This window comes from Indicator indicator, chromosome 27, assembly GCF_027791375.1.
Source record: "Indicator indicator isolate 239-I01 chromosome 27, UM_Iind_1.1, whole genome shotgun sequence".
In the NCBI taxonomy this organism is placed as follows: domain Eukaryota; kingdom Metazoa; phylum Chordata; class Aves; order Piciformes; family Indicatoridae; genus Indicator; species Indicator indicator.
In genome coordinates, this window is record NC_072036.1 from 3,373,202 (window position 1) to 3,515,826 (window position 142,625).

The following is a 142,625-nucleotide window of genomic DNA, read 5'->3' on the forward strand; positions in this document are numbered from 1 at the left end:
GAAAAAATAGTAAAAAGGAAAACAAAAAAAAAAAAGAAAAATTGAAAGAAAAAGAAGAAAGTACAAGAGAAAATATCTGGGATCTTCAAAATCAAAAAGCTCACAAAAACTGTAAGATGAGCTTTTGGGTTTATTTTAAATTTGGCCCTGAGTTTAAAATCTGCAGGACTTACACTAACTTAAACCTACACATGAAATGTACTCTTAATCTTCAGTACTCAAAGAGTGGCTAAAAGAAAGCTAGAGAGGGACTTCTGACAAGGGCTGGGAGTGACAGGACGAGGGGCAATGGCTTTGAGCTGGAAGAGAGGAGATTGAGACTGGAGCTAGGAAGAAATTCTTTCTAGTGAGGGTGGTGAGACACTGGCACAGGTTGCCCAGGGAGGCTGTGGATGTCTCCTCCCTGGAGGTGTTCAAGGCCAGGTTGGATGAGACCTTGAGCAAGCTGTGCTGGTGGGAGGTGTCCCTACCCATGGCAGGGGGTTGGAACTAGGTCACCTTTAAGGTCTATTCTAACCCAAACCATTCTCTGAGTCTGTAAAGCAGACTTCAGCTTTCCTGAAGCTGAAATTCTTGTATAATCATATACCTTGGGAAATAAAATCTTGAATACTAGCTAGAGTCTCAAGTTTCTTGGTGGCAAAGCTGTTAACCACAGCTACTGGACTCAGGACTAAGTTTTATTTTAGTGGAAGGAAAGCAAACTATCAAGAATACATTGTTACCAGCTCCATCTTTCATTTAAATAATAATAAATTAGAAATTGCAATTTCCTTTTGTATCACTAGGTGGTATATGGTAACTGTAGGGAAGCAGAGCTCTTAATCTTTTTGTTCTTGGAGTATAGGTACTGCTCTCTCTTATGGTCCAGCTATTGCACTGCCCACACTCTTGACTTGGGGAAAAAATGCACACAAGGCTATTCCTGGCAGCTAAAACTACTTCTTGTTGCACCAAAGCCCTGGTCCTATTGCAGTCAGTGGCAGAACTTGCAGAGTGGTTCTGTGCTCCTGTTTTCTGGGCAGCTGCACACAAGTGCTGCCTGCAGCTCAGGGTTATAGCTGGAAAAAAAAGAGGAACTCTGTATTGAAATGCTTGGAAAATTGGCAAAGTCTTCAAAATGCAGCTCCCTCAGCTGCTCCTCAGCAGCCCTGTTCTCCAGACCCTGCCCCAGCTTTGTTGCCCTTCCCTGCCCATGGCAACCCATTCTGTGATTCTGTGATGGTGCAGATGGGTACAGCACAGTGTCACTTGCTTTTGCATCTCATGTATAAAGTGTTCTCAGCCATGGTGACAGCACAGAGCAGAAAGATGCATTTCTTAGGGGACAGGAACTCACTGGTGACTTGAGGCATGCATTAAGCAGCACTACTGCACTGCCTCTTGTATCTTAGCGTTTAAGCAACAGGTTCAGTGAAGGCAAATAGCATCTGTAAGCACTGATAAAGGAACATTCAGTGTAGCTTGCAAAATAACCATTTGAATGTTAAAAAGAACAAAGTCTAAAGTTGCTAATTCTGCTTACCCACACTTTCTGACGACCCACACAGCCCCCAGGCCGTTGCTCACACACAACTTTGGCATCAAGTTGCATTAGATCCAGCAGAACAGACTGCCCTGGTCTGCTGGGAGGTGTCCCTGTCCATGGCAGGGGGGTTTGAATTAGATGATCTTTAAGGTCCCTTCCTACTCAAGTAATTCTATGTATCTGTGTGGATTTAACTGCCTGCTGCCTTGTAATCACAGAATCACAGAAATAACCATGCTGGAAAAGACCTTTGAGATCATCAAGTCCAACCTATGACCCAACAGCATCTAATCAACTAAACCATGGCACTAAGTGCCTCATCCAGTCTTATTTTAAACACCCGCAGGGATGGTGACCCCACCACCTCCCTGGGCAGCACATTCCAAGGGGCAATCTCTCTTTCTGTGAAGAATTTCTTCCTATCATCCAGCCCCAACCTCCCCTGGTGCAGCTTGAGACTGTGTCCTCTCCTTCTACTGCTGGTTGCCTGGGTGAAGAGACCAACCCCCACCTGGCTACAACCTCCCTTCAGGTAGTTGTTGAGAGCAATGAAGTCTCCCCTGAGCCTCCTCTTCCCCAGGCTCTTGGACTGGCCCAGGGCACATATGAAGAATTTAGTTATAGCCTCAAGGGAACAATGAAGGGGTTGAAAACATGGAAGTTCAATTAGCCTCTGTGTAGAGGTCTTCTCCAAGGGGGAAAGAGGGACAAAGCTGCATCCTGGGTGAGTATGCTGACCAACTAGTTTGGAAATGGCATGTCCTGGCTGCCCTGCTAGCAGCAGCTATCAGAAGAGGTGCTCCAGCAGAAGATAAATGACTCCTAATCTCAAGAGAAGGGATGCATTTTCTGCAACCCAGAGTGCAATACCCTTTCCTTCTGTGTGCTTAATGCTTCAACTTCAGCCATTTCCTGCTCATCCTGTCAGCTCTGGGAGTCCTAATTGTTCTGTCTGAGCGCACATCACTTCTGTGAATTTCACAGGATGACAAAACTTAGCTGCAGCAGCACCATATCTGTATCCTTCCCTTCCCTTCCCTTCCCTTCCCTTCCCTTCCCTTCCCTTCCCTTCCCTTCCCTTCCCTTCCCTTCCCTTCCTTTCCCTTCCCTTCCCATAAACATTTCTGCTGCAGGATGGCAGTGAGGGGACTGCACAACTGTACAAGGAACAGCAGAGTCTTCATTTTCCCCCTTCTCTATGGGTGGGATGGTGGAATAACCCCATACTAGAATAATTACCATCATATTCCTTAACAATGGAATTCTTGCTGATACTTGAGCATATTTAGACGAGGAGATGCTGTTTCTCATGCTGCAGTAAAAGGCAGCATTGTTAACTGCCAGTAGCCATAACCTCCCAGGTAATTGCAGCTGTGTATGAGCCCTGCCCTTGTTTGATTCAATTGGGTTGCCTGATAATTGAAGGCTTATTGCAATGTAATTGCAGTTGTAATACCCTGGCCCTGCTAAACAGCAGGGAGGGGAAGGCTAAAGGCTATCCAGTGGAGCAAACTGTCCCCTGCATGCAAATAAATTATTCAGCTGCTGTTATAAACAAGAAGCTTTGTGTCCTGCCAAACTTGCAACAAAGCAAGCATTCTCTGCCTGGCCTGTGCATTGAGGAACAATCACTTGCATTTCCAAAATTAAAACCATAATTAAGCCATTATCATGAGGCCCCAACACAAGAATGAAGAAAATGATAGTGTCAGGGCCCCTCTGAGCCCTCAGATCCCCAATTAGCAACCCCTGGAGCGGTGGTTCACATTTTTCCCACGTAAGAATTGTTTTGCCTGACTTTCTGTCAGCTCTGGAGGCATCCCCCCTTGGGCCACAGCTGAGTCACTGTGGTGCTTCTCTCATTGCCCACCTGCCAAGCAGGACATTGGTGATGAAAAAAAAAAAAGGACCAGGTCTAGTTGGGAAGTACTTCAAATACCCTGGAAGTGACTTAGTCTACCCAGGGAAGTGACTTATTCTACCCTGGGAGGTGACTTATTCTGTCCTGGGAAGTGACTTATTCTACCCTGGGAGGTGACTTAGTCTACCCTGGGAGGTGACTTATTCTGTCCTGGGAAGTGACTTATTCTATCCTGGGAGGTGACTTAGTCTACCCTGGGAGGTGACTTGTTCTACCCTGGGAGATGACGTCCTCTCTGTTAGCTACTGGAAACCAGAAAACTCTACAGGACTGGTAAACAGTGGTCACAGAATTGTTGGGTTTTTTTGTTTTGTCTTTTTTAACTAATAAGCTGCAATCACTTCTCATGCCCTTCTTCAGGGTTGTGTTTCACTTTGGGTGCAGCTGGGAGTCCTTGTCTTGGCCGCTGTATCTAAATAGAGTCATGGGAAACAGAATAAAGACAGAGGAGAGCTTCCAAGGGGTGTCTGTCTGTATGTGTGTGTCCACATCCTTATTATTATCATAGAATCATGGAATGGTAGGGGTTGGAAGGGACCTCTGGAGATTATCCAGTCCAATTTCCCTGCCAAAGCAGGGTCAGCCAGGGCAGGTAACACAGGAACAGACCCAGGCAGGTTTTGAAAGTCTCCATAGAAGGAGACTCCACAACCCTTCTGCTCCAGTTCTCCATCACCCTCACAGTGAAGGTTTTCCTCATGTTAAGGTGGAACTTGCTGTGTTCCAGCTTGTGTCCATTGCCCCTTGTTCCTTGTTGACAGGGTACCACTGCAAAGAGCCTGGCCCCTTTATCTTGCCCCCCACTCTTCACATGTTTGTAACCATTGATCAGTTCCCCTCTCAGCCTTCTCCTCTCCAGGCTAAACAGCCCCAGGGCTCTCAGCCTTTCCTCATCACACAGGTGTTGCAGTCCCTTCAGCATCCTTGTAGCCTCCATTGGACTCTCTTCAGTATATCTCTGTCCCTTTTGAACTGGGGAGCCCAGAACTGAACACCATATTCCAGATGTGGTCTCACTAGGGCAAAGCAGACTTGGAGGACAACCTCCCTTGCTAGCCACGCTTCCCCAGTGCACCCCAGGCCTTCGTGGTCACAAGGACACATTGCTGTTCCGTGGACCACCATCAGGTGTTAAATCCATGATCTTCCTAAATGTTATGTTTCATCTCTGTTATTGATTCACAGTTGAATTTAAAAAGGAAGACATGGTTCAGGTCATCTGGACACAGTGACACACTCTGTCACTTAGTAAGAAGACCTTTGGTAGATCTTCAGTACCACCTAAGAGAGTGGTGAGAGCCTGGAATGGGTTGTCCAGGGAGGTGGTTGAGGCCCCATCCCTGGAGGTGTTTGCAGCCAGGCTGGATGAGGCTCTGGCCAGCCTGATGTAGTGTGAGGTGTCCCTGCCCATGGCAGGGGGGTTGGAACTAGATGATCCTTGTGGTCCCTTCCAACCCTGACTGATTCTATGATTCTAAGCTTCTATAGCAAACAGAATCACAGAAGCATAGAGACATAGATTCATAGAAAGCACTGGGTTGAAAGGGACCTCCAGAAGTCACCAAGTCCAACCCCCCTGCAGCAAACAGGGACATCCCCAACTGGATCAGCTTGCTCAGAGCTCCTAATAAATGAGTGAGAACACTGGAACTAAGGAATTTACTACATCAGGGCTGAGGGTGCAAAAATCACTTCAAACGTTGAGACACAGAACTGCAGAGAGTCAGAAAATACAGAGAACCACATTAACATGACTCACTCTATTTAAATCTCCTATCTGCAGGTTTAAATCTGAAACTGATTGAGCAAGGAGCCTGGAATACCCTGCCTGGCTAGGACCAAAACAAAAGCAAGATAACTGTGGAGGTTTTTTTTTGGGTTTTGTTTTTTTTTTTTTGCTTTTTTAATAGAAACTTTGAGGGCAAAAAATGTGATCCAGAGCAAGTAGCAAAAATCATGGTCCAGAGCAAGTAGCAAAAATCCATCATCCAGAGCAAGTTACAAAAAACATGATCCAGAGCAAATAGCAAATACACGATCCAGAGCAAGCAGCAAAAAACATGATCCAGAGCAAGCAGCAAAAAACATGATCCAGAGCAAGCAGCAAAAACATGATCCAGAGCAAGCAGCAAAAAAACTGATCCAGAGCAAGTAACAAAAAACCTGTTCCAGAGCAAGTAGCAAAGGAGCTCTAGGTAAAAATGTATTTTACTGGCCTAGAGTCACCACCAGAATTTCTATCCCATCTGTTATTCACAGGGCTTCATTCTTTCTCAATACTTCCTCCAGCCCCAGAGCTGATAAGTATTGATCTGGGACACTGGCTCTCTCCTGTGATCCCCAGCCTTCAGCTATGATGCAAGGAAATGGCTTTTGGCAGAGGGTGCATTGCCAGGAAGTTTGTTGTGCTAGAGGAGTTGTAATCTTTTCAGAGTGCTGTGAAAAGTCAGTGATTGCTCAAGTGCATAAACACATCCATCCCTCAGCTCCTTCCTCAGACCAGCACAGCTCACTGCCAGCAGTCTTCACAGTGAGCTGTGAACAGCACAGCCCTGAAACCAGTAACTAGGCTCTTCTTTGCCTCCTTGTGGTGCCTTGGAAGTGGTTCCTGTAACCACTGCCTTCCTCAAACCTGCTCCTTCCTTCTGCCTTCCTCAAACCTGCTCCTTCCTTCTGCCTTCCTCAAACCTGCTCCTTCCTTCTGCCTTCCTCAAACCTGCTCCTTCCTTCTGCCTTCCTCAAACCTGCTCCTTCCTTCTGCCTTCCTCAAACCTGCTCCTTCCTTCTACCTTCCTCAAACCTGCTCCTTCCTTCTGCCTTCCTCAAACCTGTTCCTTCCTTCTGCCTTCCTCAAACCTGCTCCTTCATTCTACCTTCCTCAAACCTGTTCCTTCCTTCTGCCTTCCTCAAACCTGCTCCTTCCTTCTGCCTTCCTCAAACCTGTTCCTTCCTTCTGCCTTCCTCAAACCTGCTCCTTCCTTCTACCTTCTTCAAACCTGCTCCTTCATTCTGCCTTCCTCAAACCTGCTCCTTCCTTCTACCTTCCTCAAACCTGCTCCTTCATTCTGCCTTCCTCAAACCTGCTCCTTCCTTCTACCTTCCTCAAACCTGTTCCTTCCTTCTGCCTTCCTCAAACCTGCTCCTTCCTTCTACCTTCTTCAAACCTGCTCCTTCCTTCTGCCTTCCTCAAACCTGCTCCTTCCTTCTACCTTCCTCAAACCTGCTCCTTCCTTCTGCCTTCCTCAAACCTGTTCCTTCCTTCTGCCTTCCTCAAACCTGCTCCTTCCTTCTGCCTTCCTCAAACCTGCTCCTTCCTTCTGCCTTCCTCAAACCTGCTCCTTCCTTCTGCCTTCCTCAAACCTGCTCCTTCCTTCTACCTTCTTCAAACCTGCTCCTTTCTTCTGCCTTCCTCAAACCTGCTCCTTCCTTCTGCCTTCCTCAAACCTGTTCCTTCCTTCTGCCTTCCTCAAACCTGCTCCTTCATTCTACCTTCCTCAAACCTGTCTCCTTCGCCTTCCTCAACTGCCTTCCTTCTCCTCAAACCTGCTCCTTCCTTCTCCCTTCCTCAAACCTGCTCCTTCCTTCTACCTTCCTCAAACCTGCTCCTTCCTTCTGCCTTCCTCAAACCTGCTCCTTCCTTCTGCCTTCCTCAAACCTGCTCCTTCCTTCTACCTTCCTCAAACCTGTCCTTCCTTCTACCTTCCTCAACCTGTCCTTCTTCTCCTTCCTCAAACCTGCTCCTTCCTTCTGCCTTCCTCAAACCTGCTCCTTCCTTCTACCTTCCTCAAACCTGCTCCTTCCTTCTGCCTTCCTCAAACCTGCTCCTTCCTTCTGCCTTCCTCAAACCTGCTCCTTCCTTCTACCCAGGTTGGTTCTCCAGCCATGCTGCTTTCTGCCTGCCCCCCTGTTCTGCCAGTGAGCATATAGCATCACAAAACAGAATCACTAAGGTTGGAAAAGACCTCTAAGGTCACTGAGTCCAGCTGTCAGCCCAACACCACCATGGCCATTGAACCAGGTCCCCATGGCCACAGGTTTGTTGAACTCCTCCAGGGATGGGGACTCCACCACCTCCCTTGGCAGCCTGTTCCAATCCCAGACCACTCTTGCAGCAAAGAGTTTTTTCCTAATCTCCAATCTAACCCTCCCTGGTGCAACTTGGAGCCATTTCCTCTTGTCCTAAAGTGTCCACTGCTCAGGTGTTGAGGCCACCCAAGAGATCTTGAAAGAGGGCAGTTTTAAATAGTTGTTCCTTTGCATCTTGGCTATGTCATCCTTATTGCTTTAGTGTGCATGACCTGAACTGGGACAGCTGCAGGGTAGAAATGCTGCTCTGGGCCAATCTCTGTTCCAAACTGGGACATTCAGCAGTGAACCTGTCTACTGGGCCAGTGAAATGTCACTCTTCTGAATCTTGGTGTTTGGAGTAGAGGTCTCTCTCTTTGCCTATGTTTCTTTGGCTTCCATATCACAATGTTTTGGAACAGGCTGCCTGGGAGGTGCTTGGGTCAGTGTCCCTGGGGGTGTTCAAGATACGGTGCTTGGGGATATGGCTTAGTGGTGGACTTGGTAGAGTAGGGCTAATGGTGGGACTTTATGATCCTGAAGAATTTGTGTACATTGCAGGCTGTGTGATAGAATCATAGAAGGGTTTGAGTTGGAAGAGACCTTGAAGATCACCTAGTTCCAACCCTCTTGCCATGGGCAGGGACACCTTCCCCTGGATTCCTCTGTGTGTGTCCCAGTATGTTTGCTTTCTTTCTGACACCATTACACAATTTTAATTCAGCTGTGGGTCACTCCTGCTGCCTAAGAGGCCTTTTCTTACCACTCTGTGAATTTGTATATTCCTGCCTTGATTTCTCTGCATTCTCCACTTTGAATTTCATCTTATTGCTTCACAGAAACCCATAGGAACCTTCTCAGCCTTTGGCTGCAGCCTTCTGAGAGGCTTGTCCTTGTGCTTAGCTGACCAGAGACTGTGTGAGCTTCAACTTGGCTTCAGCAGAGCCTGTGCAAGGGGCCACATGCTTGTGCTGACAGCTGTCCATGCAGCTGTAAGTCACTGTTGTTGCTTCCTCAGGAAGTGACATGCAAAGATGCCTTGAGGACAGGTCTGCAGCACTGCACTGAAGAAGCAAGACTGGAGAATCCCCCCTGTGGGGATAGGCTTTGAGAGTTGGGGCTGTTCAGCCTGGAGAAGAGAAGGCTCCAGGGAGACCTTAGAGCAGCCTTCCAGTACCTGAAGGGAGCTACAGGAGAGGTGGGGAGGGACTTTTTGCAAGGGGCTGTAGTGCCAGAATGAGGGAAAAAGAAAAAGAAAAAGAAAAAGAAAAAGAAAAAGAAAAAGAAAAAGAAAAAGAAAAAGAAAAAGAAAAAGAAAAAGAAAAAGAAAAAGAAAAAGAAAAAGAAAAAGAAAAAGAAAAAGAAAAGAAAAAGAAAAAGAAAAAGAAAAAGAAAAAGAAAAAGAAAAAGAAAAGAAAAAGAAAAAGGAAAAGAAAAAGAAAAAGAAAAAGAAAAGAAAGAAAAAGAAAAGAAAAAGAAAAAGAAAAAGAAAAAGAAAAAGAAAAAGAAAAAGAAAAAGAAAAAGAAAAAGAAAAGAAAAAAAAGAAAAAGAAAAAGAAAAGAAAAAGAAAAAGAAAAAGAAAAAGAAAAAGAAAAAGAAAAAGAAAAAGAAAAAGAAAAAGAAAAAGAAAAAGAAAAAGAAAAAGAAAAAGAAAAAGAAAAAGAAAAAGAAAAAGAAAAAAGAAAAAGAAAAAGAAAAAGAAAAAGAAAAAGAAAAAAGGAAAAAAGGAAAAGAAAAAGAAAAAGGAAAAGAAAAAGGAAAAGAAAAAGAAAAAGAAAAAGGAAAAGGAAAAGAAGAAAAATAAAAAGGAAAAGCAAAAATAAAAAGGAAAATAAAAGGTAGAGGAAAAAGGGAAGAAAAGAAAAAAGAAAAAGAAAGAAGAAAAGAAAAAAGGAAAAAATAGTAAAAAGGAAAACAAAAAAAAAAAAAGAAGAAAAATTAAAAGAAAAAGAAGAAAGAACAAGAGAAAATATCTGGGATCTTCAAAATCAAAAAGCTCAGAAAAACTATAAGATGAGCTTTTGGGTTTATTTTAAATTTGGCCCTGAGTTTAAAACCTGCAGGACTTACATTAACTTAAACCCACACACGAAATGTACTCTTAATCTTCAGTACTCAAAGAGTGGCTAAAAGAAAGCTAGAGAGGGACTTCTGACAAGGGCTGGGAGTGACAGGACGAGGGGCAATGGCTTTGAGCTGGAAGAGAGGAGATTGAGACTGGAGATGAGGAAGAAATTCTTGACTAGTGAGGGTGGTGAGACACTGGAACAGGCTGCCCAGGGAGGCTGTGGATATCTCATCCCTGAAAGTGTTTAAAACCAGGCTGGATGAGGCTGTGAGCAACCTGGGCTGGTGGAAGGTGTCCCTGCCCATGGCAGGATTTTAAAAGTAGATGATCTTTGAGGTCCCTTCCAACCCAAACCATTCTATGAAATCTATGACAAGCTGTTTAAGAAAATCCTCGGTGCTGTCAGTGCCACTTTCTCTGGATACTTTGCCTGGCCTGGTGCCTGGTGGGAAGCAAAGCATGTCCATTTGCCAAATTAATGCTGCAATTCCTTATGATCCTGCCAGCTCTTCTTCAAAGCATGGCAGTTATTGCTCTCCCCTGGTGGGGGGCAGAGGTAGCTGAAGGAGGATGAGGCTGCTTCTGCAGCTCCCACTCGTGGTAATAAATAACACACTGCACAGTGCTGCTGATGTCATTTTTGATGAAGTAACAACATTTCAGTAAAAGCTGGTTGCAAAACACTCTGAGGATGATTTATTGGCCTGAAATTATGACTATCCAGCATTCCTGAGCCATGACTTATTTAGTCTTGCAGTCAGAAGACAAAGCTTCCTAATATTGAAAAACAGTTGATACCTCCTTAATTACAGCCTAGGTACAATGTGGACATTGTGCTTTTCCACCACCCACTGTCAGTCCCTAAAGTGCAGTAGGCCTGCATTTCCTGAGCTTATGAAACTGCTCCTAGGATTCTCCAGGACCCATGAGAAAATTGCAAAGAATTCCTGCTTATCACTGAGCAAGTGTGCCTCAGCTGAATGCAACTTCTAAGTCTTTCTAAAAGATTCTTTCTTAAGATCTTGTCTTGAGATGGGCCCCCAGTGGTGTTCCAGAATCCCAGCTTAAGGTACCCAACTGACTTTCAAATATTCACTTTTAATTATGGGTCTTTTCTTTCCCCTGGGATTAATTTTGAAAGTGTAAGTCTCAGGGTGTGTGTCCTCAAGAAATTCATAGAATCATAGAATTGTCAGGGTTGGAAGGGACCTCAAGGATCAGCCAGTTCCATGGCCAGGGACACCTCACACTACAGCAGGTTGCTCACAGCCACATCCAGCCTGGCTGCAAAAACCTCCAGGGATGAGGCTTCCACCACCTCCCTGGGCAACCTGTGCCAGTGTCTCACCATCCTCATGGGGAAGAATTTCTTCCTAACATCCAATCTGAATCTCCCCACTTCTAGTTTTGTTCCATTCTCCCCAGCCCTATCACTCCCTGACACCCTCAAAAGTCCCTCCCCAGCTTTCTTGTAGCGCCCTTCAGATAATTGTCTTATGTTGACTTTTTTCCCTTATATATATATATATACATATATATATATATATATATAAAGGCAAACCAAATGAAACCAAGAAATTGATCTCTGAAGCAAGATTTTTCCACTACTATGAGGATTCTTGGTTCTCTTTTCTCATTCCCTCTAAGCAGCAAGCACTGTGTGTCCAGACTGCAGTGATGCACACACAGCACTTGTAAGGTCATAGGAGAAAGGATGTGAAAAGAAACCAGAGATGAGAGATGCTAATTACACTGAGGCTCTACTGGAGCTCAGATAACATCAGGAAGGTAAAAGGACTCATAAAGAGTAGAATATGTGCTTGTATTGAGCATGTGGACATGTCTCTTTGGGACACAGTTTAATGGCCATGGTGGTCTTAGGTTGAAGGTTGGACTTGATCTTAGTGGTCTTTTCCCACCAAAACAATTACAGTATCACAGTATCACAAGTGACAAACAGCCATGGCAATTTCACTGCCTGCAGATGAACATCTGGAGCTTCTTGAAAATCATCTCTCAGAGGCACCAAGTATCACAGGATCACAGAACTCAGAGGCTGGAAGGGACCTCCAGAGATCATCCAGTCCAACCCCATTCCCAAAGCAGGATTACCCAAGGGAGTCTGCACAGGAATGTATCCAGGTGGGGTTTGGAAAGTCTCCAGAGAAGGAGACTCCACAACCCCCTGGGCAGCCTGTTCCAGGGCTCTGTCACCCTCACTGGAAAGAAGTTTCTTCTCCTGTTGAGGTGAAATCTTCTCTGTTCAAGTTTGTCTCCATTGTTCCTTGGCTTATCACTGTGAACCACCCACAAGAGCCTGGCCCCCTCCGCTTGACACCCACCCCTCAGATATTGATAGACATTGATCAGATCCCTCTCAGCCTTCTCTTCTCCAGACTAAACAGCCCCAGGGCTCTCAGTCTCTCTTCACAGGGAGATGCTCAAGTCCCCAAATCATCCTCATGGCTCTCCCTTGGACTCTCTCCAGCAGGTCTCTGTCTCTCTTGAACTGGGGAGCCCAAACTGGACACAGTATTGCAGCTGTGGTCTCAGCAGGGCAGTGTAGAGAGGCAGAAGAACTTCCCTAGCCCTGGTGGACACATCCTTCTTGATCCATCCCAGGATCCCATTGGCTCTCTTGGCCACCAGAGCACATTGCTGTTCCATGCAGAACTTGCTGCCCACCAGCACTCCAAGGTTTCTCTCTATGGAGCTGCTTTCCAGCAGGACAGCCTCTAACCTGTCCTGGTGCCTGTTGTTATTCCTCCCCAGATGTAGGACCTTGCATTTGTCCTTATTGACCTTCATGAGGTTTGCCTATTCTGTGGTTATATGATCTGGAGAGCTATCAGCAAAAGAGGATTTTTCAGGATGGAGAACAAATGACTCAGCCCTTGCTATTCATTAGCAATAATGTAAACAGCTTAATTAACTTTCAGGAAGACTTTTCATTTATTACAAATCCCACTAGGCAGTGAGCTGAGCATTCATGGTGAGGAGAATGACACAGAAATAACAGGATATAAAGCAAACATCTGGAAATGGGACAAACCTGGAGCCCAAGAAGCCAGGCTTGAGCTGGCTTGGGACTCATGCACTCAAGGACATGGTTTAATGGCCATGGTGGTGGTGTGCTGATGGTTGGACTTGATGATCTTGGAGGTCTTTTCCAACTGAAATTATTCTATAATGCTGTGTTTCTATGGTTCTATAATTCTGTGTTTCTGTGATTCTATGATTCTGTGTTTCTGTGATTCTGTGATTCTAAGATTCTATGATTCTGTGATTCTGTGATTCTCTGATTCTATAATTCTGTGATTCTATGATTCTGTGATTCTGTGTTTCTGTGATTCTCTGGTTCTCTGATTCTGTGATTCTCTGATTCTCTGATTCTATAATTCTATGATTCTATGATTCTATGATTCTATGATTCTGTGTTTCTGTGATTCTCTGATTCTCTGATTCTATAATTCTATGATTCTGTGATTCTATGATTCTGTGATTCTCTGATTCTCTGATTCTCTGATTCTATAATTCTATGATTCTATGATTCTGTGATTCTCTGATTCTCTGATTCTATAATTCTGTGATTCTATGATTCTTTGATTCTGTGATTCTCTGATTCTCTGATTCTATAATTCTGTGATTCTATGATTCTTTGATTCTGTGATTCTGTGATTCTCTGATTCTATAATTCTGTGATTCTATGATTCTGTGATTCTGTGTTTCTGTGATTCTCTGGTTCTCTGATTCTGTGATTCTCTGATTCTCTGATTCTATAATTCTATGATTCTATGATTCTATGATTCTATGATTCTGTGTTTCTGTGATTCTCTGATTCTGTGATTCTATAATTCTATGATTCTGTGATTCTATGATTCTCTGATTCTCTGATTCTCTGATTCTGTAATTCTATGATTCTATGATTCTGTGATTCTGTGATTCTCTGATTCTATAATTCTGTGATTCTAAGATTCTATGATTCTGTGATTCTGTGTTTCTGTGATTCTCTGATTCTCTGATTCTGTGACTCTTTTCAGAGGTGACTACAAGGGACCAAGATGTGGGAATACTCCCCCCTCAGGCCTCCAAGATGTTTCAGACTACAATGATGTCCTCTCTTTTTAAAGGATTCTGATTCAAACTCCAGTCTCTAGCAGTCCTTCCATTCCTGACTCCACTTCATGCACACCTGCACATAAGACATCCAAACCATCTGACCTTGTTCTCAGCAGAACTGAGTTAGTTGTCCTACCTATGTCCCATCTAATGAACAGCAGGGAGGGGCTGGCGAGTAGAAAAAGGTCTCAGAAAAAAAAAAAGAAAGTAGATAACCATCCCCTCTCCAGTTTCCCACTGCTAGGTGCCTCTCACCTCTCACACCCTGCTTTCCCTCTCTTGCTCATTCAGACATCATCACTTCTGTGACGAGTGTTATAAGTGTAGGAGGCTCACATCTGGAACACTCAGCCTTTGGCTTTTAGGTCTTCTCCCCACCAAAACTTTACTCTATGCATACAATCAGAGCCTGCCTACAGAAAGATTTGACTGCTTCTCCTGGAAGCTGGAGGCAAGCTGTGGGAGCCTTAAACACCCAAGTTCTTAGGCTGACTATCTCACCATGCAGTCATGACATCTACAACTACATCACAGGAGGTTGGAGGCAGGTGGGGATTGGTCTTTTCTCACACTCAAGTGACAGGACAAGAGGAAATAGCCCCAAGCTGTGCCAGAGGAGGTTCAGGTTGGATAGTTGGGGCTGTTCAGTCTGGAGAAGAGAAAGCTCCAAGGAGACCATCTTGTGGCCTTCCAGTATCTGAAGGGGGCTACAAGAAAGCTGGGGAGGGACTTTTTAGGCTGTCAGGGAGTGATAGGGCTGGGGGGAATGGAACAAAACTAGAAATGGATATATTCAGATTGCATGTTTCCAGGAAGAAGTTTTACACCGTGAGAGTGGTGAGAGACTGGCACAGGTTGCCCAGGGAGGTGGTGGAAGCCTCATCCCTGGAGGTTTTTGCAGCCAGGCTGGATGTGGCTGTGAGCAACCTGCTGTAGTGTGAGGTGTCCCTGCCCATGGCAGGGGGGTTGGGACTGGATAAACCTTGAGGTCCCTTCCAACCCTGACAATTCTATGATTAGGAAAAAATTTCTTCCCAGAAAGGGTTGTCAGGCACTGGGACAGGCTGCCCAGGGAGGTGGTGGAGTCACCATCCCTGGTGGAGTTTAAAAGCCACATGGATGTGGTGCTGAGGGACATGGGTTAGTGGCAGTGGCTTAGCAGCCATGGTGGGGTTGTGAGCTCTGGGTGAGTGGTTGGACTTGATGACCCCAAAGGTCTCTTCCAAGCTCAACAGTCCCATGATTCTATGATTAAGAGACAAAAGTCTGACAAAGCAAAATGTAGGAAGCTTATCCTGCAAAATCCTTCTGCAAAACTCACTGAAGCCTGTTGCTCAGACTTGCTCAGACTTGCTCAGCCTGAGACAGGCTGCAGGGCTGGGCAGTCTTTTTGAAGACCAAACTCTCTGTAAGAAAGAGAAACAGTGAACAGGGAGAGGGACTGGCTGGGAAGGCTTCCCTGCCATGTTTTCCAGGCTATGCATCACACTGGGCAGGGTGTTGCCTCTTACAACTGCCCTGCAGGAAAGCATGGCAGGGAAATACATGTTGTGAAGCATGTTGGTTCCTCAGCACACTTCTGGAAAGGTTAAGTCCGTTTCTGAGCAGAGAGGCAGTGTATAGGCCTTCACTGGTGGGTCAGTCACTCAAGGCACTAACATAGCCAGGAGGATGCCAAGGGATTTGATTGGTCACCTGAGCAGGGGAAATTTTCATCTCTGCTGTGTCAGAGGGAAGCCTTCTCCCAAGCAACTAATGATAGAATGAGAAAGAACGGCCAGGGGAGGTTTAGATTGGATTTCAGGAAAAATGTCTTCACTGAAAGTGTGGTCAGGCATAGGAACAGGCTGCCCAGGAAGGTGGTGGAGTCACTGTCCCTGGAGGTGTTCAAAACCTGTGTAGATATGGCACTCTGGGACATGGTTCAATGGCCATGGTGGTGTTGGGTTGACAGTTGGACTTCTATATTTTTTTCCCAACCAGAATGATGATCAGAAGGCTGGAGCATCTTTCCTGTGAGCTCAGGCTGGGTGACTTGAATCTGCTCAGCCTGGAGAAGAGAAGGCTCTGGGGGGACCTTAGAGCAGCCTTCCACTACCTGAAGGGGGCTACAAGAAAGATGGGGAAGAATTTTTTATAAGGACTTGTAGTATTGGGACAAGAGTCTCTGGCTTGAAGCTAGAGCATTGGATTGGACATTAGAAAGAAGTTCTTTACTATGAGGGTGGTGAGACACTGGAACAGCTTGCCCAGAGAAGTTGTGAACACCTCATCCCTGGAAGTGTTTAAACCCAGGCTGGATGAGGCTTTGAGCAACATGGGAGGTGTCCCTGCCCATGGTGTGGAGGTTGGAACTAGATGATTTTTAAGGTCCCTTCCAACTCAAGCCAGTCTATGTTTCTGATTCTGTGATTTTAAGAACTTAAACAAGAATTTAAGTAAAGTTGGAGAAAAGTTTGCACATCCTCTGCATTGACATTGTGAATACTCCTGCACTGAGTGGATGTAAGTTGTGCCCTTTTCTGTCTGTGAAGCTCTGTCACAATTCTCTCCCCGCTTAACCCCCAGCAGCAATGGGCATCCCTGTGAAAAACACACAGTGCCATGATCTACTTTTCTGGTTTTTATTAACTCAACTTTGTCTCCTACAAATACGATTTGTCATTCACCAGAAGGGTTTGAAATGTAGACTTTAAGTTACACATAGGTATAAAAAGCAGAAACCAGCACACAGGGCATCACTGTTTAGACCAGGAAACATTGCGTTGTCCCACAGATAAAAGCACTGTTCCAGCTGTGCTCCCTTGCCTTCTTCCTCAGGGATTCAGTCTTCAAGGCTGCAGATGCTTCTGCTCCTTCTTCCTTGGCTGCTGAAACCTTGCTGCCTCCTCTCCCCTGCTCACCCTTGCTGCGTCCTTTCCTCCTCACCCACATGTGGAGCATGGATCAGGGAACCATGGAGCCACCTCATCCTGTTCCACCAGAGGCTACAAACCCCTTGGGTTCCTACTGGCATCTTCAGAAATGTGGCTTTTGGGTGTTTTTTGTTGTGTTTTTTTTTTTTTTTCCCCTTCTCCTTTCTCTTAATATTTATGTACAATATATGAAGGGCTACGATTTGTGTCTTGGATTTAGACATATCTCTTGCCTCAGCCTTCAAACAATACCTTGAAAAATATTTTACAAAGCAACAGAACCTTGTTTCATCTGAATGTCACTCATTATTATATTGCTATATTTTATACCCTATTATTAATATATACAAAAAACAAACAAACAAAAAGTCTTAATTACCTTTTACAGATGCATGGAAGCATATAATAGAAGAGTTTGAAAAGTATCCCATTTGTTAAATTTTATTTTTTTTTTTTTTAGATTTCTCTTTCCTTGTCCTTGATTTCCTCTTTTACTTCTGTTGGTTTTCCTCTTGGCTCACATCAATCTCTTGGATAAAACTACAGTTGCTTGGAGAATATAGGAAGTACTTGGAATGTTGTTTAAAGTTGAATCAGAACTGGTAGCCTTGTCCGTTGTGATGGCCTGAAGGGTTGGAGCACCTGTCAGGGCGATCTGGTAGGAGATAGCAGCATCATAAGACTTCCAACAACGATGGAGGGCTGTTAGTGTGGAGTGTCAATGGGTGCCAGGTTCTCCTCTTTGTTTGGGGCTTTCCTTTTCTTCGCCTGCGTTTTGTTGTTGCTTTCCCTCTGCTCTTGGTTTTGCCTCCGGGCTGCTCGCCCTTTGCCTTCCTGTCGCGTCTCCTTGTTTTCCTCCTTATTGGAGTTTTTCCTTTTCTCCTCCTTGGTTTTTTTCCCTGCAGTGAAAATGGTGGCAGGTTAGAAGATGTTTCTCAGAGCATGGGCGATTTTTGGCTTCCCTGTACAACCAGCCCTAGCTTAGCACCTCCTGTGCTGGTGCTTAGAGAGGTCCAACCCTTCATCAAACGACTCAGTTCAGTCACTGGACCAGCACCTCCAACCAGTTTGACTCTGAGCAAAGAGCTGAGAACTCCCTGAGGAGTTCTATAAATGTCTCACAGACTCAAAGCCCTTCTCCCACAGCCAGGGGCATAGCTCCATGTACTCCATCAAAGCACAATTGGTTTGAGGACACCCATTGCTGAGGCCAGGGAGTATTGACTGGTCTGAATTTACCCAGAGCATACATTGGGAAGAGAAGACTCCAGGGGGACCTTAGAGCTGCCTTCCAATACCTGGAGGGATCCTACAGGAATGCTGCAAAGGGACTTTTCATGAGGGTGTCTAGAAACAGGACAGGGGGGAAATGGTTTGAAGGTGAGGGAGAGCAGGGCTAGACTGAATCTTGGGAGGAAGTTCTTCAGTATGAGGGTGGTAAGACTCTGGAATAGGTTGCCCAGAGAGGCTGTGGATTCCTCCTCCTAGGGGTGTTCAAGGCCAGGTTGGATGAGGCCTTGAGCAGCCAAGCCTAGTTGAGAGGTGTCCCTGCCCATGGCAGGGAGGTTGGAGTAGATGAGAATGGATGACCATCCAAGGAGGGGAGGGAGAGATAAGGGAGAGAGCTTCAAAGGAGGTGAAGAGAAGGTAGAAAGCAAGGGGTAAGACTAAGATCCTTAGAATCCTTGTCTTGTTGTGTATCTCTGTGGGATTACTTTGCAGCTTCTTCATCCTTTGCCATCGTTGCCTGCGATCAGAGAGCAAGAGAAGGTTTAGATACACATCAAGTCAAGCAGGGACAAACATCTGCCAGCCTCATCTGTTTCTGAACAACAATAAAGCAGGGGAGCTTTAAATGCAAAATGGCACCTCAAATTTTAGATAACCGGTCAGAGATTACCCTGATACATACCTAGATACCTGCAGAATCCCTCTCTGAGTTTGCTGATGCCATCTAAGATGTACAGAGGTGGGCAAGGGAGACCTGCAGAATGGGCTTGTGAGGTTCAAGGAGAGCTACCAGCACTAGGAGAGCTCCAGGCGGGAGTGAGCCAGCATTTTACCCAGCTGCAACACTGTCTCTTACTAATGGATAAATGACAGTATGGAATTTCATTCCCAGTGGTTTGCAAATCCAGCTGGCCCCAGATGAAATGTTAGTTGAATGGACACTGTCCAAACATTCAGTGTTTGACATTGTTCACTTGGTGATTAGCCAAAATCCTTCAGCTGTCACTTCCTAGCCACAAGTCTTGAAAGTGTGTTGGGACAGCATTTAGTGGCCATGTTATGGATTGAATGGGTTCAGGCCTGGATCAAGATGTATGGAAAAGAGGAGGCTGAGGGGAGACCTCATTGTTCTCTACAGCTCCCTGAAAGGAGGGTGAGGCCAGGTGGGGGTTGGACTCTTCTCTCTAGCATCAGCTGACAGAATAAGAGGGGATGGCCTGAAATTGTGCCAGGGGAGGGTTAGGTTGGAGATTAGGAAAAACTTCTTTGCTGCAAGAGTGGTCAAGGATTGGAACAGGCTGCCCAGGGAGGTGGTGAAGTCCCCATCCCTGGAGGGGTTCAAGAAACCTGTGGCCATGGCACTTTAGGACATGGTTTAATGGTTGGGTTGATGGTTGGACTCAGTGATGTTAGAGATGTTTTGCAATGGAAACAATTCTATGATTCTGTGATTCTGTGATTCTATCTATACATTTACATATATTTGAGGTCATAGACTACAGTAGCTCTGCCTGGCTAGAGACTTACCTAGGCATGGCTTTACTGTTTCTGTTGTAATCATTATAAAGGGCAAGCAAACCTGATCTCTGGAAAATGCTTAAAACTCAGCCCTAACTCTCTTCTGCTCTGAGGATAACTGGGCTGGAGCCCTCTGTGTCACTTTCTGCGTGGTTTAATGCCATCAGCTCCATGCTGTTGCTGTTTGTGCCAGGATCTGCCCTCTAGACCTTGCTGTTCTGGCAGTGCCATGAAGCACAGGAGGGTCATCTTTGTCCAGGCTGCTTGTGTTGCTCCTTACACCACTGTTTTAGTAGGAGATTTTATGCTGGAGAGGAACTATTTATAAGTGCCTGTGGTGATAGGACAAAGGGAAATGGTTTGAAAGTAGAGCAGGGGAGATTTAGATTGGACATTAAGAAGAAGTTCTTTATTATGAGGGTGGTGAGACAATGGAACAGGTTGCCTAGAAAAGCTGTGGATACCTTATCCCTGGGAGCTTTTAAGACCAGGCTGGGTGAGGCTTTAAGCAACTTGGTCTAGTGGGAGGTGTCCCTGCCCATGGCAGGGAGATTGGAACTGGATGATCTTCAAGGTCCCTTCCAACCCAAACAGTTCTGTGCTTCTATGACTTCTTTCTTCTTCCCTTCCCTTGTCCTGAATATTATTTTCTCCTTCCTGCTACTTGCTGAAGCACATAACAGTACACGGAGCTGCATGCCAGAGGCATTTAGCCATCAGTGAAACAAAAAGTGCAAAAAAAACATGACATGGGACTGCTAGGTTTACAAGCTCCTCTCAGAACTACTTTGAAAGGGAAGAAGAAGAAAAAGCAAGGGGTTTCCTTCTCTCTTTTTCTTTTTCAGCCAGGAAGAGGATAGAAAGAGAAGAAAATTCCTCTTATATTGATGCCCTAATGCTGCTAACATTGATCATAGAATCATGGAATCATAAAATGGTCTGGGTTGGAAGGGACCTTCAAACGTCATCCAGTCCAACCCCCTCTGCAGTCAGCAGGAACATCCTCAACCAGCTCAGGTTGTCCAGAGCCCTGTTGAGCCTCACCTTGAATATCTCCAGGGATGGAGCCTCAACCACCTCCCTGGGCAACCTGTTGCAGTGTTCCACCACCCTCATGGTAAAGAGCTTGTTCCTGACATTCAATCTAAATCTACTCTGCTCTAGTTGAATATCTTCTTGTGGATTCGCTAAAAACTTTAGAATGAAAGAAAGGAAGAAAGGAAGAAAAGAAGAAAGGAAGAAAGGAAGAAAGGAAGAAAGGAAGAAAGGAAGAAAAGAAAGGAAGAAAGGAAGAAAAGAAAGGAAGAAAGAAAGGAAGAAAGGAAGAAAGGAAGAAAGGAAGAAAATAAAGGAAGAAAGGAAGAAAGGAAGAAAAGAAAGGAAGAAGAGAAGAAAGGAAGAAAGGAAGAAAATAAAGGAAGAAAGGAAGAAAGGAAGAAAAGAAAGGAAGAAGCAAAGAAAGGAAGAAAATAAAGGAAGAAAGAAAGGAAGAAAGGAAGAAAAGAAAGGAAGAAAGGAAGAAAGGAAGAAAAGAAGAAAGGAAGAAAGGAAGAAAAGAAAGGAAGAAAGGAAGAAAGGAAGAAAAGAAATGAAGAAAGGAAGAAAAGAAAGGAAGAACCGAAGAAAGGAAGAAAATAAAGGAAGAAAGAAAGGAAGAAAGGAAGAAAGGAAGAAAAGAAAGGAAGAAAGGAAGAAAGAAAGGAAGAAAGGAAGAAAGGAAGAAAAGAAAGGAAGAAGTGAAGAAAGGAAGAAAATAAAGGAAGAAAGAAAGGAAGAAAGGAAGAAAGGAAGAAAGGAAGAAAGGAAGAAAAAGAAGAAAGGAAGAAAGAAAATAAGAAAGGAAGAAAGAAAATAAGAAAAAAGAAAGAAAGAGAAAGAAAGAGAAAGAAAGAAAAAGAAAGCAAGAAAGAAAGAAAGAAAAAAAGAAAGAAAGAGAAAGAAAAAGAAAGAAAAAGAAAGAGAAAGAAAGAGAAAGAAAGAGAAAGAAAGGAAGGAAGGAAGAAAGGAAGAAAGAAAGGAAGGAATAAAGAAAGGAAGAAAGAAAGGAAGGAATAAAGAAAGGAAGAAATAAAGAAAGAAAGGAAGAAATAAAGGAAGGAAGAAATGAATGAAGAAATAAAGAAAGGAAGAAAGAAATAAAGATGAAAAAGCCAAAACTATGAAAACAACAAACCCCCAAAAAACCCCAAACAAAAACAACCAACCAAAACCAAACCAAACCAAAACACAAACCCAAAACAAACAAAAAAAACCCTAAACCCACCCCAAAACCCCCCAAAAATCCCAAACCAAAATCCCCACCTCAAAACCCAAAACAGTGGAAGAGACTGAGAGGAATGCTTTAGTCATATAAGATGTGGATTCTTGAGCTTCTAATAGTCCTGTGAAGGAATAATTTGGCATTAAAATAACTTCTCTTCCAGAAATGAAACTTCCTACAAGCCAACTGTACTGGAAAATGGAGTTTGTAGGCAGTGCCCAAGTGGATTTTCTTGCAGACAGGGGCTACTTTACTATTTCTAATAATAGCAACTTGATAGAGTGAAGAAAATCTATGCTATAATTTGGAGAAAGGAAGTGGTCCAAATTAACTGCAGCCGTGACATTAATCCAGACAACAATATAATTAGATGTCAAATCAGCTGAAAGGTGCTGAGTTCTTCTTCATCTGATTTATAGTCCCTGGTCACAGAAATCCCTGTCTCTGTATTTATGCAATCCATGGCTGAATACATCCTGCAGTGTGCAAGCCAGGGGTGTTCCAGAGAGGTCATTGCACTGCAAGAGCAACGAAGCTGGTGAAGCGCCTTGAAACCTTGAAGAGAAGCACAGCCAGCAGGGTGAGGGAGGTGATTCTCCTCCTCTGCTCCTCTCTGGTGAGGCCCCACCTGGAGCACTGTGTCCAGTTCTGGAGCCTCTAGTACAAAAAGGTTCTGGAGGTGCTGGAAGGTGTCCATAAAGGGCCATGAGGATGAGCAGAGGGCTGAAGCTGCTTTGCTATGAGGACAGACTGAGAGAGTTGGGGTTGTGCAGTCTGGAGAACAGAAGGCTCTGAGGTGACCTTCTTGTGGCCTTCCAGTATCTGAAGGGGGCTCCAAGAAAGCTGGGGAGGGACTTTTTAGGGTGTCAGGCAGTGATAGGACTGGGGGGAATGGAACAAAACTAGAAATGGGGAGACTCAGATTGGATGTTAGGAAGAAATTCTTCCCCATGAGGGTGGTGAGAGACTGGCACAGGTTGCCCAAGGAGGTGGTGGAAGCCTCATTCCTGAAGTTTTTTGCAGCCAGGCTGGATGTGGCTGTGAGCAACCTGCTGTAGTGTGAGGTGTCCCTGCCCATGGCAGGGGGGTTGGAACTGGCTGAGCCTTGAGGTCCCTTCCAACCCTGACTGATTCTATGGTTCTAACACAAATCTAATGAAGAATGGCTGAGGGAACTGGGCTTGTTCAGTCTTCAGAAAAGGCTGAGAGGTGTCTCATCAGCCTCTACAACTCCCTGAAAGGTGGGATTGAGGTGGGGTTCATCTCTTCTCCCATGCAACAAGTAACAGGACAAGAAGAAATGGTCTGAAGTTGTGCCAGGGAAGGTTCAGGTTGGATATGAGGAAAAAATTGTTTTTAGAAAGGGTTGTCAGGCACTGGCACAGGCTGCCCAAGGAGGTGGTGGAGTCTCCATCCCTGGAGGAGTTTAAAAGCCACATGGATGTGGTGCTGAGGGCCATGGGTTAATGGCAGTGGCCCAGCAGTGGTGGTGGGTTGTGAGCTCTGAATAAGTGGTTGGACTTGGACCCAAAGGTCTCTTCCAACCTTGACTCTTCTATGATTATTGCATCATATGTGGTGTTTCCACTAGACCTATAGCCATATTTTATGGAGTAGAGAGAGGAAGAGTTGGTCATGACTTGGGAGATCTCAATATTTAAAACATCATCTGATAGAGCTTTGCTTACTGACAAAAAAAATCACCTGGATTAGCTCCTGCAGGTTACAGATCTCATCTGCTTCAGGCATTGTCACTTAGTCCCACCGTATTACACCCAGCTGTAATTACTGGAGGGGACTCAAAGCACCACATTTGTTAATTTCTCCCTTCCATGGGCACCAAAAGCCCAAAGCACCACAGCAAGGCAAAATCTGACTGTGCAAACTGCTTCAGCGTGCTGGGTGGGTGTCACAGGGTAGGTCTCAGGGAAAGCCCAGAGGGATATGAGTCTGGAGTCAGGCATTTGGGATAATTGTATTTCTTTTGGAGAGATCACTCTCACGAAGAAATTTACCCTGGGAGAGCAGAAGAGGCAAGAGAAGTCACTGAGCTGTGCCTGTTGGGGCTGCAGGCACCGAAGTAATAGGCTCCTGTCTGGAAGGATCCTGGCACATCTACTGGGAATATCACCACTGACCACAGAATCCTCCTCACTACACTGTAATAAGCTGCAGAGCTATAATAAAAGGCCACAAGCCACAGCAGGGATGTGCCACAATATTCTTTCACACCCCTCACAGCCTCAGCTGACCCCTCAGCACTTGCCTGGCTACTGGAGCAGGGAGTGCTGGTGAACAAGTTCTCCAAGGGTCAGCAATGTGCCCTGGTGGCCAAGAGGGCCAATGGGATCCTGGGGGGCATTCAGAGGAGTGTGGCCAGCAGGGCCAGGGAGGTTCTCCTCTCCCTCTACTCTAACCTTGTGAGACCTCACCTGGAATATTGCATCCAGTGCCGGGCTCCCCAGGTCAAGAGAGACAGGGATCTGCTGGAGAGAGTTCAATGGAGAGCTACCAGGATGCTGAAGGGACTGCAGCACTGCCTGGGGAGGAGAGGCTGAGAGCCCTGGGGCTGGTTAGTCTGGAGAGAAGGCTGAGAGGGGATCTAATAAACATAAATATCTGAGGGCTGGGGGGCAAGAGGGAGGGGACAGGCTCTGCTCAGTTGCACCCTGGGATAGGACAAGGGGCAATGGATATCATCTCCAGCACAGGAGGTTCCACCTCAACATGAGGAGGAACTTCTTCATTGTGAGGGTCACAGAGCCCTGGAACAGGCTGCCCAGAGAGGTTGTGGAGTCTCCTTCTCTGGAGACTTTCCAGCCCCGTCTGGATGTGTTCCTGTGACCTGTGATGGATTCTATGGTCCTCAGGGTTCAGGGGGGGTTGGACTGGATGGTCTTTGAAGGTCCCTTCCAACCCCTAACATCCTCTGATCCTCTGATCCTATGGAGTGATGTCAGCATTGGTGCTCCACTACCAGTGTCCCAATGCCTCCACAGCCCATGGGCTATGGGGAAAAAACTTGAGGGCTAAGTGCCACCACTCTGTGTCACCCTCCTTCCCACCTGTCCACACCCCTTCTCAGGGGCTTTTTTTTCAGTCCTCTGAGACCAAAAGTCTGTCACCCTTTCCTCATGGTGTGACCTGGATCTCAACATCTGTATAGATTTCTCTGGAACAGCTCTGGAGAAGAGAAGACTTGAGGGGGGATCTCTCCAATGCTGATCAATACTTCAAGGGTGGGTGTCAGGAGGGTGGGACCAGGCTTTTTCCAGTGGTGCCCAGTGACAGGACAAGAAGTAACAGGCTCAAGCTTGAACATAGGAAGTTCCACCTAAACAGGAGGAGGAATTTCTGCACAACGAGGGTGGTGGAGCACTGGGACAGGCTGCCCAGAGAGATTGTGGTGTCTCCTTCTCTGGAGACTCTCCAAACCCACCTGGATGCACTCCTGTGCAACCTTTTCTAGGTGACCCCACTCTGGCAGTGGGGTCTACAGAGGCCCCTTCTATCCCCTACCATTCTGTGATTGTGTAATTCTGTGACATGTACTGAGCAAAGATAGCAGCAAGAAGAGCATGCCCCAGACCTTAAACCCACTTACTACAGCTCCTTCTAGTAGTGGGAATGTGAGCTCTGGGTGTGTGGTTGGACTTGATGATCTCAGAGGTCTCTTCCAGACTAGACAGCTGGATGGTTCTGTGATTCTGACTTAGTAGCCAACTTACACTTCCATGCTCTGCCTCCTCTTCAAACCAGAAACATTTCTCCAGATGTAGACCTTGGAACCTGAGACCTACAGAAGTCTTTCAGTGAGACTTAGGATCCTTGAGCTTCATTTGCCTCTGGAAATGGGATCTTGACTACTAGCTTGTGTTCCCTTGAACAAAAGACTCATTTATGCTGTGTGTGCTTGCCTGTCCCTGCAAGAAGAGGCCAGTGCTGAGGCAGGCATGTAAGGGGAACAGAAATGCTGTACCCAGATACAGGACTAGACCAGGGCTGTGGAACACCCATTTGCATAAGTCAGGGAGAGGGAAAAACCAGGAGGCTGAGCAGATGAGCTATGCCACGACAGGTGATGTCAGGCTCATCTGCTGCAGCAGGTGAAGAGCAAGTTGTGTCCCATGATGTGTCTAGGAAGTCGGAAGGGATCCTTTCCTCTGTGGGCTGCTTGGGCAATGACACTGCTGCCTGCATGAGCTCAGAAGCAAGGCTGATGGAAAGTCCCTGGCTTAACTCTCTTGGAATGAATCACATAATGCCAGGCTGGAAGGGACCCCAGAGATCATCTGGTCCAACCTTTCTAGGTGATAGTGGAGCTGAAATGAGCTGGCCCAGCAGCCTGGCAGGATGAGTCATCAAACTGAGCAGTGTAGAGGAATCCACTGCTTCCCTTGGGAGATGATTCCAGTGTCTGTCTGTGCTCATGGGGAAACATTTGCTTCTGCAGTCCTATGGGAACCTCCCCAGCAGTAACTTGTCCCCATCCCCCCTTGTCTTTTCCATGGGACTCCTTGTCTCCATCCTCCTGGTAGCCACCCTTTATGGACTGCTCTGTAACAATAAGCTCTCCCCTCAGCCTTCTCTCCAGGCTGAACACCCTACCAGCTGTCTCAGCCTCTCCTCACATGGCAGGGCTGCCAGGCCTCTAATCATTCCCCTGGCTTCTTTACAACAGAAATGGATTGGATCTGCCTTTCCTGTGCCACAGTAAAGACATCACCAGTGCCTGAAAGCACAGGAATAACCTGACTGCAGGGCAGGCAAAGAAGCAGGCAGAGCAGGAGGATTTGTGCAATGAGTCCTGTTTGCTGTTTGTGGAGCTGGAACTTCTCAGAGCCCGTGGGGAGTTGTTTCTTTTGCACTTGTCTGCTGGGCCTGAGGGGATTTGTTAGCAGCCTTGTTTTCATCAGGACTGAAGCTCCACTAACAACAGCAATTTTATAGTTACGCAGCAGCTTCCATCTTCTAAGAACCCATAGCTTACTGACTCTTGAGCACAGCTTCCAAAGGCATGTGGTGGCTGTTTAGCAAAGCAGAAACCCACTCTGCACTGCTTAGCTTGTGAAGTGACCCCCACACCATGCTGGTGTTGAGGGCAGTGGGGTTTTCTCCCTGGGAAAACCATTTTTTCACTCTGACCTTGTTTTTAAAGGTGGCTCCTGACTGGGATTTGATTTCTCCAGCTCTCCTAAAAGTGGCAAAGGGGCAGATGAGTGTCCAAATCCACCTTATAAGCATCATTTAAGACTAAAGGAATCAGATGCAATAGCAGTGATGGGTACCAAGCCCCCTGACCCTGTTGTCAAAGAGTGTCAGGATGCTGGCAGCAATCTCTAATAGCTGGTTTTCCTTTCACTAATCCTCCAAGCCCTCCCCTTAGCCCCCAGGCTGAGGTCATAAATGCAGTCTTCTGTAGAGACTTAGTTCAGCTGGTGCAGGCTTCTGAGCAAAGCAGAAATCAAAGTGTGATGCTGCCTTATGTCAGAGCTGCATGTTTAGTCTGCCTCTCTAGAAATAATCAAGAAAAGTTACACATGATAAGAGACAGATGCTCGTGCCTCAGCAGCCATAGGAACTCTTTCTAGTACAATAGGAAAAAAAAAAAAAAGAGAAAACACCCAAAGAAATTTGCTGCTGGAGCACTCAAGATTGTACTCTGAAGGGAAGGACAAGCAAGAGAAGTTTTTTCCTTGTCTTTACTTAAACCAATGGCATTAATGTAACCTGCCACTTAAGAAGGTACTTGTATGTTTGCATGCATCCATAAAAATGCCTTTCCCTCAGGTAACCAAAGCTTGGATTTGGGCTCTACTGCTAAGTATGGATCCCAGAGGGCATTTCATAGAATCATAGAACATAGAGTTATAAAATCATTTCATAGAATCATAGACTCAGAATGGTTTGAGTTGGAAGGGACCTCAAGGATCACCCAGTTCCAACCCCCCTGCCATGGGCAGGGACACCTCACACCACAGCAGGTTGCTCACAGCCACATCCAGCCTGGCTGCAAAAACCTCCAGGGATGAGGCTTCCACCACCTCCCTGGGCAACCTCTGCCAGGCTCTCACCACCCTCATGGGGAAGAACTTCTTCCTAACATCCAATCTGAATCTACCCTGCTCTAGTTTGAAACCATTGCCCCTCATCCTATCACCACAAGTCCTTGCAAAAATCCCTCTCCAGCTCTCCTGTAGCCCCCTTCAGATACTGGAAGGCTGCTGTAAGGTCTCCCCAGAGCCTTCTCAAGGCTGAACAGCCCCAAACCTCTCAGCCTGTCCCCATAGCAGAGGTGTTCCAGCCCTCTGATCATCTTTGTGGCCCTCCTCTGGACCCTGTCCAACAGATCCATGTCCTTTTAGTGTTGGGGAGCGTGAGTGCTGCCATTTGTGTGTGCTGACATGTTTGTGAGAGCTGACTCCAACACTTGGGCCAACTCATCACACAGAATCACAGAAGCATTCAGGTTGGAAAAGCCCCTCAGGATCACCAAGTCCAACCCACAACCCTACTCTACAAGGGTCACCCCTAAACCATAGCCCCAAGCACCACATCCAAAACACCTTTAAGCACATCCAGGCTTGGGGACTCAGGCACCTTCCTGGGCAGCTCATTCCAATGCCTGACCACTCTTGCTGGGAAAGAAATGTTTCCTAATGTCCAGTCTAAACCTACCCAGTGGCAGCTTGAGGCCATTCCCTCTTGTTCTATCACTAATTACCTGTGAGAAGAGACCAGCAGCAGCTTCTCCACAGCCTCCTTTCAGGGAGTTGTAGACAGCAATGAGGTCTCCCCTCAGCCTCCTCTTTTCCAAACTAACCTTCCCTAGTTCCTTCAGTTGCTCTTCTCCAGGCCCTTCACAGCTTCCTTGCCCTCCTCTGCCCTGGCTCCAGCACCTCCACATCTCTCCTGTATCGAGGTGCCCAAAACTGGACACAATACTCTATGTGTGGCCTCACCAGAGCTGAGTACAACTCAGTTCTTGCCCAGGGAATGTGGACATCTTCCATGGTTTCATTTGCTGGTATGGGTGCAGCTGTATGCTCCCCGTGGAGCCCCATCCTTAATTTCCCCCAGGAAGGCAAAGGAGGATGAGGAGCCAGCAGGAGGCCCCTCTGGTCCCGCTCTGCACAGGTCACTTGTCCCTTCCACTCTAGGGGCAATTTGTTTGCCTTCCCTCCTGGGGTGACACCTGTGCTGACAGGTAGACAGGAGCCCTTGAGTGTCCCACAGGTCACCTGGGCCAGTGGATGGCTCAGCAGCAGGTTGGCAGCAGCTGACAGCCAGGGAGATGGCAGCTCCTGATGGATGCACTCAGCAAAGCCATCACCCAGAGCCAGGCTGCTCTGGCTGGAGGCTCACCCTGCCCCCTGGGCTGCTTCCCCAAATGCACCCAGGTCACCAAAGTTGGGCCCTGGTGCAAATGAAGGCAGAGTTTGCTTTTAAGGATCCTTTTCACAGCCAAGTGTTGAAACAAAATGACAATTTCTTTCTGCTTCATGTCTGCAGTGTGTGTGCTGGGTCAGCTTGCCGAAGCATCCATCCTCCCCTCTCCACCTAGTGCCAAGACACTGCCATGGTGATTTCAATGGCAGGTCAGGTTTCTAAATTCCACAGACTGAGAGAGTTGGGGTTGTGCAGTCTGGAGAAGAGAAGGCTCTGGGGAGACCTTCTTGTGGCCTTCCAGCATCTGAAGGGGGTTACAAGAAAGCTGGGGAGGGACTTTTGAGGGTGTCAGAGAGTGATAGGACTGGGGGAAAACTAAAAATGGGTAGATTCAGATTGGATGTTAGGAAGAAATTCTTCCCCATGAGGATGGTGAGACACTGGAACAGGTTGCCCAGGTGGAAGCCTCATCCCTGGAGGTTTTTGCAGCCAGGCTGGAGGTGGCTCTGAGCAACCTGCTGTAGTGTGAGGTGTCCCTGGCCATGGCAGGGGGGTTGGAACTGGATGATCCTTGAGGTCCCTTCCAACCCTGACAATTCTGTGATTCTATGACACCAAAGGTCCCCTTTCAAAAAGGTTGACAAAACATTTCACTTTGGCCACCTCCATGTGTTTCTGAAGAGTTTTTCTCACCAACTGAGAGGAGGTGAGAAAAGGCAGGCAGTGTGAGCTTGCAGTCCAGAAGGCAAATCACATCCTGGGCTGCATCCAAAGCAGCACTGCCAGTAGATGCAGAGAAGTGTTTCTGCCACTTTGCTCTGCTGAGACCTCACCTGTGAAGGTCTGGAGCCCTCAATATAGGAAGGACATAGACCTGATGGAGAAGGTCCAGAGAAGGTCACAAAAATGATCGGGGGTTGGAGCACCTCTGCTATGAGGACAGGCTGAGGGAGCTGGGGGTGTTCAGCCTGGAGAAGAGGAGGCTCCAGGGAGACCTAATAGCAGCCTGCCAGGACCTGAAAGGGACTCCAGGAAGGATGGAGAGAGACTGTTTGCAAAGGCCTGCAGTGACAGGACAAGGGGAAATGGCTTCAAACTAGAGCAGAGCAGATTTAGATTTGGGTGTTAGGAACAAGTTCTGCACCATGAGGGTGGTGGAACACTGGAACAGGTTGCCCAGGGAGGTGGTTGAGGCTCCTTCCCTGGAGATATTCAAGGTGAGGCTTGACAGTGCTCTGGGCAACCTGAGCTAGTTGAGGATGTCCCTGCTGACTGCTATGACATTTGGAGGTCACTTTGGGCCTGGACCTTTCTGTGATTCTATAACCTTAAGCCTGTAGTATTCAGAGGCATTCACATTGGGAATGTCCCTGCTGACTGCAGGGAGGTTGGACTGGATGACTTCTAGAGGTCTCTTGCAGCCTGGACCATTCTATGATTCTATGATACCTGGCAGCTCACCAGGTAGAAACCAGCTCATGGAGAAGGAGATTGAGATCCCCAAGACTCTTGGGGTGCCTCTGAAAAATGCTCAGGGAATTTTTATGCCAGAGTATTTCCGAGCCTAGCCCTAGGAAGCTCAGGGAGCTATCAAAAGCTTCTCAGGTTTTGATCTTGCAAGATGTGGAAATAGAATGGTTGGACTTGACCTTAAAAGTCTTTTGCAACCCCAGTGATTCTGTGATCTTGTGTCCTTGTCAGCCTGCTAGGTGGGATAGCAAAGGCCAGCTGAGTGGGCAAGCTGGCAGGATACTACACAGAAACCTAAGGGAAAGGCAAAGTTGTTTCAAAATCTGTCTGCTTTCTTCTGAGGCAACTTTCTGGGAACTGTGATGACTTTGACAATCTGGTATTTTCCAGTCCTTTGGAAAATTCAGCTCTATAAAACATAAAAAAAAAAAAGTAAAAGAAAAGAAAAAGGGAAAAAAAAAGTATTTCTAAGTAGGGGTCATGGAGGACAGGCAGGGAGAAAAAAAGCTTGAATGCAAATATTTGAACATTGGCCATAAGTCTTCAAGTTAAAATGAATCACAGTTAGAAATTGTCCATGAAAATTTTTATCCAAGCTGTCTTGCCCTCTTTTTGCTTTTTTTTTCTTTAGTTTTCCCCAAGAATGTGATAGGTTTATTCTCTTTTTAATCCCTCTGGGAATGAACTGTGCATTTCGAGCTGTTTGCAGTAACACAGGCTTTGCACACTGGAGTGAGCAGAAGGCTTTATGAGTAGCTTCAAGTGGAATGTGAAGAATTGGGTTGGCCTGTGACAGTGCCTCACTGGAGTCCACTTCACTTAGTGTGCTTCCTGAACTGACCACCATGCCATTTAGACCAGATATGGAATAGAATCATGGAATCATAGAATCAGCCAGGGTTGGAAGGGACCACAAGGATCATCCAGTTCCAACCCACCTGCCATGGGCAGGGACACCTCACAACACAGCAGGTTGCTCACAGCCACATCCAGCCTGGCCTTCAAAACCTTCAGGGATGAGGCTTTCACCACCTCCCTGGGCAATCCATTCCAGGCTCTCACCACTCTCATGGGGAAGAACTTCTTCCTCACATCCAATCTGAATCTCCCCACTTCCAGCTTTGTTCCATTCCCCCTAGTCCTGTCACTACCTGACACGCTAAAAAGTCCCCACTTCAGATCCTGGAAGGCCACAAGAAGGTCACCTCAGAGCCTTCTCTTCTCCAGACTGAACAGCCCCAACTCTCTCAGTCTGTCCTCATAGCAGAGCAGCTCCAGCCCCCTGCTCATCCTGGTGGCCCTCTCTGGACACCTTCCAGCATGTCCAGATCCCTCTTGGAACAGAGGCTCCAGAACTGGATGCAGTACTCCAGGTGGGGTCTCACCAGAGCTGAGCAGAGGGGGAGAATCACCTCCCTTGACCTGCTGGCCACACTTCTCCTGATGCAGCCCAGGCTCTGCTTGGCTCTCTGGGCTGCAAGTGCACACTGACAGCTCCTGTTGAGCTTCTCATCCCCCAGCACCCCCAAGTCCCTCTCCTCAGGGCTGCTCTCCAGCCAGTCCCTGCCCAGCCTGGATTTGTGCTTGGGATTGCCTCGACCCAGCTGCAGGACCTTGCACTTGGTCTTGCTGAACCTCATGAGGTTGGCTTGTGCTCACCTCTCCAGCCTGTCCAGCTCCCTCTGGATGGATCCCTTCCCTCCAGCCTGTCTGCTGCACCACACAGCTTGGTGTCATCAGCAAACTTGCTGAGGGTGCACTCAGCAATGAGCTTGCACGGCCCAAAGGTCAGAGGAGAGGTGAGGAAGCAACTTCTCATCTCAGAGGGCACCCACAACTAGGGAAAGCAGTTTCTCAGCCACCCCACTGGGGAGTTCTGCTCGGTGTCTTTTCTGGCACAGTTCCTACCAGCAGTGCACAGAGGCAGTTCAGCAGAAATTGCCCTGGGCATGGTTTATTTTGCTGCTTGATTGGCTGGGGTCTGAAGAGTGCTCCAGAAGTGCTGACAAACTGGTGACAGCCTTGTGCTTTACACTTCCAGGAGTGCCTGTGGAGTGTGCACAGCCCATACAGCTGGGCTGAATTGTAGGACTGCAAAGAGGTTCTAGGGAACTCCAAGCAAACATTCAGGATGAGAGGAAATGGCTTCGAGTTGTACCAGGGGAAGTCCAGGTTGGATAGGAGAAGAAAATTCTTCACTGGAAGTGTTCTCAAAGCCTGGCACAGGCTGCCCAGGGAAGTGGTTGAATGCCCATCCCTGGAGGAGTTTCAGAGGCAGAGATGTGGGGTTGAGTGCCATGGTTTAGCAGCAGCCTTGGTAGAACTAGAGAATGGTTGGACTCAATGATCTTCAATCTCTTCTCCAACCAAACTGATTCTGTCATTCTATATTTTCTGTACTCCAATCTATTGAAATCAAGACCTTCTCTACTCTCTGAGAACTGGGCCTGTGGGGAGCATCAGTCCCTCTTTGCAGCTGCTTTCTGTCTCCAGATGAAGCAGCCTGCAGTACACTAGTCAACAAATCTGTCCATGTTTCTCTGTAGTAACTAACTTTTCCACTCCAAGAACATTTTCATGAGTCAAAAGGAGAAGTTCTACAGATCTGAGTGCCACCTGCTTTTGATAGCCACTCCTCAGAGAAGCTTTTATAACAAGCAATCTTTTATGACACTTGAGACCAACTCTGCAGCCAGTAAAACCTGCAAGGGTTTGGTGTAACATCCTCAGAAAGAGTAGAAATCTCAGGGGCAAGAAAACAGCAAAGAGTTGGCCCACACCTATTGTAGGAAGATACTAAAAGGAGCAGGATGCTTTGTCCAGAACATGTGGACTCTTCCTCAACCTCAACCAGAGACTCTTAAGTTACTTAAAATTGTTCATATCTCTGTGGCCACAACTGAGGTGGTCTGGAAGAATGAGTTGCTCTCAGTTAGAAAAGAGGTTCCACCAACCCAGGGCAGATTTAGATTGGATATTAGGAAGTTCTGCACTGTGAGGGTGGTGGAACACTGGGACAGGTTTCCCGGGGAGGTGGCTGAGGCCCCTTCCCTGGAGATATTCAAGGTGAGGCATAATGAGGCCCTGAGCAACCTGATCTAGTTGGGGATGTCCCTGCTGACTGCTATGACCTTTGGAGGTGCCTTCAGGCCTGGATCATTCTATGATTCTGTAACCTTAAGGCATTCACTGAGCCTCTTCCATCTCCATATAGCATCTTTCACTGGCAAATTTAAACTCAAGAGATACATCCATCATAGATTTAGTTTGATTGAAGACGACTGAAGAAAAAAAAAAATCCAGCAACTTAAAATAAACTGTGGCTGGGAACCTCATCCTTTGTCTCAGTGACAACCCTTTTTTTTCTTTTTAATACAATATTCCTGGGACTTCCTCGTGGTCCACAATTGTGAAATGGAGGTAAGAGCTCCTTAGTTTTGTTGAGTGCTTTGAGATTTACTTATTCACTGCTGCTGCAAAGCAGAGCCACTGAGATGAAGAGAGACTGAGAGCCCTGGGCAGAAGGGAAGGCTGAGAGGGGATCTGATCAATGTCTATCAATAGCTGAGGTGTCAAGTGGAGGGGGCCAGGCTCTTTTCAGTGGTGCACAGTGATAAGACAAGGAACAACAGGTATAAGCTTGAACATAGAAGATTTCACCTCAACATGAGGAGAAACTTCTTTCCAGTGAGGGTGGCAGAGCCCTGGAGCAGGCTGCCCAGGGGGGTTGTGGAGTCTCCTTCTCTGGAGACTTTCCAAACCCCACCTGGATACGTTCCTGTGCAGACTCCCTTGGGTGATCCTGCTTTGGGAATGGGGTTGGACTGGATGATATCTTGAGGTCCCTTCCCACCTCTGTTGTACTGTGATACTGTGAGAGTCCTCCTTCCTTCAGTTAATGTTTCAAAGGACCAAATCTCATGCTCCAATCCAAGAGCTCAGGATTCTTCTTTGCAGAGTATGATTTCCTTGCTCATCCTTAAAGGTGGCAGGATCTGGATCATCTACTGGCATTCCCTCCCACCACCCACATCTGTACAAGAAATCAAGTCAGCTCATCTGAATTTGGGCTAAATCCTTCTGGTTTAAGCAATGCACATTTCTACTTGAGCAATAAACATCTGTCGTCTGCCATTCATTAATATTAATTACAAATGGTCACTAGCTCGTGGGATCCAAGTCCAGCAGCTGAGATTTTTCCAATTCTGACCTTGTTAGGGCTTTGTATAAAAAGTCTTCAGAAGGGTCCTTCAAAGCTTGAAGCCAACAATCAGTGCAGCTTGCAGAGCAATTTAGATTAGGCAATTAGAACAAGGGGTGATGGGGAGTGGGGGAGGGAGGGAAGGAAGGAAGGAGGGAACACAGAGCCTGAAGCAGCTCTCCTTTAAATGCTGAAGAGTTTTAGACCTTTCTGCAGGCTAATGACAGGGAGAGGCATTGTCCATAATGAAACTGGCCCATCCATGAGACCTTACTGTAAATGAAAGGCTGCCTGAAGGAAAGGTTGCTCATCTCATGTTTCAGGAATGCAGCTGTGTTTCATGTCTGAAGCCCTGTTTGCCTTTCAAATGGAGTTCTGCAGATGACAAATGAGAGGGGGAATCACATAAAGTAAATGGGTAGAAGTAAATAGCATGCTTAAGAACAAAGCAGAGGCATAACTGGAGCTGTAAATCTTTCTGCTGGGGCTACTGTTCACCGTGGCTATAGGAGAGGATTTGGAATTGCACTGAGAGATTCCTTTAGTGGATCATAAAAAGAATGGAAAAATCCTCACAGCTGATCATTAAATTCTGGCTTTAATATCACCTGCTTGTTTCACCCATAGACAGCTGGTTCATTCCTCTCACAGCATCACAGAATCATAGAACTGACTGGTTGGAAATGACTTTAAGATCATGGAGTCCAAACATTTTGGTACTATCCTGGATTTCAAGGAGCTAAAATGGAACCACTTAGGAACTGCCTTTGCTGAATTTTGCATGGCCACTGCATCTTTAAATGATAAATGTAGAGTTTTTTTATTCCCTCCTTCCCCTTTAATTTCTGGCCACTGCAAATTTGCTACACCAAAAATGACTGGAAAAAAAAAACAACAACAACATTTCTTAGCATCAGTCCTTTCAATTAGCTCATTTATATTTCTTTGCATCAGGCCTTAGAATTAGCTCATTTATATTTGGTTGCATTGAGCCTTAAAATTAACCTCATTTATTTTCAGGGCTAGACATACAGCACTGTGCCCCCCTTATAGGCCACATCTCCATCCATGCATCACTTCACTGGCAGTGAGGTGTTAGCTTCAGTCTCTGGTGGATTTAGTCTAACAAGTTTGCTGACATCTTCCATAAGAAAATCCAGCCCTCTGCTCTTCCTGGAGCAATAATTCAAAGCTGATGAAGGCAAAGGCAAACATGAACAGATATCTGAGCAATGCAAACAACTAAACTGGACAAAATGAAAGGAAAATTGGGTTTTGGGTCTTTGACTCAAGCCCAAATAAAAGTCTGAGCTGGGTAAAGAGAGCAGGAGGCCTTATGTTGATATCAGTGGACAGAGATCCTTGGATTTGTGCTCTGGAAATGTGCAGCATGCTGTTTTTCTCTGGAAGCCTTACAGAAGACAACAGGCAAGAAGAAAAAAAGTGTGGAAATGTGGTAGCAGTTTTAGGAATGCTTATCAAAGTGTTACCTAAACCCTTATGATCAGAGGGCTGGAGCACCTCTCCTGTAAGGGACAGACTGAGGGAGTTGGGACTGTTCAGCCTGCAGAAGAGAAGGCTCTAGGGAGAACTTGGAGTAGCCTTCCAGTATGTGAGGGGGGCTACAGCAGAGCTGGGGAGAGACTTTTGACAAGGGTTTGGAGAGACAGGATGAGGGGGAATGGCTTTGGGCTGGAAGAGGGGAGATAGAGACTGGAGATTAGGAAGAAATTCTTTCCAGTGAGGGTGGTGAGACACTGGAACAGTTTGCCCAGGGAGGTTGTGGATGCTTCATCCCTGAAAGTGTTCAAGGCCAGGTTGGATGAAGCCTTGAGCAACCTGGGCTGGTGTGAAGTGTCCCTGCCAATGGCAGGGGGCTTGGAACTGGATGATCTTTAAGGTCCCTTCCAACCCAAACCATTCTGTGCTTCTGTGCTTACCAGGCTATGAAGCTAACTTACTAAGACTGTCTCTGATGGATGTTTGTCTGACCTCCTTATACATCTTCCATGACAGAGATTCCCATAACCTGATCTTGGTGATCTCTGATAATAACATTAGATGTTCCCAGCTCATTGGGAATGCTCCTTTTGCACTTTTATAAAGGGAAATTATGGCAGCCAGGGGAAGTTTAGGCTCAAGGTGAGGAGAAAGTTCTTCCCAGAAAGTGATTGGCCATGAAATGTGCTGCCCAGAGAGGTGGTGGAGTCACCATCCCTGGAGGTGTTCAAAAAAAGCTTAGATGTGGCACTTGGAGCCATGGTTTAGCTGTCAGGAGGTGTTGGGTGATAAGTTGCACTTGATGATCTCTGAGGTCTTTTCCAGCCTGGTTGATTCTATGATTCTGTGTTTCTGTGCTTCTTCATTGTTTTGAGAGGGAAGAGAGCTGGGAGGTGGCAGCCTGAGCAGACCAAAGGCTACATCAGGTGTCAGAGCTGGCAGGGAGAGTGGGTTGAGAAGAGACAAGACTGGAGATGCAGAGACTTGGGTGGGGAAAAGCAAACAGAGCTGCCGGGGTGGGGAAGAACAGGCAAATATCCAGCAAGATCAGGAGAAAGAGCAGCCAGAAAGTGCTCCTTTGTTTGCACTTCATTGCAAAGGAGGGCTGAAAACCCCTCCTTTATAGCTAGATCCAAAGTACTCTGAAGCCAATGGACTTCCAGTGGTTCTTGGATCAGGCCCTTTAAAAGGGAGGCAGCTACCAGACAATGGTGAATGAGTGCCATTGCTGTCCAGGACAGGCAGTGTTCTAGCAGCATTGCTATACATGGAAGTGTTCCACAGCCCAGGATTTAGCTGATTAAACACTGCTGCATGTCTCACCATTAGGATTGAAACAGCCACTGCCTGATTTACTCTCTAGCTCACATGCCCCAAATGTTTGGAATTCTTGGACTGAAACTGATAGATGTGCTAGCAAGCTTCTCTCTTGTATTTGTTCTTCTTTTCCAGGACAAAATATTGAGGGGTTTAGATCTCCAAGTGGTGAAGGCTGAGTGAGCCCTGTTGTCAGCAGACACTTCCCTTCACCTCTTGTTCGTGGGAATATTGCCCAAAGCTGAGAAAACAACTTGCTCTGGTCTTCTGGAGAGTCAGGAGAAAGAGGTTGTCAAAAGTAAGAAGCTGTCAAGGTACCTTGCTGTGGTACACAACCCAGAGGAGGCTCCTTTCCTCTTCCAACTGGGACATGTCCCTCCCTCAGAAAGAGCTCCTCAAAGCACTACAAGTTAGGACAAGGACTTTGGAATCATTGACTCAAGTAGTGTGAGAAAGATGAGTGTGGAAAGATAGGTACCTGGGGGTGTGCATGCAGAGCAAGGAGTTGATGTGGGGTAAGAGAAAACATTGTTCTGCTCTTTCACTCATGGTCCCTGCCCTGTGCCACAGTCTCCTGTTTGCCTCTCCCTGGAGCTCAGCAATGCGAAGTTGCTGCAGGTGTCACAGGTAACTTGAGAGCAGCCCCATGGAAAAGGACCAGGGAGTGCTGGTGGACAACAAGTTCTCCATGGGTCAGCAATGTGCCCTGGTGGCCAAGAAGGCAAATGGGATCCTGGGGGGCATTCAGAGGAGTGTGGCCAGCAGAGCCAGGGAGGTTCTCCTCCCCCCCCTACTCTGCCCTGGTGAGGCCACACCTGGAATATTGCATCCAGTTCTGGGCTTCCCAGTTCAAGAGGGACAGGGATCTGCTGGAGAGAGTCCAAGGGAGGGCTACCAGATGCTGAAGGGACTGCAGCACTGCCCTATGAGGAGAGGCTGAGAGCCCTGGGGCTGGTTAGTCTGGAGAAGAGAAGACTGAGAGGGGGTTCAATAAATGTTTATAAATACCTGAGGGCTGGGGGTCAAGAGGGAGGGACAGGGACAGGCTCTGCTCAGCTGCACCCTGGGATAGGACAAGGGGCAATGGATATCAATTCCAGCACAGGAGGTTCCACCTCAACATGAGGAGGAACTTCTTCACTCTGAGGGTGACAGGGCCCTGGAGCAGGTTCCCCAGAAGGATTGTGGAGTCTCCTTGTCTGGAGACTTTCCAGCCCTGGCTGGATGTGTTCCTGTGTGCCCTGTGTTGCACTCTATGGTCCTGCTCTGGCAAGGGGGTTGGACTTGATGATCTCTGGAGGTCCCTTCCAATCCCTAACATCCTCTGATCCTGTGATAACTGAAGCACAGCTGTACCAAGGAAGAAAACCAGAGACCAGGCAGACCTTTGTGTGCCTGCACAGCATAGCTGGTAGCTTGTTTGAGGACTCTGACCTGCATTCCTCTTCCCCAATCAAATCTCCGTTAGAGGGAATACTCCCAGTTAGTTTAGATGCAAGCCAGAAGGTCTCCCTCAGCATTGTGGCCAAGTAGTGGACTTTTGCCTGCTTTTCATTAGCAGTGTTGACATAGCTACAGCCCTCACCTTCTAATACTGGAGCTGCTCCTCTCAGTCCCAAACAATTTTATTTCAGCAGGAAAATATTAGAGATTTGGTGCTGAATGAATACCTGACAGGCACTTGGAAGAAGGAGGAAGAGGGGTTCCTAGAGGTTTGTATTCCTTTCTAGTTTTCCTGCAAAGCTCAGGCATCTAAAAGAGAGTCAGGCAGCCAATTCCAGAGCACAAGGAGGCACCAGAAGGGAAGATCAGAAAGAGAACAAGAGCTGCTTTCTATCCCTTATTTGGTTTAGTGATCTGAGAACAGCTCTCACATTGCTCACATCTGAGCAGAAGAATGCAGTCAGCTTTTCTCTGATTCACTTTCCTTACAGGAGCGACTGACCACATGCTTCTCCCTCAGCTTCAGCACCATTCCCCTTATTAAGAGGTGGGTGCTGTTTGTCACCAGCACACCCAGCACATTTTTTATAGCATGCTCCGGATGACATCAGAGCAGCTGAGTAACCTCCCCACTGCTCCCAGGCCCCCCAGGACAGGGGGAGATGGAAGGTGTCAAGACAAGAGCTGGCAGCAGGAGAGAAGAACTTCTCCCAAGGAGCACAGGGACAGCCTCATCTCAGCAACCTCTGAGGCTAAAACCAGTTTGATACTTGAGAGCCTGCCAGGTTGGTGTACCCACAGCCATTTTCAGCCTGATTGTTCACAGAGATGCATATCAGTGAAAGAATACAACCTTGACATGCTGCACAGACCTCCTCACTCTCTACAACTACCTGAAAGGAGCTTGGAGCCAGGTGGGGCTTGGTCTCTTCTCCCTAGTAATAAGTGTTAGGATGAGAGGAAGTGGCCTCAAGTTGTAGCAGGGGAGGTTCAGGTTGGATATGAGAAGAAACTCCTTCACTAAATGGGTTCTCAAAGACTGGAAGAGGGTGCCCAGGGAGGTGGTTAAATCCCTGGAGGTGTTTCAAAGAGGCAAAGATCATAAAATCATAGAATCATAAAATTGTTTTGATGGGAAAGACCTCTAAGATCATTAAGCCCAGGGATGTGGTGCTGAGGGACAAGGTTTAGCACAAACCTGGTAGAGTTAGGGAATAGTTGGATTGCATGATTTTGAAGGTCTTGTCCAGCCTAAACAATTCCATGATTCTGGGACAGTACCATAAATGCAGAGGCACACATCTTGAATGGTTGAAACATATCTGTCAGCACTGGGAGGAGTGAATTCAGTGTTCACACTGGCACAAAGAAAATAAGCATGCTTGTGGCAAAATGCAATATTGCAGTTAATGAGTTCTGATTTTAAGGTCTCAGTTTGCAGAATGTAACCTAACAAGACTTTCCAAACTGCCTGTGATTGAATTTGGAAAATCATAGATTCATATAATGGTTTGGGTTGGAAGGGACTTTAAAGATCATCCGGTTCCAAGCCCCCTGCCATGGGCAGGGACAGCTCACACCAGCCCAGGTTGCTCAAGGTCTCATCCAGCCTGGCCTTGAACACCTCCACGGAGGGGACAGCCACAACTTCCCTGGGCAACCTGTTCCAGTGTCTCACCACCCTCACTGGAATGAATTTTTTCCTAATCTCCAGTCTCAATCTCCCTTCTTCCAGCTCAAAGCCATTGCCCTTCATCCTGTCACTCCAAACCCTTGTCAAAAGTCCCTCTCCATCTCTCCTGTAGCCTCTTTCAGGTCCTGGAAGGCTGCTCTAAGGTCTCCCTAGAGCCTTCTCTTCTGCAGGCTGAACAGCCCCAATGCTGTGGTTGAAGTTTAAGAGTGGCTTTCCCCAGCCTTCTCCACCCTGGAATTGTAGCCAGCACATGCTCTGCTTTTACCTGCTTTGGACTGACAAACTCACCCAACTCCTACTGGTTCTATTTTCTCTCTCTTAACCCTTCTCCCCCAGATCTGTTCCCTAGCTCACCCCCCTCTGTGCCAGCCCCATGGCATTCCCAGGACACCATTTCACATCATGTTGCAACGAGTGGATTCCCAGTTTCAACAGCCCCGCTTTGAAGGCTGGAAATGTGTTAAAGTTAAAGAGTCAAAACCCCTGCAAGGAAAGGAAATAAGAGGTCCTCTTGGCAGCAGCAAACAGAAAATAAACAACCCAAGTCTTCACAAGACAGATCCTTCAATTATAGTAACTCAGGCTCCCTGAGGCCAGAGTTCGGCCCCGCTGGCGTAGGCAGGATGTAAACACAGGGATGCAGTAATTAGCTTGGTGTTCATCTGGAGGCCTCAGAAGTCCTGTGACCTGCCATGGAGGAAGGTCATTAACCATAACCACAGTAGTGACCTTCACACAGGACACCCCCGTCTCTCACAGTTACAGCAGTGAGCTGTGCACTGCCCTGTCTCCCCGGCTCACGTGCTCCAGCCCTCTTCTTTCGAACGCCTACACACGAGGGAGAGAGGAGGTGACTCTGGGCATGAGTTGTGACTGCAATGTCCAACTTGCCCACATAGCAATGGTTAGGACTTAAACATGACTAAGTGAAAGTACACAGTACCAAAAATCTGCAGCATTTTCCCCAATTCCTCTGGTCTCTTTCTCTTTTCTCTTTCTTTCTTTCTTTCTTTCTTTCTTTCTTTCTTTCTTTCTTTCTTTCTTTCTTTCTTTCTTTCTTTCTTTCTTTCTTTCTTTCTTTCTTTCTTTCTTTCTTTCTTTCTTTCTTTCTTTCTTTCTTTCTTTCTTTCTTTCTTTCTCTTTCTTTCTTTCTTTCTTTCTTTCTTTCTTTCTTTCTTTCTTTCTTTCTTTCTTTCTTTCTTTCTTTCTTTCTTTCTTTCACTTTCTCTCTCTTTTCTTTCTCTTTTCTTTCTTTCTCTCATTTTCTTTCTCTCTTTCTCTTTTCTCTTTCTTTCTTTCTTTCTTTCTTTCTGTCTTTCTTTCTTTCACTATTTTTCTCTTTCTTTCTTTCTTTCTTTCTTTCTTTCTTTCTTTCTTTCTTTCTTTCTTTCTTTCTTTCTTTCTTTCTTTCTTTCTTTCTTTCTTTCTTTTCTTTCTTTCTTCTTTCTTTCTTTTCTTTCTTTCTTTCTCTTTTCTTTCTTTCTTTCTTTCTTTCTTTCTTTCTTTCTTTCTTTCTTCTTTCTTTCTTTCTTTCTTTCTCTTTCTTTCTCTCTCTCTTTCTCTTCTCTTTCTTCTTCTTTCTCTCTCTCTTTCTCTCTTCTTTCTCTCTCTCTTTCTTTCTTTCTTTCTTTCTTTCTTTCTTTCTTTCTTCTTTCTTTCTTTCTTTCTTTCTCTTTCTTTCTTTCACTTTCTCTCTCTTTTCTTTCTCTTTTCTTTCTTTCTCTCATTTTCTTCCTCTCTTTCTCTTTTCTTTCTTTCTTTCTTTCTTTCTTTCTTTCTTTCTTTCTTTCTTTCTTTCTTTCTTTCTTTCTTTCTTTCTTTCTTTCTTTCTTTCTTTCTTTCTTTCTTTCTTTCTTTCTTTCTTTCTTTCTTTCTTTCTTTCTTTCTTTCTTTCTTTCTTTCTTTCTTTCTTTCTTTCTTTTTCTTAAGTCAGAAAATAGAGTTTCAAAAGAGTACATTGATGAACTCTTGGACTGGTACGGGAAGAGAATTTTTGTTCTTTTGGTCTTTTGATGCATAGAGTAGATGAGGCAGACTGTGCCTGGTTTGTTCTCTAAAAGGAAATTCACCTTTGAATCAGCAGATGTGCAGCCATTGCAGTCACAGAATTGTTTTGGTTGGAAAAGCCTTCTAAGATCATCAAGTGCAACCCTCAGCCCAACACCACCAAGGCCATTAAACCATGTCCCTAAGTACCATGGCCACACATTTCTTGAACACCTTCAGAGATGGTGACTTCAGCACCTCCCTGAGCAGCCTGTTCCAATCCCTGACCACTCCTGCAGTGAAAAAATGTTTCATACTCTCCAACCTCACCCTCCCCTGGCACGATTTCAGGCCATTTCTTCTCATTCTATCCTCACCCACCTCACTCCAACCTCCTTTCAGGGAGTTGTAGAGAGTGAGAAATTCTCCCCTCAGCCACCTTTACTCCAGACTAAACAAACCCAGCTCCCTCAGCAGCTCCTCACAAGACCTGTCCATCCATTACTAGATGTCTATCAAAGCTGCTCTAACTCTAATTTGACCAACATTAAATGAAACCAATACTGGGAATGAGCATTTTTCACCTCTGCTTTTTGTTTGGAGCCCTGGAGCAGGCTGCCCAGAGACGTCGTGGAGTCTCCTCTGGAGACTTTCAAGCCCACCTGGATGCATTCCTGTGTGACCTGCCCTGGGTGATCCTGCTTTGGCAGGGGGCTGGACTCAATCATCTCCAGAGGTCCCTTCCAACCCCTACCATTCTATGACTCTATACTTCTCCCATGGGTGCCCCATGGATCCCCTCAAACATACTCAGCTTGTTTACAGAGTCAACCTGGGGGAGCCTTGGGTTAGATTTTACAGTGTTGCAAAGTCATGACTGTGCAGATGGAAGAAATGTGACTTTAGTTCAAAACTTAGCAGATAAAAGTCCAGATCACTCATACCAGGCTGTCCTCAACAGTCATTGGGAAGAAATGGGCACTTTCAGAAGGCAAATTGTTCTGTTCTTCTCAGGACCCATCTTACAAGATCAACCCCACTGTTAACATCACCCTTGCTGTGATGGAAACAACTGATTTCCAGGTGCCCAGCTTCAGTTTTGGAATCTCACCATCCTATAGAGAAGAGGAAGCTCAGGGGAGACCTTATTGCCCTCTACAACTACCTGAAGGGAAGTTGTAGCCAGGTGGGGGTTGGTTTCTTCTCCCAGGCAACCACAACCAGAACAAGAGGACAGAGTCTCAAGCTGTGCCAGGGGAAGTTTAGGCTCAAGGTGAGGAGAAAGTTCTTCACAGTAAAAGTGATCTGCCATTGGAATGTGCTGCCCAGGGAGGTGGTGGAGTCACCATCACTGGAGGTGTTCAACAAAGGATTGGACTTGGCACTTGGAGCCATGGTTTAGTTAGTCATGAGGTGCTGGGTGGTAGGTTGGACTTGGTGATCTCTGAGGTCTTTTCCAACCTTGTTGATTCTATGATACTGTTGCTAAGGCTAAGGAGGCTCAGTGGAGTCCCAGCTTACCACTCCTTGTCTGAATTCTCAGAGAGCAAAACCCTCTCTCTAAAAGCTGCCTCCACATCATACTTAGATTTTCCACTGTGACAACCGAGCTCAACAAAATTCACAGAATCACAGAATGTTAGGGACTGGAAGGGACCTCAAGAGATCATCCAGTACAACACCCCTGCCCCAGCAGGAGCACCTACACACCAGATCACACAGGAACTCATCCAGGCAGGTCTTGAATATCTCCAGAGAGGGAGACTCCACAACCCCCCTGGGCAGCCTGTTCCAGTCTTCTGTCACCCTCACAGGGAAATAATCCTTCCTCCTGTTTCCATGGAATTTCCTATGCCTCAACTTCCACCCACTGCCCCTTGCCCTGAAATTCGTGATAGTTGTTCCTGAGGCCTGGGCAGTCCAGAATTTTTGGGGGAAAACGGGTGCTATTGATATGGCACATACTTACTGTAAGTCATAAGTGGCTACATAGGAGTTCCTATGGGTTTTGAAGATCATGGAACCCCAATTTGATGTGCTGCTCTTCAAAAGCTGTACAAAGAGGCAGTGAAACTCCCTTGGGTGCACTGTTAAATCACTGCACCTCAGCTGGGGATTAAGTTCAGAATCTTTTCTTTGTGAGAAATGCTAAAAGGACAAATTGGTTTAGATTCCAGAGCCTTCTGTGCTCCATTGTTTCATGGATCCATATGGAATGGCTGCAGGCCATTAGCAGTTCTGAGTCAGCCAGGACAGCTGGCTGGAGTTGGCTCCAGGTGTATCCCAGACCTTGAGCACCACACTCAGTATAAAGGGAGAATTTTGCTGAGCAGGGAGGAGTCTTTTATTAGAGCTCCCTGCTTGAGCTCTTCTTCACTCTTTTCCTGCTCTTGGGGGCTGCCTCCCTGGATATTGTGACTGCTATGATTTTCTTGGGCTGGGTGTAACTTTATATTTCTTGTGTTGGCATTGGTGGTAATTTGACTGTTTCATTAAATTTCCATTCTGACCTGTGGGTCTTCCCTTCTTTTGCTGGCTCCCTTCTCTGCTGGGGAGGAGTCAGCAGGTCACAGAGCAGCTGCTAAAGTCTAGCCCCAGGTATGGGCTGAATGTAGCCTATCTGTTGGCTTGTATACTGCCCAGCCTTCTGAGATGTCTTTCTTGTTCATAACCTCATGCTTCAGTCTTTTAGTGAGTCCTTTAGTCTCTTCAAACTGAACACTTGGAAGTGAGGGGCTTTAGTTGGGGCTCAACAGAAAGTCATATGGTGAATATTCTCTTCTTGGCAGAATTACTCATGCATAAAAATGTGCAATTCCTTCCCTACAAATCCTTTTGTGTGTGGTCCTGATAGTTGTCCTTTGGCCAGTAAAAGTCAGCCTCACACATTTATAAGCAGCAGCTCAGAGGGACCTGTGTTTGGCCAGGCAAAGAAGTAATATTGATGGATAAATCTGCAGGATTTGAAGAGCTCTGCATGTTTCACTTTCCTAGCACATCTATGTGTTGGACAAATAATGGACATGGCTGCAGGAGACTTCTGATGCTCAGCCTATGCCTATCTGTCAAAGCTTGGAGACAAGGAGATGTTAAGTGTGGGAAAGTAAAAGTAAGTCTGTACTGTGCTGGGGGAAAGAAGCAAAAAGTGTGAGGGGAAAGAAAGGCAGAAGAGGAACATGGAATTCAAAATCACATTGTCAGGCAGACTAAAAAAAAAAAAAACCATTATAGGAATAAAAGAGAATGATGAAATTAATTACATTGAGGTTTGGATGGGACCAAAGTATAAGAGGAGTCTGTATGTGAATCACGTGGGAGTTACTGTATCAGAACACACAGAAATCAGTTAATTTAGCACTGAAATGAGCAAAAAGAACATTTTAGGCTGTCTGGGCTATTTGTCTCCTCATTATTCCCATTTTTTTGCATCCATTCTGAAAACATTAGACCTCCAGGGATAAGGCTTCCACCACCTCCCTGAGCAACCTGTTCCAGTGTCTCACCACCCTCATGGGGAAAGAACTTCTTCCTAACATTCCATCTGAATCTACCCATTTCTATTTTTTTTTTCATTCCTCCCAGTCCTATCATTACCTGATACCCTAAAAAGTCCCTCCCCACCTTTCTTGTAACCCCCTTCAGATACTGGAAGGTCACAATGAGGTCTCCTCAGAGCCTTCTCTTCTCCAGACTGAACAGTCCCAACTCTTTCAGTCTGTCCTCATGTCAAGGGAACTACAGCCCTCTGCTCATCCTCCTGGCCCTTTTCTGGACATGTTCCAGCACCTCCAGATCCTTCTTGTAACAGGGGCTCCAGAACTGGACACAGTACTATGATTCTATGGTTCTCCCAGTAAAACTTCCTTTTGTAACCAGTGAGGTGTAACAAAAAGAGTCAGAATAGGTCCCACAAGCATTAATGACAAACCAGCAGACAGAAGCAATGATAAAAACTCCCCAGTCAGCCCTCTTCACCAGCTTTATCTTGCCTTCTGTAGCCATTCCAGAAACATGTCCCTGCCTCTGTGTGACAGCAGCCCCTGAACCGACTAACATCCTGTCTCTGACCTCAGCTTCTTGAGCAAAGGCATTGAGGCAGCTGTGACGAGCACAGCCCGTCATCATGTGGTCTTTGCCCTAACTCCCCTTGGCCACAGACAGCTATTGGACATGGAAATGGCAGAGGGCTGACCCAGCTGCCTCTCCCTTCACGGCCATGAAGGAAAGCTTAGCAGCGCTGCTGGGAACTGCCGCTTCACAAGCCGCCGCCGGGACAGCTCAGCTCCAAAGCAATGCCTCAGCAGCCATGGGGACTTGGATAGCAACACAAAAGAGCAGCTTCAATGTTTCCTAACAATGAATAGGAACATATTTTCTTTCCCTTTCCCAAAACGTTGCTGTTGGTATTGTTACCTCTCCCCGTGCTCGCTGGCCGCACGCAACTAGCCATGAGAACAGATTTCTGCTGCAGTTATTCTGCTCTTCAAAGGGGAGCAGAAGTTTCTTCCTGTGTAATAAGGGACAGTGGCAGCAGAAAAGATAAGGTGCCTGGAGATCAAGCTGGAAAGTCTCATTTCCCTGTTCCAGCAGGAACAGAAGGAACGTTTTCAGCTTAATTCTCACTTCCCTGGCTTGTCACCATCATCCAGCCCTTAAAGCTATTTAACCTAATGCTTGATGTGTGAATTTTCTCAGGGTTAGGAATTCTAATTAAAAAAAACCAACAACAATAATTTAAGATTCATCTCCCTCTGAAGGTGTAGGAAAGTGACTGGGACAGCTTTTTGTGGCTTCTGAAAACAGAGTGGTACATTTGAAAATGTTTTAAAAAGATGTCTGTCAGACATAGACACAAAGAAAATCCGAAGGGCATGGGTTGAGTGGGAATGTAGGTTCCCTCTACCTACCTTGGCTTTTGAAGGAACTGCCTACTGAGTTTAAAACTGGCTAGAAAATACTTTGTGACTTGCTCCAAAGGAATAACACCACCCCCTCCCCCCGCCCCCTTTATGCACCCAAAAAGAAAAAGGGAAAAAGGTTCATAACTATGAAGGAATTCTTGTGGTGTGCAGCATTTTTCAAGTAAGGTTTGGCATAGGTCCCATAAAATAGGAACTGACAGTAAAATACATGAGTAGTTTCTTTTCAAGCGCTCACTGCACAGGAACAGCAGGGATTTCTCACACAGAAATGTCTTGTCCACTCTGAAGTGATTGCCAAATGGCCATAAGCAAACACACACCACCATTAGCGCCTCCAAACAAACCCAGTTTCACAATTCCAAAATTACATTGCACTTCTGTACTTTCAGCTCTGGCAAAATCAGCTTGGGTGGACTTAAAAACTCTCCCCCTCCCTGTTCCGGTGCCTGTGGAGTTGTGACACTGTGCAGGAGCAGAGGCAAACATGGACAGTTTGGACATAGATTCTAAGCCTAAGTGAATCCATGCCTTGGCTATTCCCCTCTACCTCTTCAAGGTGCTGCCTGACACAAGGAGAAGGAGGTGACATCTACCAGCACATAGGATCCCATAAATCATTAGGTCTAGCCAGGTCTTGGGTGAGGAGGAGGCACCTGCAGCTGTCTGGTTCATAGGACTCCCCTTCTAATATTGTTTCTGATCTCATGAGGTATATTCTCCCTAAGATCAGGTGATAAGATGAGAGGAAATAGCCTGAAATTGTGCCAGGAGAGGTTTAGGTTGGAGATTAGGAAAAATTCTTTGCTGCAGGAGTGGTCAGGGATTGGAACAGGCTGCCCAGGGAGGTGGTGGAGTCCCCATCCCTGAGGTGTTCAAGAAACCTGTGGCCATGGCACTTTGGGACATGGTTTAATGGCCATGGGGGTGTTAGGTTGATGGTTGGATTTGGTATCTTAGAGGTCATCTCCAACCAGCACAATTCTGATTCTGTATCCCTAGACAACAAGCCAACCTTCAAAAGGGTGAAAAGCTCCAAACCTCTTTAGGGTTTCTATAAGTAACCTGCAGCAACCCTAGTGATGGTTTAACAACAAAACCATAACTTACAACTTGGTACAACTGCTTCATGACAAGGGGCAGCTGCCATGCTTCTTCCACTCAGCCCCAAAAGGGCTGAAACCTTACTTTTGAATTGGGAGGAAAGGGGGAAATGGAAGAGGTGGGAAAATGGGAAGGATGGGGAAGTGAAAGATGGGAAAATGGGAAGGATGGGGAAAATGAGAAGAATGAAGAAAAGGAAATATTCCAGCAACACTTCTGTGCCAGCCAAAGTATCTGCACTGGGAACAGATATAGGAACTTCCCTGCTGCAGGAAGGGGAGGACAGGGAACAATGGAACAACAGTCTCTACTAAGTGGGATTTGTACAAATTATTCTTTTACAGACTTCTTAAGCATCTCCCATTCTTAATGTGAGATGCCATTCACCAGCTGGCACACGAGGAGGGAAAGTGCTGCTGGCACTCTTGCTCATGGGGTGAAACCAAATGGAGCTTCCCTGGGCTGCCGTGCAGTGTTGTGGTCTTTCTCCCATACTGGGACTCCAAATGGAAATGGCAGGATCAGGCCATGCTGCTCAGCCAGAGCTGGTAGCAGGAGTTCGGGGTGGGAGAGAGGCCACAGCACTGCAAGTGTCTTACCTGTAGAGAAGCAGGAACCAGGAACTGGTTTGGAGGAACCCCGTGGCTGAAATGTGAAATTTGGCTGCCTGATACCCTCATCAATGACTCCCACCGTGGTGGATCTTTATGTTCTGAGTTTCACATGCAACATCTGACAGCTCTTGCAGCAGCACCAAGAGTGTGCCTTCCCATCTGGCCCACCCTGCCCTCTCTAGATCACACACAGCACATGTTTTGAGCAGTGCCAGGACTTTAGTTACTCCAGGCAAGGGCACAGTCCTCTCCAGCCCAGAGAGCACCACGGCATGGAGAGCTTTGGTGAAGGCCTGGGGATTCAGACAGCAGTCACTCAACAAGCACAATACCAATCTCAGATGATGATGATGATGATGATGATAACAAGGTGGTACCTTTTCCTTCCTTCTGACATTTCTTTCTTTGTACAATACATTTCCTGCTTTCGCTTGTGGCTGGGCAAGGATTGCCCCTTGCTGACGGATGCTGTACGATCTCTCTGAACCTTACTTCATTTCCTTTTCTGAAACCACATGTTTTTCCTCTCTTTGTGCAAGGGCTCCAGGGACTCCACTCACTAGCTTCACAGTGCACTGCAATAAACATAGGACAAGCTGAGCCCAGCCAGCATCTTTCTGGACACACAACGCACACGCTACATTAATTGCATTCTGCATCAACCAAAAGGTGGCAGAAGTTAATGAAATTCATCAGAAGCAGTGGACTGGCAGAAGCTGGGCTGCTGAAAACACACTCCACAAAATAATGATGTCAAATAGTGCTGTCAGTCACTGTCTTGTGCAATTCCATTCCTGAAACGTGGCAACAGGAACGGCACAAGTGGCCCCAAGCCAATCAGTTACTGGGGCTTGTGCTGAGGTTGCTTTGGGTTTGTGGATGTATAAATCCTTGTAGCTTCAGTGGAATTACACTGTGGCCATGCACATGTGAAAGGAGAGTGAAGTCATCATGTCAAGCTGCTGCAGCTGTTCTCCAAGGTGTTGAATTTGGGAATCAATAGAATTCTAAAGGACCAAGTGATATCAAAAGGCATCACATTAAGGATCAAGGATCTTTGGGGATCTACTGCTTGGTGTTCAGCTTAACTAGTGAAAGAACCATCATGTGTAGCATATGCAAACTGTAAGTAGGCAAAGCAGAGGAGCATTTTGGTCAGGTGGGGTGCAAGCTTTTCAGAAAATGGTTGTGTTACAGTTTCTGAAGTGATCTGAATGCACATCTTATACTGCTGGGAACTCAGAAGATGTGCATCTGGACACTTGTCCAGACAGTGTAGACAGACATGGGAGTAACCTTGGAAGCTTAAGAGCACTCTCTTTATCCTTCTTTTGTGCCATCTCCTCAGTATCCTTCTCTTGATAAAAAACAATAAGCATCTATGTTTGCTTTATGTTCACAGGAGTGCTTAAGGCTGTGAACCACTACTGGAGGAGGAAACATTTCTAACCCCTCTAGAAGGAGGAACTTGTAAGTCAGCAATTTTTTCCAGCTCCAGAATTTAATTCCAAATTTTTCAGAGCCTAAAAATGTAACTGACCTCGGGCAATCTCTGGAGCCTTCCTCCAGTGAATTTTCCTGTGAATCAGTTTGTTTTTCATATTGCACTGAAGCTCTCCTGTTAAAATAATTGACCTTCACGTGCACAAAAAAAAAAAAAAAAAAAAAGAGGTTGTTTGTCCTCTGTAGCTTTAAATGGTTTTTCCTAGTTGAGACTGACTCATTGGTAAAGCAGCTGAGTCTACAGCTCTTGGAAACAACCATCAAGAAACAAAACTGATCCCTTGAATTTCAAGCAAGGGCAGAAGACTTTGCTTGAAAACAAATCTGTGGACCCATCACTATCACTAAGATATGTTGAAGAAGGAAAATGCCAAACTCCTGCATGGCATTTTTATTCCTGCATGACCCCCCATCCAAAACATGGAATGCCAGGGAGGACTATGCCCATGATACACTGGGGGAGGAGATTTCCACCATGGCCAGACTGTGCCTAAGTACTCCCTGGTTGCTGGTGGCTGAAGAAGTCACCACTTCCACCGCAGCTCACAGCCCTCAGCCACCACAATTCACAGCTGGCAGACTAAAATAAACCGAACCTTGCCACAGCTTTCAGCCTGCCCGTGGCAGGGGGTGTCAACTGCAGCGGCCCCAGAGGCAAATATATCACTCCTCCTGTTTTCAGCCAGAGGGGTGGCAGAGGGATGGAGCAAACAGTTAGGTGTGGTGACCTCCAAAATTGCCCCGGTGTGAATAATCGGAGCTGGTGAGTCAGAGGCTGGAGGGACACAAAAGAAGGTCTCTTCTCCACAGCCAGTGAGTCAAGCTCCTGCCTTCAGTGACAGTGCCACGCTATTTGGTGGTTTATTTTCATCCCCAGTGGCTGGAGTCAGGTGATGATGCACCATTTGGAGGTTTGGGGATGGTTTTGGCTGTTTGGTTGTTTTGTGTGTGTGTGTTACAGTTTATTTTCTTTAATGTTTTAGTTTCTAACCTTCACCTTTGTGCAGGTGAGCTTCCAAATGCTGCCACATGCATGCTTTGAAGGTAGTGGGAGGGAGCTGAAGCAAAGCAGTTAGTGGTTTAATCTTTCAAGTACATGTGGAGTCTGGCTTGGGATTTTGGAATCCTTTGATGTTAGTAGTGCTGCATAACTCCCTAGCAGAGCAAGTAGGAGATGGATGCCATTCTCCCTCAGGGCAGACCAAGCAGGCTGTATTTCCTGAGGCAGAATTGCCCTCAGCATCCAGGCTGAGTTTGTGGGATGCAGCCAGGCTTGTGCCTCTTGGGAAATATCTGGAGTTTGTTGTGCAGGGGAATACATCTGTGATGCAGAACATTCCCATTCGGAGTTGCACTGCCCTGGTGGTGTAACTGATGTTGGAGCTCCTGCCCTGCTCAGATCCCCCATCCCCTGTGAGCAAAGCAGTCAGGACAGGAGGTGAACAGGACTTACCAATGCTGGTGCACTCCATTGTGTGGTTGTTGGCTTCCAGCCCCTCGGGGCACTTTTCAAGGCACTTCCCACTGTACAAGTAAAAGCCACTTTTACACTTTGTGCAGAAGTTTCTGGTGAAGCAGGTCTCACAGTCAGCTTTACATTCTGAAATGCAAACAGGAAACAAGAGTGTTGCTGCTCTTTGCCATGACACACTGTGGGTCCCTCAGGTCTCCCAATGTCACACAGGTCTCTAGCAATGTTAAACAGCCTTTGAAGGAAGCAAATTCTAATTGGATCTTCTCCATGTACACACAGTGAGGCCTGCCACAAGTGACCCTGAGGTGCTGAGGATGGCCTGATGCTGCCTTCACACTGCTTGTCTTCCTGCAGACCTATGCAAGGAGCAGGCAGAGCACAGCACAGGATAACAATGTTCGGCTTCTGCCCTGCTCTGACACACCACAGGCACTCATTAACCCCACAGGGCACAGGTGCTGGGCCAGCTCCATGCTATCTATCTTCATTCATCCAGGAGAAATAAAGAATATGCCAGAATGTAGATGAGATTTGAGACTGGTTTGCATCAAGATCTCTCTCTTTTTTTTCTTTTTTTAAATGATTCCCTGATGTTCACTCAAGTCCTGGACTATTTTAGGTCTTCTCACATTCTCCAGTTTGCATCAGTGGTGCATTTCCCAGGTCTCTGCTATTTTCTAAGGAAATGCATGAAAACTTGTGCATGGCACAGATCAGGACTGATACACAAGGCCACACACTTGAGTAAGCACTTTACAGAGTCAGGTTACTCTGTAAGGCTTTCCTTTGGGATCTGGTCACTAAAAAACTTTTATTACCAGGTAAAAACTGGGAGGGTCACTTGCCTGTTGCTCTTATGTTTTTATATCACCTGTGGGATTAAAAACAGTCAATTCAACAGCAAAAAAAACAGAACAGTGAGGAGGACTTTGAGACATTTTCCAGCTCATTTATGGGTCAAAATATATAGTGGGGACAAAATGTTGCCTGAGTGGTAAAGAACAGAGTTGGATTCTACATCTCCCAGCCTAGAGGTAACATGATTCAGTACCTGCTCCCAAACTGGGATGAAACCTGGCTGCATGAAACCTGGCCAGATGAAGAAACCTGGCCAGCTGCTACAGGCATTCAGAAGACTATGCTGAGTGTGAGAGAAGCTGTAAAGAGATCAAGACAAACCACATTGTCACAGATTGCAACCTGCCACCTTCTTGCCATGTCACAGGATCAGGTGGGTACAGGCAGTGGGTTACATGGCTCCAGCCACTGAGATTCAGCATCCCTTGGCTCCCACTCTTCAGACCTGCCACCAGCCCCTCCTGCTGCTGGAGGACAGTGCCTGATGCCCACCAGCATTGCCTGTTTGCATGGGAGTGTAGGGGAAACATTTTGGTCTGGAGAAGACTGAGAGGGGATTTAATAAATGTTTATAAATATCTGAGGGCTGGGGCTCAAGAGGGAGGGGACAGGCTCTGCTCACTTCCACACTGGGATAGGACAAGGGGCAATGGATATAAACTCCAGCACAGGAGGTTCCTCCTCACCATGAAGAGGAACTTCTTCACTCTGACGCTCACAGAGCACTGGAGCAGGCTGCCCAGAGATGTTGTGGAGTTTCCTACTCTGGAGACTTTCAAGCCCCATCTGGATGTGTTCCTGTGTGACCTGTGATAGATTCTTTAAAATTACTTTCTAAAAGGATGGTAACTCCTCCAGAGATTTCCCTGGCTTTGGTTTTACTTCAGAAGGTTGCTGCCTTCTATGGTGCAATGCCCATAACAGAGATGTGTCCTCCCTTTTGAAGGACAAAGATCTCATAAGGACTGGGAAAAAAAATTCCTTCAAACATCTCCCAGGCTTGACAAAATATTTTCCTCCTCAAGAGGCACTTTCCACCTGAGGGACAAGAAACCATCCTAATCACAGAGTACTGGAACAGGCTGCCCAGAGGGGTTATGGATTCTTCTTCCCTGGAGTCTTTCAAGACACATCTCAATGCATTCCTGTGTGACCTGCACTAGATTCTAAGGCCCTGCTCTGGCAGAGGGTTGGACTTGATGATCTCCAGAGGTCCCTTCCAGGCCCTAACATCCTGTGATTCTGCGGAGACAATCCCCTGGATCCTAGGCAAGTCTTCCATGCAGAACTGGAAGATCCCTGAGCTTTAGGCCAGTTTGTGATCTTCCACCTTAACTTCTCGCTCGGGTTAACATTTACTGTACTACCAGGACAGAACTGAACAGATACAGACATGGCCTGTCCATCTGTTTCTCTGTTGTCTTGACTCCCAAGGAGACACAGCATTCAAGAGAGAGCCAAGAAACCCAACCCTTCCCCTTGCCCCAGCACTTACTTGCACACTTGTTAATGTCGGGATACCGCGTCCCGTAGTATCCGCTGGGACACGAGGAAAGACAGACTCCAATCTGCTTCATGCCAATCCTCTCCAGAACAAAAAAGAGCCTGGGTTTACATGACAGGCATCCATTGTAGTCAGAGCATGTAGCACACCCTCCTTGGCAACCCTGGCTCACGTTAGGATGCACTGAGAAGAGAAGCATTAAACAAACAAAACAAAACAATGAAAACAAACAGACAACAGATGGTGAGAGAGCAAGATAGGATCAGAGAGTCAGTTGTTCCTGTTGGAAAAGATCTCTAAGGTCATTGAGTCCAAACATCAGCTCAACACCACCATGGCCATCAAACCATGTCCCCAAGTGTGCCATGGCCACAGGTTTCTTGAACTCCTCCAGGGATGGGGACTCCACCACCTCCCTGGGCAGCCTGTTCCCATCCCTAACCACTCTGGCAGCAAAGAAATTTTTCTCTCATCTCCAACCTAAGCCTCCCCTGGCACAACTTCAAGGCATTTCCTCTCCTTCTATCTCCTGATACTAGAGAGAAGAGACAAACACACACCTCACTGCAACCTCCTTTCAGGGAGCTGTAGAGAGCACTGAGGTCTGCTCTCAGCCTCCTCTTCTCCAGACTGAACACCCCCAGTTCCCTCAGCTGCTCCTCACCAGCCCTGTTCTCCAGTTGTTAGACAAGACCATGACAGAATGGAAGGCTGGACCATCCACCTCTCTGACAGCTCTGAAAGATTATTTCATTTTTAATCTTGTGTGTCTTGTGAGCCGACATTTCATTGCAAGTGGTTATTTCTTCTGCTAGGCTGATGTGCTCACATCTTTCAGGAACAGCTAACAGCAAGTTACATTTGAAAGAGCTTTTATGGAACAGCAGCATCCTAGGGAGGAGATATTTTCCTTTTAGTTCTTTTCAGTGCCTTTTCTGCCTTGCATGCACTTGGCTCAGCAGATCAACACAGTTTCACTTTTTTTTTTTTTTTTTTTTGCCTTTCCTAGCTGGATGATTAAAAATCAACTTAGTGTGTAATTCCCTTCCTTGACTAAATGCCATTTGATTCAGTTCCTCTGTGCAGGAAGTTGCCCTGGTTAGATCTGATGCTCATTTGCCTTAATAAAAAGACACAGGAGAGTCATCCTTCTCACCCTCCTTCTTTCCCTGGAATGTTCTCTCTGGCATGTTTTTAAGCTCTAACAATTACAACCTGATGTTCAGGCTTAGCTGTGGCATTTTCCCTGCTCCAGTCCCAGCGGAGCATAGGTAGAGTTATATTTGCCTTGCAGTTGAATTGTTCTCATTCTTCAGACAAGGAAAGGCAAACTTATTACACACACTAATTAAAACTGCTCAGTTCTTCTTTAGGAGCTTGGGGCAGCAGAAAAGAGGATACCATTGCAGCCTGGCTTTGCAGTACCAGGCAGGACTCAGTGCATTACTTCTCAGTGGTAGAGAGCAATGTATTACATCTTCCTTACCCACTGTTAATTTCTTCTTGGCTTGCTCTTAAATACAAGTTGGATCTGAAAACCAATTAAGCAGCAAATAGCTCAAGACCCTGGATTTTTTTTTTCTTTTATTTCTTTTTATTCCCTTTTTTTTTCTTTTTTTTTTTTTTTGACCTCATCTTGTATGAAAAGCCCAGACATTTTTCTAAGTGTAAGATTTCATCTCTCAACCTGAGCCATCTGGTTCCATTTCACAGGGAAGAGCAATCCAGTCCTCGTTGGCATTTGGAAGACCTATTTGTAAATACTCCTGGCTCCCTGCTCTGCTTGCTCCTCAGGCCAGTGATAACTCTACAAATACTCACATGCCCTGCTTTGGTTGCCCATTTTTACTGTTGATTGTATTTTTAGCTGCAGACTAAATAGCTGCCTGCACACACCACAAACTTGCTTCTGTCAGCTCCCTTCTGTGGATCCCTTGGAAGCAGACCAGAAGCCTGTGTGAAGCTTACAAATTAAAAGCCACCACTCTCCTCTGCTAGCTCAAGGAAGTTTGCCAGGTGGCAAGGAAGTTCAGGAATACCTTTGTACTTTGTTCACCTATGGGTTTGGCAGGAAAGACATGGCCCATGAATGGGTAAAGCAGTGCTCTATGCTCTGAGATCTTGATGAGCAGTCCCACAGTCTGAGAAACCACAAAGGGAGTTCAGGTTGCCTTCTGCTCTTTCATTAATAGCATGAGGAATGAGGGTTTTTTTTCTCTCAGTAGGAGTGAACACACAGGAGAAGAGCAAACTTTGGCCCTGCTGCAGGCCAAGAATGTCAATGAGAATATCACAGGATCAGAGGAGGTTAGGGGTTGGGAGGGACCTTTGAAGATCATTGAGTCCAACCTCCCTGCCAGAGCAGGACCATAGAACCCAGCACAGGTCACACAGGAACACATCCAGACAGGGCTGGAAAGGCTTCAGAGAAGGAGACTCCACAACCTCTCTGGGCAGCTTGTTCCAGTGCTCTGTGACCCTCAGAGTGAAAAAGTTCCTCCTCATGTTGAGGAGGAACCTCCTGTGCTGGAGTTTCCATCCATTGCCCCTTGTCCTATCCCAGGGTGGAAGTGAGCAGAGCCTGTCCCCTCCCTCTTGCCCCCCAGCCCTCAGATATTCACAAATATCCATTAAATCCCCTCCCAGACCAAAAACCCCCAGGGCTCTCATCCTCCCCTCACAGGGCATATGCTCCACTCCCTTCATCATCCTGGTGTTTTCTGCTGGTATCCAGGGAGAAAATTCACTCTTGGAGAAGAACTTTTTTGTTGTTGTTGTTGTTAAAACTTGTCATTTTGATCTGAAAAGCACAGATTTTCCCACCATGCAAAATGATCCTTATGGAAAGCTTTCATTGTAATAGCCACCATTGTGCTTTGTTGGATCAAGTATTGATGGGTTTGTTCTTTTTGCATGGAGGCAAAGCAAGCCATGAACTGCAGTTGTGCACAATGAAAGGTTTATGGAAAAGAAACTCATTTTTAAATCCTCTCCTTTCACCACCACCTCCCCTTTCCAACCATATCTGCCCCTTTTCCACTCCACCCACCCCATTTTCTCCCTTTTTCCCCTCAAATCCCAGAGCACCTGGGCTCTGTTGAGCTTCTCATCCACCAGCACCCCCAAGTCCCTCTCCTCAGGGCTGTTCTCCAGCCAGTCCCTGCCCAGCCTGGATTTGTGGTTGGGGTTGCCTTGACCCAGCTGCAGGACCCTGCACTTGGTCTTGTTGAACCTCCTGAGGTTGGCTTGTGCTCACCTCTCCAGCCTGTCCAGGTCCCTCTGGAAGGATCCCTTCCCTCCAGCCTGTCTGCTGCACCACACAGCTTAGTGTCATATAAGAACACAAACCTCTGTGTCCCTTGAGGCACCACTTTGCACAGCAACCTGGAGGGTGATTTTAACCACCAGGACACACCACTGCTATGGGAATAAAAAGTGAGAAGCTGCACCCTCAGTTCAGTTGTCAGACTTGTTTTTGCTAAAGCCTCAAAATACTGAGAGCTCCAGAATCTTCTTAGCTTTAATTTTACACAGAATATTTTTGGTTGGAAGAAACCTTTGGGATCATCCAGTCCCAACTTTGACCCAGCACTGCAAAGTCACTACTAAACCACGTCCCTAAGCACCAGGACCACATGCAGCTTAAATACCTCCAGGGATGGTGACTCCACCACCCTGGGCAGACCATTCCAATGGTTGAGAAGCCTTTCAGTGAAGAAATATTGCCTAAGATCCTTGGTGCAGCTTGGAACCGTTTCCTCTGGTCCTGCTGAGTGACACCAAGGAGAAGAGGCTGTCCCCTCCTTGCTCCAACCTCCCTTCAAGAAGCTGCAGAGCTGTGGTGGTTTGGTTTGTTGTTGTTTGTTTGTTTCTGAGAAGATTTCAAAGATACAGAGAATACTGAATTTTGAAAGCAAGAGCTTGAAAATGTGGCTAAATACATTAAAATGGGTTAAATACATTAAAACGTCCTTGTGTGTCTCTCTTCCCTGTCTTGTGGCTCTCACATGAATCTAACTTTCCAAGCTTTCTTTCTAAGAAGAGTCAGAAATTCACAGAATTGTTCCAGGTGGAAAAGCCCTCTAAGATCCAATCCATCTAAGTCCAACCATCAACCCAACACCACCATGGCCATTAAACCATGACAGAAAGTGTTAGGAAGCTAACATTTTTCTGTAAAACTGCTCAGGAGATTGGAGACTTACTCCCAGTAGTAGTAGTAGTTCTGTCAGGAGTCCTCAGGCTCAGAACTAGAATCCATTTGTATAAGTTGACCTCTGTATAATCAAATTGATCACAGAATTATTTCAGCTGGAAAAGATCTCTAAAGTCATCAAATCCAACCATGGCCATCAAACCATGTCCCAAAGTGCCATGGCCACACATTTCTTGAACACCTCTTGGGATGGTGACTCCACCACCCCCCTGGGCAGCCTGTTCCAATCCCTGAGCACTCTTGCAGCACAGAAATTTCCTTCATCAAGTCTGACAAAGGGAAGAAAAAGCAGCTGAAGTACAAAATATTTGTCATGTGAGTGGTCACTGCTGATGGGAAAGATGTTATGTGCAAGCACCTGTGTGAGATGACACTAGGAACAGGTCCTCCTGACAGAGAAAACCTCATGTGCAACTGCTCTGAGGTCAAGCTCTGTGCAAGCCCTTGAGACAGGCAATGCTTTCTTACCTAAAGGTGTCAACTCTCCATAGCTAAGAACCATTACCTGCCCAGTTTCCACCTCCTCTTTAACTCCAGAAGTATAAAATGAAATGCAACATATAAAATAAGTATAAAACACAGATATACTCCTAGCCATGTCCTCCCTGTGCTCAGCACTGGTGAGGCCACACGCTGGGTTCAGTTTTGGGGCCCTCACTACAAGAAGACACTGAGATGCTGGAGTGAGTCCAGAGGAGGGCAACAAAGCTGGTGAAGGGTCTGGAGAACAGGGCTGGTGAGGAGCAACTGAGGGAACCTGTTCCAGTGTCTCACCAGCCTCACTCTAAAGAGTTTCTTCCTAATATGCAGTCTAGATCTCCCTTCTTCCAGCTCAAAGCCATTCCTCCAAATGGTGGAGGGAAAAATATTGGTGTCTAAGAAATGAGACAGAATGTTTGAAATTAGACATCCCCAAGCTGCAGCTGGGGGGTCTCATCCTCGTTGCCTCTCAGCCTCCTCCCTCTCCATTCAGATCCAGGCACTTGCCTGCTCCCTGCAGTGTAGGAGCTGGTCCCCCTCCTCCTACAGAGGCCAAGTGGGGATTCCAGAAGGAAACAGGGCAAACTCAGGTTCTTGAACATCCTTCTGCCACAGAGAAGGAGCCTCTCACTGGCAAAGAACTGGCCCTTGGTATTCCTCTCTCCTTGCAGCAAGGTGTAAGAGCCTGCAGATCTCAGGTGCTTCAGGAATTTACACAACTTAACCACAAGGAAGTAAGCAGAAGTTTTACCCATTTCCCCTCCCAGGCCCTGTGAGCTCAGAGTTTAAGTGATGTGCTGCAACATGCTGGGAGCATAAACCCCAGCTGGTGAAACCCAGCCATGGTACACGTGGTGCAGCTGCCAACTGACCTGTCCTTGGGGCAGCAGCAGGAGTGGGTAAGCAGTAGAAATCCACTTTAAGGATGCTTTAAACTCTCCAGGTGAAAAAGCGGTGGGAGAGCACAGACCACTGCTTGTTAGCCACAAGTCACAGGACCACAGGATGTCAGGGGTTGGAAGGGACCCAAAGAGATCATCCAGTCCAACCCCCCTGCCAGAGCAGGACCATACAGTCTAGCTCAGGTCACACAGGACTTCATCCAGACAGGGCTTGAAAGTGTCCAGAGGAGACTCCACAACCTCTCTGGGGAGCCTGTTCCAGTGCTCTGTGACTCTTACAGTAAGGAAGTTCCCCCTTGTCTTAGATGTGGTGAGAGGGCCAGGGAGAGGTCCAGGCTCCTGGCACAGGGAGGTGTTGTGGCCTGGCTGCAGAGCCAGGAGGTCTGCTTGTGATCATTTGGTCTTTGGTGCTGCCTGTTCCATTACAAAAATGAACCAAATCGATTCTGTAAAAATGTTCAGCAACCCTCAGAAGTGACTTTCCTAAGGGTGAAGCACTCTATGCATGGAGCAGTGTTTGCCTTTGGAGATGACCCTACCAGCCGTGGAGCAGTCTGCCCTCTTCAAATGCTCTATGAGCACAGCGAAATCCTGGACTGTCAAGGAGGGAGAATGCAGCACAGCAGTAGAAGAGAGTGACTAGCAGGTTGAGGGAGGTTCTCTTCCCCCTCTGCTCTGCCCTGCTGAGGCCTCATCTGGATTACTGGATCTAGTTCAGGGCTCCCCTGTTCAAGAAGGACAGGGAACTGCTGAAGAGAGTCTGATGGAGAGCAATGAAGATGCTGAGGGTACCTTATGAGGACAGGCTGAGAGAGCTGGGGCTGTTCAGCCTGGAGAAGAGCAGACTGAGGGTCATCTCATTAATGTTGATCAATAGCTAAGGGGTGAGCATCAGGAGAGTGAACCCAGACCAGTGACAGGACAAGGAGCAATGGAGGCCAGGTGGCTTCACCTAAACATAAGGAAAAGAACCTTCACTTTAAGGGTGGCAGAGCACTGGAGCAGGCTGCCCAGAGAGGTTGTGGAGTCTCCATTTCTGAAGGGATTCCAAAGCCACATGGATGTGTTCCTGGGTAATTTACATTGGATGACCCTGCTCAAGCAGGGGGGTTGGATTCAACAATCTTTGAAGGTCCCTTCCAACCCCCACTTTTCTGTGATTCTGTGAAAGGCAGTGGTAGGATCCCAGAGACCCCCAGACAAGTTCTTCCCCATCTCTTACAAAGGGTCAGCCACCAGGTATAAAAGATGTCTGCACAGACTGGTGACTGGCTTTAGGTCTAGAATCCACCTCTCCATTTTTCTTTTTATGAAACCTGAATACTGGAGATCAGAGAAGACACCAAGTTCATTTTGAACTATTCTTTTCCCCTGCCTGGCTTTAAGCCCTTTTTGGCTTGGAGGCCATTTTTTTTTTTCCCTGCAAGCTGTTTGTCCAGATATTAGTTCTAAGCCCCATTAGCAAATGAAATTACTGGGGATTTTCCTTTCTCAGAATATTTTCCAAAGCTTTTCTCTGGAAACAATGAGTTGTGGTCTCTCTGTTAAAAATAGAAAGTTTGAGACAAGGAGCTGAGTCTGAACTTTCAGTGATGGAGATTCTGACAGCATGCAGCAAATAAATTCTGTAATGTGCTGGAAGGTGTCCAGAGAGGGCCATGAGGATGAGCAGAGGGCTGGAGCTACTCTCCTATGAGGACAGACTGAGAGAGTTGGGGTTGTTCAATCTGGAGAAGAGAAGGCTCTGAGGAGACCTTCTTGTGACCTTCAAGTATCTGAAGGGGGGTACAAGAAAGCTGGGGAGGGACTTTTGAGGGTGTCAGGGAGTGATAGGACTGGGGGGGAATGGAACAAAACTAGAAATGGGGAGATTCAGATTGGATGTTAGAAAGAAATTCTTCCCCATGAGGGTGGTGAGAGACTGGCACAGGTTGCCCAGGGAGGTGGTGGAAGCCTCATCCCTGGAGGTTTTTGCAGCCAGGCTGGATGTGGCTGTGAGCAACCTGCTGTAGTGTGAGGTGTCCCTGCCCATGGCAGGGGGGTTGGAACTGGATGAGCCTTGAGGTCCCTTCCAACCCTGACAATTCTATTGTAGTGATATTTTTCGATTAGTTTTTCTTTAAATATAGATTCATGTTTATGGGATCAAAACAAGAAAAGAAGAACATGGAGGAGGAATCCAGGGAGTTGTATGTTCTGACAGCCATGGGAAAAGCTTGGGGTGCAAGAATGTTCTTTGCTGGTTTGCTTCAGCTGAGGTGCAGTCTCATCACCCATCCTCAACAACAAGAGGTCCAAGGAGCACCTCTCTTATGGAGACAGACTGAGAGAGTTGGGGTTGTGCAGTCTGGAGAAGAGAAGGCTCTGAGGAGACCTCATTGTGGCCTTCCAGGATCTGAAGGGGGCTACAAGAAAGCTGGGGAGGGACTTTTGAGGGTGTCAGGGAGTGATAGGACTGGGCGGAATGGAGCAAAACTAGAAGTGGGTAGGTTCAGATTGGATGTTAGGAAGAAATTCTTCCCCATGAGGGTGGTGAGACACTGGCACAGGTTGCCCAGGGAGGTGTTGGAAGCCTCATCCCTGGAGGTTTTTGCAGCCAGGCTGGATGTGGCTGTGAGGTGTTCCTGTCCATAGCAGCAGGGTTGGAACTGGATGATCCTTGAGGTCCTTTCCACCCCTAACAATTCCATGATTCCATTTAGAGGCTTGCTCTTGAAATGGGTGTGCTAGGCAAATGAAATCCCCACTGCAGGAAAGCTGCTGCTGCTCCTCATTTTTCAGTCTTGCAGGAAAACATTTTCACAGCAGAGCTGCCCTGGAATTTGGTCTGTCTGGATGGACTGCCCCTGACAGCAACCCTCAGACCCTGCCTCAGTTTTACCCACTGTGTGGCAACAGCTCTGGTGGGGGTGGGCATTTGGGTTGGGAGATCTTATGGGTTCCCATCTTGCTTGATCACTCCATGTGTTCACTGGCATTCAGTTCTCTCCCTCTTGCCTAGTGCACAGCAGCTGCCTGTGGAGGTGGCCTGAGAACAATGCTTCATGTAAAGTAGAGCTGCTCCTAGCCTTGAGGAGTTCAGGCAAATGCAAGCAGCATTTGGCAGGGAACCCTTCTAATGAGAAACTTGTTAAGGAATTCAGCTTGCAAATAACAGTGTGTTTCCTCAGACTCTTTCTGGGACAACATCTATGTGGAAATGTGTTGGAAGAGGAACAGGAAATGGTGGGGCAAAACCACTGAAACAACAGAAACACAAAATGGGGAGGCTGGAAGGGACCTCTGGAGATCATCTTGTCCAGCACCACTGCTAAAGCAGGTTCACCTAGAGCAGGTTGAACAGGAGCATATCCAGGTGGATTTTGAAAGTCTCCAGAGAAGGAGACTCCGCAGCCTCTCTGGGCAGCCTGCTCCAGGGCTCTGGCACAGAATCACAGAATGCCAGAGGCTGCAAGGGACCTTGGAAGATCATCCAGTCCAACTCCTCTGCCAGAGCAGGGTCACATAGAGCAGGTCATGCAGGAACTCATCCAGGCAGGTCTTGAATATCTCCAGAGAGGGAGACTCCACAACCCCCCTGGGCAGCCCGTTCCAGTGTTCTGTCACCTTCAAAGGGAAATAATTCTTCCTCCTGTTCCCATGGAACTTTCTATGCCTCATCTTTCACCACTGCCCCTTGTGCTGTCATTGGGCATTGCTGAGCAGAGCCTGGCTCCAGCCTCTGGGCACTCACCCTTTATGTATTTATCAACATGAATGAGGTGAACAAGGCACCCTCTGAGGTCAATGAGGCACCCTCTAAGGTGAATGAGGCACCCTCTAAGGAAAGAAACTTTTCAAGAAAGATGTTGAGTTGCTGGAAGGTGTCAAGAGAAGGGCAACAAAGCTGGGGAGGGGTCTGGAGCAAAGCCCTGTGAGGAGAGGCTGAGGGAGCTGGGGGTGTTTAGCCTGGAGAAGAGGAGGCTCAGGGGTGACCTCATTGCTGTCTACAACTACCTGAAGGGAGGTTGTAGCCAGGAGGGGGTTGGTCTCTTCTCCCAGGCAACCAGCAGCAGAACAAGAGGACACAGTCTCAAGCTGTGCCAGGGGAGGTTTGAGCTGAGGTTAGGAAGAAATTCTTCCCAGAAAGAGAGATTGGCCATTGGGGTGTGCTGCCCAGGGAGGTGGTGGAGTCACCATCCCTGGAAGTGTTTAAAAACAGCCTGGGTGAGGCACTCAGTGCCATGGTTTAGTTGATTAGATGGTGTTGGGTGACAGGTTGGACTTGATGATCTTGAAGCTCTTTTCCAAGCTGGTTAATTCTGTGTTTCTGTGATTCCTCCAGTTCAAGTGCAAGCTCCTGTCTTCTAGTGTGCACTCACCACCCCTTGTCCTATCACTGGGCACCACTGACAAGAGTCCAGCCCCACCATGTGGGCACCATGCAGTGACACACAAGAAGGAAGCCCAGGGTGACTGGGACAGCACCAGGAGAGGAAATGCACTTAGACTGCCAGCCAGAGCTGAGGTGGAACCTGAGCTCAGGCTTTTAGGCTAGCTCTGCTTCATCACTTGGCCTTAATCACCCACAGGGACACAAAGGACTTGGTGTACAGTGAGGGGGCTGCAGGGCAGACAAACCCAGCCACAGAAATTGCTACACTGGATTGGTCCTGAGTTCTCTGAGATACCAGCAAACCAGATAAGGAATGTGGACTCTGTGTCCAGCCTCCCCTGGATCTACAGGAGGCTGAGGCAGCCACAAAAGGAGCAAAGAGGAAAAAACAGTTTAAAAGTCAACTGTTACAGGTTTAATGTATTTTTTCCCTTCATTTCTTTGTTTCTGATCTGTGCTTCACAAACACTTTTAAATTTCTTTCTAAAAGGATGCTAACTCCTCCAGAGATTTGCCTGAGTTCAGTTTTACTTTAGAAGGTTGCTGCCTTCTGTGGTACAATACCCATAACAAAGAAGATCCTCAAGTGTCCTCCCTTTTGAAGGACAAAGATCTCGTAAGGACTGGGAAAAAAATATTTCCTTCAAACACCTGCCAGGCTTGACAAAATATTTTCCTCCTCAAGAGGCACTTCCCACCTGAGGGACAAGAAACCATCCTACTCACAGAGCACTGGAACAGGCTGCCCAGAGGGGTTGTGAACTTTCCTCCCCTGGAAACTTTCAAGCCCCATCCAGATGTGTTCCTGTGTGACCTGTGCTGGGTTCTCTGGTCCTGCTCTGGCAGAGGGGTTGGACTGGAAGATCTCCAGTGGTCCCTTCCAGGCGCTAACATCCTGTGATCCTGTGATCCTGTGATCTTGTGATCCTGTGATTCTATGATCTTATGATCCTATGATCTTGTGATCCTGTGACCCTGTGATCTTCTGACTATGATCTTGTGATCCTACGATCTTATGATCCTGTGACCCTGTGATCTCATGATCCCGTGATCTTGTGATCCTATGATCTTGTGATCCTATGATCTTGTGATCCTGTGACCCTGTGATCTTGTGACCCTGTGATCTTGTGATCCTATGATCCTATTTTGCTTCCCAAGCATCAACAGTTCTGAAGAGCCACAGAAACAAGGGCCTGGGACTGTCCCACAGTCTGAGGGACTATCTGTGACCTTTTTGTGATGGTGTCTACAAGCAAGGAGGCCCTCAGCCTGCATGGTCAAGACCTCCCTGGGGATTGCCTGACCATTATTAAACACGTCTGACCAAGTGAGGATGGAATATGCTGCCTGCCAGAACACATTTCCCCTGAATTTGGTTAGAGAGAGCATCCACAGGCTGCAAAATCTCACCAGGGGTCCAGAGTTTTATGCAGTCCCTTAGCATCTTCAGCCCAACAGAAATCAGCCACAGCAACCACAAATAGCTCCTTCTCATTCCAGAGAGTTTTGTAAATAAACTGTAGAATTCTTTTCATGGAGAGAAGATAAATTGCCTTTCCCCCCCTCCCCCCTCCCCCCCCCCATGTTGTAGGGAGCACCACCAAAATTCAAGGATCCAGGAAGGTCAGCCAATATACGAGCCAAAGAGGATCCCTGAGGCAGGGTGTCTCAAGCAGCAGATGGTAAAGTCTGGACCAGGTCATGCAAAACCTTCTCACAGCAAGTCCTAAAACTGTTTAGCAACTGTAGATCTTACTCTCAGAGTGAGCTGTAGCTCATAGAATGCATTGGGTTGGAAGGGACCTCTAGAGGTCATCTTGTCCAACCCTACTGAAGTAAGCAGGGACATCCCCAACTAAATCAGGTAGCTCAAAGATTCAGCAAGCCTGACCTGGCATTTCTCCACACCCCTGAGCAACCTGTTCCTATGCTCCACCACTCTCACAGTAAAGATCTTCCTCCTAATGCCCAACCTACATCTCGCCTGCTCTAGTTTCAAACCATTTCCCCTTGTCCTAGTGCTACAAGCCCTTGCAAATAGTCCCTCCCCAGCTTCCAAACACTCAAGCCTATACATTGTGAATCTTCTCTGAAAATGGAAAGCAGGGTTCTGTTATTACAGTCTCTCCTCTTTACTGTCTAGATAAGAACTGTTACAGAAGGGCAAGTATGGGATCTATAAAGAGTACTCAAGTAATAGTTGTGTGACTTAATCGTGGCATTGGGTGCACCCTCAGCAAGTTTGCTGATGACACCAAGCTGTGTGGTGCAGCAGACAGGCTGGAGGGAAGGGATCCATCCAGAGGGACCTGGACAGGCTGGAGAGGTGAGCACAAGCCAACCTCAGGAGGTTCAACAAGACCAAGTGCAAGGTCCTGCAGCTGGGTTGGGGAAATCCCAAGCACAAATCCAGGCTGGGCAGGGACTGGCTGGAGAGCAGCCCTGAGGAGAGGGACTTGGGGGTGCTGGGGGATGAGAAGCTCAACAGGAGCTGTCAGTGAGCACTTGCAGCCCAGAAAGCCAAGCAGAGCCTGGGCTGCATCAGGAGAAGTGTGGCCAGCAGGGCCAGGGAGGGGATTCTCCCCCTCTGCTCAGCTCTGGTGAGAGCCCACCTGGAGTACTGCACCCAGTTGTGGAGCCCCTATTACAAGAGGGCTATGGACATGCTGGAAGGTGTCCAGAGAAGGGTCACCAGGATGAGCAGGGGGCTGGAGCTGCTCTGCTATGAGGACAGACTGAAAGAGTTGGGGCTGTTCAGTCTGGAGAAGAGAAGGCTCTGAGGTGACCTTCTTGTGGCCTTCCAGGATCTGAAGTGGGGACTTTTTAGCGTGTCAGGTAGTGACAGGACTAGGGGGAATGGAACAAAGCTGGAAGTGGGGAGATTCAGGCTGGATGACAGGAAGAAGTTCTTCCCCATGAGAGTGGTGAGAGCCTGGAATGGGTTGTCCAGGGAGGTGGTTGAGGCCCCATCCCTGGAGGTGTTTAAGGCCAGGCTGGATGTGGCTGTGAGCAACCTGCTGTAGTGTGAGGTGTCCCTGCCCATGGCAGGGGAGTTGGAACTGGATGATCCTTGTGGTCCCTTCCAACCCTGACTGATTCTATGATTCTATAACCAATTTGTCCTGGCACTTGTTGGCCTCAGCTCCTTGCAAAGGAAGCATCTGTTTGGAGAAGAGGAGTGAAGGGGTGAGTTTTGGAAAGAGATTATGTTTGACACATCTCTATTTGTCAGCATTTTAATCCTCTAATCCTGCAAGATGCTGCCATGAAGATCCTCAGAGGGTTTTACACTGTTTGCACACACAGAAAACTCTCCAAAGTTGTCCGTGTCACCATGACTCCCAGGACTCCCCAGTCTCTTCCCCACAAGGAAGGTTTACTTCCACCAAGTGGAAAAGCATAGCTGTGTACTGCACATAGAATCATAGAAGGGTTGGAAGGGACCTCATGGAGCAGCCAGTTCCAACCCCCCTGCCATGGGCAGGTCCCCTCACACTACAGCAGGTTGCTCACAGCCACATCCAGCCTGGCTGCAAAAACCTCCAGGGATGAGGCTTCCACCACCTCCCTGGGCAACCTGTGCCAGTCTCTCACCACCCTCATGGGGAAGAACTTTTCCTAGCATCCAATCCGAATCCATGTGTTCCTGCTGTGAAAGATGCAGCCTTGCTGCTTGGGTTTCTGCCTGGTGCTAGTGTGTCATTCCCTCTGAAGTGTTTCACAGGATCACAGAATGCCTGGTTGGAAGGGACCCCAAGGATCATCTGGCCCAAGCTTTCTAGGTGATGGTGTAGCTGAAATGAGCTGGCCCAGCAGCCTGGCAAGATGAGGTTTAATACTGATCAGTGGAAGAGACTCCACTGCTTCCCTTGGGAGATGATTCCAGTGTCTGTCTGTGCTCATGGGGAAACATTTTCTTCTGCAGTCCAACGGGAATCTCCCCAGCAGTGACTTGTCCCCATTACCTCTTCTCTTTTCCTTGGGACTCCTTGTAAAAAGGGAGTCTCCATCCTTCTGGTAGCCACCCTTTATGGACTGCTCCATGGCAATAAGATCTCCCCTCAGCTTTCTCTTCTCCAGGCTGAACACCCCCAACTCTCTCAGCCTTGCCTAACAAAGCTCCTTGGAGCTCAGATGTTCCTGGTGGCAGCATAACCTGTCCCACTTCCATCTGCTTCTCCTCTCTCATTCCTTTAACATCCTGGAGACTTTTCCCTGTTGCACACTGCAGAGATGCTGGTGTAAGGAGCACTCAGCTCACACTGTCAACATTACACAACTCCAGTAGCATTTGCAAGCTTCTCCTTTCCCACAGGGCCTTTGGAGACCAGAGCTTTTCTCTCCAAGTTTTGTTTCAGAAACCACAGAAAGAACAGCAGGATGGAAGAGATTTCACTTTCCATGCTGGGGACTAGGGAGAAGGCTTTAGATAGCAAAAACTTCTAATCCCATGTTGAAGGGATGATTTTCTGCTACCATGTTTAGAGCATTGAAAGACTTAATAAGCCAGCCCACTGCCTTGGCATGGCTCAGATGTGCCTTGGGTCAATTATTTAATATCCTCTCAATTTTGTATATTTTCCTAAGTGGAACTGATCAAAAGTTTGTATTGAATTAAATATTTTTTTTTCCCTGTGTAATGCTTAAATTCATACCATACTGAAGCTAACGAAAAGTCCTGAAGTATTGCAGTGGAACTGATGCTGCAAAAATTGAATCATGGAATAATTAAGGTTAGAATCATTAGCTGCTCCCCACCAGCCCTGTTCTCCAGACCCTTCCCCAGCTTTCTTGCCCTTCTATGGACACACACCAACTCCTCAGTGTTCTTCTTGTAGTGAGAGCTCCAAAACTGAACTCAGCATTCTAAGTCTTCAAGCTCAAGTCTTACATCAGGATCTGAACCCAATGCATGGACACTAAGGAATATTGCAGTGCTGAAAAGTCTCTAAAAAATTGTTTTCTCCAATACATATCAAGAGGAAACTTAATCTCAAAGGTTCCTAAAGGAAAAAGAATAAATTCTCCAGGCTACCCAGACCATCCATCTGTCAGAGACATAAACCAGTGTCCAAAATTCTGAGTTTAAACCAATGATTAAAACAGTAGCTGCAGTGAGTGCTTCCCTGCTGTAGTGCAGGATAGTGATGAATGTGCTAGGAACACTCAGCACAGGATGACCAAACAATTTTCACCTTTTCCTCTTGCCACTGGGACCCAGGCCAGTCTAAGGAAAAGAAGTCAGATGCTTTTGAGTGCAAAGCAGGAGCAATAGGACATGAAAATGAATTAGCCTCTGATAGAAAACAGTCAAGAGGCTTCACCATCAGTTGGCTCTGACTCAGTGATGGAAGTCCTGGCTATAGAATCATAGAATTGTCAGGGTTGGAAGGGATCTCAAGGCTCATCCAGTTCCAACTAACCTGCCAAGGGCAGGGACAACTCACACCACAGCAGGTTGCTCACAGCCACATCCAGCCTGGCTGCAAAAACCTCCAGGGATGAGGCTTCCACCACCTCCCTGGGCAACCTGTGCCAGTCTCTCACCACCCTCATGGGGAAGAATTTCTTCCTAACATCAATCTGAATCTACTCATTCCTAGTTTTGCTCCATTCCCCTCAGTCCTATCACTCCCTGACACCCTAAAAAGTCCCTGCCCAGCTTTCTTGTGGCTCTCTTCAGATACTGGAAGGCCACAAGAAGGTCTCCTTGGAGCCTTCTCTTCTCCAAACTGCACAACCCCAACTCTCTCAGTCTGTCCTCCTGGAAGAGGAGCTCCAAACCTCTGCTCATCCTCATGGCCCTTCTCTGGTCATCAAAGTCAGAGTCAAAGAGGTGGGTGAGGATTTCATGTATTTGTTAGGCAGGGTGAGGGTATTCCATGGTTTGGAGTAAAGTTGTATGATTTTGAGAGGACAGTGTGATTGGATTGCCTGTTTTGGTTGAGATTAAGGAAGAGCACAGGCAAGATTGAAGTAGGTGTCTAATTCCTGAGAAAAGGACTCATTTCAACACCTCCCTGTGCTGGCTCTTGTGAAGTAGCTATGAATGACACATCCTTAGGGCTTGTTTCATCACCCCTGCTGCCTGCTGCCCTGCCTTTGAAGTCTGAGCCTTCCCCTCCCAGCTAACTTCCCTGCCTCACAGGCTGACCCACTTGAAAGAAATGTAGTGCTCACACCAAGCATCACTCACCTCCCCAGAGCCACAGTACAGCTCACATCACCCCAGTGACCTGCAGCAGGCAGTTCCAGGCCAGCTAAAGCCATGCTAGGAAAAAATTGTGAGCTGAATTCTTGGAGTTCTGGGGATGAAATCAAGGTTATTTTGTGTTTAAGCAAGGACTAAAGTTCATCTTTTACAGATTCACAGAATTGGTTTTGGTTGGAAAGTCCTTCAAGCTCATCCAGTCCAGCTATTCTCTAACTCTACCAAGGCTGGTGCTAAACCATGGCCCTCAGCACCACATCTCTGCCTCTTTGCAACACCTCCAGGGATGGGGATTCAGCCACCTCCCTGGGCAGCCTGTGCCAGGCTTTGAGAACCCTATCAGGGAAGAAGTTTCTGCTGACATCCAACCTAAACCTTTGCTGGTACAACTTGAGGCCATTTCCTCTTGTCCTGTCACTTCTTACTAGGCAGAAGAGACCAACCCCCACCTCACTCCAGCTTCCTTTCAGGGAGCTGTAGAGAGCAATGGGTTCTCCCCTCAAGCCTCCTCTTCTGCAGACTAAACCACCCCAGTTCCCTGAGCTGCTCCTCACCAGCCCTGCTCTCCAGCTGTGTCAGGGCTGTATTGTTAATTGATTTGGGGATGAAGAACAGATTTTACAGGTGTCAAGTTACAGAGCAAAACCAAACCCAAACCCCAAGCAGTTTCAACAAATTGTAATTCTTTTTCTCCTGGAATCAGCTGTGCTGAGTGGTGCTCATACCATTCATTGGATTGGGTGTTACACCACCATAGAATGCAGGCAGCACCATTAGAATCCTAGAATCAGTCAGGGTTGGAAGGGACCACAAGGATCATCCAGTCCCAACCCCCCTGCCATGGGCAGGGACACCTCACACTACATCAGGCTGGCCAGAGCCTCATCCAGCCTGGCTGCAAACACCTCCAGGGATGGGGCCTCAACCACCTCCCTGGGCAACCCATTCCAGGCTCTCACCACTCTCATGGGGAAGAACTTCTTCCTCATGTCCAGCCTGAATCTCCCCACTTCCAGCTTTATTCCATTCCCCCCAGTCCTGTCACTCCCTGAGATCCTAAAAAGTCCCTCCCCAGCTTTCTTGGAGCCCTCTTCAGATAGTGAAAAGCCACAAAAAGATCAACTCAGAGCCTTCTCTTCTCCAGACTGAACAGCCCCAACTCTTTCAGTCTCTCCTCATAGCAGAGCAACTCCAGCCCTCTGCTCACCCTGGTGGCCCTTCTCTGGACACCTTCCAGCATGTCCAGATCCCTCTTGGAACAGAGGCTCCAGAACTGGATGCAGTACTCCAGATGGGGTCTCACCTGGCCCTGCTGGCCACACTTCTCCTGATGCAGCCCAGGCTCTGCTTGGCTCTCTGGGCTGCAAGTGCACATTGACAGCTCCTGTTGAGCTTCTCATCCCCCAGCACCCCCAAGTCCCTCTCCTCAGGGCTGCTCTCCAGCCAGTCCCTGCCCAGCCTGGATTTGTGCTTGGGATTGCCTCGACCCAGCTGCAGGACCTTGCACTTGGTCTTGTTGAACCTCCTGAGGTTGGACCTTGGTTGTTGGTCACCCTGTGACTGCAGCTTTCCCTCTCCAGTTAGTTTGCCTGCACCCATCCCATTGTGTGTCTCAGGGGTGTGTTGTACCCTTGCTGCCACCTCCAGTGTAAAAGACAACCCCCATGTCTGCTGGCTCAACACAGCATGAAGCTAGATGCCCTGTACCCACCTTCACCCAGGCTTTTCCTGCTAAGAGGAGCCCCATGGCCACCACCTAAGACTGAAAGCTGCCAGGCTTCTCCAGCCCCTTGAGGTCCTCTACTACCATGCGAGAAGATGAAAGGAAATGTCTTGAAATTGTGCCAGGGGAGGTTTAGGTTGGAGATTAGGAAAAGTTTCTTTGCTGCAGGAGTGGTCAGGGATTGGAAGAGGCTGCCCAGGGGGGTGGTGGAGTCCCCATCCCTGGAGGGGCTCAGGAAACCTGTGGCCATGGCACTTTGGGACATGGTTTATTGGCTATGGTGGTGTCAGATCAAGGGTTTGACTCAAGGATCTTACAGGTCTTTGCCAACCAAAACAATTCAATGATTTTATGATGCCCTGGAGAGGACATGCAGCACCCAGGACAGCACACAGTACATGAGAGGCTGGAAGGGACCCCCAGAGATCAGCTGGTCCAACCCCCCTGCCAAAGCAGGACCACCTAGGCTAGTTATTAATTATAGTAATCGATTGATTGATTGATTAAAGGTTTCTATGAATGCTTTGCTCTGCTCCAGTGTCTGCCCATAAGGATGAGGATGACAGGAAGGCTATTTCACAAGGATGTAGAAAGTGAGATCCATGCAAAACTGCCACAAAGTGCAAAAATTTGTGAGATATTCCCCCCCCCCAAAAAAAAAAAAACCCAAAACATTTTATTTCCCTCAGTTGGGAATAAGTGGCTTTAGTTCCTGGAATTAAAATTAAACAAAATGATGGCAAGGCTTTTTTTTTTTTTTTTTAAACAAAATATTTCTATTTTCAAAGGGTGGTTCTAAAGTGTTCTAATGGATTTCTCTTCTGTCAATGATTCCCTGAGTGGCTTGAATTTGAAGTGATAGCAGCAACCATGTAAAAAGGACAAGGAATGGTAAGACACAGATTTTTAATTGGGGTTTGTTTGGTTTGGTTTGGTTTGGTTTGGTTTGGTTTGGTTTGGTTTGGTTTGGTTTGGTTTGGTTTGGTTTGGTTTTTAAGGGGATTCTAAGGTAAAATAAAAACCAAAACCAGCCAACAAATAAACTGAGGCCACCTATTGACTGTACTAGGTAAAGAAAAATAAAGTTCTCTCATTACACAGAAACCCAAGAATTAAGTATCTAGGGAATTTTATATTTTATAATATCACTCATAGCTTTATGTGTGTTATTAAATATTTCATAGTAAGAATTGTAAAGGCAAAGGTTCTGAAGCCAAAGTAATGTTTTTCTACAAGAGGAGTACTGTGTCCAGTTCTGGATCACTGTGTCCAGATCTGGAGCCCCTACTGCAGGAAGGATCTGGACGTGCTAGAAGGTGTCCAAGAGAAGGGTGATGAGGATGAGCAGAGGGCTGGAGCTACTCTCCTATGAGGACAGACTGAGAGAGTTGGGGTTGTGCAGTTTGGAGAAGGCTCCCAGGAGACCTTCTTGTGGCCTTCCAGCATCTGAAGGGGGCTGCAAGAAAGCTGGGGAGGGACTTTTTAGGGTGTCAGGGAGTGATGGGACTGGGGGGAATGGAGCAAAACTAGAAATGGGTAGATTCAGATTGGATGTTAGGAAGAAATTCTTCCCCATGAGGGTGGTGAGAGACTGGCACAGGTTGCCCAGGGAGGTGGTGGAAGCCTCATCCCTGGAGGTTTTTGCAGCCAGGCTGGAGGTGGCTGTGAGCAACCTGCTGTAGTGTGAGGTGTCCCTGCCCATGGCAGGGGGGTTGGCACTGGATGATCCTTGAGGTCCCTTCCAGCCCTGACAATTCTATGATTCTATGATTCTAACAGGAAAAAAAAAAGTGATATGAAACAAAAAAAGCTCCTTATAACCATTTTAATCTAAAGTGAAGACAAGAACACTGCAAAGATTAATTAATCTATGCAATTAATCTATGAATCATAGCTTTTAAGGACTGCTTTTTATTTGCCTGGTGTCTCATTTAACAGTGCTGGTGCACATCCAAAGTGATATCTGACACTTCTTAATGCATACCTGAACAAACTCTCCTTTTGCTGAAGTATTTCACCAATAACAACAGCAGGAGTGACATCCTTTAGGCTGGATCAGAGCAGCTGCATGCAGACTAAGCCCTAACCTCAGGCTGCACATGCAAGTAGGGCTTGGTGAGATGCCTCTTCCTAACCCTAACTGCAGCATGATGGAATGAGCCATTTGCTGTTTCATGGCCTGGGGAGGTGCTTTTCCTGCCTGCATAATGTCCTGGGCACTTTGCAGCACTGCACTTGTTGAAGTTTATTCTAGTAACTTGTGGAAGTTTATTCTAGTAACTTGTGGAAGTTTATTCTAGCAACTTGTTGAAGTTTATTCTAGCAACTTGTTGAAGTTTATTCTAGCAACTTGTTGAAGTTTATTCTAGCAACTTGTTGAAGTTTATTTTAGCAACTTGTTGAAGTTTATTCTAGTAACTTGTTGAAGTTTATTCTAGGAACCTGTTGAAGGACTTTATTCTAGCAACTTGTTGAAGTTTATTCTAGTAACTTGTTGAAGTTTATTCTAGCAACTTGTTGAAGTTTATTCTAGTAACTTGTTGAAGTTTATTCTAGCAACTTGTTGAAGTTTATTCTAGCAACTTGTTGAAGTTTATTTTAGCAACTTGTTGAAGTTTATTCTAGTAACTTGTTGAAGTTTATTCTAGGAACCTGTTGAAGGACTTTATTCTAGCAACTTGTTGAAGTTTATTCTAGTAACTTGTTGAAGTTTATTCTAGCAACTTGTTGAAGTTTATTCTAGTAACTTGTTGAAGTTTATTCTAGCAACTTGTTGAAGTTTATTCTAGCAACTTGTTGAAGTTTATTCTAGCAACTTGTTGAAGTTTATTCTAGCAACTTGTTGAAGTTTATTCTAGCAACTTGTTGAAGTTTATTCTAGCAACTTGTTGAAGTTTATTTTAGCAACTTGTTGAAGTTTATTCTAGCAACTTGTTGAAGTTTATTCTAGTAACCTGTTGAAGGACTTTATTCTAGTAACTTGTTGAAGGACTTTATTCTAGTAACTGTGGGAGTGAGGAAGAGAGGATTCTTCAGTTCTGTTTTAGTTAAGCTGATGAAGAATAAATGATAGAATCCTAGAATTGTTTCAGTTGGACAAGACCTCTAAGGTCATCCAGTGCAACCATCAACCCAACACCACCATGGCCGTTAAACCGTGGCCCCAAGTGCCAAATCTACACATCTTTTGAACACCTCCAGGGATGGTGACTCCATCACCTCCCTGGGCAGCCTCTTCCAATCCCTGACCACTCTTGCAGTGAATAAATTCTTCATAATCTCCAACCTAACCCTCCCCTGCCACAATTTCAAGCCACTTCCTCTCCTATCACTTGATACTAGGAAGAAAAGACCAACCCCTGCCTCATTCCAACCTCCTTTCAAGCAGTTGTAGAGAGCAATGAGGTCTTCCCTCAGCCTCCTCTTCTCCAGACTAACCAAGCCCAGTCCCCTTAGCTCCCCCTCCTAAGGCTTGTTCCCTGCATCCTTCCCCAGCTCCATTGCTCTGTAATAGAGGCAGAACGCATTGCTGCAGACAAAACTGCCCAATAGAAGTCACACCAACAATTAGTTAGGCTTCAGTGAAAACCAAACATCCCCTAGATATTAGGAAAAAAAACCAACCAAACAAACAACAAAACCTATGAAATCACAGCAGTTATTTTTGAAGCATCCAAGAAGATGACTATTTGGCAGCTCAGCCGGTGGCTAGTGGCTGGCATGTGAGGTGGCTGCAGCAATGCCACCCCGAATACCAGGCTGCTGCAGCAGGAGTTGTGAGGGAAATAAATGGCAGAAATGCAAATGCAGTGAGTGGAAGGAAAGGTTGAACTGTGCCCTAGGATGAAAACTGACTCTGTGACCTCGTGGAGCTGCCTGAGGCAAGTCAAGAAGTTTGCTCTCACAGAGAAGTGGCAGCTCCCCACAAGTGCATGCCCATGGTGACAGCAAGTGAGATTGAACATGAGCCAGCAGTGTGAGCAGGTGGCCAAGAAGGCCAATGGCATCCTGGCCTGGATCAGGAATAGTGTGGCCAGCAGGAGCAGGGAAGTCATCCTGCCCTGTGCTCAGCACTGGTTAGACCACACCTTGAGTGCTGTGTCCAGGTCTGGGCTCCTCAATTTAAGAAGGACATTGAGATACTTGAAAGTGTCCAGAGAAGGACAACAAAGCTGGGGAGGGGTCTGGAGCGCAGCCCTGTGAGGAGAGGCTGAGGGAGCTGGGACTGTTTAGCCTGGAGAAGAGGAGACTCAGGGGTGACCTCATTGCTGTCTACAACTACCTGAAGGGAGGTTGTAGCCAGGTGGGGGTTGGGCTCTTCTCCCAGGCAACCAGCACCAGAACAAGAGGACACAGTCTCAAGCTGTGCCGGGGGAGGTTTAGGCTCAAGGTGAGGAGAAAGCTCTTCACAGAGAGAATTGTTAGATGTTGGAATGTGCTGCCCAGGGAGGTGGTGGAGTCACCAACCCTGGAGGTGTTCAAAAAAAGCTTGGATGTGGCACTTGGTGCCATGGTTTTGTTGTCAGGTGGTGTTGGGTAGTAGGTTGGACTTGATGATCTCTGAGGTCTTTTCCAACCTGGTTGATTCTGTGATTCTTTAAGGGATATCACAGCATCACAGAATACATCTGGTTGGAGGAGACCTCAAAGATCATCCAGTCCAACCCTCAACCCAGCACTGAGGGGTCAGCACTAAACCATGTCCCTAAGCACCAGGTCCACATGCTGCTGGAACACCCCTGAGATGGTGACTCCAGCACTGCCCTGTGCAGACCATTCCAATGTTTGAGAACCCTTCCAGTGAAGAAATATTTCCTAACATCCAGCCTGAACCTCCCCTGATGCAGCTTGGAACCATTTCCTCTGGTCCTGTCACTTGAAACCAAGGAGAAGAGGTTGGGACCCTGTTTGCTGCAACCTCCCTTCAGTTAGTTGTAGAGAGAATCCTGTCCTGCAGTAGAATGATGGACCCAGTTACCAACCTGACACCTGCAGAACAGAGGTCTGCATGATATTAGAAATGAGGAAAAATGCTCCTGATGGTAACAGTTCCTCATCCCTAAAGCAAATATGTGCATGGTGCAGTGCAGGTAAAAAAGAAACCAACAGAGTGGAAGAAAATGAAAGCACTTGGGGTGGGTCAGCCTGGAGAGAAAGAGGCTGGTGGGAGACCTCACTCTCTACACCTGAAAAGAGGTTGGAATGAGGTGGGGACTGGTCTCTCTTCCAGAGTATCAAGTGATAGAAAAAGTGGAAATGGCCTCAGCTTGCACCAGGAGAGGTTTAGGTTGGAGATTAGCAAAAAATTCTTTCTTGAAAGAGTGGTCAGGAGTTGGAACAGGCTGCCCAGGGAGGTGGTGGAGTCCCCATCCCTGGTGGTGTTCAACAGATGTGTAATATGGCACTTGGGGACATGGTTTAACGGCCATGGTGGTGTTGGGTGGATTGTTAGACCATCTTTGAGGTCTTTGCAATCGAAACAACTCTGTGATTCTGTAATTCACCCCCCCCCCCTACATTTGAAACCCCACCAACAGCACCACTGAATTATGTGCTTTTTGGAGAAAGCCAGGGGGGCTTGGCTTTGAAGGCTGGTAAAGTTGCCTGCTTGTGATCCCCTTCTAGCACTGAAAAATTCAAAGTAGTAGCCATCCACATTTTCGAACCCAGTGCCTCTGGTACAGCAACCAATCCCCTGCTTCAGACCCTGATTCTCAGAGCACTTCTGGAAGGTGCAGATGGTCAGAGGTCTGAAAGTGCAGCTCTTTATTTAGGAGCCCAGTCATGGATTTGGCTCAAAGGACCAAAGGTTTCTGTTTAACTTCTAGACTCAAAAGTTTTGGCCTTGCCATCTTTGACCTTCAATTTCTTCATCTGCCAAGAAATCATAGAATCCTAGAATAGTCCAGGCTGGAAGGGACCTCCAGAGGTCATCCTGTCCAACCTCCCTGCACTCAGCAGGGACATCCCCAACCAGCTCAGGCTGCCCAGTGCCTCGTTGAGCCTCACCTTGAATATCTCCAGAGAAGGAGCTTCAACCACCTCCCTGGGCAACCTGTTCCAGTGTTCCAACACCCTTATGGTGCAGAACTGTTTCCTAACATCCAATCTAAATCTGCTCTGCTCTAGTTTGAAGCCATTGCCCCTTGTCCTGTCACCCCAGACCTTTGCAAACAGTCTCTCTCCATCCTTCCTGGAGTCCCCTTCAGGTACTGGCAGGCTGCTATTAGGTTTCCCTGGAGCCTCCTCCTCTCCAGGCTGAACACCCCCAGCTCCCTCAGCCTGTCCTTGTAGCGGAGCTGCTCCAACCCCCTGAGCATTTTCATGACCCTTCTCTGGACCTGCTCCATCAGGTTCATGTCCTTCCTATATTGAGGGCTCCAGACCTATACACAGTACTCCAGATGAGGTCTCAGCAGAGCAAAGTGGCAGAATCACCTGCCTGGCTCTGCTGGCAGTGCATACCTAGCTCTTAGGAGTGTTGAGGTGTTTAATTCCTGGCTGTTCACAAAGTGTCCTCAGCTTTGGCTGAAGTTCCTGGGCTCTTTGCAAATGCAAGCCTTCGTGTGTGATTCTGTTCCTGGCACCACATGAAGCCTTGATTCTCTCACATGCATCAGACTGTGAGGAGCACAACTACTGAGTCATGGGTGCAAGCGTGGTAACAATTTGTTGCAGTCACTCACACAACCTTTCCCTGCAACAATTCAAAGGCAGAGTGGGACAAGCTGAGGGGGCAGCTCTTTTAGCTGCCTGGTTTCTCCTCAGTGACTGAGGAGATTAGATCATTGGAAAGGTACACCTGGAATACTGTGTCCAGTTTGGGGCTCCCCTGATCAAGAAAGACAGAGAACTGCTGGAGAGAATCCAATGGAGAGCCACAAGAATGAGTAGGGAACTTGAGCATCTGCCCTGTGAAGAGAGACTGAGAGCCCTGGGGCTGTTTAGTCTGGAGAGGAGAAGGCTGAGAGGGATCTGATCAATGTCTATCAATAGCTGAGGGGTGGGGGTCAAGTGAAGGGGGCCAAGCTCCTTTCAGTGGTTCACAGTGATAAGCCAAGGAACAACAGGTTCAAGTTTGAACATAGAAGATTTCAGCTCAACATGAGGAGAAACTTCTTTCCAGTGAGGGTGACAGAGCCCTGGAGCAGGCTGCCCAGGGGGGTTGTGGAGTCTCCTTCTCTGGAGACTTTCCAAACCCACCTGGAAGCATTCCTGTGCAGACTACCCTGGATGATCCTGCCTGGGGAATGGGGTTGGACTGAATGATCTCTTGAGGTCTCTTCCAACCTCTGATATACTGTAAGACTGTGAAAACATGCTGCTAGCACTGGCTTGTGGCCAGAGGGTCTGCTGTGCTTCCTGCAAGGGGTGCTGTACTGCTGGAAGTTAAGGGAAAGAGCTGGGGAAGTGACTCCAGTGAGGAATGTTCCCCTTGGGAATGACCCACAGCAAAGGAGAGCTGTGGCTGGTGAGCAAGGAGTAACGGGGAGAAGAAAAATAAAACCTGTCAGAAATTTCAGAGAAATAAAAGGCTCTTTTTCCCTCCTCTGTGCTGAGCACCACCTTAACAAACTTGCATGAGCGTGGATATTTTTCTGCTACTTTCTGCATACTCAGACCCAACTGAAACAAAACAAATGTGTCCAGAGAAGGGCCACGAGGATGAGCAGAGGGCTGGAGCACCTCTCCTATGGAGACAGACTGAGAGAGTTGAGGCTGTTCAGTTTGGAGAAGAGAAGGCTCTGAGGAAACCTTCTTGTGACTTTCCAATATCTGAAGGGGGTTACAAGAAAGCTGAGGAGGGACTTTTTAGGGTAGTGATAGGACTGGGGGGAAGGGAACGAAACTAGAAATGGGTAGATTCAGATTGGATGTTAGGAAGAAATTCTTCCCCATGAGGGTGGTGAGAGACTGGCACAGGTTGCCCAGGGAGGTGGTGGAAGCCTCATCCCTGGAGATTTTTGCAGCCAGGCTGGATGTGGCTGTGAGCAACCTGCTGTAGTGTGAGGTGTCCCTGCCCATGGCAGGGGGGTTGGGACTGGATGAGCCTTGAGGTCCCTTCCACCCCTGACAATTCTACAATCCTATGAACCAAGCAAAAACCCCTGAACAATTACCATGCAAGAATGTGCTTAAAGTCCTCTCCACTCCAAAAAGCACATCAGCATATGGTTACCTTCACACATGTGGTACAGATCCCTTGACTTCAATTAGACTTAAACACCTGATCAAAAGTGAGGACACATTCTTGACTAGAGGCTCTTGTGCTTGGAGCAGACACATCTCTTCTTGGAGTGGGCACAAGCCTGACTCTTATATTAACTTTGCAAACAATGCTTTGAACTTCTCAGCTGTTAACTAACTCAGAGTTGGAATTATTTTTCATTTTTAGGCTTTGCAGTATTTTTAGGCTGTTTGGGTAGGAGAGAAAAGAAATTATAAACTATTTTCAACACCATGTCTGTGCTTTCATGGGGTTCCAGACAGCAAACCCATTTTTCTTTCCTGCTTTTTATTTCTTTTTACAAAGATTAAAGCCCTAAATTCTCTTCTTTAATTCTGAGGAGAGAAGCATAGCTGTGTGGATTCTAAAAGCCTTATGAGAGGCTGCTGGTACAACTCGAATTCATTAACTTTTTAATTTTAATTAACATTCATGCATTTTAAATTGCTGCCATTATATCTGGGAGCAAGATTCCAGCAGTGCTTGGAGGGAGCAGCACTGTTCCTTTCTGTCTCAGCAGGAAACCCAACTCAGATGAAAATTTCATTGCCTTTTTCTTTTTAATATCAAATATTTCAGCCTAGAAATTATTGAATAATTATACATCATAGAATTGTCAGGGTTGGAAGGGACCTCAAGGCTCATCCAGTTCCAACCCCTGCCATGGCCAGGGACACCTCACATTACAGCAGGTTGCTCACAGCCACATCCAGCCTGGCTGCAAAAACCTCCAGGGATGAGGCTTCCACCACCTCCCTGGGCAACCTGTGCCAGTCTCTCACCACCCTCATGGGGAAGAACTTCTTCCTAACATCCAATCTGAATATATCCATTTCTAGTTTTGCTCCATCCCCCCCAGTCCTATCACTCCCTGACACCCTCAAAAGTCCCTCCCCAGCTTTCTTGTAGCCCCCTTCAGATCCTGAAAGGTCACAAGAAGCTCTCCTTGGAGCCTTCTCTTCTCCAAACTGAACTCTCCAACTGAACAACCCCAACTCTCTCAATCTGTCTCCATAGGAGAGGTGCTCCAGCCCTCTGCTCATCCAGATATAAGGGCTTACTAAACTATATCCTGCTAGAAAGGAAAACAGATTGCTTTGATTTCAGTAAGAATCAAACTGGTAGCCTATAAAAGAAGAGACTCAAAGCATGTTCATTAATCTCTAAAATAGCTTTTTTTTTCAGCTCAAATCTGCTGTTTGCTAGGTAATACTTTCCATACCAACATCCATATGGGGAAAAAAAAAATAAAAAACAATAAACCAGTGTTCCAAAGGTGTTCTCACAGAAAATTAGAAAGAGGTGTTCAAAGAGAAGCCAAGTGAAAAGGAGACCAAAGGATCAGGGAAAAGGAGCACAAAGGTTTTCACAGAGGTGGAAAAAAAGAAAAAGAGAATAAATTAGCATTGTTGCAGAGTGTGTTGTGATGTCACCAGCCTCAAAAACCTCTGGGAACAGGACTTAAGATAATAGCAGCCAGCAGGACTCCAAATATAAGTACAGTTCTGTAGGACCTTTCCCCATGTGCTCCTTCTTTATAGCAACCAAGCAAGATGCAGCTCCATGGTGCTTGAAGTGTGATGTTCATAGAATCATAGGCTCACAGAATTGTTTGGGTTGGAAAATACCTTTAAGATCACTGAATCCAACCATTCTCTAACTCTACCAAGGCTGGTCCTCAACCATGGCCCTCAGCACCACATCTCTGCCTCTTTGAAACACCTCCAGGGACGGGGATTCAGCCACCTCCCTTGGCAGTCTGTGTCAGTGCTTGAGAAGCCTTTCAGTGAAGAATTTTCTTCTCAGGTCCAAGCTAAACCTTCACTGGTGCAAACTGAGGCCATTTCCTCTTGTTCTATCACTTGATAGTAGGGAGAAAAGACCAACCCCCACCTGGCCTCAGCCTCCTTTCAGGGAGATGTAGAGAGCAATGAGGTCTCCCCTCAGCCTCTTCTTCAGACTAAACACCCCCAGCTCCCTGAGCTGCTCCTCTCCAGCCTTGTGCTCCAGACCTTTCCCCAGCTTGGTTGCCCTTTTCTTGACCTGCTCCAGCACCTCAATGTCTTTTTCATGGTGAGGGGCTCTGCTGCTGGAAGTAAAGGTACAATGGCTCAGTGGTTGGAAACCACCATCAGTGAGTCTCATCTGCAAGACAAGCTTCAGAAAGCCTTGGTAGATCATTGCAATAGTCTCAGGGAGGTAGTACAGACTCAGTTTTATGGATGCTTCTGTTAAGAGGTCAGACATCTTTCTAAGAGCATAAATGATTGTGCCTGAAAAAGCAACCATCAACTGAATCCTACCTCCCTTGTGGTTGTACCTCTTGCAAGTGCTGCTGCTCCAGCCATTTGTCAGCATGCCCCACCTGGAGTGATGCATCCAGTTCTGGAGCCCCACAACACAAGAAGCACATGGAACTGTTGGAGCAGGTCCAGACGAGGCCACAAAGGTGATCAGAGGGCTGCAGAACATCAGCTATGGGGACAGGCTGAGACAGTTGGGGCTGTTCAGCCTGAAGAAGAGAAGGCTCCAGGGAGACCTTAGAGCAGCCTTCCAGTACCTGAAGGGAGCTACAGGAGAGCTGGGGAGGGACTTTTGATGAGAGATTGTAGAGATTGGACCAGAGGCAATGGCTTTGAGCTAGAAGAGGGGAGATTGAGACTGGAGATTAGGAAGAAATTCTTTAGAGTGAGGGTGGGGAGACACTGGAACAGGTTGCCCAGGGAGGTTGTGAATGCCCTCTCCCTGGAGGTGTTCAAGGCCAGGCTGGACAAGGCTTTGAGCAACCTGGGCTGGTGGGAGGTATCTCTGCCCATGGCAGGGGGTTGGAACCAGATGATCCTTAAGGTTCCTTTGCAACTCAAACCATTCTGTGTTTCTATGATGTCACCTTAAGACACCATCAGCAAGAAGATGATTTTTCTTTTTACAGCAAGTTGTATTATTCTCACCAATCTGATTCTGATAAGACTTAAAAAAAATAAATTAAAAAAAAAAAAGAGAGAAAGAATGAAATAATTGTGGATAAAAGCAAATAAAAATGCCATATTTTTAATATAGGGTGAGGATCCAAGGTTTTCTTTGTGATTTGAGAACTACTTGCTTCACGGGAGTTTGCAGAAATAAAATAAACTTCAGCGTCCTTAAAACAAACTCCACATTGTTGCCCTGTGAACCAAATTGGATTTTTATGTCTCATAAGGTTTCAATGTAGCATATCTGCTGGATGAGGCATCAGTGTAAGCAAACAGATGGTAGGAGACTTGTTGATTTTACCATGATGTTTTTGAGCAGGAGAGAGAAGGGGAGAATCTCCAGAAAACCTCCTTTTGATTGCATGGAATTTTCTCTTGCTGTGTCTTAGCCACTTGACACAGAATCACAGAATGTTAAGGGCTGGAAGGGACTTCAAAAGACAGAATCATAGAATGGTCCAGGCTGGAAGGGTCCAGTCCAGTGGGACCTTCCCACAGTCAGCAGAGACATCCCCAATGAGATCAGGCTGCCCAGAGCCCTGCCCAGCTTTATCTTGAATATCTCCAGGGAAGGAGCTTCAACCACCTCCCTGGGCAATCTGTTCCGGTGTTCCACCACCCTCATAGTGAAGAACTTCTTCCTGATATCCAATCTAAATCTGCCCTTCTCTAGTTTGAAGCCATTGTCCCTCGTCCTGTCACTGCAGGTCCTTCTAAGCAGTCTCTCCCAATCCTTCCTGTAGCCTCCTTCAGGTCCTGGCAGGCTGCTATCAGATCTCCCTGGAGCCTCCTCTTCATCCAGTCCAACTTCCCTGACAGAACAGGAGCACCTAGAGCAGATCACACAGGAATTCATCCAGGCAGAACTCATCTCCAGAGAGGGAGAGTCCACAACCTCCCTGGGCAGCCTGTTCCGGGGCTCTGTCACCCTCACAGGGAAATAATTCTTCCTCCTGTTTCCACTGAACTTCCTATGCCTCAACTTCCACCATTGCTCCTTGTGCTGGCATTGGGCACCACCCAGCAGAGCCTGGCTCCAGCCTCTGGGCATTCACCCTGCACATCTTTATCAACAGGAATGAGGTCCAGGGCACTTTAACACTGGAATGAAATTGCTGGCAAAGGGAAAATCAGCAGCACCTTTTTGGGTTTTAAAACCCAAACCTGTATCTAAATTGCATCAGCCATATGGTCACTTCCTCAGTTTGTTTGTTCTTTATCTCAGAGGAGATGAAGAAGCACTAATGAATGAGTGTTTTGAAGGGGATGTGAGGATGGAACCTTGTTTCCTACAAAAATGGAGTAAACTGATGGAATACTTCTCTTTCAAAAAGCAGAAGGCACAACAAGCCAAGTTATTCCCTCTTGCTCTCTTTTCTGAACTACAACATACATTCCACCTTTTTTTTTTTCCCCTTCAAACTAGCATCTGGGAGGAATGTTTAAACTTGGAGACACCGTGACCTCAAGCAGCGTATTCCTGCAGCCAGCATGGCTGTGAGCCCACAAAGGACAACCATCTTCATGACTCCAAGTTCTCTTTGCACACTTTGCTCTCATCCCTGTCACACTGTGGCTCCTACTCTGATCCCCTCCCCCCCCCCCCCCAATGACCCCAGGGTGTGAATCATCAAATGGCTTTAAAGGGACCTTAAAGAGCATAGAAACATAGACTGGCTGGAGTTGGAAGGAAGCACAAAGATCATCCAGGTCCAACCCCCTGCCTTGTGCAGGGACACCTTCCACCAGCCCAGGTTGCTCCAAGCCTCATCCAGCCTGGTCTTAAACACTTCAGGGAAGAGGCATCTACAACTTCTCTGGGCAAGCCATTCCAGTGTCTCACCAGCCTGATAGTAAAGAACTTCTTCCTAATGTCCAATCTAAACCTCTCCTGCTCGTTTGAAGCCATTGTCTCTTGCCCTATCACTACAAGCCCCTACACAAAGTCCTTTCTCAGTTTTGCTGTACTTCAGGTACTGAAAGGCCACTAGAAGGTCTCCCTGGAGCATTCTTTTCTCTAGGCTGAACAACCCCAACTCTCTCAGCTTGTTGTGCTCCATCCCTCTGATCATCTTCATGGTCTCCTCTGGATCCTCTCCAACAGATCATTTCACACCTGGGCCAAGTGGTTGCAAAGTGCTTCTATTCTCAATCAGCAGTTTCACACTCAGATGTCTATGGTAAAATTGGCAATGAAATAACAAATTTTGAGCCCCCCTTGTTTTCTTGCTGATCATGACACTGTCAGATGGGTAGGAATGATCCACAGCATCCCAGACATAACATGAAATGGTAACCCAGCAATCCCTCTGAACTGTAGAACTCTGATTTATAGTTAAAGTATCTGCTGTCCTTGAATAGTCAAGCATGGCTCCAGAGCAGGAATTAAGGGTTCTGGAGGTTCAGTTCCCTTTCAACTACATTTTGGCACCTCAGAAAGATTTTTAACTGATTTTAAAAATGAAAGCACCTGCATCTAGGGACCCATGTTGGAACTGCTCTCCCATGGTTGTAGGCACTGAAGATCCATGACTGACTCAGATGTCAGGAGGAGACCTTTGTTGTGGCCTTCCAGTATCTGAAGGGGGCTACAAGAAAGCTGGGGAGGGACTTTTTAGGGTGTCAGGTAGTGAGAAGACTAGGTGGAATGGAAGAAAAGTAGAAATGAGGAGATTCAGATTGGATGTTAGGAAGAAATTTCTCACCATGAGGGTGGTGAGAGACTGGCACAGGTTGCCCAGGGAGGTGGTGGAAGCCTCATCCCTGGAGGTTTTTGCAGTCAGGCTGGATGTGGCTGTGAGCAACCTGCTGTGGTGTGAGGTGTCCCTGCCCATGGCAGGGGGGTTGGAACTGGATGGTCCTTGATGTGCCTTCCAGCCCTAACAATTCCATGATTCTATATCCAGGATTCTGAAGAGTCAACATGTGTCTTGTTGGGCTTAACTCTTCTATGGACAGAGATGGGGAGACCCTCTGGACTTGGAGACACCAAACTTGACAGTCATTGGAGGCAAACAGCCACTTCTGGGTCTCAGTCCATCTGAACTGTCTGAAACTTCTGCCTAAGGATGATGGGAAATGCCATGGAATGTCCCAGCTCAGCTGTTGGGTTTTGTACTTTCAGTGCCTGCAGTCAAGGGTCAAATTACTGATTTGGATCAAATGTCACTGTCCTGCAAAACTCAGCAGAGCCCTGCCAGGTTGTCAAGCGGAAGATTTGTTGCTGTAGGTATGCAAGAGGTCTGAGCACCTGGAATTCAGCAAGATTTGCAAGTAAGTGATCTGCGTGCCTCAAAATAAGATCCCTGCTGTTGGGTGCTCTTAGAGGACAACTTGTGTGCTTCATTTTCACCTCCTTTTTCTTTTTTGTAAAATGATGGCAGTGCCCACTTGCAAACCTGCCAAGAGGATTAGCATGAAAAAAGGAGCAGATGTTTGCACAGGTTCTGAAAGGGGCATTCTCACTGCTGCTTCTTCTTATTATTTTTTGAGGTGAGTACAACCACTTAGGGGAGTTCTGTGCAGAACCAACTCCAGTTGTTCCCATCTATCCAAGCCCACTAATGTTCCTCTTCCTTGAAGAAACCCTCTAGTCTGCTTCTCTGGAGCTTTTCCAGAGCATGAACATCTCTTCTGCCTGACTTCATGGAGCTCCCATGCATGCACACATGGAGGTACAGAAGAAGATTGCCTTACATCCAACTTGATATTCATATCCTTGGAACAAAATTAGAAATGGGGAGATTCAGATTGGTTGTTAGGAAGAAATTCTCCACCACGAGGATGGTGAGACACTGGAAGAGGTAGTCCAGAGAGGTGGTGGAAACCTCATCCCTGGAGGTTTTTGCAGCCAGGCTGGATGTGGCTCTGGGCAACCTGCTGCAGTGTGAGGTGTCCCTGGCCATGGCAGGGGTTGGAACTGGATGATCCTTGAGGTCCCTTCCAACCCTGACAATTCTGTGATCTTGCCACTATCAGGAATCTCAGGATGTCTCACTCACCCTCTCCTGATGGCTACTGGCTCTAGAGTTAGAAGGGTGCTGGCATCTGGAAGCCTTCAAACTGCTTCAGGAAGACCAAGGCCTGAAGAAGACTTCACATCTTTCTGTCTCCTGTGTTTGGCCATGAAGATTGTGTGGTGCAAGGCCAGATCCAGCCTGTAGCAGTTGTTCTCTGACTCATGGCTACTGACTCCAGCCAAGTGTTGGAGCTGGCCCTGCCTCGGTAGCCCTCTGGAAAATGCCTGGCACCTGCTGGAGCCAGGCACATCACTGCCTATGCTTTGAGCCCATCCCATGCTTAGGAAGTGGTACTAACAAGATTTTATTTCATTTGTGCTGGTGTTAGCTGACCATGCAGAGGAAAAGCTGGAGCAAACATCACCCTCTTCACTCAATACCAACCCAATATCTGAGCTAGGGAGGAGGCTGTGAATAACTTAATTTCATGGAATCATAGGATTGCTTTGGTGGGAAAAGCCCTCTAAGATCATCAGGTCCAACTGTCAACCCAACACCACCATGGCCATTAATCCATGTCCCCAAGTGCCTTGGCCACACATTTCTTCAACACCTCCAGGGACTGGGACTCCACCACCTTCTTGGGCAGCCTGTTCCAATGCTTGACCACTTTTGCAGCAAAGAAAATTTCCCTAATATTCAACTTAAACCTCCTTTGGTGCCCCTTGAGGCCATTTCCTCTCATCCTGTCACATGATTGTAGCGAGAAGAGACCAACCCCCACCTAAGTGCAACCTCATTTTGGGGTGTTGTAGAGAGCAATGAGGTCTCCCCTCAGCCTCCCCTTCTGTTTAACTTGCTGAGTTGAGGTGATCACAAACATGGTGGCTTCCCCTTTTGTTTCTCAGGGAAACCTGCAGCACCAAACTTTACCTTACCAAGTTCCATCCTTCTTCCCTGTTGAAGCCAGCAGCTCCATAAACCACCACTATCCATAAGCCACCACTATGACCCCTGGTGGGAGTACCCAACAAGCCAGCATGTTCCTACTCAGCTCTCCCAGCTGCCCAGCTTCCTTTTATGTCTTTCTTCAGGAAAGATCTGAGAAGATGGTGACTCTAAGTTTGAGAAGTCAGGTGTGGCTGTGAACCTGAAATGAATGGGTAGACACAGGCAACTCCCAGAGACTCTCCAGGCATTTTCTTTAAGACAATGGGATAGAAAAGGAGAAGGAGGCTGCCAGCTTCAAAATTTAGATATGATGCTAAGAAATCTGCCTTAGATGCATTGTTTCTGAGCACCAGCCACTGCCACCATAGGAGAGCATCATGAGTGGCCTGGATGAGTCCCAAGCCTTTGTCTTTTTAATTTTTGTTGTCTCCACAAACTCCCTGAAAGGAGGTTGTAATGAAGTGTGGAGTGATGTCTTCTGCCAAGTAGAAAGTGATGGGAAGAGAGGAAATAGCCTTCAGTTGCACCAGGTGAGGTTTAGGTTGGATATTAGGACAAATTTCTTTCCTGCAAGTGTGGTCAGGGATTGGAAGAGGCTGCCCAGGGGGGTGGTGGAATCACCATCCCTGGAGGTGTTAAAAAAAATGTGTGGCCATGGCACTTGGGGACATGGTTTGGTGCCCATGGTGATGTTGGGTTGATGGTTGGACTCAATGCTCTCAGAAGTCTTTTCCAACTGATTCCAACCAATTCTATGATTCTATGGCTTTAGGTTGGATAGGGCTTGGAATTTTTGGTTTGTTGAGGCTTTTTTTTTTTTTTTTTTTGCAATTTTAGGGCAGACCAGAGAAAGGTAAAGATGATCACAGTGGTTGTCTGCAGCTTGATAAAGAGAATTTCAAATACATTGGTCAGGGTAGCGCAGCCTACCCTTTGCTGTCTGGAGGATTGGGAGTGATGGAGCTCCCTGCACCAATCATTTGTGATGGTAACACAGAGGGATGCTCCAATTACACTGGGGGCTGGCTCTTGCCTTCCATCTTGCCTTTCCCTACCAGCAGCCTCGAGGCAGGGCTTTGGTACATGCTGCTAAAGCGCCTGGTGCTGCAAACACTCCCGAGAGCTCTCACTTAGGAGCAGTTACTTACACTTTGTTTAATCTCTAATGGATTCCTCTAAATATTTACAGTAGAGCAGTTGTCAGAACAAATGCTGGGAATTACTGGCAACTTCCCAGCAGCCAAAAATGGGAAGGGAAGGGAAGAGAAGGGAAGGGAAGGGAAGGGAAGGGAAGGGAAGGGAAGGGAAGGGAAGGGAAGGGAAGGGAAGGGAAGGAAGGGAAGGAAAGGGAAGGAAGGAAAGGGAAGGAAAGGGAAGGAAGGGAAGGAAAGGGAAGAAGGGAAGGAAAGGGAAAAGGGAGGAAAAAGGGAAGGGAAAAAGGGAAGGGAAGGAAGGGAAGGAAGGGAAGGGAAGGGAAGGAAGGAAGGAAGGAAAAGGGAAGGGAAAAGGGAAGGGGAAATGGAAGGGAAGGGAAGGGAAGGGAAGGGAATGGAAGGGAAGGGAAGGGAAGGGAAGGGAAGGGAAGGAAGGGAAGGGAAGGGAAGGGAAGGGAAGGGAAGGGAAGGAAGGGAAGGGAAGGGAAGGGAAGGGAAGGGAAGGGAAGGGAAAAAGGGAAGGGAAAAATGGAAGGGAAAAAGGAAAGGGGAAAAAGGAAGGGAAGGGAAGGGAAGGGAAGGGAAGGGAAGGGAAGGGAAGGGAAGGGAAGGGAAGGGAAGGGAAGGGAAGGGAAGGGAAGGGAAGGGAAGGGAAGGGAAGGGAAGGGAAGGGAAGGGAAGGGAAGGGAAGGGAAGGGAAGGGAAGGGAAGGGAAGGGAAGGGAAGGGAAGGGAAGGGAAGGGAAGGGAAGGGAAGGAATTGCTTCATTCTTTTGTGGGTTTTAAGTAAGTCAAGGTCTGCATTCCGTAACTCGATGGCACTGAGTAAGGACAGTCCAGAGAATTATGCACACACCAGTCCTGAGTTGTGCTTCAGGCACATAAAACTGCCTCTAGTCTTGCTTATCTTGAGGGAAGGGACTGTTTGCTTTGCAGGCTCTGAAGTGGATGAACTGTCTGAAGGGACAGTGGCTGCTGCAAGAGATAGAGGAGCTCCAAACAGTTTGGGGGTCTCAGAGTAGGACACAGTGTTGTTTGCTGTTGGCTGCATTGTGCCCTGCACTTGAGCAGCCTCTTGGCTGTTAGGTCTGGAGCCTGCAGTATTCCCCTGTTATTGTAGCTCCCTGATTGCAGGCATGGGGACTATGAAAAAAAAAAAAAAAAGCTAAACCTCTGAGGCTGAATGCAAGCCTTTGAAGTTGTTTGTGCAAGATGTGTGTGAAGGAGGTGTGGAGGAGGAACAAGAGGATGGGCAGCAGTGGGAGCCTGTGCCTCCCGGGAGGAACCCACTTGCCAGCAGCTGGCAGGTCACCTACCAGTCTATCCAGCTGTGGGGGCCCTGGGCAGGCAGGAGGTGGGGACAGTGGCTGCAGCACTGCATTACAGCTGGCAGAAGTGCTGGTGCATGGGAGGGGGACCTGAGACAGGAGGCACTTGTGTGGCTGGCTATCTCCCACTGTGACACAGCAGGTCTGTACTTACACCAAAAAAAGAGAAAAAAAAAAAAAACAAAACACAACAACAACCCACACAAAACCCCCAGGTTGTTCTCTTGCTTTGGAAAAAAATTTCCATTGATTTGAAAACGAGAGCTTGGCTTCAAGAAGGAATTTGTCCAGATACAGAAGTTTCCTGTAGTATTTGCTATTGTAAGAGCCTGTCCCAGTTCTGAGACGTGCATATGTGTGTGTGTGTGTGTGTCAAAGAGTGTGTGAGAGAGGAGAGAAATCTCACTGCCTAAAACTTGTTCTGCCAAGATAAACTTTGGAGCATTTTATAAATTAACTCTGCTCCATGTGTTTATTTTTCTTGTGGAGATTCTAAAAGGAGACTGTTCAACTCATCTCATGAGGGGCAGCATTATTATTATTATTTTTTTTTTCCTAAGAGAAAAATAAGTTCCTACTCTGCACTGGAAACTATTTGCTATTTTCAGCTAAAAGTATTCTTTCCTTCTGACCTGGCATATTAGATAAGATTTATACTTCTGTCCTGACATTAGGTAGTTAAGATTTATTCTTCTCCATTAAGTTCACTGAGCTTGCAAGTTATTCATTTGCAGCAGAGGGAATATATTTATGGCAGAAGCAAAGAAAGTTCACTACAAAGTAGTAAAATATATTATTAGGAGTGTCCCATAGACTGATGAAAATTGTGAGCACCCTTGCAGCTGGCTCCCTTCTGGCTCTGTTTTGTTTTTTGTTGTTGTTTTTTTTTTTTTTTCCTTTATTAGTCCTTTCTTTTGTTATTTCAACTTTAAAACTCGAATTTGAAGTCAGTTTGGATGGTGAATGACTTAAAAGAGCCCAGATGATTCCAATCTATCTGCATATATGTACAGACCTACACAGTGTGATGGAGAGGTGCAGAGAAGGGGATAACAAGTGACTTGAATTCCCTCCTGCTGGCAGTCACCCAGGCATAAATAACATTGGTCCAGCCAGTATAAATCAGGAGGAACTCCACTGAGGCTTGGAGGTGGTGTGTGAGTGAGAGCTGAAGCAGACCTAGAGCTTTCCTGCATCCAAAGGTGTGGGGCTGGGCAATCTGTGGACGTCCAATGGACTTAGAGAGGGGAACCGCAGACTGCGATGGAAACCTGGAAGTACTTCCAAGTGCTCTATAGACAGAAAGTTGGAAAGTGAAAGGCTTCCTCTTGAAATCAGTGACAAAACCCTCCCATTAACTTCAATAAGGAGCAGAATCAGACCCAAGAAATGGCTGGAAGCCAAAGGACTGGAGGGTTCAAGAAGTAGGTAATAGGAGCTGATGACTTTCACCAATAAATCACCAAAGCAAACCTGGCTGGGCTTTGGGTTAGGCTCCAAATTGCTTTCATCTGATGTTTGTTTGAAACTGTGCTCATTGTAAAGCCTTCAAGAAGACCTGGCAGTCGTGATGGCTGTCTCAGCAAGAGGCCGACGGCTGGGCAGGGTGTGGTGTCTCCTCTGACTCCACCTCATGGGAGGGAGCCCATCTGAAAGAGAAGCAAGGAGCCCTGGGCTGCCTATGGAGAGAGCAGTGCTGGGGCTCTGCTCTTAACCAGAGCCGTCAGGAGAAGGAATAGAAAGATGTGCAGAGCGTTGAGGAGTTAAATGTGTCAGAGAAAGGGGTTGGCATGGGGAAAGTTAGGACCATCTGGCATGCCAAAAGCTGGAAGTTGCTCATGGGGTGCACTAAGCAAAGCTTTTTCAGCTGCTGAACTCCACTGTGCATCCCTCCTGCCACACCACATCACTCTGCAGGTGAGGAGGAGGATTTTACAAGCTGTGCTGTGCTGAGGCTAGTTGTCCTGCCACCCACCATAGAATCATAGAGCCATAGAATTGTCAGGGCTGGAAGGGACCTCAAGGATCATCCAGTTCCAACCCCCCTGCCATGGGCAGGGACACCTCACACTACAGCAGGTTGCTCACAGCCACATTCAGCCTGACTGCAAAAACCTTCAGGGATGAGGCTTCCACCACCTCCCTGGGCAACCTGTGCCAGTCTCTCACCAGCCTCATGGTGAGAAATTTCTTCCTAACATCCAATCTGAATCTCCTCATTTCTACTTTTCTTCCATTCCACCCAGTCTTCTCACTCCCTGACACCCTAAAAAGTCCCTCCCCAGCTTTCTTGTAGCCACCTTCAGATACTGGAAGGCCACAAGAAGGTCTCCTCGGAGCCTTCTCTTCTCCAGACTGAACAGCCATAACTCTCTCAGACTGTCCTCATAGGAGAGCAGCTCCAGCCCTCTGCTCATCCTCATGGCCCTTCTCTGGACACCTTCCAGCACCTCCAGATCCTTCCTGTACTAGGGGCTCCAGAACTGGATGCAGTATTCCAGGTGGGGTCTCACCAGAGTGGCACTCCCTGACAAAGCTGACAGTGTCTCACCATGGCACTCTCTGACAAAGCTGTGGGCAAATGCAAAACATTATGGAAAGGACTTTCCTCCCTTCACAGTATTTTTGCAAAGAGTGAGCTTCATCTGCTGCTGATGGCAGGTGACTTTCAAGGGCCCCTTCCAAGCCTCTGAAGTGTCAAGTGGTAGAGGAACTCTGTCCCAGCTCCATCAGCACATTAACATGGAACCTACAGAACACTGCTGCATGTCAGCTCTGGTGGGTCTGCTCTGGCTCACTGCATTCACCTGCAAGCTCTTGTTTCCAGCGGGCTTGGGCTGGATCCAGACATGTTATGGGTAGTGAGGATGTGAGCCATGCCTGCATTAAATCAGGCAGGCTGATGGAGCTGGGACAGAGTTCCTCTACCACTTGACACTTCAGAGGCTTGGAAGGGGCCCTTGAAAGTCACCTTGTGCAAACCCCTGTCATCAGCAGGGACACCTCCCACTAGATCAGGCTGCCCAGGGCCACATTGAGTCAGATCTTGAATGTCTCCAAGGATAGGGCCTCAACTACCTTCCTGGGCAACCTGTTCCAGTATTTTACCACTCTCATTGTGAGTTTCCTCATGTCCAGCCTAAATCTGCCCTGCCCCAGTTTCAAACCACTGCTCTTCATCCTATCACTCCAAGCCCTTCTAAACAGTCACAGTCCCTCCCCAGCCTTCCTGTGGGTCCCCTTCAGATATTGAAATGTAGTTATAAAGTCTCCCTAGAGCCTTCTCTTCTCCAGCCCCAGTTCTTTCAGCCTGTCTTCACAGGAGAGGTGCTCCAGCCCCTGAGCACCCTGGGTCTGTCCCAGTGCTCACTTATTTCACTAACCCAGCCTGGTGTACCTTCTCACTCTGCCAATTACTTCAGTCACTGCTCTGAGAAACAGAATCATGGAGTTGTTTCATTTGCAAGAAACCTCCAAGATCACCAAGTCCAACCTTCAACCTAAGACCACCATGTCTTGAATTGTCATGTCCACAAAAACAGTGCCCAGCTTCAGCACCTGTAGGAAAGGAGGGAAGAGGGCAGCTCAACAGCTGGACCTGAGCAGATAGGAAAGGAGGAGAAAGCTCAGAAGTGGGCAGTGCTGGGAAGGGTGAGTACAGCATGGGGAAAGCAGTAAAAATGCCCCTCCCACGCTTTTAAGTGGCAAACTGCAGCTGTTCTCTGACAAAAGAAGGTGCAATCCCCTCACACCCTGCCCCAGCACCTCCTAGAGAAGTGCAGATTGCACTGCTGTTCCTTTTCTTGGGAAGTGAGAACAAAATCCCCCCCCCCCCCCCGGCTGTGGTTTTTTAATAGCCTGTATAAACACTTAGGCTGGATTCTGAACACATGCAAATTTTATGCTGGCAGGGCTCCAGGAGTTATTTGCTTCCTGACACAAGTTGTAACCAGAAGCAGAATCAATCCCTTAACCTTTATGAGATGTTTATTCTGCCTCAACCAGCCCCCATTAAAAACAAGTCAGGGGCTCTGAGTGAAAGCCTCGTGTCAGCCTGGCATGTGCCTTATGATTGTGACATTTCTGTTCCCTTGGAAAAGAGGGGGATGTGAGCTCTCCTTGCTGCTCCTCAGCACATCCACAAATGCAGGGACACACATGCACATATGCAGGCATCCCCCTGGGAGTGTCATGGGGGTGAGGAAAGATTCTTCTTCTCTAGCACTGTCTGCTTCCCCTCCCCAAAGCCCAGCCCAAGGAACCACATTTTCCTCCTCGGTGGCTGAATAAAATTCCAGCCTAATGATGCACATTGTGTGAAGTCAGGTTTCACCTGTACACAGCCCAAAAGGGAATGGTCCTTAGAATCATAGAGTCATAGAACCATAGAATCATTAAATCATAGACTCAGAGAGACATAGAGTCACAGAGTCATAGAACCACAGAATCATTAAATCATAGACTCAGAGAGACATAGAGTCACAGAGTCATAGAACCACAGAATCATTAAATCATAGACTCGCAGCCTCAGGGAACCACAGAGTCATAGAGTCACAGAGACACAGAGACACAGAGTCATAGAATCATAGAATCAGCCAGGTTGGAAAAGACCTCAAAGATCATCAAGTCCAACCTAACACCCAGCACCTCATGACTGACTAAACCATGGTTTCAAGTGCCACATTCAGTCCTTTTTTGAACACCTCCAGGGATGGTGACTCCATCACCTCCCTGGGCAGCACATCCCATGGCCAATTACTCTTTCTGGGAAGAACTTTCTCCTCACCTCCAGCCTAACCTTCCCCTGGCACAGCTTGAGACTGTGTCCTCTTGTTCTGGTGCTGGTTGCCTGGGAGAAGAGACCAACCCCCACCTGGCTACAACCTCCCTTCAGGTAGTTGTAGAGAGCAATAAGATTATCCCTGAGCCATAGAATCATTAAATCATAGACTCACAGACTCATGGACTCATGGAATCATAGAGTCATAGAGTTATGGAGTCATAGAACCACAGAATCATTAAATCATAGACTCACAGACTCATGGAGCCATAGAGTCATGGAGTCACAGTCACAGTCAGAGAGTCAGAGAGTCATGGAACGACAGAATCATTAAAACACAGACTCACAGACTCATAGACTCATGGAACCATAGAGTCATAGAATTGTTTCAGGTGGAAAAGACCACTAAGGTCATCAAGTCCAGCCATCAACTCAACACCACCATGCCTACTAAAACATGTCTCCAGATATCACATCTACATGTTTTTCTTACCACCTCCACCAGCTCCCTGGGCAGCCTGTTACAATGCCTGACATTGATCCACATAACCTCCTGGTCTAGTATCCAAGCACATCAGGCTCAACAGAGACAGAAGAGTGTCCCCTACCAAGCTTCCTGTGCAATTATTTTCATTTACTGTTCAGTTTAACCTGTATAAACCCAATTATTTTCTTTTCCATGAGCAAAGAGGCTGTAGGAACAGTGGGAGAAAAGATGAAGAGCTTTTTTTCAGACAAACCAAAGGGCTTTGTGTCACTTGCAACAAACTTTCTTCCATCTAGGGTTATCAGTAACCTTTTCATCTGCATTTTAAGACAATTTCAAAGTGAAAATACTTTAAGAACACATCAAGACCATAGAATCATAGAATCAGATAATCATAGGATCATAGAATCAGTCAGGTTGGAAGGGTCCACAAGGATCATCCAGTTCCAGCCCCCTGCCATGGGCAGGGACACCTCACACTACAGCAGGCTGGCCAGAGCCTCATCCAGCCTGGCCTTAAACACCTCCAGGGATGGGGCCCCAACCACCTCCCTGGACAACCCATTCCAGGCTCTCACCACTCTCATGGGGAAGAACTTCTTCCTCATGTCCAGCCTGAATCTCCCCATTTCCAGCTTTATTCCATTCCCCCCAGTCCTGTCACTACCTGAGATCCTAAAAAGTCCCTCCCCAGCTTTCTTGTAGCCCCCTTCAGATCCTGGAAGGCCACAGGAAGGTCTCCTCAGAGCCTTCTCCTCTCCAGACTGCACAACCCCAACTCTCTCAGTCTGTCCTCATAGGAGAGCAGCTCCAGCCCTCTGCTCATCCTGGTGGCCCTTCTCTGGACACCTTCAAGCAGCTCCATATCCCTCTTGTAATAGAGGCTCCAGAACTGGACACAGTGCTCCAGGTGGGGTCTGACCAGAGATCTTTAATTCCTGCTTGTATCTGCATGAGTTTGAGTGTGTACATGTGAATGTGTGCATGCAGAGAGAGACTGAAATGTGTAGGGGAGAAGGAATATGATTAAATATGAGTGTTTATGTTACTTTTAATTATTCTTTTCATATTTTTATGTTTCACAAAACATTTTCAGTTGCAGTCATGAATTTTGTCACTATTTTGTGGCTGGTTTTAAACAATACCCTGCACTTTTCTTTTTTTTTGGGGGGGGGGGGGGGGTAGGTTTATGGTTTTGTGACACCTTTGCTGATAGCCAAAAAAGTCTTTTCAGCAGAATGTGAGCACAGATTGTGTAAAGGAGGTCTTCTTTTCCAACTCTAGGGCTACAGCCATAGGCTTAGGGGGTCCCAGAGAATGAAGAACCTAAGCCAGAGATGGCTTCTGTAGGACTCAGGGTGTATGAGTTGAAGGGTTTCTTCTGAATAAGCTCTCACATGCAGTACTGCTGCTCCTGTGGCTGATCTGTTTTTGGACAAGATGTGTCCAAGGTCCCTGAAAACTTCAGAGGCTCTTTTTGGTGCACACAGAAGTAATGACAGTCAGACACGGAACCAGAGTGGCAGGCTTGACCAGGAAGGTTCCATAGAGGTGGTGGAGTTGCCATCCCTGGAAGTGTTTAAGGAAAGACTGGATGTGGCACTTAGTGCCATGGTCTGGTTGGTGTGGTGGTGTTAGGTCATAGGCTGGGCTTGAGGATCTCAGAGGTCTATTCCAGCCTCAATAATCCTTTGAACTTTTTCAGCCAATTATGCAGGGCTTCAGAAAGGATTAGGGATTGATTTTCATAATGCTTGGTGGTCTTTTAGTGGTACCTATGGTTAGAATCCTCCTTTTTTTTCATAGAATGGCTTAGGTTGGAAGGGACCTCAGAGATCCTCTTCTCCAACCCACCTGCCCTGGGCAGGGTGCCTCTCTTTTTGCATCCTCAGTGAAGCATGGAAATGAAGGAGAAGACTCCTGGTTAATGTATTTTATCTGGACTCAAGTGTCCAGATGAGGAAGAAATGAACTTTTCTACTCACTGGGTAGCTGGGAAATGATGTGATTTCAGAGAGAGGTGAATAGGAGCCTGTCCTCACCTCCAAAGGCTACAGTTTACACTTTCCTTTGTGGCCAGCCAGATATTGGCAAATAGGAGAAGATGTCCTGCTCTGGTCACTCTCCACCCAGTGCTCCTAATCTCCATAAATCTTGGGAAGAGTACCCAGCCACAACAGAAAAGCTGTAAAAGGAAGCCTGTTTGAAACCTTCTCCATAATTTTCACAGCACTTTGCCCTCTAAGGGATCTCACAACCATATGTCACCACTTGTTGCACCTAAACATCCTACATTCAGAAGTAGTAATGCTACAGCTGACTTGTTCTAAGACATCTGAAAGAAGCTGGAGGTTTAAAGCATGGTTGGTACTCAGGGATTTACTCAGATGAAGGAACATGGGACCCCAGACATGGAAGAGAAGAGCCATTCTCTAATGATACTTGGTTTGTAGGTTGACAGAAGAAATGATGCCAACAGAGAAAGGGAATTTTTTTTTTGTCTACACTCTGTCCAGGGAAAGTTAGGTTTGTGTTTAGTTGTTCCTCAGCATGACTTTAGTTTTCTCTTAGGAACTAATCATAGAATCACAGAATGCTCTGCATTGGAAGGGACCTCTAAAGGTCATCCAGTCCAACCCCCTCTGCAGTCAGCAGGGACATCCTCAACTAGATCAGTTTGCCCAGAACCCTGTTGAGCTTCCCCTTGAATACCTCCAGGGATGGAACCTCAACCACCTCCCTGGGCAACCTGTTCCAGTGTTCCACCACCTTTGTAGTAATATATGACCTTAGGAACCATGTGGAAGTCTTCCTACTAAGACCCACTCACAGTTGAATCCTACTGATAAACTCTTACACCACTGAAGCTACTCTGCCCTTGTGAGGCCACATCTGGAATATTGTGTCCAGTTCTGGGCCCCTCAGGTCAAGAAGGACCTCAGGGAAATGCTTGACAGAGTTCAGCCCAGAGGCACAGAGCTGCTGCAGGCAGTGGAACATCTCCTGTGAGGCCAGGCTGAGGGAGCTCTGGGGCTTGGAGCTCGGAGCAGAGGAGCCTGAGGGCTGCCCTCATGGCTGGGGATAAAGATGTGCAGGGCTGGAGCCAGGCTCTGCTCAGGGATGGCCAAGGACAGGACAAGGGGCACTGGGGGCAAGCTGGAGCAGAGGAGGTGCCAGGGGAACAGAAGGGAAAACTTCGTGACTGTGAGGGTGCTGGAGCCTGGAGCAGGCTGCCCAGAGAGGTTGTGGAGTCTCCTTCTGTGAGGGCATTCAAAACCCATATGGACACATTCCTGTGTGACCTGCCCCAGGTCATCCTACTCTGGCAGGGAAGGGCTGGACTTGATGCCCTTTTGAGGTTCCTTTCAACCCCTAACATGTGATTCCCCTCAATGGGTGGCTTAAAGAGCACATTTAAATTGTTTCATTCCCAAAGCCAGAGCCTTGGGCTTAAAAAATGCTTGTCCAGGACATAGCACAAGTTATTAATTCTACACTCAAACAAAATTCCACTTTTGCTTTTAATAAAGCAGCTCTGAAACTTGTTAATTGCTCAACCCTTCATGAGACATAAACAGAAAAGATGAATGTATGACTTCATTTTGGACTGCAAGACAGAAGCTGTTTTTTTCCTGCAGAACACCCAACCATGTGTGATTCTTTTACCTTTCCTGCCTTTCAGATTGTGTTTCATAGATTTTATGATGTCCATGGCCATCAAGCCCAGCACGAGGAGGTCTCAGTTGATTGTTTTCAGCCCTGTGTTATCCTAAACCTTTCTGGAATCTTCATCTATCTCCATGGATTTGCTAAATACAAGCACTTAGCATCTTCTGACTCCTGTGTCAAATAAACATCCCCTGGCTCCCTCTTGGTTCTGTTTCAGAGGGGGCAACTCTTCCCTCGAGCCAGTGTAAGATGCAGTTAAAACAAACCCAGCAACTCCTTATTCAGTGGCACAGGGGAGGGGAGGGGGGAAAGAAAAAGGAGGGGGTGGGGGTGGGAAAAAAAAAGTGAAATTAATTATGAACATTCTAGGAAAAGGAAACAAGGTTATGAAACACTTGCCGACGGTGGTGTTTGCAAGCTTCATGAATAAGCAATGCAATAATGCTGGGCAAGTCTGCGTGGGAGGCAAGGAACTGGCTGCTTTCCTCTCTCTCTCTGACCAGTTGAGCTGTTCTGAATCAAAAATGCTGTTGCTAAAGAAACCTGTAATAAATCCTGGTGGGAGTATCACATGTGCTGATAACATGCATAGACTTTGTAAACATATTAAAGTGTCAGAGGTTGGAGGAGTCCGGGTTCGGCGTGGATGTTTGCAAATGTGAAGTGGAAATCTCCTTCCACCAGATGGTTGCTCCTGTGGTTCTGGGTCACATCAGAGCCTTGTCCTCTTCCTTCCTCTTGAAACAGAACCTAACTCAGTAGGGGAGGTGAGGAAAAAGAGCCCAAGCCGTCCCTCTGTGGTAATTTTCCACCAAAAAGCTTTGACCTGAGAAGCTGAGCACCTGGCCAGTTCATTGGAGAGAAGCTGGAGGTGTGAACTTGTGCTTGGTAAAGGATTTATGCTATTGTGAACATCCCTGCTTTGGGGCCCCCAGCACAAGAAGGAGCTGGTCCAGAAGAGGGTCATGAAGATGCTCAAAAGGCTGGACCTCCCCTGCTATGGGGACAGGCTGAGAGATTCGGGGCTGTTCAGCCTGGAGAAGAGAAGGCTCTGGGGAGACCTTAGAGCAGCATTTCCATATCCGAAGGGGACCTACAGGAAGGCTGGGGAGGGACTGTTCAGAAGGGCTTGTAGCCATAGGACGAGGGGTAATGGTTTGAAACTGGAGCAGGGTAGATTTAGGTTGGACATGAGAAGGAATTTCTTCACAATGAGAGTGGAGAAACCACAGATTGCCCAGAGATGTGGTTGAGGCCCCATCCCTGGAGACAAACCTGATGGGCCCTTGAGCAATCTGATCTAGCTGGAGATGTCTCTGCTCACTGCAAGGGGGTTGGACAAGATGACCTTCAAGGCTGTCTTCCAACCCCATACATTCTGTGATTCTCTGCAGCAAATGCCCTCCATCAACACCTCCAGCAAAGCACAGTTGGCAGCCCTGAGTGAGGCATCTGGATCGCCTTTCAGTCAGGAGGTTTGGCTGCCTCCAAAAGGGACTGACAAACCCCAGCATGCTGAACAAGGGATTCTCAGTCTAGCCACGGGGAATGCTGGGGTCAGAAACTGTCTCAAGTCCTGGCTGCCCAGGGGACTTCAGGTGCCCTGCCTGCTACCCAGCCCTGCAAGTCAACATTTCCTCTACCTAAAGAGAGGAGCTCTCACTCTTTTCTTTTGAAGCACACCAGGAACAGAGCAGCTGCCTTGCTGCCCTTAACATATCCCAAACTTTAGCAGCTCAAATGTTCAGCTAGGAGTTGAAAATCTTAAGTTAAATTAATTCTTCTCTGCAGCATGGCTTCAGGTTGTGTTGGTCTGCTCTAATAAACTGACTTTATGTCTCCTGTGCAGTCTCAGGTCATTTTGTTGCACCCACTTTAGTCAGAAGAGGAAAGGGATTGGGGGACTCTATTACAGGAGCAGAGATGCACATGACTTTATTCTGGTGTCAGCAAGCCATTGCTGCAGAATTCTGTGCTCCCTGTGGAAGAGCTTTGGATTGTTGTTTTTATTATCTGCTGTGATTTATTTATTGCCTTTTGGACCCGAGGTTCCTTTAAGAAGTCTCTGCAGAAGGGCCCCAAGCTCAGAAACCTCCCATGCCAAGTGAATGCTCAAGGCCAGCAAGCTCAGGCCTCCTGTTAGAAACAACAAAAGATCTCAGACATGCCCATGCATCAGGGGTGAGGTGGAAGTTAAGCAGGGCTTTGAAAGTGAAGGACTCAGATGTTTAAATCCTTCCCTAGACACATCTTAGGCACTTTGGGTCTTGTCCTTGCTATGTCTGCCCTCACACCTCACTGCAAGCCACAGGAATCACACATCGTTGCTACTCCAACACTGTTTTATTTTACAGTGCTCCAAAATCTGCTTTACCCTCCAGGAAATATTGAATGTCTGAAATCCCATCTAGGACCTTTCAGGTTTTGATCAAGAAATGTGTCAGGACATCAAACTGACACACAATAAGACGTGGTGCTGAGGGCCATGGTTTAGCACCAGACTAGGTAGAGTTAGAGAGTGGTTGAACTGGATGATCTTCAAGGGCTTTTCCAACCAAAACTACCAGACTTGATAGAGTTAGATGATGATTGGACTCAATGATCTTAAAGTTTTTTTCCAGCCATAACAGTTCTGTAAAATAAGTTTTTAACAGTATGTTACCAGAACTTGGGGTAGAGCTGTTTGCTAGGGGGTTTGCTTCCATTTCAAAGCATCACAATGTGCATTCCTTTATGTTCTTCTTCATAATTATTTTGTGGTGTAGAGCTAAAGTGCAAGGTGCACTCTGGGTGCACTGCTGGGGTGCTGCTCAGAGCAGGCAGCAGCTCAGTGCTGCACAGTTCGTGTTTCTCCTGGTTCAGCTCCCATCCCCAGAGCTGAGTTTTCCCCCAGTAGCACTGGAAGAATCTAAATTTTGTGGCTCCTTTGCTTATAGAATCATAGAATCCTAGAATTGTCAGGGTTGGAAGGGACCTCAAGGATCATCCACTTCCAACACTCCTGCCATGGGCAGGGACACCTCACACTACAGCAGGTTGCTCAGAACCACATCCAGCCTGGCTGCAAAAACCTCCAGGGATGAGGCTTCCACCACCTCCCTGGGCAACCTCTTCCAGTGTCTCACCACCCTCATGGGGAAGAATTTCTTCCTAATATCCAATCTGCATCTACCCATTTCTAGGTTTGTGGTTTGTTTTTTTTTCCATTCCCCCCAGTCCTATCACTCCCTAAACAGTCCTTCCCCAGCTTTATTGTAGCCCCCTTCAGATACTGGAAGGCCACAAGAAGGTCTCCTCAGAGCCTTCTCTTTTCCAGACTGAACAGCCACAACTCTTTCAGTCTGCCTGCTTCAGTGGGTGCTATTTTTAATCACACAAGTAAATAACATTTTTCAATGCAAGGGCTATAGCTCATAATCCAGGAGTGAAAGCACACAAAAATGTTTAGTAGGCAGCTGTCCTGGAACCGTAGTACAATTGTTCCTTCTGGTTAAGTGGTGTGGCTCATCACACTGCTCGCTGCTAACAACAAAAATAGGACTTAAAGTCATCATTAATAAAATCCAAGGGATTTTATTATGACAAAATGTCTCATAAGTAATCATCCTGCCATCACCAGAAACTCAGTCATGCAACTATTTACTTTTAAAAAGTTATCACTCTTCTTCTTTTTCTTATTCTTTTTCTTTTATGTTTTTTTTATATATTATTTATTTTTGAGAAGCCCTAGCCACGTTTTGCATGAACAAATATCCTCTGAATACTTCTATCCACGACATTGTTTGTGGTAATAGCAGACAGACAGACTTCTGTATTAAAAACTACATGGTTTCAGCTGCCTTTTGTCATCTGATAATATTGCTTTGTTCTGAATTACTTTGGTTGAAAAAAAAAAAAAGCCAAAAAATATTGGCAAAGTGATTCTGAGCAGTTCAGCCTCCAAAATGAGACCAAAATATATTATTAATTTTTGGTTTTTTTATTAGTTTTTATATCTCCCCCACCAGGCTTTCGCAACTTGCAATTTAATTTCAAGAGCTAAAGGGACAATTTGCTGTTGGAGGGGAAAAAAAGGAAAAGAAACCAAACTTCTTAAGAAGCTCCACAGTTTTCAGAAATGAGTTTTCCTAACAGTCTCTCTCTACAAATGACTGAACATGAAATGGCAGACAGCCTCTGAACCTCAGCGACAAACAGCAGTGGCCAAAGCTTTAGCACAATGCCTTTAGCAACCAGATACAAAAAGGAGCAAGTTAAGCAAGAGATAAGGAGTAAGTCTGATTTTTAATCCTAGCTCAGATTTATTAGGGAAAACTTCAATTATCTTCAGTAAAAAAAAAAAAATAAAATTTACAGTAGCAGATTCACAAAGGCTGGAATCGCTCATAGCAAAACCTAACAGAAGAAATTCATCTCCCAGTTGATTTTATTGACTTCAGTTCTTCTCCTGTGCTAAGAAAGAGGTTGCCTCCCACACAGGTTATACATATCACAGTTTGGAAGGGTATGGAGCCTTGGGTTTGCCTATACAAGTGTTGCACACGGTTGGATCATGCCATTTTGAAAGCACTCTGCCACAGGGATTCTTCCCAACTCAAAATGTTTCCTGAGATCCTCCAGAAAATGAGCCCTCTCCAGCTCCCTGCGACTGTCTCCCTTGAAAGCAAAGCAGGCAAGTTCAAGCTCAAAAACCATCTCATTAGTAACAGCAAGATTTTATTCTGCTGCAAGGAGAAACAGGGTTTTGTCTATGTTTATTGATACACCACCCTACACATCAAGGCCTTTGAGAAGTTTTGGTACCTAAAAGCTTACCGGGAATTTTACGTAGTAGAAGAAATGCTCTCCGAAACTGAAAGAAACTGAAAGAAACTGAAAGAAACGGAACAAAACTTCAGAAATTGAAAGGAAATTTGCAATTATCACCCTTTCAGATGTCAGCTATGAGGTGGAGATTGGTCTGTACTCTCTTTTAGCCTCTTGGGGTAATAACTCATCTCGTTCCACACGCAGCTGCTGCGCTTCAAGCGCACAGAGCGATAAAAACCACCGCACAAGCAGGCGATCCTTACAACCCCTTAGTAGTGATTTGCTTCTGATATTTAATTATTTAAGATCTCACTGCAGCAAAACACATCCATGGCTTAGGAAAAGGCCACAGAATGGTTCCCTGTCTGCTTTCCTTCCTGGGGACTGCAGTTGGAATTTTACAGCCTATTTCGAAACAGACAGGATCAGGTCCAAAAAAAAAAAAAAAAAAAACAAAACCCAACAAGAGAAATAACATTTTGCTGAAAACAAAAAAAAATTTCCAAGATGCACTTGCCACCAGTAAAACGTTTACCCTGACAATATGAATTGGAAAATATCAATTCAAAATAAATAAATAAAGGGGTAAAATCATCAAGGGCCTACAAATAGTTTGAAAGAGAATGCTGAAGAATTTCATCCCACCCAAGGACAGATTCAGCGTCCTTGATGGTTGCTTGCTTGGTTAATTTCTGCTTTAAATGATTGAGCTCAGGTATTAAAATGATTTCCTTTGTTAAAAGCTGTATTTATGTGCCTAATCTGTTCTCTATTTTGTACAGAATACACCAGTTTTATCTATTTTATAGAGAACACCTAACATTACCATCTGTGCCACGCCAATCCTAAATGTGCATCAGTAATATGTAGAGATGGATGATGAGCTATGAAAGAAACTGCTCCCAAAATGCAGTCTTAATTTAACTAATAATGGAATTCCTCTTTCCTTGCTGAGCTTTTACCTAGGGTATGAAGGAAATTAAGATATCATTTTACTAGTTTGCTTTCTGTCAGTTCTCCCCTAGACCCTTATATCTTACAGAACTACGATTTCCAACGGGCTGTTAACACATCTGAATTCTGAATTAATAATTAGTTGCATTCAAATGAAGCTGCAAAGACAAAGGGTTTGCAGAGTGCAGCCTGGAACTCATGGCCATGACCAGATGCTGGAAGACCTGCACCAACGGAAGAACCGATGGAGGGGCGACCGAAGGAGCGATTAAAAGAAGGACGGAACAAACGCTGCAATGATCACTTCTGAAGCTGGGACTCCTTTGAGCTCAAAAAGGGAAAAATTTCCACTACAGCAAATTCAGGACGCAGTTACCAGCATCCCATAGTGATGAGCTACCCAAAAACATACATGCTGGTAGCTCTACAGCCGAATTGCTGCTCCACTAAGTCACGCTCATAGTTTTACTCCCAGGACTCATAGTACAGATGAAGATTTTTCTATCACTTTGCTTATTTTGGAGATTTCCAAATTTAGTCCATGGCTCACTAGTAGTCCTTGGGGTCATGGCGAATGTTCTGCTGGTCATTCCCCGACCCATAGCAAATAGTGCTTCATTTCCGTCAGTGGAAAGGTCAATGAGGAAGGTGCACAACTGTCAGTACTAAGTTTTAAGGGTTGGTGGTGGCCTGCAGAGCAAAAATATTTGGGAACTATTGACTTAATCTTATTTTTTTTCCTGAGCAAACTGCAGTCACTGGCAGATCCATCGAACTTCTGATTTATTGCTATGTTAAGTCTACGTTCGTCTGCGTATTTATTTCACTTGTAGGACCTGAACGAGCAACTCAACTCATTCCTCTTAATTGCACTTATCAGAATAAATACCAATCCCTTTGCTAATGATATGTTTGCTTTTGGACTTTTATTGATCTTATCTGCTGTGTCTAAAGAAGGACCTGATCCTCTGCACTTCACAACGGACGTTCTGCCTCTGCACAGCTAACTACGCACTTACAACTGATCATGAGAAGGAAATTTGGGATGATCAGACTGGAATTCTCAGGAGGAATTTGGGAAGGAGTGGAAGGAGTTCAGACTAGATTTTTCTCCTAGTAAAGATTACTCTAGCAATATAGGTATAAAATAAGTAATGCTTCAGAACTAGTAAATTAAGAAAAAATCTTCAATTTATAGCTTAGCACATTCTGAGTTAGTTCAGGCTCCATTAGTCATTTATCTTAAAATGCAGGAGTCTACAATATTAAATATGGAGTGGAGGACTCAAACATGAAACAAAATTAAGTGGCGTGGGTTCCATGACTGTATTTAAAAACACATAGGTTAAATGTAAATAAGCAAACATTTCCCTAGCAATGGGGTTAGGAAATTAAGCTTAAAGGAGACTTTCTGGGCAAAAGAAACAGAAACCTAGCAAAAGTCTTCTATGCAGCAAATTAATTTGACAGGTGTCTTCTTTATCAGCACATTAGCTTTTTTTTCTTTTTTTTTTAATCACTCAGAGCAATTAATAAGATGTTTGGGTTTTTTTAAGCCACAACCATCAGTGCAAGTGGCGACCGTCGCCTCTTTCAGAATAACTTTCAGAACCACTCACACACTGAATGGTGCTTCACACCACCCAACCAGTAGCTACACCAAGGTATGTTTTACACCTGGCTCAACCTGAAGACCTTGGCCTGTGGACAATGTACACCACACCCAGCTGAGGTGTTCTGATGGTTGCCTTCACCTCCAAAAGGATGAGCCTGACTCTTACTAGCTGTCGCTTTCTAGACACTTGTCCCACTGTGAATTTAACTTAACTCTTCCATTTTAACCAGAAAACTTTGAGCAACTACTCAGTATTTCTTCTACCTTGTACCAACCAGCTCATTTGCAACCAGCTCCTCCACCTCGATTTTACCCAAAATTACACTGCTAACGAGGCTGCCTAAGAAGGACCAAAGTATATCAACGTGGGCATGAGGAGCACAATGTCCTCTGCTCAGCACCAAGAATGGGAGGCAAGGAGGGTGACCTCGGTCGGCGACCTGCTTTCCCCCACCAAAGGGGAGACTCTAGGAGGGGAGCAGCGGCCAAGCCGAGCCGAGAAGCGCCGAGCCGAGCGCAGCTGAGAGGAACCCAGCCAAGCCGAGCCCAACTGAGGCCAGCCGAGCTGAACCGAGCCCAGCTGAGCCTAGACGAGTTGAACCGAGCTGAGACAAGCCCAGCCCGGCCGAACCGAGCCGAGCGGAGCCGAGCACCTGCCGCGGCGCTGCCCGGCGCGGCACAGGACAGCAGAGGTCGCCGCTGGCCCGGCTCTGGCCCGGCGAGACGCTCACCAGGTGCCACAGCAAGAACCGGCGGAAAGCGATGGGCTGCTCCTCGACTCTCGCCCCACGGGAAGGGGTCTTGCCCAAACCCTCACCAAGCTGTACCCCCTCCAGGCACAGGGGCTGAACCCCTCCAGCAGCCTCCGCCAGGGTGGGCAGCAGCATCTTGCGGGCTCGCGTCTGCCAGGGGTTAAAGGAGTGGGTGGGAAGTGATGGAGGCTGCGGAGCCCTCCCTTGCCAAGGATAATAAATCGGATGCCCTGACATGTTTTACTTAGCCCTTAGTGCTCCCTCGCTGCGCGGCCGCGGGGATGGGAGCGCTGCCGCCCCGCTCTTTCTCGTCCTGGGCTCGGCTTTAGGGGCACTTTAGGTGAATCGAACCTTGTGTGCAGGAGGCAAATCATACAAAGGAGGCTTTCAAGAGCTAGCCATGCCAAGCAGAAGGGAGCGAGAGCTGAGCAAAAAAAAACCCCATTAAAATAATAACAACCCCCCCTCGCGCTCCGTTCTGTCCCTGAGGAGGTAACTCAGTTACTTCTTGCTGATTAAACGCAGGCTGCTGGGGTTTATGACATTTCCTCGGTGTTTGCAGCTGTCAGGGAAACGGGACAGCCATGAGCAGCCCCTTCGCGGTAGGTGCGCAGAAAATGCTCCCCACCCCTCCCCAGGAACAGCGACGGGGGCGATGCAGGCGGGTGGTCAGGCAAGACCGTCCTGGTGCCCCCCGGTTGCCTCATCTCACAGCCGTCGGCGGGGCTCTGCCCGGGGGTGGTCACAGCAGACCGAGGTCCTGGGTCCTACAGGAGCCCCAAGCCAGAGACGGACCCCCCGGTCGCCCGCAGCAGCGCCCCGGACCTTGGACAACACCTTCCCCGGGATGCAGCTCGTTCCTGCCTCCTTTCTCCGCCTGCCCGATGCCGGGGTCACGACTCTGCTCTCTGCATCTTCTCCTCCGAACGGCTGCACCCAAGGATGTGCTGCGAGCACCCCTGGGTGCTGCCCCTCACCTCCTCCTGGCTCCGTCCTGGCCTCCCTTGGGCCCCAGGCAGCATTGGCCGGGGGCTGGCCAGGTCGGAAGAAACAAGCTCCCTTCATCCCATGGGATTTAAAAAGCCCCCAGAAAACACTAACATTAAAAAAATCAGGGGGCACGGCACGGGGACAGTGCCTCTGGGTGACCCACGGGCTGCTCGGACGGTGCCACCGAAGTGACTAGAAGCGAATGAGGGCTGGAAGCCGGAGGGGATCCCAGTCCCCTCTTCGCCTCGCCGCGCACAGGCTGAACCCATAGCCATAGTTTGTGCTGCGGGCTCTTGGGGTGAAGGCTTCTTGACCCGGCTGAAGAAAGACTCTTAGGGCATCACGGCAAAAAGTTACCTGTGGTGTCATCGCGCTTTCCCTTAAGGAAGTTGGGGGGGAAAAAGCTAAGAAAGGACGTTCCCCTTTACCAGACATTAGAACATAAAGGAGCATACACAGGTCTTGCCGGAGCCAGCTCTGCTCATCCCGGTGAGGTGACAGAGACAAGCAGAAAGAGCTCAAAACTCGCCTTTATCCCTCCAACTCAATGAAACCGCCCGCAGATCCGCCCGAACTTGCTTCCGAGAGCACTGGCCCAGACGGCGGAGGCACAAGGACCCCCCGGACAGGTGAACAGCCCGACGAGAGGAGGCAGAAGTTATCAAAGGATAAATCTCTTCCACTTACTTCTTCCCTGTCGCCGTACCCTGGAGGCGTGCTGGCTGCCAATGTATTCCAGAAAGTTCAAAGTGATAAAAAACCAAGAAATCAGTCGCAATTGCATAGTAACCCTTTGAGAGTTCGACTTCTCCTTTTCGTTCTTTTTTTTTTTTCTTTCCTTTTAAAAAAAAACAACACCACCACCAAAAACCAAACAACCAAATAACCCGGGGTGGTAGGCGGCAAGGGATGAACACAGCAGCAAAATACCTGCAGTGAGATCCAAAGCTTGGGCTTGGCTGGCTTGATGTCTTTTTGCCCTTTTTTTTTTTTTTAGCTTTTCTTTTTTTTTTCCCCCTTTCTTTTTTTTTTTTTTTTTCTGGGAATTTTTTTTCCCTTCCTCTCTTGCTTTTCCTATTGCACTTTCCAAGCGTCCTGCCCGCTACCTGCCGCAGACCTCAGAAGAGGGGAGTCAGCAGCGCAAAAGAGCCGAGCAGCCGCCGCCGGGGTCCATGCCGGCCCGATGGCCGGCAGCATGATGCGGGGGTGCCGGGGGTGCGTGTGTGTGCGCCTGGAGAGAGAGGTGCCGACGGGATAGATGGATGGATGAAGGGATGGATGGATGGATGGAGGGATGGCGGTGGCAGAGGAGTGTTGCGAGGGCGGGAGCGGCGGGGGGGCAGGAGGAGGACCCAGCCCCGGCCGCCGCCGCTCCGGAGCAGCCGCTCTCTGAGCCGCTGGGCACCGCCAGCCGCCGAGCGCAGGTGGGCCGGGCCTCCCCGCTTCTCCCGCCCGCTGAACAGGAGCCCCCCGGGCTTCATGCGGGAGCTGCTCCGGAGCGAGTCAACTCCCCCCCCGCCACCCACCCCGGGGGAGAGGCACCGGGGCGGGGCGGGAGGAGGAGGCGAGCCCCAGCGCCGCGGCACGGAGCGGGGAGGCTCCTGTTTCGGGGCAGCGGCTCCCGGGGCATCCTCCGCCGGCGGGACTAGGCAGGGAGAGCGGCTCCTGACGGGTCCCGCGGGCGCGCTGCTCCCCGCGGAGGGCGGAACCGGGACTGGGACGGGTTGGGGCAGGGGAGGGCGGCGGGGCTCGGGCAGCCCTCGCCTGGAGGGTTCCACTCGCCTCATCGGTACCGCCGGCGCTACTGGTTTCCCCGCCGGGATGTCGCTGCCTCCCGTGCCGCTGTGGCTTGGAGCCCCCCTTTCTTTCCCGCTTGCTCTTTGGGGACGGGACAATGTGCTCGGCTACTTCCCCGCGGGAGGGGACACAGCGCATCACCCTTCTCTTGCCCGCATATGCCCCCCACCTCTCTGCTCAAAATGGGGACGGGAGCAGGGTGAGGGGTCTCCGACTTCCTCTCCTCTAGATTTGTTCCGTTGTTGCCTTTACCCCTCCCCAGGTATAGGGATATCCCGGCCTGGCTCCTCCGGCGGGACGCGTGTCCCGTCGGGGACGGGAGCCGGCTGGCAGCGGGACTGGGCCGAGGATGCCCGGAGCCGCCCCCCGCCCCACGGCGGGACCCTCAGCACAGCCCCGGCAGTGAAGCTCGGCTGCATCTAGGCGAAGCTTGGCCTCCTCTATTTGACAGAAGGGTATCGCGTTTCTCTTCTCCGACAGAGGTTTTTTTTTTTTTTTTTTTTGTTTTTTTTTTTTTTTTTGCGGGGTGGGGGGGAGGGGGAATCAGAGGGCTAGAAAGGGGAGAGTTGAGGCTAAATCAGGGGAAACCCGATGACTTCACTGCACCTTTTCTTGCATCACTTCTTATCTCAGTGGCAATCGCTGACATGAGAGAGATAACCAGATAAAACAGCGCTGATTACATCAGGAACCTCAGTGGTGTGAGGAGCAATCACTCTATTTGTAACTGTTTTCCTCAGTCTTCCCCACCCCCCCCACCTCACTGCCCTTCTCAGAGCTGTTAAATATCTGTACCATAAAATGTGGGGGATTTAAAGGTCTGTGGGAGGCTCCCTTTGAAAAGGACTCTGGGGAAAGTCTTTCTAATCCAGGATACTTGAGCCGGATGGGGTGGGATTGCCAGAGAGGCATAAAATAAAAGTTGTTCTGCAGACAAGGAGAGGGGCTGACATGAGGAAAGTGCTTTCGCCTGGGTGTTTTGTTTTGTTGGGAGACTGAGATTTCTCCTGTGCTAGTATCTGCGTGTGCGAATTTCTGAGCGGAATAAATAAACAAAGCTGGGGAGAAAGGATGGACGCAGGCGTGTGAGCCAACCTGCAGCCAGCCCACCAGCTTGCTCCAGCACCAGTGGGCAGAGAAAGCATGTCAAAAAATAAACGCTCTGAGAGAAACATCAGGAAAACATTAAACAAACTGGGAGTGCACTCCCTCTCCTTGCCCTGACAAAGCACGGCTGAGAAACTCCGCTCGCCGCCTCTCCAGCCTCTTGCCCTGCTCCGGTGGGGGACTCATGGGGTGAACGTGTTGGGAGTCAGTCCCAGGGCTGCCCATGAGCCTTGGCAAAACCGTCTCGTACGGTGTGTGCTGAGTGAGGACAGCGTATGCATGAGAGACCAGCAGCGAGGGGTGAGAGGTCGCCTGTTTGCTGTGGAAGCAAGGCAGAGAGCGGGGAGGAAACAAAAGCTGCGCCTTGACTTGAGATGGGATCTGAAAAGAAGCAGGGCGAGAGGACTCCAAAGAGCCAGGTTACTCACCCGCCCCCTCCCCAAAACCAGCTCCATTAGGGAGGAAAAAAAAAAACAAACCACCCAACAACAATAACAAACCCAACCCATAAACTGTTACTGCCGCTCTGCGATAAAAGGAGAAGATTTATATTGCAGAAATGTGTGGAAGGAGGCTTGTTCCAGGGCAAAATTCTGGCATGCAGCGCTCTGTTTATGTCGCTCATCCCGATGAGATATCGGTGGCAAAGTTCAGGCTGACATCAGCCCTGGGGAGGCAGAGCCAGCGGCCGGGCTGGGCTGCGAGGGCCGCACAGCTGTGCGCCGGTGCACGGAGTGGCCATCGGCACCCGCATCGCTCGGGAGCAGCCTCCCAAAACAGCCTCCCCTCGCCAGGCCAGGGGACGTGAGCAGCCAGCAGCCGTGCGCAGGGTGGAGGGAGCTGGGTGTAGCATTTTCCTTGCGACTGAAACAGGAATCAGAAGCAGCTCCCGGGGTGGTTTTGTGCGCCTCGCTGTTTGGGGGTTTATTTTTGTCCCTGTCCTTGACAAGGAGGTGGAACTAGATGATCTTTTAGGTCTCTTCCAACCCAAACCATTCTACGACTCTGAAGAAAGTGAGGAGGGGGAGAATGGCTGATGGGCTGTGTTGTTGCTGGAGAGTCAAACATGTCTGAGCCCTCTGTTTTACTGAACTGCATTAAAACCAGCAGCAGGAGACTGTAAAATCAGCTAGGTATTGCTTTTGTTTGCCTTTTTTGTTGTTTTGTTGTTTGTTGTTGTGTTTTTTTTTTTTAATTAAAAATAATCCTTTAGCCAAAGAGGAATAGTGTGGAGGATTTACTCCTGCAGCTCCTGCTCAGCACTTTCCCTGTGTGACTTTTCTATGGCTAGAAAAATCACAGAATTGTTTTGGTTGGAAGAGACCTCTAAGATTGTCCAGTCCCACCTTAAAAATTGTTCATTTCAGTGCTCTGTAGAGCTAATAAATTGGGGTGGGAGAAAAGAGGGTGACCTCAAGATGCTCAGATTATATCAAAAATAAGTTGATAATATTCAATTAATAGCTGATACCCTGCTTGCTTGCTTAAAACGGCACTCTAGTCATAAAAACTAGCCATGTGAACAGGACAGCTGAATGCTAACCCTTTGTCATTCTTCTCTAGACTGGAAATAGTTTGTGTAAGTGAACAAAAGGGTCACTAATTTGCCTTTTCAACTTGGGAAACACAGTAAAGAAATGAAAGGCCTTGGATTACTTCTGATACATAACTTGAAAACGAAGCACACTGTGTCCGATGCAACCCCCTTGGTTTTTAGGTGCTGCACAGGGTGTAGGTGGCATAGGGCAGACTTCACCACCAAGCAGGTATCCACAGGAGCCTTCCCACAGCAATGTCTGATGAAAGGTTAGAGGGCTGGAGCAGAGCAAAGGCTGCACAATCTGACACATCTACTACTTGTTAAACACCAGCAATGTTCTTGGCACTGCACAGGACCCCAAACCATGACGGTCTTTGCCCCAAGAGTTTTCTTTTCCTGTGCAGGCTAAGAGAGAGAAGCACAAAGTGGTTAAGGCTTGCAGAGAGGCACAAATAGGTAAGAAATGACCCCAGACACACACATGTTTAAGTGTGAGCAGTGAGTACATGTGTGTCTGTCTGTGTTACTAGTCTTTTCCATATTTCCCAATCTGGCAGGAGTTACATTTCTCTGTTTCCTAACACAACCCATTTGTTCTTTAGCCATATTCAATGGAGGAGGTTAATCTTCTGTAACATCACCAGTGTTCTCAAAAGCTGTTAGCATCACAAAAAAGAAAATTAGAATTGCATCCTCCAAATAAATCCCCCCTCAAAAAAAAAAAAAAAAAAAAAAAGAAAAGAAGAAAAAAAGAGGAGTGAGGAGAAATGCTTTGCTCACAGTAAGTGGAACCTAGGAGAAGAGATATAATATATATAAAAAAACCCAAACAAACAAACAACAAACTAATTCCTACAGTTCCAGTCCCAGGAAAATGTTTTTATGCTCCAGATATTTCAAAGATGCAATAGCTGCACATTAACAAAGTGTGCAGTAAGGAACAGTCCTACCCTGGCACCAAATAGATGGGATGACCTAATTGATTTTTCCCATCTCTGACTTGTGCAATTCCATCATTGTCATAAAATCCCGGCACAATCAAAGGCTGCAGGATTGGGCCCTAAATTAGCATGTGGGTCTGGACTATCCCTCAGCCTGGGCAGGCTCCAAAGCCTGCTGCTGTCAGCTTGACCCTTCATCAGTCTGAGAGAGGTTTGGATTTGGTCTTCTGGATCAAACTGGAAGAGGGCTGAATTATTGTTTTATTGTACGTAGGGAAAAAAAGAAAGCATATTTGTGGGGAAAAAACACATGGACAAATTCTGCAGCACAAACCATCCAGATGCAGTTCAGTTAAGAAAGTCAACCAGGAAGGCCTTAAAATGAGAAATTTTTTGGCACAGGGGAAGTTTTAGCAGCTGATGGGAGGATGATCAAACCGTGCTAAGTCATTGTTTCCCTGTTTTCATCTATCAGTTGGTTGTCTCTGGGACTTGGGATCAGATTGTAAAACCTTTGGGATGCAGACCATTTTTGCTCTTTGGATACAGAATCTGTGCCTAGAGCAACTGTATCTACGAGGAAAAAAGAAATGTCAGCACTGCCATGGAATTTCTCTGCATTTGGGGTGTAAATCCTCGAGTTAGAGGTGATTAACATAAATGTTTTTGTAGAGGACACTAAGCTGAACAAGAAGAACGCTCTTGGGTCTGGACTGACTTGAACCACCCAGAAGGCAGTACCAGAAGATCTGCACTGGTTTCAATTTAAGCATCACTTTGCCCAAGTGGTGACAGCACAGAAGGTGGAACTGGGTAGAGCTGGAGGATGTGAGTAACCAACAAAGGTTCCACAGGACTCTGACACATCAGTTTGTCCAGGCAGTGACTTTGCTATGGTTTGGGTATTTGGGAGAGTGATTCCCAACACCTAAGCCAGGAGTTGTTTCCTCACTTTGGCACTGCTTCCTGTGAATTTCTCTGGTGGTCATGTCAGCCTAAATTAATCCCACACTTGCACAAGCAACTTGCTCATTCCCACTTCCTGGTATGTGCTGGTCCAAGCATTAGCAGTCAAACATTGGATTAGAGAAATACAAGGCTGCAAAATACAGAATCCTGCCAGAAAAAAAAAAAAAAAAATAAAAAGAGGAAAAGCAAAACCCAAACCAGAAAAGCTTCTCTGCAGCAGATGCAGTTCCCTGCTCTGGTTTACCGTGAGGAAATGGGAATTAAAAGGCTGGTATGTAAAATAGTAAGGGCATGGAGTGTCTCAGAGGGGTCAGTGAAGCAATCTTACTGCTGAAGGTGAAATGACAGATCTAGGGTAGTCTGGAAAGGCAGAACGATGACAGATCCAAGGTCCTCTGGAAAGGCAGGGAGTAGAGAAGCCTTTTTCTTAATGTCTGTGCTCATACTGCAGTGTGGGTGATGGGCATGTTGTCCAGTGTGCATACAGAGGACAGGCAGGAATGAAGAAGGACAGTGGTGCCCAGTAGGAACAGAGTTCATAGGCTGCAGCTCCAGCTGTCCTCAACAACCCAACTCCATCCCATTGCCAGGAAATCCTGCACAGTTCAGCTCTAGTGACCTGGAGGTGTAAGAGCTACTACAGGGCTGGTAGTAGCTGTGGGTGAGGGACTCTGCAACCACTGTCACAACATAAGGCATGGAGTGGGCAAGCATGGGGTGACTTGCCCTGTGCTAGCAGGGAAGGGCAATAGGAATTTGGCTGAGCCACACAAAATGGGTCTTGGGTCCTATGTTAACAAATAGACTCCAAACAAATGTTTGGGTTGTAAAAGCGTTCTAAGATCATTAAGTGCAACCCTCAACCCAACCCCACCATGGCCATTAAACCATGTCCCCAAGTGCCATGGCCACACATTTCTTCAATACCTGCAGGGATGGGGACTCCACCACCTCCCTGGGCAGCCTGTTCCAATCCCTGACCACTCTTTCAGCAATGATTTTTTCCCCTAATCTTCAACCTAAACCTCCCTTGGCACAATTTGAGGCCATTTGCTCTTGTTCCATTACCTGTTACTGGGGGAAGAGCCTGACCCCCACCTCACACCAGCTTCCTTTCAGAGAAGAAACTGTACTGCCCCTTCTGAACAAACCTATCAGGACTGACACAGGAGGAAAAGTTGTTCCACTGGCCATACTTTGTGGCAGTTAATTCAAATTTTGTCAGGAAAAGACAGCTGTTATTGCCTTTAAAATGTCACAAGAGATGGTCCTTCCTTAAAGGTTGGACAATGTGTCACCTGTACTTGTTCCCTGAAACAGTTCAGTAACAGATGATTGTAGACAGGCAATGGTGAGCAATCAAGAAACACTTCTTAAGTGCTCCTCTTGCTTATTTCCAAGTGCAAATTGGATGGTGCTGAAAAACTGTAAAATGGGAGTCCTGAAGAATGTTTTTCTCTGGCTTTGGCTAAAAAGGGAGGATGGGGCCAGTCTTTGGGTTTTTTTTTTCAGTGGTGCCCACTGACAGGACAAGAGGTAACAGGCACAAACCTGAACATAGGAAGCTCCATCTAAACATGAGGAATGACTTCTTTATTTTGAGGGTGATGGAGCACTGGAACAGGCTGCCCAGAGAGGTTATGGAGTCTCCACCTCTGGAGTTATTCCAAACTCACCTGGACACCATCCTGTCCAACCTGTTCTGGCAGGTGGATTGGACTCAATGATCTCCAGAGGCCCCTTCCAACCTCTACCATTCTGTGATTCAGTCTGTGACTGTGGTGCAGCACAGATATGGTACTCTAGAGGAGACCCTTTAAGTCCAAGCTGCTGTGAGTCCCTATGCCAGGAGGAAGCAGACACATATGTTGCACTGACATGAGCTGAAATGAGCCCTTGCAGCTGTCCAAAGAGAAATAGTTGCCTCAGCCAGAGCCTCACCACTTTTGTGTACCTTGCAGTGTGTTTCTGACCACTGCTCATGACTGGGAATATCCACACCATGCTTTCATTCTGGACTTAGTTCTTTTTCATGTGAAGCTGCTGGCTGGTAGTGGGTTGACAGCAGTTTAGTGATGTGGACCTTCTGCTTAGCTAATATCATCACCTACTGCTTTGTACAAGTTACCAACCAGGCATTAGACAACTACAGCTTGAAAGCCCAGTTTGGAGGCATTTTCACCTTAGGAGTAATGAATCCTACCTTGTAGGCACAAGACTTTGCAAGTGACATCCAACACACACCAGTTAGATGTCTAAACTGCCTGATTAAACTGTGAGGATAGCTGCAGCCCTCCAAAGTGCTGCCAGAACCAAGACTTGTCCTGAACTGAGAGCCAGCAGGAGCTGGCGATAAGGAAATACCCACCTCAGCTGGGAATAGCCATCCCTGCCTGACCCAGCCAGCCTTCTCCATCCAGGGAGAAAGTCAGACCCTTTCTTTCAAGAGTCATATTTCTCTTCTCTCTTCTCTTCTCTTCTCTTCTCTTCTCTTCTCTTCTCTTCTCTTCTCTTCTCTTCTCTTCTCTTCTCTTCTCTTCTCTTCTCTTCTCTTCTCTTCTCTTCTCTTCTCTTCTCTTCTCTTCTCTTCTCTTCTCTTCTCTTCTCTTCTCTTCTCTTCTCTTCTCTTCTCTTCTCTTCTCTTCTCTTCCTCTCCTCTCCTCTCCTCTCTTCTCTCTCTTCTCTTCTCCTCTCTTCTCTTCCTCTCTCTCTCTCCTCTTCTCTTCCTCTCTCTCTCTTCTCTCCTCTCCTCTCCTTCTCTTCTCTCTCCTCTCCTCTTCTCTTCTCCTCTCTCTCTCTCTCCTCTTCTCTTCTCTTCCTCTCCTCTCTCTCTCTCTCTTCTCTTCTCTCCTCTCCTCTTCTCTCTCTTCTCTTCTCTCTCCTCTCCTCTTCTCTTCTCCTCTCTCTTCTCTTCTCTTCTCTCTCTTCTCTCTCTCTCTCCTCTCTCTCTCTCTTCTCCTCTCCTCTCCTCTCCTCTCCTCTCCTCTCCTCTCCTCTCCTCTCCTCTCCTCTCCTCTCCTCTCCTCTCCTCTCCTCTCCTCTCCTCTCCTCTCCTCTCCTCTCCTCTCCTCTCCTCTCCTCTCCTCTCCTCTCCTCTCCTCTCCTCTCCTCTCCTCTCCTCTCCTCTCCTCTCCTCTCCTCTCCTCTCCTCTCCTCTCCTCTCCTCTCCTCATTTTCTCCTTTTCTCTTTTGTTTTCTCCTACTGTCTCTTTCTCCCCACTCTTTTTCTCATTTCCTCATTTCCTTCTCTTTTTTCCTCCTTTCCCCCCTCCTCCTTTTCTTTATTCTCTCTTTCCCTTCCCTTTCTCATTTTTTCTCCTTTTCTGTTTTTTCCTCCTTTTCTCTTTTGTCTTCTCCTTTTCTTTCTTCCCCCCCCACTCTTTTTCTCATTTCCTCATTTCCTTCTCCTTTTTCCCCCTTTTCTCTTTTCTCCTCTCCTTTTCTCTTTTTTTTAAATTCTCTCCTTTCCCCCCTCCTTTTCTCCTTTTCCCTCCTTTTCTCTTTTTTTCCCCTCCTTTTCTCTTTTGTTTTCTCCTTTTCTTCCCCCCCCACTCCTTTTCTCACTTCATTTCCTTCTCCTTTTTCCTCCTTTTTCTCTTCCCCCCTCCCCTTTCCCCCTTTTTTTTCTTCCTTTTCTCTTTTTTCCCCTCCTTTTCTCCCCACTCCACCCCTAATTTTCCATTTCATTTTCTTATTTTTTTTTTCTTTTCAGAGTCCCCTCTAGGATAACAAACCAATGGTAATAAGATGTGGCCAGTGTGTGGACCTGTTGTGGATCTGTGCTTTCATGTGAGTGCGATTCAGGGTACCCCACACCCTGGGCTCCCAGCTATGGGATTCTTCAGCTGGAGTCTCTCTGCAGGCTGCTTACTGCCTCTTTTACCACCACACAGCAAAGCAGACCAGGTTCTTGGTGTCAGACCCTAAGAAGGAACTGATTGTAAGGCACATGAAGGGAAGTCTTTATTTCTGTCTCTATTTTTAATTATTGCTTACACATTTCCCATCAAATGGTGATTTATGAGCAGAAATTGGTATCTCCTGGCTGCATATATCCTAATCATTAAGCAAAGGCATTAACATTACCATTTTTTTTTTCTGTCCCTGTTTTGTAAAGCAGCTGCTTGCTGGGAGGAGTCTGGTCCCACTAATGCCTGGGTCCAGCTCCCCAGTGAATTTAGCTCTGCTCCACTCAGCTTTGGCCCACAAGCTGCTCCTGCAGGAGTCCTGCCTGGGCTGGCCTTGGGGCTCTGCAGGGGCTGCACTCTGAAGAGCATTCACCCCAAACAAGAACACTGTGAGTTTAATTAAGTGCTTCCAGACTGAAGCTGCTGCTGAGGGTGATTCTTAGACCCCAGCTTTCTGCACAGCCATCACAATCCCTGCTTGGATCAAACTCCTGATACCGACCTGCTTTAATGTGCTTGCAGAATCACCTACAGCTCTAACATTCAGGACACTGCAGGGAAGACTTCCACATTTCCTTACACGACATTGTCCCACCAACCTGTAATCTGAAACGTAAATAAAATCTCCAACTGCTTACTATTTGTTAATTATCTTTAATAACTGACTGTTTGAGAGAGTTTTAGTACCCAGAGACTCATAGGAAGGCATCTAGAGCAGCATTTTGCAGGCAGGACTTAATGATCCGTGCTAAGAAATGGTCTACAGCCATTTATTTACAACACGTGGAGTTAAGAGTGGTTTTCATCTGCACCATTAGCTTCTGCAATTGTTGCTGTCAAGTTCTTTAAGGGAAGCCAGGCTATTTGACCATGGGGTATGGATGTAAAGGGCACACGTACATGCAGAAACCTCGAAAGCTAATTTTGTAATATGGAGTCAAGCAGGGCATATGGTAGATAAGAGTCCCCTTTCACATTCTAACACAGGATGGAGATTTCTTAACAAAGGCAATAGAGTTGCAAAACAGCATGACTTTGTTGCAGCTGGTAATTAATGAGGTGCTAAAAGTGCCTAAACAGAGGATCGCAGACAGAGAATGCATGACTCAAGAGGATAAGAAGCCCCCATCATTTCAAACAACAGTGTCATTTAAATAAACAAGCGGCGAGCCCCTGTCTTGCTGGGGTGGGAATGGTGCATTAGCAGCCAGCCCTGCAGCAGCACCCACGTTAGCCAGGGCTTTCCTGCCTGGGAGAAACCAGTTGTGCTTTGCCGACTGCAGTTCCAACCCGATGTGCTTTTCCGAGAGCCTCAAGGTGTGAAACATTTGTTTAATCCCTTGTTGTGGAGTGTGTGTGTAAATCACACACGACTGCTCTTCTGGTGGCATCTTAGGCAATTCTAGAATCAAAGGGCAGTGATTGCCCCGAGGGCTGTTACCAGCTACGTGCTATGCAGGATGGAGTCTACCTGACAAGCTCTTTTTTTTCTCTCTCATAAAAGATATAATTTCTGTGTTCTTAAAAGTATAAATCATTTAGTTTACACTTTCTGATTTCCCCCCCTTTTTGCCACTTTAACAATGGGAGATTTTGTGTCATCCTGCACAGCACTCCAGGATTATTATTATTGCTTTCTCTTTCTTTCTTTCTTTCTTTCTTTCTTTCTTTCTTTCTTTCTTTCTTTCTTTCTTTCTTTCTTTCTTTCTTTCTTTCTTTCTTTCTTTCTTTCTTTCTTTCTTTCTTTCTTTCTTTCTTTCTTTCTTTCTTTCTTCCTTTCTTCCTTTCTTCCTTTCTTCCTTTCTTCCTTTCTTCCTTTCTTCCTTTCTTCCTTTCTTCCTTTCTTCCTTTCTTCCTTTCTTCCTTTCTTCCTTTCTTCCTTTCTTCCTTTCTTCCTTTCTTCCTTTCTTCCTTTCTTCCTTTCTTCCTTTCTTCCTTTCTTCCTTTCTTCCTTTCTTCCTTTCTTCCTTTCTTCCTTTCTTCCTTTCCTTCTTTCTTTCTCTCTTTCTTTCTTTTTCTCTCTCTCTTTCTCTCTCTCTTTCTCTCTCTCTTTCTCTCTCTCTTTCTCTCTCTCTTTCTCTCTCTCTTTCTCTCTCTCTTTCTCTCTCTCTTTCTCTCTCTCTCTCTTTCTTTCTCTCTCTCTCTCTTTCTCTCTTTCTCTCTCTCTTTCTCTCTCTCTTTCTTTCTTTCTTCTTTCTCTCTCTCTCTTTCTTTTCCTAAGCAAAAGCAATTCGAGTTCAAGTATGATATAAAAATAGCAAAGGTTTATAAAGTGTTTGCCCTGCACTGTTTACTTTCTTTCCAGCTAAACATTTATAAATAGATTGACAGAAGTGTGGCAAAGCACCAAAGTCATCCACTGAAAACATTTCCTAAGAAACTATAATGTGAAAGGGGAATAAAGGAGCACTTTGGGAAGTGATGTTTGTCAGTGAATTCTTTTTTGTGTAGGGGGATATGATGCAATATGTCAAGTTGACCCTTTGGAATCTATGGCACAGTGATCCAAATTTATTCCTGGAGGGACTGCAGAGCACTACACGTGTTGGAGTCAGATTGAATTTATCTACACATTTCTGTAGCTAAAAAGACTCTAGGTTTGGGGTTGTTTTTTTTTTTTTTTAAATTATTATTATTATTTATCCTTTTGTGGCTTTAGAAAACCAGTAACTAAGAATCCATCAGATGCTGGGAAGTGATGGAGCTAGTTAGTAAGACATCCAGTTTCTCCATATTCAGACCCAGGCAGCTACAGTGTATTTCAAGTTTATTTCTCCCACTCAGGTATCTTTCTGTCTTTCTACAGGGTATAAAGAGAGAAGAAAATTTGTGCATGTCCTTTATTCCTTCATCATTTATTACATATGAACCTTAGGGAATTAATGTGATGTTCTGTTTGTTTTTCATTAGCAACAAGGACAGACCTCCTTTGGAATGCCCTGTGTCTTGTTTCCACCGGGCTGCAAATTCTGTTGTTTTTTTCTGGACCACCTTATCTTCTGCTCAGTGTCTTACCACTACTTGTAATCATTTGTAGCTCCCCCAGAGTGAGCAGTAGTGAGACCACTGGGAGATACAGAGCATGGCTGAACATTGATGTTTCCTCTTGTGTTGTGCACAGCAGTTGTGCACACAAAGGAGCTCAACCAAAAGACTTGTGAAGACTTTGGTGGCTGCACTGACATTGCCTGTTTTGAAATAGGTAACTGAATCTCCTTCAGGAAAAAAATAGCCATCTGGGATCTGCAGATGTTGCACCACTGGGCTGAGGTTGATTGAATCCCCAGGGCTCAAAGTGAATGAAGCTTTGAGGGTGGCAGAGCCCTTGACCAGGCTGCCCAGAAAGTTGTCTTCTCTGGAGGCATTCCAAACCCACCTGGAAGTGTTCCTGTGTGTTGTACTCTGAGTGACCCTGCTCTAGCAGTGGGGTTGGAGTAGCTGATCTTCAGAGGTTCCTTCCAACCCCCACCATTTTGTGGTTCTGTGTGGACTTGTACACAACTGGATCCTGTCAGGCTTGGATTTACCCTGCTCTGACTCACCACTACAGACCAAATGAAAGCCCTCCTGCTGCCTTCAGCTGATGAAGACAAAGAGAATTTACCTGTTCTGGAAACTGCAGACATATACTCTTATGGCTCTTTCACCTCTTAGTAGCAAAGATTTCCTTTTGTTTTCTGGTCTGTGTGAGGTTTTGTAGCAAACCTGGACTGAGTCCTGCAGGGTGACCAGCACCCAGCAGAGAGCTCTGCTGAAGGAGAAGCTGCTGGGCACAGAGGGCTTATTGCATTTTGGAGAGAAGCTGGTTTTGCTGGGACTGCCATGAGAGAGTTCCTGCAACAACAACAAAAAAGGCATCTCCTGTATCAAGCTTTTCCTTAAAAATACTCTAGAGGGAGTCAAATCTAAAAGTTTATTTTATCTTTTAAGTATTACAACTGCAGCTCCCTCTTAAAAAGAAAAAAAGTTCTATTTGTTTCCTGTTTGTTTATTTTAAGCCTGTCTATGAGCACAGCATTTTTGTTTGAAAGTGTTTGTCCACTTTCAGATGAGATATGTGCTAATAGTACTTAAGAGGCATTACTTGGAGTGATGTGTCACTGTCACAGCAATAAAGAGCCTTTGAAACCAGCAAATACCAGTTTTAGCTTTGAAGGAACCAGAGCCTTAGGAAACAAAAGCAGAAAAGAAAGTGAAAGAGTTTCACATCCCAGAGAAATGGAGGTGCTGGCTGTGTCGAAGATCGGTTTCTGCTTAGGATCACAGCAGTACCTGGGGACCCCCCAAGTCTGTGACAAGGTAATGACATATTAGAAAGGTAACTCTGGGTCAGATCTAGCATCCCTTCAGCTACACACTTGGGTGAAGGCTGTGAACTTACCCTGCTGTGGTTTGAGCTGTCCTTTGCTTTCAAGTGGTCACTGGGTTGTGGTTTTAAGAATTAAACCTGCACTGAGGTGGGAGGGAAGGGAGGGCTGTGCCACTTCAAAACTCCTCCTGGGTGCCAGGCTCAGCTGGCGCAGAGCTACCTCTCTTTAGCCTCACTCTGTGTGTGAATCCAGTGTAGCAGCAGACTGGAAATTTTCTGCTTTTATTTAGCTTCCCCTGTTACAGCTGCTAAATGTCTCCTGGCTTTCTGACAACAGCAGAAAACAAGCATTTGTCAGACACCCATGAATTCAATCCCTTCCCTTAGAGGAGAGAGCAAACAACGCTCAGGAGGTTCCCTTCTAGAGATTCCTCAGTGCTCATCGAAGGAATTACGCCCACTGCCTCATGGAAAAGACTATCTGGTGTCTGGAAACCCAGCAGCTCCACAAATTCCCTGACATCTAAACACCCAGCAGAGAAAAGGAGTGGGAGGCCAGAGCTTACAGTTGAATTTCAACCTGGTTTCACTCATCAGTGAACACAACCTGATGTGACTCTGCGAGCCTTGTGCTGCCAGGGGATCCCAAGTTGTTCTTAGGGGAAGGGAGAAGGATGTGGGAGGAATAGTCATGGGGTTAGAAGGGAGCCCTCATGTCTGCATAGGCACTTATCATCTGGGCTGCTTTTGTAGTGGAAAGACACAGGTATGGTCTACCTGATTTATTTGTCTTATGATAGATGTCTAGAAAGAGCTGAGTTGGATTGTGGCTTAAAATATGTGAAAGCCTGAAGTCAGATGAAATAACTTCCCTTCTGCACTGCTGTGTGCAGACAGAGGGACATGTAGAGGGAAGCTCAGGTAGTGTATGAGAAATTAAAACTTAGCTCAATGACATTTCTGATTTCCAAGATTAGTCTTGTTGGTTTTGTTCCATATGGATCTGAGGGATTTTGAAGAAGCCCCTGGAAAGCCCTTCTTATGCCTTCCTTATCCTTATCATAGAATCATAGAATTGTTAAGGTTGGAAGGGACCTCAAGGATCATCCAGTTCCAACCCCCCTGCCATGGGCAGGGACACCTCACACTACAGCAGGTTGCTCACAGCCACATCCAGCCTGGCTGCAAAAACCTCCAGGGATGAGGCTTCCACCTCCTCCCTGGGCAATCTATTCCAGTGTCTCACCACCCTCAAGGGTAAGAACTTCCCTTTCCTTCTCATGCCTGTGCCTCCTGGGATGATGATGGTGCCTGTCTCTTCTGTGGGAAAACCATTCTCATGCCCCTCTTGGCCATCATACTTACTGTGGGCCCTGCAGCAAGAAAATGAATGGGACATCAAAGAGTGTTCATCACTGGACACAGGCTTCTCCAGTCCATCACCTGCAGCTCCCAGCTCTGGGCCTCCAGAGTAGCACATTGCTCAGATTGCTCTCACTGCCTCTCTGGTTGGCACCAGGAATGGGTGGCTACATCTCTGCACAGCAGCTGAGCATCCCTGTCACTGCAGTCTGGAGAATATGCAGCCTGGAGAATCTGCAGCCTGGAGGATCTACAGCCTGGAGGATCTCCCTGTGATAGTCCCCCTGCTGGAAAAGTCCTAGCAGATTTGGGAGAAAGGAAGTAATTGGTCAGAGACCACAGAGTCAGCCAGGTTGGAAGAGACCTCCAAGATCATCAAGTCCAACCGATCACCCAACCCTAACTAATCAACTAGACCATGGCATGGAGAGTCACCTCAATGTTCCTGTTGGGAGCCTGGAGGGGCAGGAGCTTGGTTCTCAGCTCTCCATATCCTCAGAAGGTGCCTTACCCTACCCAACCCAACCCAACCAACACCAACCCAGTGCTGTCTGTCTGGTTCTGGCTGGAAACTCTCCAAGCTTGCCAGACACCCTCCATAAAAACTTCAGGATTTCCATGAGAAACTTCATCTTCCACCCTCCCCCTGCTCTTGCAAAGCTGCTAGACTGAAGACTCTAGTTAAATTCCTCAGCAGTATTTTTCCTTCTGCTCTTTCTAACCATAAAATTGAGCCTCCCTGAGGACCACCATGGACCACAGGACCAGTGGATGAACTGTGGTTGTGTTTTTCAAACAAATCAGCTGGGTGAAGAGGAAGCCAGGGTTAATATGAAACATTGCCCTACACCTTTCATTGTCTCAAAGAACATATTTTCGTTCTCTCTCTCTCTCTTTCCTGCTCTCTTTTTCTTATTTTTCTTGGTTAAATGAGATGGATCAGGTTTTCCAAAGATCATGAAGAGGAAATGCATCTCCTGGTGGTATTTTTTTATGTCCAGAAGTTGACAGCCCAATGTGACATTCAAATCCTAGCATCACTTCAATGTCATAAAAGGATATTTTATTTAAATTAGATGGTTGGCTACTGCCTTTCCTCAGCTATGCTTTTATAATTAGATAGAATATTTCATACTTTTCATCTTTGGAGTACCTTATAAACACTTACTTATCAATCATAGAAACACTGAATGGTTTGGCTTGGAAGGCACCTTAAAAATCATCCAGTTCCAACCCCCTGCCATGGGCAGGGACACCTCCCACCAGCCCAGGTTGCTTAGGCCTCTTCCAACCCAGTCTTGAACACCTCCAAAGAGAGGGGATCCACAACTTCCCTGGGCAACCTGTTCCAGTGTCTCCCCACCCTCACTGTCAAGAATTTCTTCCTAATCTCCAATCTTAATCTCCCTCTTCTAATTTAAAGCCATTCCCCCCTCATCCTGTCACTACAAGCCCTCATAAAAAGTCTTCATAGTAACCTTGAGAAATACCATAGAATCATAGAATGGTTAGAGTTGGAAGGGACCTCAAGGATCATCCAGTTCCAACCCCCCTGCCATGGGCAGGGACACCTCACACTACAGCAGGTTGCTCACAGCCACCTCCAGCCTGGTTGCAAAAACCTCCAGGGATGAGGCTTCCACCACCTCCCTGGGCAACCTCTTCAAGTGTCTCACCACCCTCATGGGGAAGAACTTCTTCCTAACATCCAATCTGAATCTCCCCATTTCTAGTTTTGTTCCATTCATAGAATCATAGAACCATAGAACCAGTCAAGGTTGGAAGGGACCACGAGGATCAGCCAGTTCCAACCCCCCTGCCATGGGCAGGGACACCTCACACTAGGTCAAGCTGGCCAGAGCCCCATCCAGCCTGGCCTTAAACACCTCCAGGGATGGGGCGTCAACCACCTAAGTTCCCCTTAGTCCTATCACTACCTGCCACATGGTTGTTATCATCTCCATGAAGAGAATGAAGACAGGGGGGACCCAGTGAAATTCACACTTCCCTTAGAAGCTGCCCACCAGCAGTACTTCTGTTGTGCTGCTGCTGCTGGGAGGTGTGGGCTGGAGAAGCCAGCAGCAGCCACCAGCATGGATTGCAAACACTCCAGCCTGCCCTGGGCCACAGCTGGGTGAGATGGTTGCTAAATTACCAGTGATCAGTCCCAACAGTGTCACAATTATTCCTACCTATTGGTGGAACTGCAGGAGTGGGAATGTTCTCTTGGACCAAAATCAGTCCAGACACAGCAAAACAGACTTGCCCATGACCAAGCCTATTAGCTATTGCAACACAATTCTTGTGTAAATAGTCCCATTAAATTCAGCTGGAATGATGAACTCTTCACTCAGGATGCTCTGGAAGTCATGGCTAGGTTGTGGAGAGGTGAAAATAGTAGTGCCAGTAATTCAGTTTAAATGGCTTTTCCTGTTGTTTTGGTGAGTTGTTTTTTCTTCTCTCTTTTTTTTTTTTTCTCCCAGAGCCATTGTTGATCTTGAAAGCAGATGACTCCAAGCCTGTCTTCTCCCTCCTGGAGGACCTTGTTGCAAACACTCTTGCATGGCAATGGGGACCTGCTTCCCACAGGGACTTGGAGGGGAAAAAAGGCAGAGGGCATGTGGCAAAAAGTCAGGGATGGTGGACAGTCCTTCAAGGACAGGTTTGGGCTCCCCAGTTCAGGAGGGACAGGGATCTGCTGGAAAGAGTCCAAAGGAGGGCTACAAGGGTGATGAAGGGACTGGAGCACTGCCTGGGGAGGAGAGGCTGAGAGCCCTGGGGCTGTTCAGTCTGGAGAGGAGAAGACTGAGAGGGGATTTAATAAATGTTTATAAATATCTGAGGGCTGGGGGTCAGGAGGGAGGGGACAGGCTCTGCTCAGTTGCACCCTGGGATAGGACAAGGGGCAATGGATATCAACTCCAGCACAGGAGGTTCCACCTCAACATGAGGAGGAACTTCTTCACTGTGAGGGTCACAGAGCCCTGGAGCAGGCTGCCCAGAGAGGTTGTGGAGTCTCCTTCTCTGGAGCCTTTCCAGCCCTGTCTGGATGTGTTCCTGTGTGACCTGTGCTGGATTCTATGCTCCTGCTCTGGCAAGGGGGTTGGACTGGATGATCTTCAGAGGTCCCTTCCAACCCCTAAGATCCTCTGATCCTGTGAGCCTGTGAATGTGAGCAGTATCAGCCCCATGAGGTGCTGCTTAATGATAGAAACACAATGCTGCCATCAGCCACATCCATGCTGTGGCCCACATTTGTACTCTCAGGTGGTCCAGTCTAGGGAATCCTTCCAGTTGTCTGCCTCAGGACAAGAATGTCCACATATATATATCTCTAAACCCATTTCAGGGCAGCTAATTAACTTTACATTTATAACCAGCCTTTATTTTGCAATAATCATCATCCCCCAACATTTTGGCTTCACCTAATTTAGGAAAGGGTGAAGTCAAACCCATCTGAGTCCCTGCACAGATATTTTTATTTCACTTCTAAAATTGGCTCACTTTAATTCACTTAACAGCTCTTCTTGACAGTTAAAAAGGCATTTTAGAAGAGGCAGAACTACCTCATCATTGAAGATTTATGTCAGCTATTAAAGCCATGGAGAATGCTGCACTGGGGCAGATTATGTTGCCTCTGCCCTCCTGGGGATTCTCATTCCTGCCTCTGCAAAGCTTTTCCTAAATGATTGCCCAAGACAAACCCTGCAGTATTTGCAGATTCAGAGTGGTTACCACAGAATCACAGCATGGTAGGGGTTGGAAAGGACCTGTGGTGACCATCAAGTCCAACCCCCCTGCCAAAGCAGGGCAGGTCACAGGGGAACACATTCAGGTGGGTTTTGAACATCTCCAGAGATGGAGACCACCTCTCTGGGCAGCCTGCTCCAGGGCTCTGCCAGCCTCAAAGTGAAGAAGTTCCTCAACATGCTTTGATGGAATTTCTTATGTTCAGGTTTTTGCCCTGTCTTGCCCTGTCACTGGGGAGCACTGAGAAGAGTCTGACCCCAGCTTGCTGACACCCACCCCTTGGATATTTGTAAGCATTCATAAGATCTTCCTGCAGCCTTTCCTCTTCTCCAAGCTAAACAGCCCCAGCTCTCTCTGCCTTTCCTCAGATCAGAGATGTTCCAATCCCCTCAGCATCTTAGTGGCCCTGTGCTGGATTCTCTCCAGAAGTTCTTTGTCCTTCTTGAGTTGAGGGAGCCCAGAAATGGACACAGTACTCCAGGTGAAGCCTCACTAGCACCCTGCAGAGGGGGAGAACCTCCCTCAACCTCCTTATGCTTGTGCTGCTCCAGAAGTCCCTGGTTCAGCTAAACTGCTTACACACAGCACCCTATGAAGAGGTTGTTTAATGCCCAGGCTTAAAGAGGAAAGTTCTCTTTTTTTTTTGGCCTTGCTTTTCTGACTCATCAGTGAAAAAAAAAAAAACCACTGAGGCGCTCTCCTATCCCTTGCAAAATCTCACATCATCAAAATGCCCTCTGGCAGCTAGTGCCTGTGTGAGAGGAAAGAACACAAGGGCACAGAACTAAGCTCAACTGAACTTTCTTCAAATTGGAGGAAGAAGGAAAATACCTTGAAGAAGCAGAGGGATAGAAAAAAACACCAAATGTGCAATCTGAGCTGTTTTGCAAACATCTTGCTTGTGGCACTGACATTTTCTGGTGGACTTTGGTGGAATTGGGTCCTGAATGAGTATGAGATGTGTGTTAAAGACAGGTCTGCATGGTCAGCATTGACATCTGCACCGTGGTTTGTTAGTGGTGTGCAGTTTATGTGGCTTGCAGGGTATCTGTGCCATGGGTAAAGAGAGATGTGAGCAAAAACTGTGCTAATCAGGGGTGATTTCATGAGAATAGGGCTGGACCACTTTCAGCACCTGCTGGGGATCCAGGAGCAAAGTAGTTCACAGTCTCACAGTATATCAGAGCCTGGAAGGGACCTCAAGAGATCATCAGGTCCAACCCCCCTGCCAGAGCAGGATCACCCAGGGTAGTCTGCACAGGAATGCATCCAGGTGGGGTTGGAAAGTCTCCAGAGAAGGAGACTCCACAACCCCCCTGGGCAGCCTGTTCCAGGGCTCTGTCACCCTCACTGGAAAGAAGTTTCTCCTCATGTTGAGCTGAAGTCTTCCGTGTTCAAGTTTCAACCCATTGTTCCTTGTCTTATCACTGTGAACCACCCAACAGAGCCTGGCCCCCTCCCGTTGACACCCACCCCTCAGCTATTGATAGACATTGATCAGATCCCCTCTCAGCCTTCTCTTCTCCAGACTAAACAGCCCCAGGGCTCTCAGTCTCTCTTCACAGGGCAGATGCTCAAGTCCCCTAAGCATCCTCCTGGCTCTCCCTTGGATTCTCTCCAGCAGTTCTTTGGAGCTGCTTTGTTTGAGGATGAATCCCAAGCTAGGAAGCCCTGCTGGGCTTGTGCTGGAGCCTGCTTGGAGAGCCTTGTGCTGACCCATCATATCTGCCTTAGGCAGAAGATGACAAGAAGGCAGAGACCCAGCTGAAGCCTGGCCTGATGTAAAAGCTCTTATCAGCTCCTGGGTGCCCATGTAGTCATGGCACAGGTGCGTGAAGTGGCAGCTCCAGTTTGGGATGGTGGGCACTGCCCCACAGGACCTGAGCTGAGTCTGTGCTCCACATACCCCCACTCATCTCTGCCTTTTTGTATGATCTGAGCTTCTCCCCAGGTCCCTGCCCTCCTCAGCTTTCACTCCCACCTCTAGACAGCACAGGGTTAAACTGGATCTGTTGGAGCGACTGAGCCTAAGCCTCAGCTTTCATTTTCCTGCAGCAAAAAAGCTGCAGAAGAGGCTTTGGTAGAGATTGGTCTGACTGGGAAAAGAAGTGTGCATCTGAAGATTAAGAATCAAAATGCCACCCTGAAATGAAACCCCCAGAAAAGACAGGGGAAGAGTGAGCAGAAATACATCCACTTAACGATGCTCCAGACTGGCTTGGTGGCAGCCTGCTGGGGCCAGTGCCCTGGGTTAATGGAGTCACCTCTCACCCCTGGAAACTAGTTTAAATCTTGCCTTAGGGTAATAAAGAAAAATTGCATCTGATGGTGTCAAATTAGTCCCTGGTGGACTTTCCTCCACATCACAAATTTCACACAATCTGTCATGATTGGCAGAACCTGCCAGGGAGAAGTTTGGGATGGGAATAGCTGAGGGTTTGGAGGCTGGAAGTCAGGGGCTGTCTGCAAATGGCTTCAGCCCTATCAGGGCTTCACTGTCAGAACAAAGCCCCCAGATTCATCCCCACTCTCCAAGCAAGGGAAACAAATAGAGGAAACCTCCCCTTGTGACAGAATGAAACCATTATTCACCTCTAGAGCTAAAGAGGTTTGTCAGACCCACACCTGACCTATCCCAGATTGGCATTAAGGGCTCATGGGATGCAGCTATTTGGGGTTTACATCAACCTATAAATTAGATGAAAAAAATAATACTAGAGTTTAAAATAGCCAAGTATTTTTTAGGAAGAGTGTGGTGTTTTAAAGAGTGTGGCCTTGGCATAAATCAAGGGTCCTGCAGCTGGGTCAAGGCAATCCCAAGCACAAATCCAGGCTGGGCAGGGACTGGCTGGAGAGCAGCCCTGAGGAGAGCGACTTGGAGGTGCTGGTGGATGAGAAGCTCAGCAGGAGCCAGCAGTGAGCACTTGCAGCCCAGAAAGCCAAGCAGAGCCTGGGCTGCATCAGGAGAAGTGTGGTCAGCAGGGCCAGGGAGGTGATTCTCCCCCTCTGCTCAGCTCTGGTGAGACCACACCTGTAGTACTGCATCCAGTTCTGGAGCCTCTGTTCCAAGAGGGATCTGGACATGCTGGAAGGTGTCCAGAGAAGGGCCACGAGGATGAGCAGAGGGCTGGAGCTGCTCTGCTATGAGGACAGACTGAGAGAGTTGGGGCTGTTCAGTCTGGAGAAGAGAAGGCTCTGAGGTGACCTTCTTGTGGCCTTCCAGGATCTGAAGGGGGCTACAAGAAAGCTGGGGAGGGACTTTTTAGGATCTCAGGGAGTGACAGGACTGAGAGGAATGGAATAAAGCTGGAAGTGGGGAGATTCAGACTGGACATGAGGAAGAAGTTCTTCCCCATGAGAGTGGTGAGAGCCTGGAATGGGTTGTCCAGGGAGGTGGTTGAGGCCCCATCCCTGGAGGTGTTTAAGGCCAGGCTGGATGAGGCTCTGGCCAGCCTGCTGTAGTGTGAGGTGTCCCTGCCCATGGCAGGGGGGTTGGAACTGGATGAGCCTTGTGGTCCCTTCCAACCCTGACTGATTCTATGATTCTATGATTCTCTGACACTGCAGGCTCTGAGGAGGTTTGGCCATTTCATGTGGAGCACAGTGTGGGACATTCAGAGACTCCCCCTGCCCAAGCCTGCTTCATTCACAGGGACACAACTGAATCTCACACTTGCCCAGTCCACATGGAATTTGAAGATAAATGATTTTTAAGAGCACATCCTGTGAGTTAGGATTTTGAACACATGATTTCTAAAGCAGTGAAAAAAAAGATCGTGTCAGAAGGTTTCAAAGAGGAATTACATGGACAAGGGAACAAACGGGGAAAAAACAGTGTGAAAAAGCAGCAGGAAGATGGGGTTTGGGTTAATTCTCAGACCTGGTGGGATGTCAGGTCCCTCTCCTTTTGGCTGGGTGAAACCACCTCTGATGGAGCTGGGATCCTGCTAAGAAATAGATTGGAGAATGAGTCATAGAATAAGGGAATGCTTGGTTGGAAGAGACCTCCAAAGGTCACCTAGTCCAAGCCCTCTGCAGTAAGCAGGGACATCCCCATCTAGACTGAGTTGTTCAGGGCCCCATCAAGCCTTGACACTGAATGTCTCCAGGGATGGAGCCTCCACCACTTCCCTGGACAACCTGTTCAAGTGTTCCACCACCCTCATGGTAAAGAACTTGTCCCTAATGTCCAGTCTAAATCTTTTAAAACCATTGCTCCCTGTCTTAGTGCTACAAGCCCTTGCAAACAGCTCCTCCCCAGCTTTCTTATAAGCTCCTTTCAGGTCCTGGAAGGCCACTATAAGGTTTTCCCAGAGCCTTCTCTTCTCCAGGCTGAACAGCCCCAACTCTCTCAGCCTGTCCTTGCAGGAGAGGTGCTCCAGCCCTCTGATCATCTTTGTGGCCTTCCTCTGGACCCTCTCCACCAGTCACTTCATTGACCAATGTCATTTGAGAAGCCAAGCCCTTAACTCTGGATGTTGTGAGACAGGGGCAGAGTGCTGGCCCCCAGGGGTGTTGGAGGAACAGCCACTACCCACAGCTGCAGTCCAGTCTTGCTGTTGCCTGCCTCTGGAACCAGCACAGCCTCTCTTTTTGTTGTTGCTGGATGTCATCACTGCCCAGTGCAGGACTTGGCAAGTGGCTGCTTTCCAGATTTATTGCCTTTGCTTGGGTTCTGTTGAAGATCCTGAATACTGGTGCTGAGCTGGACATCAGCAAGTGCTTCCTGCCTTTGAATGTGAAACTTTAGCCTGTCAAATGATATGTTCAGATTTGGGCCACTCACTCCAAGAAGGACACTGAGGTGCTGGAGCAGGTCTAGAGAAGGGCAATGAAACTGGTGAAGGGTCTGGGGAACAGGGCTGGGGGGGAGCAGCTGAGGGAGCTGGAGGTGTTCAGTCTGGAGAAGAGGAGGCTGAGGGAGACCTCATTGCTCTCTACAGTTCCCTGAAAGGAGGTTGGAGTGAGGTGGGGGTTGGGCTCTTCTCTCTAGTCTCAGGTGATAGGATGAGAGGAAATGTCCTGAAATTGTGCCAGGGGAGGGTTAGGTTGGAGATTAAGAACAACTTCTTTGCTAAAAAATTGGTCAGGGATTGGAATAGGCTGCCCAGGGAAGTGGTGGAGTCCACATCCTTGGAGGTGTTCAAGAAATGTGTGGCCATGGCACTGTGGGACGTGGTTTCATGGCCAGGGTGGTGTTAGACTGGATGATCTGGGAGGTCTTTTCCAACTGAAACAATTCTATGATTCTATACAGACATGTCCACCCCTGTTACACCCACCCCATCCTGCTCAAATACTGCCTTCACCAAACCCCACTGACAGAGGGGGAGGTCTTTGGATGTGATGCACCACGGGTAGCTGAGGAGAACCAGAGATGCTGTCTTGGGCAGGATCTGACAGCAGAGGAAGGATACAGATACACTTGCATTAGTCATGGATTCTGCACAAATCCATGTAGAAATTTTTTTCTTCCCTTCCAAAAAATCTATCCCTTAACTATTTTAATCTAAACCAGCACTCTCTTAGCTAGTAAAAACAGTGAGGTCTCATCTCATCTTTTTTTTCCCTTTCTTTTCTTTGCTGGCTACTTGCTAACAGCATAAATTAGGCTCAGAAAATTCTTTCTGCTGTGGCTGTCTGAGGCATAAATAACACCATATGTTCAAGCAGCAGTTTAAATAAAATATCACTCTTACCTTGACAACGAAGCTCTAATTTAGGAGCCGTGGCTGCAATCAAAATGCAAAGGGCTCAGCTGTTCTGCTTCATCTCTGTAAAATGTTGGATGGGTTTTGTGCTGCCCTTTGAGGAGACAAAATCCTGCATGTGAGGCTAGAAAAATCCTGCATTTGAGGCTAGAAAATCCTGCCCTATGTGCTTGCTGCCAAGATATACCAATCAGAAAAATCTAAATGTCATCAGGAGTGACCCATGGAGTGAAAAAAAAAAAAAAACAAAACACCACCAAGAAACACCAAACCTTCTTCCTAAGAACATATGGACCCCAGTGGCCTCAGGAAATATTTGAAGAGTGCACACACATTTCATCAGGATTTTTGAATTCCCAGGAGGAGAGGAAGGAATGAAAACACGACAGGGTAATTTAAAATGGCAGATACTGCACTTTTCTTGTTCACCCCTGGAAATAGGATACCTAATATTAATAGAAGTCAGCATTTTTATTACTCCCATTAAAGAGGATAACACCTGCCAGCTCCCAGGTTTCTGAGAGGGGGGGATCAGTTTTCCTTCCCTTTGCAGAGGTGGGTATGCTGCCCTGGGTGGTGGCAGAGGGCATTCTGTGCAGGTTTGGCCCCCTCACTGCAGGAAAGACATTGAGGTGATGGAGTGAGTCCAGAGAAGGACAATGAAGCTGGGGAAGGGTCTGGAGAACAGGGTTGGTGAGGAGCAGCTGAGGAAAGTGGGGGAGTTTAGTCTGGAGAAGAGGAGGCTGAGAGGAGACCTCCTTGCTCTCTACAGCTCCCTGGAAGGATGTTTTGTTTGTCTCTTCTCCCTAGGATCAGGTGACAGGAGAGGAAATGTCCTGAAATTGCACCAGGGAAGGTTTAAGCTGGAGATTAGGAACAATTTCTTTGCTACAAGAGTGGTCAGGGATTGGAACAGGCTGCCCAGGGAGGTGGTGGAGTCCCCATCCCTGGAGGTGTTCAAGAAATGCATGGACACATGGAGCTTTGGAACATGGTTTAATGGCCACAGTGGTGACAAGATCAGTGGTTGGGCTTGATCTTAGAGGTCTTTTCCACCCAAACCAGTCCTATGATTCTCTGAAACAAGCATGATTCTACCACCTAGATGACAGATTCTCCATAGAGCAGTAACAACCCTCAGCTGCAGAGGTGTGGTGATGAAGGTGGGAAGAAGACTCCAGAGACACAAAGCTCTTTATATCTAACACTTCTCTCATGAGCAGAAGCTTCTCACTTGCTCGGGAATCCAATCCCAAACCTTCCAAAACCTTTGACTGTTTTCCCTGCACATTCTGTGGAAGCACCTTGGCCAAGGATGGTTTGCACTCCTGCCAGAGTCGCTCCAGCATGCCTGAATCTTGCTTTATGGCAGCATGAGAGAGCTTGGTCAGCATGCAGCTGATTTCAGGAGGTGGGTGGTAAGAACACCCAGCACACAAACTCTGCTCCTGCACAGGTGAGAGAGCACTGGGCTGATGACAGCTCTGGATTTGCTTTCTGCTGGCTTGAAATTTATTCCACATATGTTTTGCTTTCGTCCTTGGCCAGATGATGAGTTCATTGGTTTGATTGCTGTCTTTATGAACCCCATATCATCTTATATCACCAGGACTGCCTACAGTGAAACAGCTCTCCCACCAGAGAAAGACAAGGGCAGGGGAGATAGTTTCAGGCTGTGCCTAGAAAATTTTCCAGATCTTGAAAAGAAAGTAAGTAAATTATTATTGGATGTATAAAAGGAAAATAATGATAAGTTCTAAATCATGGAATCATAGAATTGTCAGGCTTGGAAGGGACCTCAAGTCTCATCCAGTTCCAACCCCCCTGCCATGGACAGGGACACCTCACACTACAGCAGGTTGCTCACAGCCACATCCAGCCTGGTTGCAAAAACCTCCAGGGATGAGGCTTCCACCACCTCCCTGGGCAACCTGTTCCAGTGTCTCACCACCCTCATGCAGAAGAATTTCTTCCTAACATCCAATCTGAATCTCCCCATTTCTAGTTTTGTTCCATTCTCCCCAGTCCTATCACTCCCTGACACCCTCAAAAGTCCCTCCCCAGCTTTCTTGTAGCCCCCTTCAGATCCTGGAAGGCCACAAGAAGGTCACCTCAGAGCCTTCTCTTCTCCAGACTGAACAGCCCCAACTCTCTCAGGCTGTCCTCATAGCAGAGCAGCTCCAGCCCTCTGCTCATCCTCATGGCCCTTCTCTGGACACCTTCCAGCACCTTCAGATCCTTTCTGTAGTAGGGGCTCTAGAACTGGACACAGAGCTCCAGGTGTGGTCTCACCAGGCAGAGTAGAGAGGGAGACCCCACCTGGAGTACTGTCACATCTATTACCCATCCCATTGGATAGATACTAGACATAAAACTTAGATCTGTAAACTATTTCTCCTTCTTTTCATCTTCCTCACTCTGAGAGATGCTAACTTGTGCTTCTGCTTGGCTTTGCTGACCTTGAATGCATTCTTGTTGTGTCTGAGTATTAACTCTCCGCTCTTTCTCTTGTCCCTTGTGTACAGGACAGCAGGAGGGAAGGGGGCAGGGAGTGGGGAAGCTATTATGAGCCCCCTGGCTTTGTCCAGGGAGGTTCTTGTCCTGTTTATTAATTGTAAATCCCTGTAAATATTGTAAATATTTTATATTTTGTACATATTCATTGCATTTCATTGTGGATTGGAGTTTTGCTTGTAAATACAGCTTTCATTTGCTTCCCACTGGGCTGGGCTGGCAAATTTATATTGGGGGGGGGGGGAGGGGGTGTGTAGAATTTTCAACCCACCCCAGCCAGTCACAGCAATATGTGCCTTACCAAAAAAAAAAAAAACCAAAACAAAGGAAAAACCCCTTACCAAAAAAAAAACAAAAAACACAAAACCCAAAAACAAAGGAAATAAAGCAATGGGAGTGGGATGACACATTTCAGAGTGACAAAAAGCCTTTCCAAGGGTCAGGCAACCATGTTTCAAAAGTGCCAGAGCTGAGCTTGATCAGCAGCTTTTGACTGGAAACACAATTCCTGTCCAAGTTTCACAGTGGCAGATCCCTCGGGGAAAAAAAAATAGTAAAAATCCCCTGAGATTAGAGCTGGGTATGTTTAGTCTGGAGAAAAGAAGGCTGAGAGGGGGTCTTATTAATGTCTATAAATATCTGAAGGGTGGGTGTCGAGAAGAAGGGGCCAGGCTCTTTGCAGTGGTGTGCTGTGATAGGACAAGAGGTAATGGACACAAAGAGGAGCCCAGGAAGTTCTACCTCAACATGGAAAAAAAACTTTGCCGTGAGGGTGCTGGAGCCCTGGAGCAGGCTGCTCAGAGAGGTTGTGCAGTCTCCTTCTCTGGAAACTTTCAAGACCCATCTGGCTGTGTTCCTGTGTGCCCTGCCCTGGCTTTGGCAGGGGAGGTTGCACTCTGGAGGTCCTTTCCAACCCCTACCATTCTGTGATTCTATGACTCTGTGGGAATTGTTGCACAGTGCTGTGGATCCACAAAACTTGTCAGTGGCAGGGATGAGCAGTCAAGACACCCAGCACAGAAACCAGCTGTCAAGGAGAAATCCTTGCCAGCACATGCCCATCAACAAAGTGACTCTGCTGCCATCAGCCCTAACACCCTGCCTCCTCCTCCTCCTCCTTGCACACTCCAGTCAGTCATGCTGAGGGGGGAGCAGACAGATTCAGTTCCTTCTTTCTCTTGCAGGCTGGAGCATCTGATCCACAGAAATTTGTGACAGTGAGGGTGGGGAAACACTGGAACAGGCTGCCCAGGGAGGTGGTGGATGTCCCCTCCCTGGAGGTGTTCAAGGCCAGGTTGGATGAGACCTTGAGCACCCTGGGCTGGTGGGAAGCCCATGGCAGGGGGAGATGGAACTGGCTGATCTTGAAGGTCCCTTCCAACACCAACTGTTCTATGATTCTATGATTCTGCTCTTTCCTATTGCTGTCAGGCAGCAGAGCTTCATGCTGCTGAAGCTGTCAGAAAGGAGTTGATTCAGCTCTGAGCACAGCCTCTGCTGATTTGGGGTTCCAGTGGCTGTGAGCAATGGGATTTACGTATGCTGTACCTCCAGAATCATCTGAACTTGGTATAAATCTACTCTGCTGCTGAAAGTGGTGGTCTCATCCTGTCCTGTGGGCTCAGTCTTTCACTCCCACAGCCCTCCCCAGTGCTATTACTAGCACTTATGTGGCCCTGTGGTGAGCTGGATCAAAGAGGGCATCTCACTGCAAACTAAACTCTCTCACCCACTCCTCTGACCATGAAAAATTCCATACTGGTATAAGCAAGTGCTCCCTCAGAAGTGCTCCGTCTGTCTCTGCTAGGGGTTTGCCTCCCATCAAGGGCTCTGGATACCACAGGAGGAAATTAGAGTGGCAGGAAGAGACTTCTTGTTGCTTTCCAACAGTTGTGTTATACTTGTTTCTATTTTTTTTTTTTTTAAGACTCTGTCCAAATGCCCAAATGGGATAAGACAGATCAAAAGTCACTGGAGATAACTCCAAACACTTGTGAGTTCACAACACCTCTGAGTACAGCCCATGAAAGTTGCACCTGCTTAGACCAGGCTGGATTATTTTGTTTCATGTAGTGCTTCAACCTTCCCCTGCTATTGAAGAGAACTCTATTTAAAGTGCCAGGAAACCTGGGCTGAAAAGATGTTCAGTGAAGTCCCCCTAGGGCAGTTGGTGCAGAAGACAGTGTAGTTCAAGTAGCATCACACATGTTTAAAATTGCAACAGCCACTTTGAACCCATGTGTTGTGCAATCCTCAGGGTGCTAAATCATGTGTCAGAGCCCAGGGATCTGGTTTCACTGAGAAGTGCTAATGTTTTTTGATGCTGAGTAGAAGCTGTGTTTAAAAGACATGATCAGAAAGCGCAAGTCAGTTTATGAGAGCATTAGGGCCTCAGATGTGGTTTATCTACTTAGCAGCAAGCCCAGCCTGCAGCAAACAGATTTTGGACAGACGAAACAAATCATCCTATCTGCACACAAACCTCACAGAGCAGTTTGCCTCGGGAGTCAAAGCAGCCAGTGGTTAAATTGCTGCAAGAGGGAAGCTGGTAAAGAGTGACGTGGTGGGGAGAACACCTTGTTTGATGGTAGGTGCCCTCCTGGAGAAGATGAAGGCTCAGTGCCGCTTCTTGGCCAAATCTGAAACCCTTTAGTCATCTCAGTGAGTTGAACTTCAGCCAAGACTGTCTCAGAACTGTTCCTAATCAGCTCTCTGCACTGCCTTGCACTTGGAGTCGCCCCCAGCACATGCCTGCAAATCTCTTGCACCTGACATTCTTGGTGTCCAAAACCCTCAGCTGTGTTTTCATCTCGAAGATCACTCTGGAGAAAGTTCTTCCCAGGAAGAGTAATTGGCCATGGGATGTGCTGTCCAGGGAGGTGGTGGAGTTCCTGTCCCTGGAGGTGTTGGATGTGACACTTGGAGCCATGGTTTAGTTGTCAGGAGGTGTTAGGGATTGGGCAATAGGTTGGACTTGATGATCTCTGAGGTCTTTTCCAACCTGGTTGGTTCTGTAATTCTGTAACAAGTTGTCTATACTTATGTGGCATTGAGTGCACCCCCAGCAAGTTTGCTGATGACACCAAGCTGTGTGGTGCAGCAGACAGGCTGGAGGGAAGGGATCCATCCAGAGAGACCTGGACAGGCTGGAGAGGTGAGCACAAGCCAACCTCAGGAGGTTCAACAAGACCAAGTGCAGGCTCCTGCAGCTGGGTCGAGGCAATCCCAAGCACAAATCCAGGCTGGGCAGGGACTGGCTGGAGAGCAGCCCTGAGGAGAGGGACTTCGGGGTGCTGGGGGAGGAGAAGCTCAACAGGAGCCAGCAGTGAGCACTTGCAGCCCAGAGAGCCAAACAGAGCCTGGGCTGCATCAGGAGAAGTGTGGCCAGCAGGGCCAGGGAGGTGATTCTCCCCTTCTGCTCAGCTCTGGTGAGACCCCACCTGGAGTACTGCATCCAGTTCTGGAGCCTCTGTTCCAAGAGGGATCTGGACATGCTGGAAGGTGTCCAGAGAAGGGCCACGAGGATGAGCAGAGGGCTGGAGCTGCTCTGCTATGAGGACAGACTGAGAGAGTTGGGGCTGTTCAGTCTGGAGAAGAGAAGGCTCTGAGGTGACCTTCTTGTGGCCTTTCAATATCTGAAGGGGGCTACAAGAAAGCTGGGGAGGGACTTTTTAGGATCTCAGGGAGTGACAGGACTGGGGGGAATGGAATAAAGCTGGAAGTGGGGAGATTCAGGCTGGATGTGAGGAAGTTCTTCCCCATGAGAGTGGTGAGAGCCTGGAATGGGTTGTCCAGGGAGGTGGCTGAGGCCCCATCCCTGGAGGTGTTTGCAGCCAGGCTGGATGAGGCTCTGGCCAGCCTGCTGTAGTGTGAGGTGTCCCTGCCCATGGCAGGGGGGTTGGAACTGGATGATCCTTGTGGTCCCTTCCAACCCTGACTGATTCTATGATTCTATGTTGAGCTGGACCAACTGCTTACTATTTCCCCAAGAAGAAACTCCATTTTCCTTCTGAAAAATGGGAGCTGCTAAAACTCATCTAGGAACAGAAAGGCAAGAAGAGCTGGAGCAGTCATTAGCAGCTTTGGGACCAGAGAGAAGTAAGCAGCTTTCAGTCCAGACAAGCTCAGAATGGGATTATAGACACATAGAATCATTTAGGTTGGAAAAGACCTTCAAGGTGATTGAGTTCAACCATTTGGATTCTTTGACCTTGATGAGAATAGTGATAGGACAAGAGAAAATGGCCTCAAGCTGCATCAGGGGAAGTGAAGAAGCTTCTTCACCAAAAGGGTTCTCAAAGACTGGAACAGGTTGCCCAGGAGGTGGTTGAATTCCCCATCCCTGGAGGTGTTACAAAGAGACAGAGATGTGGTGCTGAGGGCCATGGCTTAGCACCAGCCTTGGTAGAGTTAGAGAGTGGTTGGACTGGGTGATCTTAGAGGTCCTTTTCAACCGAAATGATTCTGTGATTCTATGATTTTGTGATAGGAAAGAAGAGCAGACTGGAGAGGCCAAGAGAGAAAAACCAGCCACACATCAACCCAGAGATCACTCTTTTCACTCTAACTGTGTGCCAATCAACTTGATCAGCTTCTGCCTAGAACTGACAAATCACTTATTCAAGTGTAAAATCTTCCCTGAGCCAAAGTGAGATTTTGCACATAAAGCTTTAGCTGAGAGCAGGACCTTCATATCCTTTTATTTTGCTCTTGATCTATAGCAGATGTGACTCAGGACAGCCTATAAGTCAATAAACCTCTTTCAAATATATATAAAAGTTGTTTAGAGCACCACATGGAGCACAGTGAAGGCAGTAGTGATAGAAACCCAGGAATTCTTGCAGGTGAAGTTGCAGGATGCACAGGCACAGGTACCTGGGAACCAGAAAGGGTTTTTTATCTCACTTGAATTTGCAGAGGATGTCTGGGTTGGAAGCACAGTGTGCAGCTTCAATCTCCTGGCTGACCTGAGATCACTTGAAGCACAGATCCCAGAGCAGCTTGCAGTGAGAAGGGCTCCTGCAACTTCATTTAGCATCCTGTTCCTATTAGCCCAAATTTCAACCCCTGCCTGCACAGTGGGGCAGGGAAATTTCCTTTGTAGTAAAAATTTCAAGGCAATGTGCTGGAGAATGAGCTTCTGATGTTTTTGCAACACAGAGATTTCCTCAATGTGCTCCATCACAAAAGAGGTCCACAAATATACTCTGACCACAGTCTGCTCTTTAGCTAAGTTCAGCTCTTCCAGTGCCACCTCAAAATAAGTTAACTCTAGGCTCATTAATTATTAGACTGCAGTATCTCTTTTCCCTCACATCACAGAATCATGGAACTGTTAGGGTTGGAAGGGACCACAAGGATCATCCAGCTCCAACCCCCTGCCATGGGCAGGGACACCTCACACCACAGCAGGTTGCTCACAGCCACATCCAGCCTGGCTGCAAAAACCTCCAGGGATGAGGCTTCCACCACCTCCCTGGACAACCCCTTCCAGAGTCTTACCACCCCCATGCAGCTCACCAAAATAGATGGAACCCAGGTGCTAGAATTGTTGAGAATGC

The 142,625-nt window shown here is 47.2% G+C and overlaps 1 protein-coding gene across 1 annotated transcript; it reads right to left on the reverse strand.

Annotated features, from left to right (window-relative positions):
• Positions 1–17,322: 17,322 nt before the first annotated feature.
• Positions 17,323–109,955, reverse strand: RSPO3 (R-spondin 3). Its single transcript, XM_054393150.1, has 5 exons — positions 109,844–109,955; positions 54,592–54,783; positions 52,218–52,364; positions 49,639–49,836; positions 17,323–17,516 (listed from the first exon to the last, which is right to left on the reverse strand). The coding sequence occupies exons 1-5, from the start codon at positions 109,938–109,940 to the stop codon at positions 17,323–17,325; spliced, it is 828 nt and encodes a 275-aa protein (XP_054249125.1). The 5' UTR covers positions 109,941–109,955.
• Positions 109,956–142,625: the final 32,670 nt, after the last annotated feature.

Excerpts from the sequence above, each read along its gene's own strand:
- RSPO3 (XM_054393150.1), bottom strand. The coding sequence starts at position 109,940 with ATGCAATTGCGACTGATTTCTTGGTTTTTTATCACTTTGAACTTTCTG. Across the intron at positions 52,365-54,591 it reads CGACATTAACAAGTGTGCAA|AATGTAAAGCTGACTGTGAG; the intron begins GTAAGTGCTGGG and ends TTTGCATTTCAG. Across the intron at positions 17,517-49,638 it reads ATGTCAGAAGGAAGGAAAAG|GGAAAAAAACCAAGGAGGAG; the intron begins GTACCACCTTGT and ends TTTTCACTGCAG.